This window comes from Hippocampus guttulatus, chromosome 16 (genome assembly GCF_054856545.1).
Source record: "Hippocampus guttulatus isolate MCC_2025c chromosome 16, RoL_Hgut_1.0, whole genome shotgun sequence".
Taxonomy (NCBI): domain Eukaryota; kingdom Metazoa; phylum Chordata; class Actinopteri; order Syngnathiformes; family Syngnathidae; genus Hippocampus; species Hippocampus guttulatus.
In genome coordinates, this window is record NC_141276.1 from 133,692 (window position 1) to 270,118 (window position 136,427).

General features: G+C 56.2%; 8 protein-coding genes and 1 long non-coding RNA gene across 20 annotated transcripts; 3 read left to right on the forward strand and 6 right to left on the reverse strand.

Annotated features, from left to right (window-relative positions):
• Window positions 1-7,850: 7,850 nt before the first annotated feature.
• LOC147192229 (uncharacterized) lies at window positions 7,851-37,396 on the reverse strand. Its single transcript, XR_015103180.1, has 2 exons — window positions 36,073-37,396; window positions 7,851-11,574 (listed from the first exon to the last, which is right to left on the reverse strand). It is a non-coding gene; the product is annotated as an uncharacterized LOC147192229 (long non-coding RNA).
• A 7,285-nt stretch (window positions 37,397-44,681) lies between these two features.
• LOC147192230 (ubiquitin carboxyl-terminal hydrolase 22-like) lies at window positions 44,682-54,515 on the reverse strand. Of its 2 annotated transcripts, XM_086133359.1 has the most exons (14): window positions 53,950-54,514; window positions 53,339-53,371; window positions 52,355-52,487; window positions 51,434-51,547; window positions 50,373-50,474; window positions 49,860-50,026; window positions 49,054-49,213; window positions 48,447-48,555; window positions 47,797-47,958; window positions 47,103-47,229; window positions 46,837-46,928; window positions 46,310-46,372; window positions 45,974-46,123; window positions 44,682-45,521 (listed from the first exon to the last, which is right to left on the reverse strand). In XM_086133359.1, the coding sequence occupies exons 1-14, from the start codon at window positions 54,067-54,069 to the stop codon at window positions 45,479-45,481; spliced, it is 1,575 nt and encodes a 524-aa protein (XP_085989485.1). In that variant the 5' UTR covers window positions 54,070-54,514; the 3' UTR covers window positions 44,682-45,478. The 2 variants fall into 2 exon arrangements, with proteins under 2 accessions (XP_085989485.1, XP_085989486.1); XM_086133360.1 differs by lacking the exon at window positions 53,339-53,371 and having other exon boundaries at window positions 53,950-54,515.
• A 412-nt stretch (window positions 54,516-54,927) lies between these two features.
• Window positions 54,928-56,677, forward strand: med9 (mediator complex subunit 9). Of its 2 annotated transcripts, none has more exons than XM_086133280.1 (3): window positions 54,928-55,149; window positions 55,898-56,080; window positions 56,247-56,677. In XM_086133280.1, the coding sequence occupies exons 2-3, from the start codon at window positions 55,920-55,922 to the stop codon at window positions 56,464-56,466; spliced, it is 381 nt and encodes a 126-aa protein (XP_085989406.1). In that variant the 5' UTR covers window positions 54,928-55,149; window positions 55,898-55,919; the 3' UTR covers window positions 56,467-56,677. The 2 variants fall into 2 exon arrangements, with proteins under 2 accessions (XP_085989406.1, XP_085989407.1); XM_086133281.1 differs by having other exon boundaries at window positions 55,914-56,080.
• A 736-nt stretch (window positions 56,678-57,413) lies between these two features.
• Window positions 57,414-60,463, reverse strand: LOC147192232 (dexamethasone-induced Ras-related protein 1-like). The gene is made up of 2 exons (XM_086133110.1): window positions 58,469-60,463; window positions 57,414-57,986 (listed from the first exon to the last, which is right to left on the reverse strand). Exons 1-2 carry the CDS (start codon window positions 59,151-59,153, stop codon window positions 57,463-57,465), a joined length of 1,209 nt encoding a protein of 402 aa, XP_085989236.1. The 5' UTR covers window positions 59,154-60,463; the 3' UTR covers window positions 57,414-57,462.
• A 10,463-nt stretch (window positions 60,464-70,926) lies between these two features.
• sox8a (SRY-box transcription factor 8a) lies at window positions 70,927-75,077 on the reverse strand. Its single transcript, XM_086133394.1, has 3 exons — window positions 74,581-75,077; window positions 74,081-74,373; window positions 70,927-73,366 (listed from the first exon to the last, which is right to left on the reverse strand). The coding sequence occupies exons 1-3, from the start codon at window positions 75,000-75,002 to the stop codon at window positions 72,693-72,695; spliced, it is 1,389 nt and encodes a 462-aa protein (XP_085989520.1). The 5' UTR covers window positions 75,003-75,077; the 3' UTR covers window positions 70,927-72,692.
• A 16,715-nt stretch (window positions 75,078-91,792) lies between these two features.
• On the reverse strand, window positions 91,793-98,027 carry LOC147192234 (arf-GAP with dual PH domain-containing protein 1-like). Of its 3 annotated transcripts, none has more exons than XM_086133578.1 (11): window positions 97,799-98,027; window positions 96,334-96,464; window positions 96,084-96,175; window positions 95,479-95,561; window positions 94,671-94,783; window positions 94,402-94,548; window positions 93,906-93,989; window positions 93,774-93,836; window positions 93,638-93,709; window positions 93,334-93,562; window positions 91,793-92,688 (listed from the first exon to the last, which is right to left on the reverse strand). In XM_086133578.1, exons 1-11 carry the CDS (start codon window positions 97,887-97,889, stop codon window positions 92,660-92,662), a joined length of 1,134 nt encoding a protein of 377 aa, XP_085989704.1. In that variant the 5' UTR covers window positions 97,890-98,027; the 3' UTR covers window positions 91,793-92,659. The 3 variants fall into 3 exon arrangements, with proteins under 3 accessions (XP_085989704.1, XP_085989703.1, XP_085989702.1); XM_086133577.1 differs by having other exon boundaries at window positions 95,479-95,597; XM_086133576.1 differs by lacking the exon at window positions 95,479-95,561 and having other exon boundaries at window positions 93,638-93,836.
• Window positions 98,028-98,381: 354 nt separating this feature from the next.
• rnps1 (RNA binding protein S1, serine-rich domain) lies at window positions 98,382-102,221 on the reverse strand. Of its 3 annotated transcripts, none has more exons than XM_086132741.1 (7): window positions 102,113-102,221; window positions 100,954-101,097; window positions 100,354-100,512; window positions 100,158-100,281; window positions 99,413-99,566; window positions 99,005-99,146; window positions 98,382-98,704 (listed from the first exon to the last, which is right to left on the reverse strand). In XM_086132741.1, coding segments are annotated over exons 1-7 (831 nt in total). In that variant the 5' UTR covers window positions 102,115-102,221; the 3' UTR covers window positions 98,382-98,598. The 3 variants fall into 3 exon arrangements, with proteins under 3 accessions (XP_085988867.1, XP_085988866.1, XP_085988865.1); XM_086132740.1 differs by having other exon boundaries at window positions 100,354-100,515; XM_086132739.1 differs by having other exon boundaries at window positions 100,354-100,539.
• LOC147192236 (uncharacterized) lies at window positions 102,182-104,996 on the forward strand. Of its 3 annotated transcripts, none has more exons than XM_086132737.1 (4): window positions 102,182-102,770; window positions 103,179-103,819; window positions 103,891-103,998; window positions 104,068-104,996. In XM_086132737.1, the coding sequence occupies exons 1-4, from the start codon at window positions 102,749-102,751 to the stop codon at window positions 104,887-104,889; spliced, it is 1,593 nt and encodes a 530-aa protein (XP_085988863.1). In that variant the 5' UTR covers window positions 102,182-102,748; the 3' UTR covers window positions 104,890-104,996. The 3 variants fall into 3 exon arrangements, with proteins under 3 accessions (XP_085988863.1, XP_085988864.1, XP_085988862.1); XM_086132738.1 differs by having other exon boundaries at window positions 102,182-102,430; XM_086132736.1 differs by having other exon boundaries at window positions 102,182-103,819.
• Window positions 104,997-105,472: 476 nt separating this feature from the next.
• On the forward strand, window positions 105,473-120,858 carry ccp110 (centriolar coiled-coil protein 110). 4 transcript variants are annotated; one of them, XM_086132733.1, is made up of 15 exons: window positions 105,473-105,682; window positions 106,027-106,226; window positions 106,735-106,914; window positions 107,580-108,492; window positions 108,572-108,693; window positions 108,828-108,957; window positions 109,034-109,128; window positions 109,205-109,321; window positions 109,885-109,986; window positions 110,057-110,173; window positions 110,381-110,454; window positions 110,537-110,602; window positions 111,345-111,401; window positions 111,745-111,856; window positions 120,410-120,858. In XM_086132733.1, exons 2-14 carry the CDS (start codon window positions 106,080-106,082, stop codon window positions 111,818-111,820), a joined length of 2,196 nt encoding a protein of 731 aa, XP_085988859.1. In that variant the 5' UTR covers window positions 105,473-105,682; window positions 106,027-106,079; the 3' UTR covers window positions 111,821-111,856; window positions 120,410-120,858. The 4 variants fall into 4 exon arrangements, with proteins under 4 accessions (XP_085988859.1, XP_085988857.1, XP_085988861.1 ...); XM_086132731.1 differs by having other exon boundaries at window positions 106,075-106,226; XM_086132732.1 differs by having other exon boundaries at window positions 105,474-105,666.
• The last annotated feature ends 15,569 nt before the right edge of the window (window positions 120,859-136,427 follow it).

The following is a 136,427-nucleotide window of genomic DNA, read 5'->3' on the forward strand; positions in this document are numbered from 1 at the left end:
CGCGCGCCATGTCCCAAGTCATACGACGACAAAGAGGCTCCCCGCAATCGATTCCTGACGAGGAAGACCGTCAAAGGCCCGACAGCAGTCAACTGCCAGCGAGTCTCAGGTCGAGTCAAAAGCCAAAGCTTTCGGCTCTTTGCCAGGCGCCGTGCGAAAACTGCTTCCGTCTGACCGCATTTCCAATAAACATCCATCTCAATCCAAATCAGCTGCTCCAAATCCAAGCGCAGCGATTTGGAGGTGCTAAGCTAACGAGGCTAGCGTTAGGCCACACTTGATCACCCCTCCTTGTGAGTTGACCCGCTTTGTAAGGGATTTAATCCCGACACGGGGATGGGATTATTCAAAAGGCAATCAATACGTGTGGGTGGGTTGTTTTTTCGTTGCGGTTTTGGGTTTGTTTGTTAGTTTTTGTGCCCCTGGCGGTGCGGCCATGTCAGCGTTTGGCCCAGAGGAGGACACACACGGACGCTTCCCGAGCCCGCAATTCTCGATTCGCCCTCCCACTTTTCCAAGCAATCTTGCCACTTGCGAGCCTCTCATCGTCCTTCGCGGCGTATTGCGCTAATATTGGCCAGGAAGAAACGATCGATTGTTGCAGGGCTTTAGAAAAGCACAAAGAACAATGCCCATGGCGTTTTCCAGCTGTCTCATGTGGTAGCCCTTTTGGCTAATAGCTCCCAGAATTAGTATTCATGAAGAGGGCTCCTCTTCCCCCCGCCCCCCCCCCTCACTTGTTTGCTCACTGCTGTGTTCTCACCGTAAATTTTGGCTCTCCCAGAATGGCGAAAGGTTAAAGAGAACCTTGTTTTTTGGAGGCCCGCGTGAGCAGACGACGCGCGTAGCCGCTACGGTACACGGACCGTTTCTTGATGGCCTTATCGATCTCGATGGCGGACAAATGACAAGTTTGAAAGACGGGCAGCGAGGGGGCTTTGCCGACTGTTCGGTGGGAGGTCATTCCAAAGAGAGGGACCGACGACGGAAAAGCACGGGCGGGGGATGTCCGCAGACCGCGCCCCCACCGGGTGAGCTGCCTCGACTCGAGGGGAATGGCGCCGCAGCAAACGGCTTTGGCGCGCACGTGGCGTGACGGTCCCAAGGAGGTGAGCGAGCCATAGGGACTGGGCGCTTTGCAAGATGGCCTTTTGTTTGTTGAGCGGCGACAAGACTGAGGTCGGCAAAAGGGAGACGTCTATTTGCATTTCGGGTTCCTCGTCTCAAGGGGCCGACTCGTCGGGGCAATTGAATGGAATTCGATTCCACCGGCTGGAAGGAAGCGCTCGTCCGTTGGCCGGCTGAAGTCACGTCAGTCAGCGCTGCGGCAGAATCCTCGGCCCGACTCTCGTTCCAACAGTACGGCTCTCGTTGAGCCTCCCTCGATGGGCAAAGGCGTGCCCGCCGCGTTGGATCGGGCTGCGCTTTGCGGCAATTGGGCCTTCAAAGCCTTGCGACCACTTCAAGCTGTCGCCGTAGCGGGGCCGAGGAACTTTCCGGCGCGGTCGTCTTTCATGGGTGCCCGGTTTCGGCTTCCCCTTGGCGTCTCCCATTGTCCAAATGTCAACAATTCTTCTCAATTGGAGACTGTCGCCGTGTGTATGCGCAGAGCGAGAGATGCAATTGTCACGCGGGCAGCCGCTCGTTTTTGATTTCTTCTTCACTTTTCCCTCATTTGTTTTTCTTTCTTTCACTTTTCATCATCTTCCAATGGTAAGGTGCCGCAATTGTCAATATTGGCAATGGGGGCTCTTTGGCCGGCCGCATCGTCTCCCAATGACGCAACTCCCAGAACCTTGCCCCGAGGCGAGCGCCGATAGCATCCAACGCGGGCTTCGTAACATCCCTCCGCAAACAATGTGGCCGATTCGCTCCCGCGGCTCGCTTCCTGCCGAGTTCCACCGAGAGGACGTCAGCGTTTGCCACATGGAGACGGGCCTCGCTCATCATTCTTTTCATTCGCACGACTTCCTATCTGTTGACAGCACTTCCACTCATCTGCGAGGACCTCATTCTGTGGGCGCGTCTGTGTTTGAGTGCGTGGGTGCGAGTGCGTGCGTGTTTGTAGCGGTAGCCGTTGAGCTCGACGGCTTTTTTTTTTTTACCTCAAGAGAGGGCCTCTCTGACAGGTGTCCTCAAAGTAGATGAGTAAGTGGATCCGCGAAGCGTTCATTAAAGAAAACACGGGGTGGTCGCCATGGCGACGGCAGCACTCCACCGACAGGCCCGTGTTTCCGCCCCGCGTGTGCGAAGGGAGCGCCGCGTGGCTGCAAACGCGGTGGCGTTTGTCACCACCAAAGCTCGCCTCGACAAGGTCCATAACTTGTCTGACCGCTTTGCAGGAGGCGTGGCCACCAAATGGGGCATTTCAATTGCACCGACGCATTTCTGCCAGTAGGGAACACCTCCAAACGTCTTGAGGGCGGCACCTTCTAGGAGCTCAGTTAGGAATGATTCTGCGCGGCGGATTTAGTTTGCCGCCATGACGCTCTGCCGACATGCAAGGACTGCTGGAGACCGGGGCGGCGCAAACAGTACAGTAAATCCATAAAAGTCTCAGATGGCTTGTGACATGCAAATCCTCTGGTGCCTCCGATGCCAAATTTCCTTTGAGAAAGAAAAAAAGAGAATGTGACGTGTAGCGATGAGGATCTGGAGCGATTGGACCGTGAGTAATACACGGTGGCCAGATATATACCACATGTTCGGCGCATCCGTGACGAGGTGCTCGGACGCTCGGGAGTAACCCCCCCACAAAAAAAAAAAAATCTGATGGAGGAGGAGAGACACGAGAAGCAAGCGAGCGGCACGGCCGACGGGCAGTTCCCATGCCGGCTGCCAAGCGCTCGGCCGGGGGGCGCGCGGGGGGTGAACTCGGCGCTCTGCGGCCGAGGTGACGGAGCTGCTCGGCAACCTCGTTGCATCGGCCCCTCCGCTTTTGTGGTTTTGTTTGGGACGCCTCAAGAATGCCCAACGGAACACGCGGGCGGGCGGGCAGCTCCCCTAGCGAAAAGCGAAAAAAAAAACCCAAAACAAAACCAATGGAAGCGGAGACGTCCAAATGCTTGCGGTCGTCTCGTCGGGTCAGCCCCGGTCAGCGAGAAAACATCCCCCCCATTTATCCATCCAGTGTCACCGCCTGGGAATCCCGCTGCGCCGGTTTCATGCTAGTCTGCGACCGCAACGGGGATTACGGACTGCGGCTACCCGAGCCGCGGACACGGCGAAAGCCCCATCGACCCGCACCAGGGAGGGGCGACTTCAACCATGGACAGAAGTGGATCTTAATATAGTTGAAACGCTGCAATGTTGGGAACAGATCCAGAAAACTACAAAGAAGCACATACTTTTTTTTTTCTCTCTCTTGCATCAATCAATCAATAAATCAATATCTAATCCCATTCAAAGATGACACCAAAGCACTGAACAGCAAACCGCCTTGACTCATTTTGTGCACCATTTTTTCACCCAAATCAACTGGCTTTGATCTCACAGCAGTGCACGTCATTGCAAATGCCCAAAGGGACTCACTGGCCCGTCTGAAAATTGGTCCCTGCCGCATCACCGGAGCAAAAGCCGCCCGTTGTCCAGGGGCGCCACCGGAGCATTGGCGACGTTGCCTTCGGAAAGACTCGCCGCTCGCTTGAGCTGGAACTTTTGGGCCCGAGCGTGGCCATGTTCAAGGGATGCCGTCGCCACCCCCCCCCCCCAAAAACCAGAGCATTTGTGCGCACGCGCCCGCCCCTCAGCATTCGCGCCAATGTCGTCTTGTTTCGGGCCATTGGGACAGTTTGCCGTTAATCATTTGTAAGCTGTGCACACAAAGTGACGTAAGGGGCCGCATTCCCCGCGTTCAGGCGGTATTGATGGATTGGGAGAGAAAGGCACCCGCGGAAAACTCCGTTTGTCATCCGAGGCATAAAAAAACTCGACATTTTTGGTCGAAAAAACTGATTTGGTCGAGAACAGAGACGTTCAAAAACCGAGGTTTGACTGTTGGGAGTGTTACAAAGTGTGGCGCGTTCTGATTGAAAAGGCTTTCAGGATTCACACCAATTTCTTTTCTTTTTCCACAAATGAAAATGATTGAAAGACAAGATGATATTCTCTTTGAATGAAAAAAACAAAATCAAAGCCGAAGCCTAAAATCCAGCGGGACCGGGTCCGAGCACGTCGCCACCGTGCGCGTTCGCAAGCTAGCGTCTCCACTCCCGCCCCCATATCCGTCTGGTTCCTAACCCGCCACCCGAGAGGGCGGCGCCGCTTCGGGGGCGACGTCGCCTCGACCTCGTCTCCGACCCTAAGATCACGACAACCCCGGCGATCGTCGCGATCCGCCCCGGGTCGCCCATCTCCAGCCGCTCGTGGAATGCTCACGGGCGGCATGCGCACACACGACACTCCTTTGCGAGAAGAGCGAGTCTTCACGAGGCCGTCAGACCTGCTCCAACTTGTTCTAACCTGCTCTCAGAAAGGGGAGAGCAAACGCCTGCACACACACACACACACACACACATTTGTGTATCTGCAGCGTCACGTCATCTAAGCATGCGAGCCTCAGTTGAACGGAGTTGGCCAGCATCCAAGGATTGCCTGAACCCTTGGCTGAAGGGACAGTTTGTTTTTGGACTTTTCCGGGTCCTCGATGGCACCGTCCCCTTTGCCTTCAGAGGACGCCGGAGAAGTGAAGAGCTCATGAAGTAAAATTAGGCCGCTTCACCTTCCGAGCGTGCGCCCGCCAGGACATTTGGGATCCCGTTTCTTCCGAAAAGTTAGAAAGTGACTTTGGGCAAAAGGCAGCCGCCACCCGGGCCCGGCCGTACGTCAGCGGCAGAGAACAGAGAGAGACGACAATCCGCAGCGTGACAGAGTGCCGACCGAAGCCGCGCAAGTCAGGCGAGTCGGGCGCTCGCGGGTTAGGCTCGCTTAACTCGGATGCCGCGAATTGCAGGTCGCGTCGTTCGACGCGGCAGCGGTGCGGTTGGCTTCAACTCTTCGGATGCCCGCCAACGAGAACGGCCACCGAGCGATTGACGTCTCTCCAAATTGCTCACGTTGGGTTTCCATCTCGCGGCTCGACCCGATGTCGTCCGATTGCAGAGGCCGATCTTTTTTGTTTTTCTCGTGCTTCGTCGTGGCGTCTCAATGGGCGGCTTGGCGTTCGCCGCCGCCCCCGCACGCCGATAAGATTCTTGTCAGCGCCGCGAGGCATGACATCATGACCGGGAGGCGGCTCGCCGGGTATTTGCGAGACACAAAAGGGGCGGGCCGCCGGGCGGTCGGCGTCTCGCTCGAGGGCGCTTCGGCATCGGGAGCCCACGAGCGCGGCCGCGGCGCTCGAGTCCGGCAACGATCAGGACTCCCGGAGCCGCGTCGACCCGTTCAGTCGATAGAGATGGCGGGAAGCCGCGGCGAGTTCTCTCTCTCGGAGCGCGCCGCTCGGCGCGGAGGGCGACGGCTTCAAACGGTGGGCCGCCGAGACGGTTGCGCCTCTCTCGCTCCCCGGGTCAAATGTGGCGAGAATAGCAGGAGGCGGCGCGGCGGAGGGAAGAGACGGCTCTTTTCTCCCAGGGACGGCCAACCTCGCGGCCGGCGAAGACGGCCGAGAGCGAGGCTCCTCTTTCTCACGCCGACCGACACCGTGAAAATCAGCAGCGGCTGCTAAGCGGCGCAGAAAGCCTCGGCATTGTCCCGGTGTCGAGTTACGGTCACCCGGGGCCGAGCGCTCCATGGGAGAGGTTACCCATCGGCCCTCTCAGGAGGATCGCCTCGTCGCAAGTGCCATCGCACGCGATCCCGGCGCGTTCTCAGGGGGGGGGGGGGGGGAGAACGAGAAGCGCCACTGAAAAGCGGACCGAGGAAGGGCACGCTCGCCCTTGCCTTCGGACTCCCAATAAATGTGCTCAGCTCCTCTCTCATCAAAATAAACACAAAAGCAAAAAAGGCCACTCGCTTTCTCTCAATCATTTCTGACGCCCTTTGTGTACTCGCACAAAGTAAGAACGCCGAGCTCCACTCTTGGTCAGAATGCGGCCGCAATCGGCCTCCCCGGGGACGTCTGCGACGTGAGCGGCGAGCGCGGCAAACGTCCCGACGCCACGCGAGGCCAGCGTTTGCGCCGCCAACCAATGGCGGCTGCCGGTCGTCGAGCAGAGATGGCGAGTTTGCAGTCATTTTTCATTTGCCCTCCCCCACATTTGAAAAAGTCCCAAGCAGAAGGGGCATTCTTGTTGACGTTACCGTTGGCCCAATTGAGAATGTCCCGCAGGCCAACTTTGACCCCGACGGAATCTCGCGGTCCGGCTCGTCGTTGACGATGAAGGCGACAGAAGCCGCCTCTCGGCGGGATGTCGGCCGGGACGGACCAAGGAGCGTTTGACGGCCGGTCGCAGACTTGGAACGGGCGTCCGATGGCGTGTTTGCCCCGTCGCGGTGATGGATGAGCGCCGGGGCCTCTCCTTGTTCCGCACCCTGCCGCGAGCTCTAAGCGCCGGCCGACGAAATTCAAGCGCGGCGTGTCAAAAAGAGGGGCCGGGTCAAGCTTTCCCGGACCGTTCGATCGGCAAAAAGCAAAGGAGCCCGCCACGTTCCTTTCCGTCAGTTCCAAAGAATGGAAATCAACGCTGCCGCACTCTCGTCACCCTGGCTGGAGCCGTTTCTGCCCGTGCGTCTTTGGTCAAAGTCAAATGAGCAAAAGCTTGTTGACCGAGAGGGTGATGTGTGGCCATTCTCTCGCCACCACCCCCCCACCCCCCTTTGGCTGTTCTTTTGAGCACGTGTTTTGCGCGGCCGACAGCTTGACACCCTCTGCCGAAATTCATCAGCGGCGTAATGAGACGTCTCGGAAGGTAAACCCCGCAAACGTCGGAGGAAGAAGCGCCTGCGAGCCTGACCTCACTTTCACCCCAAACACACACACACACACAGCGCCCCCCCCCAAAAGAAAAAAAACCCCAAGACAGTTAATCGATGGGGGCAATCTACCTTGAAACGTTTTACAAGCCATCACTTGAACGTAACGCTTCCTCGTTGCCAGTCGCGAAAAGCCGCATGGGGTCGGGCTAGCTTTTGATTTTTCCAAACTAAAAGTGATCATTCAGAATTCTTCAGCGCGGTTGGGCCAGATTTGCTCCGTCGGCCGGCCTTTGAGGTGGCTTTCTCAGACGGAATTCCGAATCCGGGAGTGAAGCGGCCCGTCGGGGACGGGCTCCGACCGGGGAAAAAAAAAAAGACTTTCCATGGGGCTTTGATGAGCTTCCCCAGTCTCCACTTTGCTGCAACTGCCTGTGTATTTGCTTCCCTCAGTCTCGTCTTGGATAACATTGAAATTCCAAATGCGTGTCTCAAGGTCAAACTCATATCCACTTCAATGAAAGTAGTCCCCAGCTTTCCGTTTTGTCATGATGTCTATGTTTGGAGTGTGACCTCCCCCCGCTCCCCCTCCCTGTCGTCCTGCCCTCCCCAAACTCTCCCACACCGCCTCGCCCCATCCCCACCCCTTGACACTGCCTCTCTGCATTGATGCCCATAATTACCGCTGAATGGATCCGCACATTTCCCATGGATGTCAGCGGTGCCTTTGGCCTGCTCTGGTCTCCCCCCCCCCTCCCCCACACACTCTCTCTCTACTCAATGGGGATTGTTCAGTTAATTCCGTTTTTCGCGGCCCTCTGAATAGGGATCGTCGGTCAGCATGGAAGGATCACTCTTTCTGTACTTTCTGGACACATTTATTGGAGCACTTTGCAGCAGAAGTAGTCGTCGTAGATGTAACAGAAGTAGTTGCAGAAGCAGTAGCAGGTAATAACCTAAAGCACACATAAATGCCGTAAAAAAGGATGTAACTCGAGTTGACATTAATTCATACTTTTATTTTAACAATACATTTAATGAATACTTTAATCAACCATGATTTCACTCTGTATTATTACCGTCATCGTTATTCATTCTTTTAAACGTAAGAAACCATACAACACAAACATATCAAGTCGACTCGACCAAAAGAACTACAAGTCCCAAAGGTCCAACCCGGAAGTGGAGCGCCGGCATGATGAAGCCCAGCCGCAACGCAATTGACTTCGTTTAAACATCAAATTGCAGCCGGACAAACATGACAGCCATGCAAAAATGAGCTAAATAAAGACACCGCTGTTCTAGCAACACTTGAGCCCACGCTGTTTAAATTGCCGATCGCGAACGCTAACCGACTGCGAGTGCATAGCGATGCGGCAAACATAAAGCACAAAGGACACAATGCAAAGCAGACAAACAAAGCAAGCGATCGTGATCGAATCTAAAAGGCAACTTTACATATCTGGGAAAGAAAAGCACACGCGTAGCTTACCATTGGGCCATGCCGACGACGAAGCGAGTGCATTCACCGACGTAGCATAATGCGACGCTGCTTTTTAGACGTCGCGCGAACGCTCACCTGTCAGTGGCAGCCCCGCCCCTCTTAAAGGGCCAGGTGACCCCAACGGGGATTAAGGGCAGGATGGAGAGAGTGACAGACGGCGCTTGTCCACATGGAAGGACAAGCGCTTTTGATACGCCATCAATTGTCGCCTCTGCCGACTGTGAAAAATCCAGCGGGAAAAAGGGACGGCACGTTGATTCCCGCCAGAGGCGAGCGGACGGGCGTCGTGGCCAGTGACGCCTTGGGGCCCGCCAATACCCGTTAGGCCAAAAAGCTGGGGCCAAAGCGGCGGCCCGCGCGGCGCCGAAGCCGCGGAAAAGCGACGCTTCGATTCGGGCACTCGGATCAAGGGGAAAAGACGTGTGGGAAAAGAAGTTTGTGTCGGCCCGGGGGGGGGGGACGGGCGCGCATGTCGTGCTCGGCCGGGTAATATACGTCGAAGCTCGACGTGACAGCTGGAGCTCCTCCAGGAGCGAGCGCGGTTAACCGTGTCATTTTCTCCTCAGATGCGGCTCGGCTTTTTGGGAAGTTGCTCGGAGGCGGCTTCGGGGCGGGCCGTTTGGAACCGATGAGGTTTGGCTCCCGGCGCACTCGCAATTATGGCCCCATTAACGAGACGGTGACGCTCGTGTGAAGGCGGCGCTGCCCGACTTGACTTTGGAGGCTTTATTAGCGCGGGTCACGGCGGGCGCCCGCTTCCAACGGCGACAACCGTTTCGGATGGGTTCCATCGTTTCGATGAGGCTGCCTTGTATTGCGGAGCGGAAGGAAGGTGCCTTTTTTTTCTTTTTTGCAGACTACGTTATGGTTGGACAATCGGGCTGAGCCGACACGCTGCTCAAGCTCGGGGAAGTGCATGTTGAAAACGGTGATTTGTCCTGCCGCGACGTTTTAAGGCAATCTGTTGCGGCAAATCCTCAATCGATGCCAACTATTTGCTTGCTTTCGGTGACGTTTTCACGGCGCAAAGGGCTCGACCCGCTACTCGCGACACCTCTCACGCTCGCGTCATTTGAATGCCGTCGCCGCGGAAAAGGATGAGCGTGCGACGCGCTCATCCGGCCACGTCGACGTTTCGCGACCGATCGGAGAAAAACCTCCTCGTCCGTTGCGTTCTCCAAGCGCCATGTGAAGAAGTCCTTCCGAAACACAGGCTGGGACTTTGGAACGGATTGCTGCAAAAGCCACGCGGCCTCGCCATGCGTTTGAGGCGCTCCGACGATCTTTACATGGAGCTGAAACGCCGTCAAAAGCTTTTATTTCCACGCACGAACGGCAGGACGCGTTGACATTCTCCGAGCGCAGCTTGCTCGGTGTACATTTGCGTCATTCGCGCTTTTGCCGTGCCACCGGGGTGAAGGAAAAGACACTCCCTTGCTGCGACTTGCAAACGGGGAGTTGAGAGTAGGGTTTTTTTTTTTTTGGGGAGCGGCAACAAGGGTGCCCGCCCCTTCATTTGCGCTCACTCTATCACGTCCCCCCCGATTGTTTACTTGGCCGACAAAAGGCAAGGCCGGCCGAGCTCATTATGGGACGGGCGGCCGGAACATACTGCCGAGCGCCGCCCCGTTTCATGGGACCGTTGCCTCGGCGACGCAGCATCCAAGAGGGGCGCTCTGACCGGTCGGGTGTCTTCGGAGGAGTTTGGGGAGGGCGGGTGGCATGATGTCACCCCCTGGCACGGAGGGGGCCAATCAAAGCCTGAGAAAATGATGTCACCTTTTGTTGAGCCCTTCCATTCAGGACTATACGAGTGCAGTGAACTGAGAGCTCATCTTTCCCCCGTAGTGCGCGCGTGCGTGTTTGGGCGTGCGTGGCGGGGCTAGTGGGTGGGGGGGGGGGGCATAAAGATGTCATGAGGCTCGACTTTCAAAATATCCAGCCTTCAAGTGACCCCCACCTCTTTTTTTTTTTTTTTTTTTTTTGCTTTTCCTCCTTTTCCCCACGTGCCGCCGATCTTGCCCCCGGCAAACGTCGGCCGCGTGACATTTTGGATGACTTGTCACGAGGCCGGTCGAAGCAAACGATCAGCGTGGTTTCGAATCTCCCGCGGCAGCTCCGCTCCACTTACGCTCCGATGCACGCCGCTCCTTTTGAGCCCGTCCCTTCCCGCGATCATCCAAGAAGATTCCGTCCGAACGATGATCGGGCGCTAATTTGCAATTGCGACCGGACGCACGATGAGGATAGGACGCGCTCCCGACGCTATCGCCGTCGAGTCCGACCGCAATGGAAACGGATGCCGTCGACGTGCCCCGATTTTGGAAACAAAAGCGCTTGGGCAAGAAATAACATCAGCGAGAAGATTTTGGGGGGCGGTCGTGCGCACCGCCGGATTTGAATTTGAGATTGGTCACCAAATTTCACGCGAGAAAAAAAAAAGAAAGCCTTTGCAAGACTTGATGCTCCCAGAATTTGACGTTTGGTGTCGTAAGTTGCCACCAAATGATTCAACCGCTCACGTTCAAATAACAAATTCAAATCATCTTGCGTCCTTTTTTTCCTGTCAATATTCTCCCGGGGTGAGGCGCTTGTGCAACGTTGTCTTCGTGTCTCAGCGGCATGTGAGTTCAGCGTCAGATGACACATCCGTTTCGTTATCGTTTCAGTCACTCCGACGGGTTGGCGACGAAGAAGAGAAGCTAATCGAAGCATGGGATCTTTTTTCTTTTTTTTTTTTTTGCAGAGCTCTCCATCACCCCAGTCACCGTGCTCTAAAAACCGGCCTGGGTCTCCGTACCAGAAGGAAAATGAGGGCTGATTATTTTCCTTTGGCGGTTGCGGCGCTTGTTGACGTACGCCCGAGAAGGCGGCGGATGCGACATCGATGGGAGCGGGAGTATGAAAAGCAGATGGCCGGACGGGAAAACATTCATCCGGGCTCAGCGCAGAATAAATCAAACAATCGGTCCGTCCGTCGCGGCCGGCGGCGGCAAACCTGCGGCGCGTTCGCCGCCTTGGCTTCTCTTTTTTTGGGCGCTTGACTGATCGGTTTCATCATGTCTGAGAAACGGAATCCTTCCGCCCGTCCTGCTGCGTCGGCGTCCGAGAAGCTGAAGCTGAACCTTGAGGGCGACGCCATCGGCATCTGTCGGACCCCTCGCCAGGAGGAAACATCTGCTTGATGGCCGCGTCCAAAGTGGGATTTACTCTTGATCCTAGACACAAAATACAGAAAATAATGATTGACCAAGGCCTACCCCACAAAAAAAATCCAATAAAAATCAGTCGGGCAAAAAAACGAGCAAATTTTGCTCGTTCTCCGGGGTCGACCGCGGGTGAGGACGGGCAACGGTAAGGCCCCTCGGGCAGTCTTTGCTATCGGTCTTTTCCGATGTACTCGCACTTATGATCAGAAAAACGCCGTGCGGCATTGCATTTCTAAAAGGAAGTCAACTCCCCAAAAAAGAGCGATGGGCAAAGCGGGAGCTGGAAAGCCCGATCGGAAGGAAGCCGCCGCCCGCTTTTCGACCCGCGACCTTTTGCCCTCCGCCCGCGCCTTCTCCCCGGGTTTCCCCTCGGCCTCATCCTCGGGAGCGCAGCCAGCGGCGCGCGTCCCGACCTGCCTCGCCGTCTCGGCACGCCGGCCCCCCCCGCGGCCCCGCCTCCCCCATCGAGCCGTCTGCCGCGCCGGCTTGTTTGCGGGCATCCGGCCGCGCGCGCAAGTTTGGCCGTTATTTACCGTCGCGCGCTCGTCCCCGTCGGCTCCGAGCGCCGCACGTACGCGGGGCGCCCTCCGCGACGTGCCGTCATCGCGGCGCTTTGAAGGTGACCGGCGCCGCGGCGGGCGATGGCGGCGCATCTCCCCGGAGCTCGTTTGAAGGCGATACGGCCGCGCCGCCGCATTCCTGTCTTGACTCGAACTTTCATAGCATCCCGCTGAGGCGAGACCGCGCGCTATCGATCGGATCGGCCGCTGCGTCGCGCGGGCTACTCGCGCTTGTTCGGAGTCAACAAAGCTCAGTTTATACAAGGAGAACGCCGGCTGAAGATGACGCGCCGAAATGGCCCGGGAAGTCCTCGAGATCACGTCTCCGCCCGGGGCCGAGAAATGGGAGAAAGCGCAGATGAATATCGGGTCGCCTGCGCCAACACGTCAACTTTCACGCTTCTCGGGGGTAGAAAAAAAACAACAAAAACACGTTTGAGATGCGAGTCGGGCTCTCGCGGAGGCCGCCGACGCTCACGGCAAAAATAAAGACGTCAATGAATACACACAAATAAGAGCGACGACGGGTAAGTTCTCCTCAGCGGTCGGCGGCGCTGTACTGCGGCAATTTGACGCATTGGCGACTCGGCGCCCGAATGGTCTTTGTCCCCCCTTTTTTGTCCCCGTATTCAATGAAAAGCTAGAAAAGTACGAGAGGCGTTTGGGACTCCGTACGGATGAGCCGTCAAATGACCGGACCGGTAGCGGCGGCTCACCGGGTCGCGGTCGCCGTCGGAGACCCGGCGACACGGCGGCGCGTCTCGGAACCGAGCTCGGTCAACCGTCGGCGCGATGCTTTTGAGTCACGCCGTCTCAGGCCCGTTTCCTCGGGAAGTCGGGCGCCGTTTCCCCGGCGATGCGGACGCCGAATCTGAGAACTTCCCGTCGGAAAAAGCGTCGCCTTTGTTTGAAACTCGAACCCGGGCTTCAAATCTTCAAAATCCGGTCGCAAAAGATACTGTGGATCGAAAGCATAATCCTTCCCGAGATGCACGCTTTCCGGGCCGCCAGCAAAACTCTGATCGGAAGCCACGCGCGCCGAAGCTCAGCCCCGGCGCGAAAGCCGCACTTTGGACGCCCCGACGTCAAATCATCTCCTGGCTTTGAAAGGCTAAAAACACTCGCTCGCAGCCCCGCCACCGCCGGCGCGGTGGCCGAACCGTTCCGACGTGAGTCCGGACGCGCTCGGGAGTCGGCCCAAAAACAGACAAACGGGCTCGAACGCTCCCGATCTCCTCGGACGGAAGTGGCGCGCGATCGGCAAAATGAGAAGAAGCGAAGCTTCGGAGCTCCATTGCCGGCGACCGCTTCGATACTTTGAGATGATTTCCGATGCTCCGTGAGCTCACGATAAAGCTGCCGCCACGGAAAATGCGCAAGCGAGCGTTAGAAAAGTGGGCCCGCGCCTCGCCTTCTTGGTCTTCGCCGTCCGGGACCGAAGCGAGAGCTCCGCCGGCGAAGACGACGAGCGCGCGAGTAAAGGCCACCCGTTTCTTTCCTTTGTCAAAGCCGATCAGTAGGCCCGCTTTCAAGCCGGGCTCGGCCGGCCGCTATTCCATGAGCGGCGCGGTGGAATGAGGCGCTTGCAGCGACTCGCTCCGCGTGTCTTTGGCAGGAATGCAAAATGATTCACCTTCCGTTCGGGTTACCGAGCGCGGGGGGGAAACGCAGACTTTGTCTCGCTTTCGAGAGTAGCGGTCCACTCTCAGAAATAGCGCAAACCCAAGGTGCATATCGTCACCCAAGGAACAACTCGAGTCTTCCAAACTTGCCTCCAAACTGGACTTTTTGGGAAGCAGACAGCGGATTGAAATTCTCAGAGGGAAGCTCGAAATGGCCAGGCCGGAACCAAGCCGAACTTTCAGCCGTGACAACATCGCCCCGGCTTCAAAGGTCAACTGCGAAGGGCTGGACGCTTGATACGCAAAAGCCCAGTTGAAGCCCTAACCCTCGCTTGAAAACCGGCCCGGAACTCGAAGCTCGTCTTGAGACCGTACCCGAGCCAATCTTAATCCAGGCCTCAAATCTTAAAGCAACCTTTTTGAGCTCGCCTCACCGGTCGGCGTGCGTTTGCCAATGACTATTCCTAATGCGTACGCTCGCTCAGCGGTCGGAGAGTTCTCAGCCACCGCGTAAAAACCTTGCCGCCGTCGAACTTTGTGAAATCCGGAGCGCCGGAGGAAGTACGAGAGCAAACTTCAACGAGGCTCGGCGCCGCCGGACAACATCGGCACCGAGCAACCGGCAAAAATGAAAAGTGCTTATCCACCAATCGCCGCGGTCTTGGCCGTCACGGCGCTTGGCAAAATCCTAAGCCTAGGACCCGGTGTCCTCGGAGCCTCGGAGGTCATCGCGTTTTGACCCCCCAACGATGAGCCGTCAGGATCCCGTCAACTCCAGTTCAAGTCAAAAGGCCGAGGGAGGTCGTGGCGGGCGTTCTGAGCGGAAGCGGGTACGCGCAACCGTCGGGGTCGGCCGGGCTGCAAATTCCAGTTTGGAATGGAAATTGGAGGGGATCGTAAAATGACGGCACAAATGACCACGCGCTTCCCGGCCTTGGGTGGGGGGGTCAAAGAAAAGAAAAGCAAGTGGCAAATTTTACCGGCTGACAAGCCAACCGACAGTTATATTGAGCAACAACGGCCGAGGGTTATTATCTTGTCGGCAACAAAATGAAGCCGATGAATTGTCTGTCATTCTTTTTTTCTTTTTTTTTTTGCCTTCCCCTTTCGGGCCATCGAGAGGCAGCGAGCGCCGGTGCCCGCAGGAGCTGCCGATTGTTAGTTTTGGAGTCAAGGTAAACAGCCTCTCTCCCATGGTGGGCCCGTACCCTGCACAGAGTAAGCACATGTTTCCCATTGTGGTTAACAGGAAGGCGGGGGGGCGGGGCGGGGGCGGGGGCGGGGTTGGTGCTGGGGAGCGAGGAGTGAGGGGGGGGGCGGAATTCAAGTGTAGCGCGAGCCTGAGCCACAGTCACGTACACCCCGCGGTGGGATCGCAGCACCGCCGAGGACGGCTGATGCAGCCCAGTCGGAAGCGTTGCTGGAGCCGCCCGAGCCGGCGGGCCGGATTTCAGGGCGGGGGGGGGGGGGGGGGGTTTCTGGCTGAGGGCGTACGCGTCAGCTCACTGACAGATCCGCCTCAGAATGGTGAAAAGGTGTTGAAAGCAAGCATGACTCTTCAAGGAAGCCGGGTCATCTTCCGTCATGGAAATTTCCCAGATCGGAAGCGGCGTGCAAGGTCAACAAATAATTGGGGGCAGGAGGCTTCGTGCAAGTATGGAATCGCACAGCGTTATCGTGGCCTTCATTTAAAAAAAAGAAATACAGCGGTCACCTGCGTTCTGACCGCGTCACGGACGGGAGGCCGGATTGGCGCTCGAGCGGGTGAGCCCGCCTCGGCCGCCCGGCGCCAACACGAGAGAGATTGCGCACCGACAGGCTCGACTTTGCGCTCGCTCGGTGAAATTCTCTTGATTTGATGTTTATTTTGACAGTAGACCTCCACCGGGAAAGGAAATGCACGGCGTGAAGCCTCTTTTTTGCCAAAGCGTGATGCGGTTCGGGTTCGCTTCGGTCTGCGCTCACGAGGCAAAGCAAAAAGAAACGGCAGCTCGCCCGTCGAGAACAACTCGGTCGAGTCGCCTTGCGTGTCAAAAACTCGGCGACGGATAAGCCTCGTTCATCGTGCCCCGGCATCTTCCGACATCCCGCAGAGTCTGCCGTCGACAAAGACGGAGACCCCGAACAAAACATCTGGTTTGAGGCCGGCAAAACGGGAGCTTTTCGCCCCCCCCCTCCCCCGCCGCGACCTCCGAGTCCAATGGGCCACATGCAGGTAAGCACAGAGGACGGTTTTTGTTCAGGCGAGGGACTGTGACCGCGCGGCCAATTAAAAGGACGATTTCAAAAAGGCAAAGAGTGCGACGGCCCATTGAGGACGCTACGCATGGTGGAGCATATCTGCATTTACCACAAGTTGCCAATTAAGCGACACCCCGTGACACCTCGGCTGTGAACACTTCAGCTGGAAAGTTCTTCCTGGCCCCCCCCCCCCCCAAACAAAAAAGTACACGGGGGATGAGGGGCGGCAAAACATTCGTCGTTACCCGGCGAGTCGATCGGGATTTGACGAGCTCGTCGTTGGCCCGTGCGACACCGCCGCGGGCGTTTGGGCGGACAATGTCTTCTTCGGTGAAGCGAAGAGCGCAGCGTTTTCCAACGGAGCGAAACGCCGAAGACGGCGACGACGCGTCGCCCTCCGCGGCTGTCTGGCCCAAGACCTTGCGCCGCGCAAAAGCCATCCGGGGTGCGCCGCAAAAGAACTCTTTCAACGCGCGCTCGGCGCGGTTCGGGCCGGCGGGGGGGGGCGCCGGGGTCGGACCCGCGCCGGAGCTTTCTCCTCCGTCTGCCCCCCCCCTTCCGACGCCCGCCCCTAATCCCGGCCTGAAAGCCCCAGACGCCAAGCAGCTCAGGGAAGACCACCTGCTCATCCAACTAAATTGCACTCAGCGAGGGTTGCGCAGGAAATGGAGAAAATGAAAACGGAGGCGTGGAGGTCCAAAAAGCAAAAAAAAAAGAGGAAATAAATACACGGCTGTGATCTCGGCAAACAAAGGAACAAATTGCGTTCCGGCGCGGCGGCGGCCGAGGGTCAAACTCGCCGCGGAGCCCCGCTCGGCTGCGCGCATGTCCAAAAGGCTTCCTTGCCTTCCATCGGGCCCTTTCATCTTTTGCTCCTTTTGTATCGGGCCGCACTTGTCCGTCCGCAATTGCCCGTCATTATTCCGAATAGGAGTCGCGTCGTGACGGACGCCGGCGGTCCCGGCGCTCTCGGGGAGGCGGCTCGCCGAGATAAAAGCTCAGCGGAGAGGCCGCGCGGCGGCCAGACGACATCGTCCCTCCTCATCCTCCGCGCGAGAGGTGCCGCCGACGCGGCTTTCATCATGAACAAAGACCCTATTTGGGCCTGAGCGCCGCGGCGGCGGCAAAGCCCTCTCGGAATTGCTCTTTATTACTCATCGAACAAAAAAAAGAAGAATCGCCTTGATCGGGGTCTAAACATAGCTGAAAACTCGCTCGGCTCAGCTTTGTGAAGTGAACCGTCAACCCGACCCGGCAAGTTCGACAAAATGAAAGAGTCGACGGAAAGACGTCTTTCTGATCACGGGATGCGCAAAACGGCGTCAAGGATTCCCGCCTGAAATTGAAGAGGAAGGCGGCCATTTTGAGTTGAAGCCGAAATTCCGCAGCTCGCAGCTTGTCGCGTTTCTACTCGAGGGGACTTGCCCAAATGAGCCCCAGTTCCGAGCGCGCGTCCCGCGATCGGAGGCGCGAGAACAGCGACCGGCACCGTTAATGACGGCTCATCGGCCGGGGCCGTTTGCCAAAAGTTTGAAAGACGGCGCGCGGAGCTGACGTGCGGCCGGGGCCATCGAGCGATCGCGGCCTCCCTCGGCTTAGCGCCTGCGCCCCCCTCCGCCCCGCTCCGCCGGTCACGCAGCATCAGCTCCCGTCCCGAGTCCGGACACTGATTTATGGGACGGGAGGATTACGGACAAGCCGGCCGTGAGGACCACCCAGATGGCGGCGCGGGGCCAAGCCTCCCGACCGGCGTAGGCAAATCGTAGCGGCTTGAAAACGAAGACCGTTGCGCGTTATTTGGAAAAACCTTCTGGAGCATTGATTTTTTTTCTTTTCTTTTCTTTTTTGTTGCTTTTCCCGCGGCGGTCCTTTCACGTCGTTCGTAGGACGGCGCGGAACCTTGGCGGAGAGCTCGCGGCGAGGCTCAGGGGCAAGGACGCGGCTAACGTCGCGTAGCCGGCAACGTCCTCCCGGCGCAAGGGCGGAGTCTCTCCTCTCGCGAACCGGGAAGAAGCCTGCCGAGTGACGTTCGAGACGGCGCCGTCGGAATCGTAGTTCCGCGCGTCGGCGCACCGTCGCGCGGCGGGCTCAGCCGACGTGAGCGCGGATACGTTTCGATTTCAAAAGCGCACGCCTCAGCCAAAAAGTCACCAAAGGGAGACGAAAGGCGGGCATGGCCGCGGGGCAAAGGCCCGTGTCGCAGCAAACGCTTTGACTTCTTTCGTTGTCGGATCCGTTCAAGCTTGAGCGGAACGTCAAAGCGCGTGGCGCCGGGCTTTTGGACAAAATCCAATTTGACGCTCGCCGCTTGCGCGCAGGATGCAGCCGATGAGAAAAAGGAATCCGTTGGATTGCAAAATCGACTTTTTCTTTTGTTTGCTTGCTCCCCCCCCCCCCCCCCCGAACGTGTCCAACTTGGGTGCGCATCTCGTGTGGTCCCAGAAGCCGGCAGCTCACTGAGGATTTCATCACCCACCGCTGATTCCACACAATCGCAATGTTTAGTGATTCACACGCAGGCCCGGACTGGCCCGACTTGCACTCGGCGCACTTAATAGTTTTCTGATTTTCGTCCGGAGAGAGCGAGACGAGGAAACGCCGAATGAAAGGACGTGGCCGCGGCTGGCCGGGGCGCGGCGGAACCCGACGTGCCGGTCGGATCCGCTCGGCGGTAAGATGGGGACGCGCGGCGCCGAACCTTCTCCAGGGGGACAAGTAGGCCACATGCGCGAACGACATGCGCGCGGCGGAGGCCGAAAGCGCAAACAAACAACACTTGCCTGTTGATACGTGCAGGCCGTGTTGGCGGGGGGGGGCGCTTCCGCACAGCCTGTGCAAGAATTGCAAGAAATGACTCGCCGTGCGGGGACAGGCCCGAAGACGGAGTCGGAAAGGAGGCCTTTGCAGATAGCTTTGCGGCGAGGCAACAACCGTGACCGCCGTGCGCCAATTTATGGGGAATGCGGTCGCAACGTGACAAGAGTCGCCCCAAATGGCAGGCTGGCCCAAGCTTTTTTCCTGTTGGAACGGCCAACGTGACATCACCGAGAGACATTGTGCAAAAAAACTAAACAAAAACAACCCACCATCTTCAAAATCGGGTAATACGGGTAATCACTTCTTCACATCCGAACGTTCACCTCGGCTTTTTTGTTTGCCTTTTCCGCGGGGAACAACCTTCTCTGACAGGCCGGCTAGTTTCGGTGAAGGAATCGGAGACGTGGAGTGGGCCAAACGAGCGTCCCGATTCAAACTCGTTGAAACGAGCGCAAATGCGGGGTCATTGTGGAGAAGAACAGCGCGGGCAGAAGAAAAGCTCACCCACTTCAACGCTCGATTGTTTTGTCGTCGTGGTTTATTAGATTTTTTTTCACGGGGAGCGACGGGTTCGGTTCCCGCGCCGAGCTTGCGTGTTCTTCCCGCGCCTGCCCGTGCGGCTTTTCTCCGGGTACTCCGACTTCCCGCCGGGTTCCAAACGCATGCGCGGCGGCCGAACGCATTTGGGCGCGACCGCGAGCGCGCGTGCTCGTTTGGCGATGCGTGCTCCGCGACCGCCCGCGGACAAAGACGGCGGCCGTTTTTCCCGTTGCCAAATGCGGCGCCCGTGAACGTGAGATACGTTTGCGTCGAGCTTAACGATTTGCGTAGAGAGCATCGGCGACGAGCAACGTGTCGCGCGGCGAGTCCGCCCAAGCCTGCTTTCCCCACACGGTTGAGGAGCACGGGTACTTTCCGGTCACGTTTTGCACCCCCCCCCCCCTCCCTCTGAGTGGTCGCTGGGAGAAAACAAATTCCTTCCCCGTCGCCGTGGAGATGAGTCAACGGCATGTCGGAAGGGGTAAGCGCGGGGGAGCAGAAGGGGCACGGGCCGGACCGCCGCCGTCAACAATTCATCCCCGTATCCGGCCCCCAAACGCCGAGTTCCGTCCAGTCAATCGAGGCGGCGAGAGGGGGGCGCGGCCCCCGGCGTGACGCGTGACCGGCGCCGCTTATCGGAGGGTTTCGTACGCCTTTGTCCAAATGGAGGCCACCGCTCGTTCGAAGGTCTTCCGCGTCGGGACGACGCTTTGAGCGTCTTTGGCGAGCGTCTCGGCGCGTCGCTCCGAGGCTGCGGCTCGAAAAAGGCCCAGCGGGGAAGTCGGCGCGACGTCAAGCCGAGTTGAATTGAAGAGCGCTTTCAAGGGAGGACGGTGCGAGCGGACGTACTCGCCGTCGCATCTGCGCCGACCACGGAGGGGCGAGGGCCGCTTCCCGGAATTCGGATCCCCTCCCTGCGGACGCAAGAGAGACACGGCGTCACCCGCCGACTTCACGTTCAAGCGGCGGCGGCGAGCGACGGCCGTCCCCCGGGCCCGCCTCCCCCTGCGGACGGCAAGCGGCGTGCTTGACCCCAATAACACGGACACCTTCTGGCAGACTCCCGTTCAATCGTTTGGTTCAAAGCGAGCAGAAGCGAGTGGCAAAGGCACGAAAGCTTTTGAAACGTCCGCAACGCGTCCCTCGCGATCAACGGCAACGGCGGATGCCTCTCCTCATTAGAAACGGAGAGGAGGCCCGAACGGGAGCCGCTTCCAAAACGCCGAGCGCTCGGCGGCGCCTGGCGACGAGGGCTCAGAGACGGAAATGCCACGCCGGCCCAGGGTGGATGTCCTCAACGTCACATCCGACGGCGGAGCTTCAATCGAACACGACAAAAAGGGGCAAGGCCTTTGCCGAGGTCAACTCTGGCATGACGGCCGCCGTCGGCGCTTCCTTTTCCGGCGGGTTCTCCCGGCGCCGCTCAACATGCGGCGCCATATTCAAACGAGGGTGAAAATATCCGAATTGCTGCCGCTCGGAGCCATTCCTCCAAGCGGGCGGCACCTTCGCGGAAGCGGGAGAAAACAAGTCGACGGGAAGAAAAAAAAGAACACCTCCTCCCATACATCAGGAAACTGCCATTTGAGGTTGGCCGCCGATGGCCGTGAGGTGGTTTGGGTCTATGAAAAAGTAGCGGGGGCCTTTGACGAGCAGTCATCCAAGAGAGGTAAAAGGTAAAAGGTGGAATTTGCTGAGTCACTCGCTGAGAACAAAGGACCCGCCCGTGCGAACGTCGGCAAGTCTCATCCGGTTCGCGGGGGAACGAGACGCGGCTCTGGCGTTTGCCATCTCGGCGCCGCCGTTCGACCGGGAGAGCCGCGACTCGGCCCCGCCGCCATTTTCGGCGACGGGCGGATTTTGCCCGGTCTCGGCACAGGACCCGAGCGCTCGCGATGCGCCGTTTCTGCTCCAAAATGAGGCGGAGAAGTACTTTGATTGAGTGGCCTCTCTCCCCCCCGCTTCCGACGCGCATTTGGCATCTTCAAACCGCTGATTTTTGGAGTCTTAAAAACCTCGGCAGCAACATAGCGGGAGGCTTGAAAAACGTGACGACGAGGCGCTCTTACGCCGCCGTCCCGGCACAAAGCCCTGGTCGGACTTTGAAAATGGGATTTAAAAAGCCCCCCCCCCCCCCGTTTCTGTGCGACGGGCACGCGCCCTTCTCGTACGCTGCCAGCGGCGTCAAATGGCGTGGCTCCGTGCTGCGGAAGCCGCGACGGTTAGCCGGAGCCCCCGCGCTCCTCGCAAGTGTTTTCATTTTGCATCGCCGCGTTTTTTCTGTTGAATAAACAGCCGAGAGTGTTCGGCAACAACCGGGCGGGAAGCCGCGAAATGCACAAAGCCTCCGGCCGATGGAACGGCTCTGCGCGAGTTGCGCTTCGGGGAGGACGCGGGTGGCGGACTCGGGAGGACGCCCTGGAGCCAGCCCGAGGCGCGAGTGGAGCGGAAGCGGCGCGTCAGACGCGAAGCACGCGCAGCCGCCTCAAAAGACAAGCGTAAACACGGGCCGCGTCGGGGATTACGCCCGCCGACGGCGCCGCGGGAAACGTCGGGCAGGTGGAGCCGTGGCGGCGGACGCGCGCCGTCCCCTCCGGTCTCCGCTTTACGTGGTTTTTTTTTCTTGGGACTGACAGCTCATCATCTCGCCTCGCCTAGCCCCCGGCAGGCTCAAGCTATCGTCAACATCCGCAGGCCTTCCTCACTCGCTTCGCGTGTATGTGCTCAACTCGCGCACGGGGATGATCGCGCTGCAACGGCGCGGCCAAAAAGCCCCGCGGCGCAGTCGCGCACGCGGGCTCCTCGAGCGTTTCCATTCAGATTGGCGGGAGAAGACGAGAAGCCGGCGGCGGAGGGGGCCGACCGGGGGACGAGGCGTCCGGGATCCGCCGGCTCCCTCGGCGGTCGCGCCCCAACGCGGTGTTTGGGGAAGACGGAGAATTTCGTCACCGAAACGTCGGGGTCAAAGAAGGTACCGCTGCATTTTTTACAGAAACAATTTCTTCTCGGCGCAAACAAATGGAGCCGAATCCCGGAACGGATTGCGGTCAACACCGTAATAGGATTCGCGCATGCCTGTGCCCGCCGACAAAGCGACCTCACTTCCTTGGGGGGGGGGGGCTCATAAAAGCTAGAGCGTGTGCGTGCGTGCGCGTCACGAGGCGGAAGGGCAGCCTCGTGTGCTCGGTGACGTGCCAAGGCCGTAAAAACAGGACGTTTGCTTAAGAACGGCGGAGGAACGGGCCGCCGTTGCAAAACATTCCCGCCCGTCCGTCAAACGCGTAGCCGTCGAGCGCGATGGCGGCAGCCGGCGAAAAAGCCTCGCTGACGAGCGCCGCGATTGCCCTCGCGGGGTGGATGACTCGCAAGTTTGCTTCGTTGCGAGCGCGTCGGCCGTTGCCGTTTGGCAGCTCGGCTGGGAAACTTTCCATTGGGAGGACAAAAAAAGACACGTCTCCCTTTGGGCGACCGACCGCCTTTTTTTGCCGGAGGTGCCGCGGCGGGATTTTCAAGCAAAAAGTTGCCGTCTTCCAAGAAACGGCCGCCGCCCCCCTCCGGCTAGCGACGGCGTCGCGTACTCATCATCCGATATCCATTCGAGACACTTTGAACCAAAGCAACAAAAGCTTGTTTCGGTTTGCGCACCGTTGGCCAAACTTTGACATCCTCAGCGGTTGCGTGGCAGCCATCGCAGCCATTTTCACTCCTCTTTGACTTTCTCGCTTTTTGTCAGCACGACGCGCAAGTCGCGCCGCCGCGCGATCGTCACGCTTCGCCGACGCAAAAGTGGCGTCGGCCCTCTCGGACGGCCTCGTTTCTTTGCGACGCGGCTCCTCGGTCGTGCCGCGTGGAGCTTTTTTAATGATGTTTGGCCCGCTCGTTCTTACGTAACGCCGACAAAACAAAACAACGGCGCCCCGCAAACAAAGGACGGATCGGCCGCTTCCAGTGCATTGGCTGGAAATGCATCAAGTGGGGACGAAGCGGAAAGAGAGAGAGAGGAGCGGGGCGAGAATGCCGCCCCCCCCCCCCCCCCGGGACAGAGCAGCCCTCGGGAGATTTGCATGTGTGTTTTTCAAGAGGGGTGCTCATAAACAACCATGAAAGGGGCCCCTCCATTCAGCCCACCAGCCGAGATGCGCTTCAGTGGGCCCGCCGCCTTTTGTTTTGGCCTTAAACATAAAAAATAAAATAAAAAGGGGGGGGGGGGTAGATGGTCTTGAAATCTCCAAAGCCTTGTGATGCCACTCGTTTGGGTGCCCGCTCAGGGGTGCAAAAAAAAAGAAAAAGGCTTCAGTGTCGCTTGAAGTGATTTAAAAGATGGTGGGGGGGGGGGGGGGGGCTCTGCCCACAAATCCTGTTTGGGAGCAACCCCGGGCAGGAGAATAGGGGGGCAAAGTGCCAGGGGAGCCATCATTCTATAGTATGCAAAAAAGTTGCTCTCAACCTCACGAGTGGCGCGGAGGTTAAAACAAAAGGCGCCGAGCATTCCTCCGTCGGGGAGTGGGGGGGGGGGGGGGGGGGCATACGGCGGCGTAGCGCGCGGGGTCAGGAAGTGCGGCCCACTTCCCACGCCGCCGCGCAACGCGCCGAAGCCACGGAAGTAAGCGTGGCGCGCTCACGTCCCAAAAAGAAAAAGGCCGGCATCCCCGTGAGCCGTCGCAATGAAAATAAAGCCCACTTCCTCGTCAGCGCGGCAAACGTTCTGACCAACGGACCGCGACGCACCAGGGTGGAAAATGTCGACGTCCTACTGCGGGAAATGCCGGGCTGCGGCGGCGATGGAAAGTATGACGCCGTAAACGCGTGACCTTTGACCAAGGAGACGCCTCGGGACGACCGCCGGCTCGGGAGGAGCCCGCCGGAGGGGCGGACCTCGGGCGGGTGACGTTTGAACGTTTGCTCCATTGTTGTTCTATGTTCGGTCCCGTCTCCGCCGGCCATGGGGAAGAAGATGGCAAAAGGCACGGCGGCGGGCGGGGCCGGACCGCCGGGGACCCACGTAGCTCGGACGCCGCGAAAGGCTCCGTGAAGCCGCATCTGTTTTCCATCGGGCGCGCCTTTGAGAGCTCAGCCCGGGCCTCGCCGGAGCGCCGTCGCCCCCGGCCGGCCGCGGCCTCCGGGAAATACCTCTTGGTGACGATTGCGCCTGCGCCTGCGCCTGCGGCGGCGGGGGGAGGGACTCACCTCGCGCCACAGCCGATGTCAAGCGTGACGTTTGCCCCCGGCGTGACCCCTCCTTGCACAAGCAACGCCGCCGAGCCTCTGCGGAACCGGTCGGTGGCGAAATCGCGCTCGCTTGCGCTTCCCGTTGCCGTGGGGACGGCGCTCGCGAGCCGGCCCGCGCTCGGGAACGCCGACGCGCTCGCTAATCCTTCTGCGCGCGGCGGCGCGTCAGTCGCCAGGAATGCGCGCCGCCTCGACCGAGCCGTCGTTCCCGTGCCGACGCCGCCCTGCGGGCACTGCTGGAGGGAGCCGACGCGCCAGATAACAAGGAGGCTCCGGTCGCCGCCTTTGCTTTGTCTCCAGACGGCTTCAAATCAGAAAGCTCGCCGCTACGCGTGGGCAAAAGCGACGTCGGGCGGCCGCGAAAGGGAGGACCGGCTCTCAAGGAGCGCCGCGCCGTCGGGGCAGCGGGAAGTATCCCCCATTTTCCATTCAGTCGCCGTCGGTCTCGGAAGAGGGGAGGGGGGGGGGGCACGCACTTGCACTTGAAGAAACTGCCGCTCATCGGCTTGTTGGAAATGGGGGGAGCCAACGGCGGCGCAGAGCCGCGTCCGGTTTCACCGCCGCGCTACTCCTACGAGCCATGACGACGATCCGACGGCGCCTGTCGGGGATGCTCGGTTCGCGTTCGCTTTGGATGGAACCCCCCCGGAAACGGCGCAATGGCCACCGCGAGGCAAACCGTCAGGCTTGCAATGGCTTTTTCAGGCCGGGCGGAGCCGCAGCCAGCGAATTCCACGTGGCTGGCCTTTGGGGGGCCGAATTGTTGGGGGGGGGGGGGGTGCACAGGTTGTCGGAAGCTGCGGATCAAGTGAAGCGCCCGAGCGATAGCTTCCGCCCGTTCGCGGAGCTCGGGACCCGCTCCCGTAATTGCGCAATGCAATCCAATTTGCGGCAACGTGGCCCACGTCAGCTTGGAGGAGTTCTCGTTGAAGACGAGCGGGACGAGAAAAGACAACGGCTTGCCTGTCTGTCTCTCTGAAGGAGCGACGTACGCACCGGCGCGGCTGACGTGTGAGGCCAACGCGGATCTGCGCCTGTACACAAAGGGTGAAGGGGGGGGGGGGGAGTTGTTGTTGGGTTTTTTTCCCCCCTGGTTATTTCCTGGCCACACGCCGCAGGAATGCGCATCCTTGTCGAGGCGCGCCGTCGTGTTTACATGCGAGGCTGCTCAACAGGAGCGCGTTTGTGCTTCTTTTAATGACTCCCAAGTACGTGCTGGTCCTCCGACGAGAAGGCCATTCAAACAAAAGGGGAACGCCGGTCTCGGGTCTTTGGCGTTTTGACGGGCGAGCCCTCGGGCGCCGCCGTGTCATTTTCGCCCCGCGCGGCGGGCCGAACGGCCGCCCCCTCCTTCGCGCTGCGCGATCGTCATCGCAATGACGCAAAGACGAGCGACGTGCCGTCCCGTGAATTTGGGTGGCTTTCAACTTCCCGTTTGGCGCTTCGTTTCTTCCGCTTCCCGCCGCCGGTCGAATGCGCGTTTGCATTGCGGCCGCGAGAAGAACGCGCCGCTAAGTGGAAGCGCCGAAAGACCCGGCCTACGGCCAAACGGCTTTGTCGCCTTTTTGTGCGGGAGCGCAGATGTTGGAATGACGGAACAAAGCAACGTGCGGGTGCAGAACTTCCTCCCGCCCCCGCGGAACGTACCCTTGACATCCCGGCGCCTCGCAACGAAAGAGGCCTCGTCTCCGGGTCGAAGCCTCGGACCGCGAGTCGACACGTCTCGGTGCGAAGGCGCCCTCCCTTCGATTGCGCTCCGCGGATGTCCGGCAAGTGTCGAGTTTCTTTTTGGAAGGAGACCGACGGAGGCGGGGCGGGGCCGGGCCAAGCGGGAGTCCAACGCCAGCGGTCGCGCCGTCCGTCAATTCGGAAATGGTTTCGGCAAAAAACACACACGCCTGGTTTGAGTCGCCTCCCATGTAGGAAGGGCCACGCGGAGGGGAGCCGGAAGCCTCCGATTCTCACTTCCCGCTTCTGCCGGAAAGGTGATCCGCCCGCTCGGGGCCTGCCGCCGAACGCCGGGGACGGCGCGTTCGGCGCAGGGAGCCCCCGTTGTCGCCCCGCGGCCCCCTATCGGCACCCCGAAGGCCGCGCCGGCGTTTCCTCATCAGCCAAATACAATAGCATTCAATCATGCCGTCGGGCAGGGAAGGTCGCAACGGGGGGGGGGGGGGGGGGGACTCGTGCGGATATTGTAGGAGAATGCTGAGAGATGAGGATGCTGTGTCAAAGCGATTCATTCCTCGAGGCCCTTCATGCTCCCAGCTCGCCATCGCAGTTGCCGGACAACACGCCGAGACGTGCGAAATGCCTTCCATGGTTTGTTTGTTCAACGAGATTTGAAATGCGGAAGGGCAACAACCCTTCTTCCTTTCCAGAGCGTGGCTGCACTGCAACTTTGAGCGCAAAAGGAGGCGAATCAACAGTGTCGCTGCATTTTGCCTCAACTGACGACTGGGAGCCAAAACTTGCAATCCTCAATCAAGTATTTCAGATGGCTCGAAAAGCCGAACAAATTTCAACCGGCGCCGCATCCTCCCTGTTCAGCGACAAACAAGAGCGCGACGCGCGGCGCCAAGCCTGCGGGGGGGTTTTTTGCAACAACGGCGGCCGCTGTATCTTTTTGTTCTGAAATGCATTTCAGGCGCGCCGCCGTTCAACTAGGCGGCGGAAACGGGGCCCGCGCCGACCGAGGGAGACGATAGGCGAGGCGTGGGCGAGGCGCTAATGACAGGCTGTCGCAACTCTCTTAATTGCTTTTGCTGCCCGCGAGCCAAGTCGGTGTCAGTTGAAGCGCTCCTGCGAGGAAGAACTCCGGCCGACCCGAGCGGCGGAAAGATGAGTCACCCGGCAGCGCCGCGGGGTTGCGCTCGGCGCCTTTCCGCGACTCGTTTCGAGAGCGCCGCCCCGTTGATCGGAACGTCGTCGCGAGGCGCGCGGCCGGCCCTCCCTCGGCGCGGCTTCTCTTTCCCGCCGCCGAAGAAACCCGCGAGTCGGACCACTTTCCACGTCATAATCCCGGTCGCCCGTGTCTAATCGCCGTAAGCGGATCGGCGGCCGCACGTGTTCGCGTGCGAGATTTTGCCATTTCCGCTCGGCTGCCGGCACAGGCCGGGAATGCAGAGGTCGGTGCCGACGGCGTGACGGAACTTGGATCCCTTGCCTCAAGTTCAGCGAGCGCAACTCCCTTCCGCGACAAAAACCTTTGGGGACGGACTTTGACGGCTCCGCCCGGAACCCGCTCGCGAACGAATTGACAAAAGGGCGCCGGCGCTCCGTATTCACGCCGACGGGGAGGCGTCCTACTGCAGCTCGGTCGAGAAAAGGGGCGCGCCCGCGCTCGGCCGCCATTTTGGCATCGCCCGGGGAAGAAGCGCAGCGTCGCGACGGCAGGCCGCCGTATCGCAGAAGTCGATGAAACCTTTGGAACATGACATGCAAAGTCAACGCGAGCACGCGGGGAAGCATCGGCCGTCCGAAAAGTCAACAGAACGCCGGCTGCAAAATGAAGCGCGCGTCAGGCTGAAAAACAAAACGAAAAAAAAACCCTCATTCCTTTTGTCGCTCATCACATTTGAAGTCCAAAGGTTATTTGAAGTCCGCGTCGGGGAATTTTCCCTCCACGGTGACCCGCTGTTAACTCGTCAAATTCACGCCTGCGCGCACGCGCGGGCTTGTTTGTCAGTTGCGGCTATCATCTCGGGCATGACACCTGGCGTTCGGCAAACAAGTCTAAACTCATCAAGCAAGCGGATCCCGGTGGTGTCGGAACGCTAACGTGACGGCCAGATGGCCGCGATGTCGACGGCTCCGAGATAAGGACTCAAGTCAAAGCGTCCGGCCCATCGCTGGCAATGCAATTGACGGCTTGGGAATGGCGTCGGATGTCCATCAAATGACGACGACGACAATCCTTCCGCACCAAAGGATCCCAAAACGAGACGATTGGCCTTCCCAGCTCGTCAATCGACATCCCGAATTAGGATCGCGTATGTGGTTTACGTAGCTTTTCAGATGCTAAGAGAGGCTAATCATTCACGTCCAACGGTCAGGTAGAAGCGCGTGGCGTCGGGGATCAGAATTTGGGGGGGGTGGGGGGGGGCGATGGGAATACTTGAGTGACGAGGTCAATACAAGCCACCATTTCTGACACGGCTTTTCGTATTGGAGCTTTTGACAGCCGCCCCCCGCCCCGCCCCCGCCCCTCCCCAAGTGGCTTGCGGAGCTGCGTCGACATTCGCAAAGCAGATGTCTTCTTCGGGGAACTCTGCGACAGGCGGCCCCGCCGACACCGCGAGAGCGTCTCGGACAAGTTTCCCGTCCTCGCGGCGCCGATCGGTGCCAAAAGCGGCCGGGCCTCGGCTCCTGTCCTGGCGCCGCTCCGGCCGGATGAGCCGCTACGCGCCGGCTCGCCGATCGGTCGCCGTACCAAAAGTGGATTTGCGGCCTTTCAAATAGCACGGCCTCAGACGAGCCGGACGCCCGGCCGCTTCTGAAGCCGGCCCCAGTTCGCCGGCCACGCGTCGCCGCCATCTTGATCCCGCCCGAGGCCAGACCGACGGGCTCGGTGGTCCGCGCGCGACGTCCCGACGCACCGGCCCGTATAAACACGGCCGGGGCCCGCCCGAGAACTCCTTTATTTCCGGACACGTCCGGGTCCGGGACCCGATCGGAGCGAGGGAGGGAGAGAGATCGACCAAAAGCCGAGGGCGCTCGCCCCGCTCGGCGTTCTTATCTGCGCTCCGGTCCAACGATCAAGGAACACCTTTTCAAACGGAAACGCGTCGGTCACTTGCGGCGCCGATTGAAGCCGCGGCCGGCGTCAAACCGGTTGGCGAGCTGCCGGCGGTGGCAAAAGTCAAGCGGGGGGGGGGAATTCTAAGAATTCTCATCGCTTGTTTACCGGCAGCGGAGGGACAAAAAAGCCAACGGGCCGAGTGCAGGTTTTATGAAAGTAGGCGCTTTCATCTTGGGCGCCCTCCTCCATCGTATCAGTTCAATCTGCGTTTTTTTTTTTTTTTAACAATAGCAGTTTTACAACCTAACGAACGCAAACCGCAGAACGCCAGACGTCGTAAGGCGTTTTTATGGCGCGCGGGTATCTCCTTTGTGATGGGGCCAAATGTCGGCGCATTGGGGGAGGAGAAGGCGGCACACGATTGCGGCGACATTGAACCCATTTGGGGGGGTTTGTCCGACATAGTTGGAGAGCGAGGGGAGAGTCCGATTTCCCAGAGCGACGGCCGTCAAAGGTATCCCGCGCCCGTCAGCTCTGAATCCGCCAAGATACGTTTGGTGCGATTTGGAGCGCAAAGGCGCGCGCCGCATTGACTGTTGGGGTGACACTTGAAATGGCCGCCGCCGAAAAGGCTTCCCGCGTGCTTCGACGACGAGACGTCGGCGCTATCGCCTTTTGCGAGGCAATAAAGGTGACCGGGGGGGGGGGGGGGGGCGATCGGCACGGCGGCCTGACGCGGCGCTCGCGGAAACGCACGCGCGCAAAGAGCGGAAACACGACACGAGTGCAACGTGCGCGAGAGCGGCGCCCGCTAATGAAGACCACGCTGCCTTTCGACGACCGCCCGCCGCGCCCCCCCCCCCCCCCCCCACCCCGGGGGCTCCTTCCGACACGACTCCGAGCACGGGAAGGGCTCGGGCAACGGAAAAAGGAAGTGGGCAGCCAGAAATACGGGGCGACGCAAGAAGGAAGATCATCACAAGCCGAAAGAAGCCAGTAACAAAAACAAAGCCCAAGAAGCCTGGAAAGCGACTTTGGCCCAAGGAGAAACTCGCTTTGGTGATTGAAGCAAAGCCGCCCTGGAGATGATTAGGGAAGGATTTGGGAGACGTGTTTCGCCAGCAATCACGCAGAAGGCGCAGTACATGTGGCCCCCGCTCTCACATCGCCACCGTGTCGGGCGTCCGGGACGCAGAGTCCCCGAGGGGGGCGGGGGGGGGGTTAAGAAGCAGGCTCTCGCCCACCCCCGTCGTTAAAGTCCATAATCCGGCAACGGGGAAGTTTGCCGGCGGCCGGAAAACGGGTGGCAAAACGCCTCGCTCGCATTTTCCTTTTCGGCCCGCCTCAAAACGAGACCGAAGCGGGCCGCCCGCAAAGTTCCAGGCGGTCCCCGCCGCGGCGCGCCGGTCCGTCCGGCCGGCGAGCTTCAGAACCGGGCCGCCGTAGCCTGACGCGGCTGGCGGCTTTGTTCGTTTATTTATTTGGGTTGGATTTTGATGGCCCGCGGGTAACAGGCAAAGGCAAACGGTCTGAAAACACGGCGACCGTCTCCCCCCCCCCGTAAAAAAAAGGAAATGGAGAGATGGATCTTTTTTTCAAAGCTCATTTCTTCTTTTTCGACAACCGGGCAAACCTCGACAAGAGAAGCAGAGCTGAGGGACTTGGGGCGGGCGGGCGAGCGAGCGAATGCGGAAGCCACGTGGCGGAGGTCGCAACATTTCTGCTGAAAAGCGATGTTTGGCACCTCTTTGTGAAATGCACTTGAATAAACGCTGCGAGGACAAAGACGCACGTGCAAATAAACAACGGAACTGGACTTTCAGGTTTGCTCCCACCGAGCTGTAAACAACGTCAGGTACAGAAAGGTGGAAAATGTGTCGTGCTGATATGCCGTCTTCAGAGCTGCGAGATTCAATCCCATGTGTGTGTGTGTGTGTGTGCAGCTACGGTGAATAAAAGGAGTGTGGTGTGGGGAGTGTGTGGCTGCAACCAAAACAAGCACGATAGAGTAGGTGAAAGCAGAGGACAGTAAACACGTTCTACCTGTGGGAACCGGTACATAAAAGCGCCGTCGTCACCCAATGAAAATGTGCCCCACCTAAGCACGTGTCCTTGACGTTTGCCAAGTTTCGACAACAAGCGAGACGCCCGCTTGCTCGCGCACCTCCATGGACGTCCAGCCGAGGAGCGAACGGGCGGGCGAGCGGCCTTTTATGGCGGCGGCTCGTCAGCTTTATGCGTTTATGGACTTGGAACGAGGGGGGGGGGGGGGGGGCGAGAAGCGGGCACTCCCGACTCCAGCGCACTGGCGCTCGGCTCTTGCCGCACCGCCATCCGGCGGCCGAGGTCGGGAGCGGCCGCGGAGCCGCGGCAGCGCGCATGCGCGCATTGATTTGGATCGCGGGCTCCCCCCGGCGGGCTTCGCCGTCGCACGCGCGTAGGGGGACGCTTCGTTCGGTCGGACCCCCTTCTCTGCTTTTGCGAAAATTAACCCGCCTCCAACTTCTGTGTGATCGGGGAGAGAGACACAGAGAGAGAAAGATCCAACCAAACAATAACAACAATCACGATCGACTATTATTCCTCAATAAAAACAAGCGCGATTCGGTAGAGCTAACCCTTAGCGCGACTCTGAATCCTTTTTAAAAAGAACCCCCCCCCCCTCCCTCTCCGTCTCCTGTCACGATTGCTCGAGTACTAGCGAGGTGGAATTTGATTCAAGGCTCAACCGTGACCTCTATTGGGGGCACGAGGAAACTGCGCCTCATTTGAGGAGGTGAAACGCCTTCTACAAATGATGGGCTCAAACATCATTTGACAAAAGCGATGTTTTCCTTTTGCCCCTTCAAAATGTCCTCGGGACGGCCCTCAACCCGTCCGCACCACGAGTTCCCCTGAAATGATAGGGCGACTCGATGCATCTGCCGCGTCGGAGGCGGCGGGAGCGCGCCGAGAGAAAGGCCGACGCCGCAAAGGGAGAAGGCCGGAGTGAAGATTCCAAGCGCGAACCTTCGCGCTTGGAATCGGAGGTCACGCCGCTGCTCATTTCAAGTCCATTCCGGATCCAGAAAAGAGATTGCGGTTGCCCGCGGCGGATCGTGTCTTTTCTTTCACATGAAAAAGGCTTCATTCGAAAGACACAAACGGCATGTTGATATTTGAAATATGGACTTCAAAACGGGACCGTATTTCACTTGAAACACGTCACGAGAGAATTGGTCCTCTTCTCCGGTGTTTCCAAAATGACAAAAGAGTGACTTGAGGAGCAAGCTCGGCAAACGACGCTGTTTGTCCGGTCTTTTTCCAAATCGGAATCCCTTCTTTTGAAGTCACCTCGTCGTGGTGAGCCGGAAAGGTTCGACGCGCGACTCCGCCGTCTGGAAAAGGCGCTCGCGAGCCGCTGCCGCGGTTGTCCACAAGGGCGCGGCAGAGGATAACTTGGAAAGTTTATCCTAAAGTCCGCTCCCGCACGTTCTCCGAGGCTCCGCCTTGCAACGCGGCCGATTCAAATGAAGAGGTTCAAGCGGAGCTTGCCGATAATAATAATAATAATAATAATAATAGATTTTATTTATAAGCGCCTTTCAAGACACCCAAGGACACTTTACAATAACAAAAAACACAAAACAATACGGGTTGAGCAGCGGCAGCCAAAACGCGCCAGCGTTCACTCAACCCGAAAGTCAGAAAGAAACAAGGGAGGGAGAGGGGGAGAAAAAAAACCCCACGCTCGAACTACCCTCATTTGAGGATAATTTGAGTGACGCAAAAACATCCTGCACAAGCATATGACCGATGATCCCATCGTTTCAATCGGGTGCGTTGCAACGGGGAGGCTCGGAAAACATGCGGGACGGCGGCCCTCCGGGACCGGGCTTAAGGGGGGTGCGCGATCAACAACAACAAAAAAAGGGAAATGGTGGCTCTTGGGCAGGCACTCCGGCGACCTTTGGCACGACGCAATGCCGGCTTCCGGACAAAGCCGTTCCAAAAACCTTTGGAGGCGACGTCACGGGGCACCCCAAAAAGAAAGCTCCAATCCCAAATATGTCGCTTGCTTCCCACCCCTGAGCCTAAGCCGGCACACATTTCCTCCTCGGACGCGCGCAACGAGAACCTTACAGAAAGGTCACCCGGGCACTTTCCGTAGCAGAAGCCGACCGGGAGAACAAAAAAGACGGCCGCCTCCAAAACAAAGGTGGCATTTTACTCGGGAAGGGTCGGCGGTTCCCTCCATCAGACGGGGGCTTGTTCTTGCTCCGGGGCTGCCGCCCAATCTCACACCGGCAGCCCCCCCCCCCCCCCCCAACCCCGTCGAGACAAGCTCCTCATTGTTGATGCCGTAATAATAATGAAGGACGGTTGTCATGTCCTGCCGTGAAGGAGTTGGTGCTCGGGAACATTTGTCACGCATCCCGCTCGAGAAGGTCGCTCAGCCCGCGGGAAGCGCGAGGGCCTCCCGTCCTCGCGCTCAATAGACCAAAGGAGGCGTCGGTCAGGCTCCTCCCGCCAAACCCGGACGGACGTGGGGGTCACGCCGCGGCTGCCATTTTTGCCCCCGATTGGAAATGTAGCCCGATGGCCACTCACCGCTTGGACATTTCAACCTTATTTGTCAACGGACTGCTGCCAGGTGACGCTTTGGAAGAAGCGCGCCGGCGCCAGACTTCGCTTGTCACGATTGGCTTTATGGAGCAACAGGTGGCGCTGTAGGGCTCCCCCGGCAGCTGCGCACCTGTTGCTCAGAAGGAATTGGGGCCTTAAAAGGACTCCCGGCCCCAACGCTCGGCGTCGGGTCGTCGTGGCTTCTTGCTACTGTCACGTGTGTTGCTGTTCGCCCTTAGTTTCTGTCACGTTTAGTTCATTGTTATGTTTTAGCTTTAGTCATCGTTTTTGTTTGATACTTTGAACTTTCTTTTGGATTTAGTTTACTTTGCTTTAATACAATTCTTCAAATACACTCCGCTCCTCCCTCCCGCCTGCTTTTTGGGGTCCGCCACCGCCTCGCTACATGACATCGCTTATGTGAAACGGTATTGCCGGAAAAGTCTCGAGCGAAGCGGAGGCGGCAAAATCTGCGGCGCGTGGGCCCGACGAGGCGCATTCGCAAGGATCGGCGGATCGCCGCGACGGCAAAGCCGCATCCCTTGCCGCCTTTGCTCGGAGAAAAAAAGAATCCCAAATGCCCCGTCCCCGTGCGGAACGGGGGCGTGAGAACGTTTGCCGGGACGCGCGGGAAAACACGCCGAAAGCTTTTACCCGAGCCGACGGGAAAGCCAAAATTGCCGGGGAGAGGGAAAAAGAAGAAAAAGGAAAGAAAAGGGGTCAAGCGCCGGCGCGTGTAAATTCTTCTCTGCCGCGGTTCGCCGCGAGCCTCTCATATGACGCCGCGGCACGCTTGACGCGGCGTGAGAAAGCAAATTCCTCAGCGTCGGGCGACGACTGCGATTCTCGAGGAAGCGATCGTCCATCGAGTAGGTCGGAAGAAAGTGAAGACGACAAAATGCAAAAATGCACACGGGGGACATTGTGTCCGAATAAGGTCAAAGCAAAGCACGCGTCGGTCTTTGGCGGGGGCCAACGGGGGTCGATCGAGGGTCACGTGCGCAGACGCGCGCCTTCTCCGCCACTCGCGTAGAGCCAAAAACAAGAAAAAGAAGAAGAAGAAGAAGAAGCGGAGCGGGCATGGAGTCGAGACCTCGCCGGTCGACGCAAAGTCCGTCTTTGTCGGCCCGCCCGGGCGGCGGGCGGAGGAATTCTTGCGTGTGCTGCGCGCCGGCTGCCCCCGACCGACTTTGCTTGACGCTTGAGCTCCTTTCGCGAGGGCAAGCGGCGCGGCGTCAACGCCGGCCGCCGCGAGAGTCACTCGGCACGAGACGCGAGTCCCCCTTCGGCTCTGGCGTGTGTCGGACCGCACGTGCGCGCACACAGCTGCTCCGTCCCTCCACCGCGGACGTCGGTCTTTGGGTCTTCCGGCGAAAGCCGGACGGTCTCCCCGGCGGTGCCCGACGAGGCTCGGCGTTCACCCGAAAGGAGCGGCTGCGCGGGAGGTCACGCCGCGAACGCCGCCGCCCATTTTACAGGCCCAACTTGTGCCGATGAGGGGGGGAGCAGATTTTGCTCGGGTCACGGACGCGCCTTCGCGTTTTATGGTCTCGGGATGACACTTCAAACTTGGGGGGGCGGGTAAGGCGAGAAGCGCCAAACAGAGAAGCGCTCCCCTTTTGGAGGTACGGCGGCTCGTCAATCAAGCGCAAGCCCAAAAGGTGCGCATTTCCCGGGGGTGCACCTGTCCCCGTTGGACGAGAGTAACCGACCCCAAGCAGCTCCGAACAAATAAAAAAACCGCCCTACTGCCCCAATGCCAAGAGAAATGTCCAAATTGCTCTTTTGACGCAACTTGCAGATGCAAAAGCAGTCTTGGCGGCGGAAAGCAAGTTCAACGGGAGATGGAGTGGCTCCCCCCCATAGGACACGGATTTTTCTCTCAAGTGACCATGATCAGATCAGGGCGACACCTGTGCGCCCCCCCCCCTCCCCCCTTTGACCTTTGACGAAGGGTGGCAGCCCCGTGAATTCATCGTCTCGTTTGGCCGGCAATCAGATCACGACAACGGTCAATTTGCACAAAGCGTTTGAGCAACCCCAAGTCAGAGCATGCAATCGGCTTGCCGGTTCCCGACCCCGGCCGGCACGACTATCCATCGCCGACAACATTCGCGAGAGACTTTGGACTTATTTGAGGACAAATGTTCCGTACCTGCTTTGCTCGGGCGATGCTCCTCGAACGAGCGCCAAGGCGAACGCGGCAAATATTCCGTTCTTGCTTCCCAAGCGATCCCATCCGCACGAGTGCAACTCCCGCGAGCGTCGGCCGTCCCGCGCCGTCCCGCGTCCGGTGCGCGGCCGGAGCGCGACGTCACTCGCTCCGCTGGAAGAGGTGACGAGTCCGCAAAGAGATCCGCCGGGAGGCACGCGGCCATCGTCCTCCCTCCCTCTTCGTGCATGCGAGGAGAAATTGCACTTGGGACGGGAGGGGAATCCTCGCGACAGACAGCCCTCGGAAAGGAGACGGAGCGTGGGGGGGGGGGGGGGGGGGTCAAATTCCAGCGATCCAAAGCAGCAGCTTTTGTCGGTGCGTATCCAGCGCGGCGATATTCCAAGTCCGGCTCGCTTCGTCGGACGAACTCGTCTCGCTCACGGCCAGAGTGCGACTGAGCCGCGGTCGCGGGCGCAGCCGAGCGGAGAGCGCAGGCCGCCCGCGTGTGACGCCTTCGCGCAAAGCATCGCGGGAAACGTAGTTTGAGCGCGGAAGCCTCCCGCGTCCCGCGTTTCCGCTTGGGGAAAAGACAATTTGGAGCGTTCACTCAGCCTGCCGTGCATGTTTTTGCAATGTGGGAGGAAAGCGGAGCACCCGGAGAAAAGCCACGCGGGTCCGGGAAAACACGCAAACTCCACACGGGTCGAAGCCACGACCTCTGCGCCGTGAGGTGGACGCGCTAACCACCGGACCGCCGGGCCGCCCCATCAAAATTGAAATGATCCCGATCCAAAATGGGGAAACGCGCAATCGAAAAAAAAAATAGCTCGACGTGTAGAATGGAATGCGATCAAATGAGTTTCTTCTATTTGATGAACTTTTATCCGTTACTTGCCATTCATTGCGGCATTTGCAACTCAAAGCAAATAGCGACGGGATTTCATTCCATCGCGCGAGAACGTCTTATTTGTCGTTGTACGTCCACGCGCGGCCTTTCGTGACGCCGGAGTAGGACTCCAAAGCCCCTCGGGATCGCTTGCGTCATGAACGGCGTCCGCCCATCGCGGCGTCACTCGTCGGGTGTCGGCGTGAAGGCGGCTCGCGTGCGAGCAGCGCGAGTGAGTCACGACGATCCGCCGCGGGGATGTCGGCGCGTGCAATCACCTCGCCGCCGCCAACGGATGAAAGAATCTCTCGTCTTGGCGGACTGGCCTTCCGTGTTCTTACGCCTCCGGGCGAGGGCGGCGGCTTCGCCCGCGGCCTCAAAACAAGGACCGGAGCCCCCGGGAGCGGACCGGAGAGGCCGGAGGACGCGACGCGACGCGACGCGACGCGACGCGGGAAGGGCCGGCTCGTCATTCTCCAAAATGCCAAAGTGCAGTTGGCTTCTCTTTCACTTTGTCTGTGAATTTGGAATATGTTTTTCCACATATGGATCTTCAGACCGTGCGGGACGATCTCCGCTCTCGGGGGCACCCGAGCCTCACCGGCAGCTACTTGACGGCTCTCGAGTGGGCCGTACGTGCCGGGGCTCGAAAAGGAAGTTGCCCCGCGCTGTTGCTGCCTTGTTTTCTTTCTTTTTTTTTTTTTGCACACACAGCATTGCGTGACTGCAGCCAGCAATGAAAACACAAAGACATTGTTTTCGGTGATCACTAACCCCTTCTAGAGTAACGGAACAGCATTCCTGTCTCGCATTCCTAAGTCACCGCTGCTGGGTGAAGGGTACCCCCCCCCCCCACCCTCACACACACACACACACACACACGCACACTCTTCAGGAGGGAAAAAAACAAGAGAGGAAAAGAGGACGAGAGATTTTTATGACGCTCACAGCGTGGATCTCCCTCAACTCAACTGACGTTGATGAAAACAAAGGCCGCTCAGGGGGAAATGGGTCTCATCTGAAAGTGTGTGACAAACGGAACCGCCGGAGTCATCGAATCTGTCGGTGCGCAAAGCAGCGAGGCGGCTTCGCCTCCACGCCGGCGCCCGCCCGCCTTGAGCTTCGACGCAGCAATCGTATTCGCCGGAGGCGCGACGATTCGTCGAGTCGCCGACGAGTCGCGGAGAATCATTCTCGCTCGATCGCCAAATTCAGATTTGAATGTTCCCGCGGAGACGGCAAAACGCGGGTGCGGCGTTAGCCGGAGCTCTCCCGCACGAAGCCTTTCTCGCGTACGCGCGTCCGGCCCAAGCCAAAGTGGAGAAGAAGCGAGCCGGGCCGGCCGAGGACAAACGGCGCCGGTCGTACGCTTGGACCCCGCGCGATCACGGCAGGAGACCGGAGGACATTCGTTACCCCGACGGAGGGGCCGGGGGGGGGGGCTTCGCGGCAAAGTCCTTGCGTCCGACGCGCTTTGGATGCGCTCTCCGACACGAGCGCTCCATTCAAGGACGGCGCCAACAAACGTTTCATTCTGTGGCCGCGACGAGCGCAAAGGCCCAAAGAGACGGAGACCGGCTGATCCGGCGCCACTTGTGCAATCGGGACATTTTTGGGCCACTCCAAATCAGTTCTTCCCAAGGAGAGCGGGACGGGACGGACGAGCACCGCTGGCACAAGAGCCCGCGACCTCTGTCTTCCTTACACGGAAATTCAAGACATTGATTTCCTCCTTCGGTGCTCGGCGGGACACGGGTGGGACGGCTTATTGAGGTTCCACGATTGTTCTTTCCGGGAGGAGGGAAGCACTTTGAATGGCGGAAGGAGATGGGACCTTCCCGCGCTCAAAGTCGGAATCCCCACGTCGCTCCGTTCTGGAGGACGCCGGCGGTCGGCGGGGGACGAGGGAGGACGTTGGCTCCGCCGCCGCCTTGTTCTCGGAGGAGGAAATAATCGTTTCCATGAAGCGACGATGAAATCCACTTGTGACTCACGATGGAATGACTCGCGCGTTCTTGACGCAAGCGCGCACGCGAGAGGACCTTCCGTCGGATAAACGCTTGCCGTTGCATTTTCACGGACACGCGTTTCAGCTCCGGCCGCGGTGTCAAAAAAAAAACACAACACAGCTCGCCTTTGGGGGAGGCCAACTGAAATTGGAAAATGGAAAGAAGTGACGTTTAGGCCGACGACGTTCGTTAGGAAAAGCAAGTTGCAATTTGCTGGGCGGTGTGAACCCGTAGCTTGAAGTTGAGGGACGGAACAAGGGACAATGTGTTGCGTGAACTGAAAATGCAGGAAAGCCAACGTTCACGGCAGCAAAACTTGGAAGATTTTGCTGAATTGCTCCGTTTTGCGATTCTTTTGGGGGGTTTTACACCGAAAGACTTTTTCTTTGTTCCTTTTTTTGTCAATGGACGTGCACGCGTGTCCAGCTCCCCCCGTTTTTAGAGTTGTTTTTGTTTTACAGTGAGTACAGAGTTATACAATAACGTTTGGATCCCCCCCCCCCAAACAACAACAACAAAAACACTTTTTTCAAGTGACCGCGGGTGGCGGGCCATGGCTTTCCCGCCCCTGACGTCCGCCGCCGGTGTGGGATGCACGCAGGCATTGCGATGCGTACGTGTGTGTGCCCGCCGGGTGTCAGTGTCAAGTTATGCGCGAGTACGGCCGGGCTCTGCGTGACCGGGACGAATCCACCTGTCTCTGCGCTCAGGTGGAAGGCGGGCAGGCGGGGGCCTGCCATGCCAACAATGCGCTCCATTGTCGGCGCAAAACGAGCGGCGGACGCGGCCGCGGGAGGGAGGAAGCCCCGCGCCGCCGCCCTTAGGCGCTTCCCCGCGCCGCCGTCGCTCGCGCACGAGTGACGTTCGGCAAATGATTTAGAGCGAGCGCGTGACGCTGACCGCAGGCGCCCGCCGGCGAAATCTCACCGAAGCTGCCTCTGACACGCAAGCTGTCAATCACACCCCAACCCCCCCCCCCCCCAAAAAAGCACGCGGCAGTGTTAAGCATGAACTTTTGACCGTATTCTCAAAGCATCATCTTTTTCTGCTCTCCCCGCATTGCAAAAATCCTCAACAAGGCGGAAATGCTTCAACGCCCATCTTCTTTATCCTCACCGAAATGAACTATTCTTACTGCGCCTCGCCGAGCGCTTGCCACTTACAGTTCCCGACGAGTTTCGGAAAGGTCGCTCGACAATGTATTCACATCACATTCGGAGTCGACTGGGAATCAACGACCCGCGAGATTTGCCGTCGCGATTCCAATCGGTATGAAAGGAGTCCCCGTCAACAGTCTGTTGACATTTTGACGCGGGACCGAGATGACGACGACGACCAAGTGACTACTTGAAACAGGATGTGCGTCGGGACCGGGTTGCCGCAGAGTTCCGCGCCGAACGGGGGAGGAACAAAAGGGCACGGGCCCGGACTTCCTCGGAAATTTCCGCGCATCGCACGGGGATGTGAAACGAGCAGCGCCTTGAGCGAAAAGCACCCAAACGCCCGACTGTCGCACACGCCCAATGGAAAATTCCAATGAAGTTCACCCGCAAAGGTCGTCGCGCATTTCCGTTCATCCCGAAAGCCCAAAATGGTTTTGAACGGTGGCCCCGGTCGAGTAGGACGGAGTGGCGCGATGCCGCTCGCAAAAAACAAACAAAAAAAAACAACCCGAGAAAAGGCGGCTCGGCTTTCGTTCCCGTTCTCGCTCCGCCGCCTCGCAGGGGTTTTGTTTTTGGCGCAGACAAGCGACGAGGAGCAAAGATAAGCGCGCAAAACAAAATCCGACGGTGGTTTAGCAACGGGCGGAGCGGGGGCTCAAACGGGGCCTTCCGGCCGCTCGCGTCCGCCGCGTTTGTCGATGGCAAACCACGGGCGTCCGTGAGCGAAGACGTGCCGAACGGCCGCTCCGCAAACAAAAAGCAAAAAGGGGAAAAGCTTCCCTGGCGTGGCTTCGGCCGAATCGTCGCGGTGTCGCAATGAGATTGGCCGTCGTCGTGGTTCGCGAGCGTGCGCGGGTGCGTGTGTGCGTGACTAACGCGAGGCAGACTCCATAAAGCTCGCATTGTTAAGTTGCGTGCGAAGCTCGGAGTCCCCGCCCGCCCCTGCAAACCTGGGCCCTTTTTTTTCTCCCTCTCGCACCTTCCCCTTTCTTTTTGCTACAGGTAAACATTTGATGTCCGCACGCGATCCTCACAGAGGCTCCGCCCTTTGTTCTGGGCGCTGGCTTCTTTTCAGCGCGCACGCACGGGGCCGGCTTCCCGCCCCATTCTTTCTGGCATTCCTGTCCTCGGTGACTCAGCACCCGTTTCCCCGAAGAGGTTTGCGAGGCTGCGGCTAAAAAGGGTCGGCTTTGGCGCGGGCCGCAACGCCGCCTCCCGCGCGGCCCCGGCCGACGGACCGCCGCCCCCCGCGGTGGTCCGCCTGCGCCGGAGAGGCCAAAACCAGCCGGCGGAAGAGATGATTTCGTCCTTGGCCGCGTTAAGCGACCAACGTTTGATTTGTCGCGGCGATAACAAGTGGCCTATTGTCGCGCTGGCCTTTGCGCTGCTCTGGAAAAGCCATTTCAAACAAGGTCATCTGTCTGCGTCCCGGCAATGCCGCGCGAGACAAAGGCCCCGTTTGACGGGGAATAGGAAGCCGTCGGCGCCGGCACTCGAGGCGCCGACGGGCAAATGAACGAATGACGCGAATATTTGCTTCGGGGACGAAAGATTCCCGCGCGTACGCCTGCGATTGGCTCAAGCCAAATGCTCTCCGATTCGCTTGACGCATAAATGGGGGGGTTTGTGTCGAGAGCGCACGCATGTGAAACTGCTTGAAGGAAAGTGCGGATGCCAACTCTTGCGGCTCGCCGTATGGACTCGCTTTGGCTGCCTTTGATGTGTGAGAACGGTATGCGGACGTCCAAGGGTGGGCTCCCCCCCCCCCCCCCTTCTTCTTCTTCTTCTTCTCCGTGCGTGTTTTTTCACAGCTGCTGACTCACTCGACCGCAAGCTAGCGTGACAGCGGAGGCGGCTTTGCCAAACCCCTCCCGAGTCCTCCCGCCGGAGGCGGCGCACGACAAAGCCATCGGACGCGAGCGTCGCCGCGTTTGCACGAGGGAGCCCTTTGTCCTCAAACGCGATTGCGACTTTGCCTTTGGTGAGAAAAGTTCAACCCTGACCCACGCAGAGTCCTGATCGCAATTGATCCTGTACGAAGGCACCACCAAAGAAGAATCCTTTCCTTCGGCCCTCCTGAAAGTCGGCGGCGAGCAACGACCGTCGGCGGTTTCGGCCACGGACGCGGAACGGGACGGCAGGTCGCCGCGCTACTTTGCCGTCGGCCGTTCCTTAGGGCGGCTCGCGTCCTCGGGGCTCCATGGGTGAAAGTCGGGAGCCCGTGAGCCCCTGACGTGAGCTGCCCGTTGTTGTCCTTTGTATTTTTGTGCGCCGCGTCGTCCGGCAACGCCGAGGGTTTGCCGAGCTCCCCGAGGCCGGTCGGCCGGCTTCTCTGGAGATAAAACGGCCCGCAAACGCCAAGAGCGCGCGCGCGCGCGCGCCTCCTGAAGGCCATCGGGACCAGATTGTCACGCTGCCGACATGCCGCGAGCTATCCTTCCGCCTGTCAGGCCACTTGCGGAGGGGCGCCCCCCGCGCTGTTTTCAGCCCTCCGCGGCCGCCTTCCCCCGCGACCGGGCCTCACGCGTCTGAAGGGCTGAAGGCCCTCTTTGTACGCGCTCCCTGGGAGATATTAAGCCCCCCCACCCCCACCACGCTCCCGCCGCACAAAGGAGGCACTTACTAACCGCTAAAGCCTCAACAAACGGCGCCTTTCAAATGAACCCCCGCTCCGTGCGTTGCGGAGGAGAAGGGGCCGGAGAGGAGGAAGCCCAGAAGGTTTGCTTTGCTTTTGTCGAGGGCGGAGACCCTCGTCGCGACCCGCCGTCCTCCGATCCGATGAAGAAGGGCTCGCCTTGAGGCTCCCGAGATCTCGTGCGGCACGAATCCGCGGGGAGAGGAGGGATCCATTGAAAGAACGGGTTGATGGTTTTGCAAATGGCTATGAGGCTACGAAAAAGAAGATGGATTGCGTTTGGATTGAGCGACCGCGCCCCGAGGCGCAAGGTCATTGGCGATAAACATCGTAGCCCGCGTCCACGTTCTCTCGCGGTCTTACCAAAACAAGGGCGCGGGACTACCTTTGCCGATCGTACGCATCAGGCGCTTGCGTCCGCTGGCACCGGGACCAAGCGGGGGTCCCCGTCGGAAGCCGTCGATGTGCAAAAAGTCCTTTGTTCAAGTATGCCGGAGGTCAATGTGGATTTTTTGGGACTCAACTGGAGACGGGATACTTTTTAACCTCTTGATTATTCTTCACGGAAGGATGCTGAGGTGGACTCGACTCGTACCGTTTCCTTTTCGTCCACTTTTGAAACGTCATTCGCTCCAATCGGTATGAAAAAGTAGACTTGACGTACTTCTCCCGGAGTCGGCTTCGTTAGGTGTCGGTCCCGCTTGTTTTTTTTCTCTTTTCTTTTCTTTCGAGGGGTGAGCACTGACACGAACGCGCCATGGTGCCAACAACAGCACAGCCGGCGCATTCTCAAGTCGACGTGTTTGGGATCGTCGGGGCTCGGCGGAGGCCTTCTTTCCGAGCGGACGGAGCGGAGCGCCTTCGCCCTAGCGGGACATACGGAGGGGGCCGAGCTTTTTGGCAAGAAAGTGACCGAAAGGGATGTTCTTGCGCAACCGTGACTTTGTTCCTTCCCGGCGGCGGCAAACAAAGCGTGCGACAAGGGCCAAGCGCGAGGAAAGCGGGGGACGCCGGCGGCCGCGCTGCGAGGCGCCGGGAAGCTCTTCCCGCATCTGCCTTTTCCACCCATGAATGAGGCTTTGTCCGCCGGGGCGCCAGATCCGGATCTCCCGTTTGGCATCCCTGCGCCGTCGCTAATCACAAGCAGATGAGCGGACGACTTGCGCTCTGCGACGCGTGTAGCGCGGCGGCGCGGATTTGGACCTTTTTTTTTCCCCAATTGCAGAGCACAGAAGTCTGGAACAGTTAACATGAATGGTTATATGTTAACATTATTGGACACAGAGAGACATTCGGGGCGCCGCTCCCGTTTCCTTTGCGCTCGACTCAAGGGAAGACGAGCCCTTCCGGACCTGGCCGTGAAATTCCAACGGCAGACCGCCGACGGCGCAACGCCCCGTCTCGAAGAGGGCAGAGCCCGGACACCCTGCGGAGGGAAGCCCTTCGGGCGCCCCGTGTCCGGGATCTCCTTCTTTCGCCGGCCTCGTCCTATAGCCGCCGTTCCGCAACGTCTGAATCACGTCACAGCAAGGGTTCACTGTGCTGGAAAAGAGGCCCGCCGCATACATCGACGTCTCTCAGGTGCGCGCGTCTTTATCAGTCAAGTCCAAAGGAAGACGGCTTCGGCAGCCGCGACGCGTCATAAATCGCCTCAACAAAGGAAAGCTTTGTCCGCCGCGGGAGAGGGCGAGCCGCGCCGCAACATCTTGAGCAAACACGCAGGCCGCCGGTGAACTTGGGAGAGGTCGAGCCCGCTCGAAAGTTGCGCCCGACTTCCACTGGCTCGGAATGTCCGCCGCAAAGCGTTGGAGGAGAATTCGCCACGAAAGCTGCATCGCACAACACGCAGCGCGGCGGGATTCCACTCGGGGGCGCGGTCGCGTGGTGGCCACGACGCGACATGAACAAAAAAAAAAAAAAGTGAGCGTCCTTTTAATCAGCACCATCATCATCATCATCATCATCATCATCTCGCAACAATTCCACAAGAATGAAAGTAGCATATACGTCCAAAAACATTTCCAGTAACGGCAACGGCAAAGGACATATGAAAATTCTTTTGAAAAATCAAACCAAAGTAGAAAACAAGGGAGATTTGTCCACGAGTGCTCAAAAAGAAAATGAATTCCCTGCCAATGAGCAGATTTGAAAACGTCGCAGGTCCAAAGGGTTTCCATGGTAACGCCGGCCTTTGCAACAGGCCTGGCGGGCAAGCGCCCCCCCACCCCCAATCAAATCAAATCAAGATCCATTCCAAATGATACGATAGCCATACAAATGCTCCAGCCGAGTTCTTGATACACGGGTGGACTTTTTTTCCCCTCGTCGTGCTCAGAGTTGAATGTTTTCTTTTTTTTGCTTTCCCGTGATGCATCATGGCAGCCTTTGGGGTTAAATGCTTGGTCAGATGAGACGACAGAACCGCGGCAGCTTGTTCCCCCCCCGCCCCTTTAGGGGGTGTCCGAATACTGTCCTAAGATGCGCCCAGAGACCACGACTCTTGATCCTCTTCATTCGCTTTTGTCAAGTAGATGCCAAGAAGTAGCTCAGTGCTTGATTTGTTGTTGAAAGGTTGCATGTCATATGCCTTTTTTTTTTTAATGTTTCTTTTTAAGTCTCTCAGGTAGTTCAAGTGTGTGTGTGTGTGTGTGTGTGTGGTTGCCAACCGTACATCAGCGGTTCTTCGTGGTCAGCGGGGAGGAGGGCCCGAGAACTACTCGTACTCCAGGAACTGTTTGTGGTAGAATAAGAGATACCTGCAAAGGCGGGGTCGTCAGGGCCCAAGACAGAAAAACAAAGGGAAATTAGGAGACGTGCCGTGTTCCGGAACAATTTGGCACGTCGGTGACAAGGAGGCGTTTTGGCGGTGCGACTGCGGAGCGGCGACGTATTCTCGCTTTGCTGTCACGGCTCAAATCTTTTCAGCCGCTTTCTCGGCTTCCTTCTTTTCCTTATTTATTTATTTAGTCACTTGTCAAAGATTTCAAAATGTGCGAGAAATGATCCCTTTTCGAAGCCGGCGGCTCCCTTCCTTCCCTTTTTCGGTGTCATGGACCATGCGCATTTTTCACCCCGCGGCTTCTAAATTGCCACTTTTCTCAACGTTCATTCCTTTCAAAGAGTGTTATTCTACCGCACAACAAATGTAGAATCAAATCAAATGAGGACTAAGAAACGGGCCAATCGGGAACCACGATTGCGCTCTCACCCTTCGCTATCGAGTACATCCTTCATGCCGGCCTTGGTGATGACGGCGTCGTCGCATTTGAACCACTGGTCCTTGTGCTGGCGGATGAAGCTGGTGTAGTGGCCGCTCTCCAACGTGCCCTGGTGGTTGACCACCGCAAACAAGGAATACCTGCGCACGAAAGCACGGACGGGCTTTGGGCTTCGCTTCGGTTCCCCCCCCGAAGCGCGCGCCGCACTGGCGTCTCCGTTGACCTTGTGACTCGGCGCCATTGACGGGTGGGGAACCCCAAAGCGCTCCATCGATGATTATTGAGGATTTTGAACTCGTGAACGGAGCCGAGATGAAGATGCTTACTTATTGTCGTCGTTGAGCACGTCCGCCGCTTGTTGATACTGCCCGTTCATTCTGCTCTCTTTGCTGCGGGAGACAAAAGACAGGAAGGCGATGAAGGAAAAACAACATGCGGCAGTGTCGCAGAACGCCCACCGCGTGGCACCATCGTTCAATGCGTGTTTTTTGGGGGGGGGGGGGGGGGGGTCACGCGTCTCACAAGAGATGAATGGACCGCTCCGCCCACGGACCAAACCCTTCTTTGGGAGACGTGCGTCATTTCACAATATTTCTATGATGTTGATTGGAAAAACTGAATTGCGTCCATACATCGGGTGGCCAAGGAGTTGAGTGTGCGTGTGTGTAACAAAAAAAAAAAAAAAAAAAGAGAGGCTCATGAAAAACAAAGCAAAAAGAGCATCTTTCGACAGAAACGGATCCTTTGCGGTCATCGTAGGAGCAGTCATGTTGTGCGTTTCAGGATGAATGCTGTATTTGACTTGTCAAAACAAAGGGCTCGTTGGCATTGTGCGTGTTGTTCTTGCGCCCACCTGGATGCCATGAAGGGCGTCATGTCCAGCTCCAGAGGAAACGACACGTAGGTGGTGATCTTGCGCCGCAGTTTGGCGGAGTGCTCGAACCGCTGCGGAGGATGGACGCGTGACGGAGGGCGAAGGAAAGGCCGCCCGTCAACGTATCACGAGCCCACGAATAAAACACGGCCCCCGAGGGAGCGCCGCGCCGGCGGCTAACGTCGGACCCGCTGCGGAACGTCACAAACGGAAGGAAGGAAGGAGAAGGTGCGGCGAAGACTCACTTTGAGATGGAAGCAGGCCACGATGGGCAGCCGCTTCATCGTCAGCTGCTTGGTGGACTCCTGGTAACTGTGGCAACCGCCGCACTTGATTTTGGCGCCGCTTCCGAGATGCTCGGGCCGCGTGAACCTGCGCAAGCGTGGCGGAAAAGGGGCTTAGAAATTGCCGTTCCGCCGCGCGTTGGCGCGCGCGGTGGCCGAGGCCCCTGCATCGCCGCGGCGACCGGCCCCTTGAACGGACGTCGCCGCGGGGTTTCGGAGGGCGCCGCCGCAAAGTCGGCGATGAAGGGGAGGCCGCGAGGGGGAGGCAAAAGCCGGCCGGCGAGCCCAGAAGATGAGGAGAAGGGAAAAGACGCTGCCCGGAAGGACCACGATAGAGGCCATTCCGTTTGGAACTCGTTTCTTCCGCTTTGTTTCGGATGGCGACATCTCACAAATGATCCTGGATTCACCGTTTGAAAAGAGGTCGCCTGACCCCAGTTTGGTTTTTGTTTTTTTGCTTCTGAATGTGGCGATTGGGCCACTTCACCGCAGAGATCGTGTGCGATCGAGGACCGCCCCAAAAACGACAAACAACGGAGAACCGCTTTCTTGACTGGCGTTTCAAAAAGTGGAGCAATTTGGAAGTGGCCCTTTCATCCTTCGACGAAAACGTTTGGCCGCCTCTGCTCGAAAAGGACCAAGAAGTCAAGTGCACCTGCGCAGGCAGTCCGTGAGCGTCGTGGAGCCCGACGGGTGGCATTCTCCGTTGACCGTCGTGCCGCCGCCGCCGCCGGGACTGAGGGGCCAGAACGGCGTGGACGAGCCGGGCAGGTCCAAGCTGATGTCCCAGAAGGGATCTATCGTGGTGGAAACGCCGCTGCGCCGGCGGAGACAAAGGACAGCCATATTGGAGAAGTGCGCGTATGGAGCGCCGTCCCGCGTTACGAGTTCGGTCATAACGCGAGCCTTCGACGGCGTTCAGCTTTTTGCTTTGAGCGGGCGTGCCGGCAAAAATCAAGAAAACGCTCAACCGGTTTTCCACTTGCGCTCGCAAAATCTTGAGCGCGTGCGGTCACGCGCTGCGCCATTATGACGCAAAACGCAGCGCTCGAGATGAGGAAGCCGCCTGAAAGATCCACGCCGTCGCCGGCACCAGCGATTGGTTATTTTCCGCGTTTGCGTGTCCAGGTCTCGATCGCACGGCCAGAGTGGAAAAAACTAAATAGATGATGCATCACCGGTACCGTCGACGGGGGCCGGGCAAAATGCGGAGGCGGGCTGTCGTTCGGGGACCGCCGCTATGGGGACCGGCCCCCGCGATATGAACCACTTTGGTCGCGAGCCGGCGCTCCGCTCCGCACTTACTGGCAAACCTGACAGGTCACGTCCGACTGGAGCCCGCCGGTGAATATTTGGTCGATGATGCAGTTACAGTGGTTGGGATTGTTGGCCTTCTTTCCGTTGTCGTTCTCTCCTGCGGAACACAGCGAGGCGCGGGCTTGAAAGGCGGACAACGCACACTTTTACACCGCCCCAAACTTTTGCCGGCTGTTGTTTTTGTCATCAATTATTTGTCGAACCATTTTTGGACTCCTTCCGCAACAAACAAAAATGCCACAAGACGTCACCGGAGCCCTGGCTCACCGGAAAGTAGCGATTGGTGTCGGGGAATTATGATAAGGTGAACTTTCCGTTGCAATTTCATTTCTTGGGGTTCAGCGTGTTCCATTTTTGTACGTTTAATGTGTTGATTTAAATGCTTTGATTTTTTTTTGTCTTTTTGAATGCTCTGGACTACAGATGCCGAACAGCCGATTAGCAATTTTACCCCCGTCTACCTACCGAAAGACATCTTTTGACAAATCTATAAAGGTCCCCGGCAGTAAACCGTCGGCTTCCGGCTCACGACCATCAAACGTCCACGGCGGCGAGCGAGTTCATCGGGAAACGTCCCGCCGGATGCCAAGCTTACTGATGGCGTCCCCTTTGCAGTGCCGGTGGAGAACGTCCAGCGCGGCGATGAGGAACTCGTGGGCGTCCTGCTGCTCGTAACCGGCCAGGTGGCGCGCGTGCGTCCACACCAGGTGGAGGAGCCGGAAGGGAACGTGAGGCGAGCGGTGGCCCGAGTAGAACTGCAAGCAAGAAGCCATCCCATCAAGCTCCGTCTCGACGCCGGCGGAACGTTCCGCGGAATCTTTGAGTGCACGTCGATACAGAGGGCTGCGCTCGGCGCCGCGCGTCCGCTTTCAATCGGGAATCCGTTCGGCCACTTTCCATTCGGCTTATCCTTCGCCGTGGAACTTTTCTTTGAATTTGGACTTGCGCCGTCCTGTCGTGCCTTGCTTAAACATGCGAGTGAGCACAGTTTAAGGCTTAGTCGGTGTCTGCCGCCGCCGCGGGGGTAGGCGAGCGAGTACGGCTCCGCCCGGTCAGACGGGGGTGCCCCACGTGTGTGCGCGCGCTGTGGAAGAGGGAGCGACGACTCAAATCTTTCTCGCGCCGCTGGCCATCGTAAGGCCGGATTAAAAAAAAAAAGGTGAAGTGAAACGCGACGATTTGGGGGAGGTCGGCGGATTGGATGGGCTAATGGTGGACGACCGCAGTTGATGTTTCGCGTCAAACTAAATCAAGGTAGAGAATTTGAGATTGTGAACCATACGCAAACGGCCGCCGGCTAAACGCTGACGCGCAACAGAGAAGGTCATTGCTAAGGGGCGCGGTGAGCTGAGCGGCAAAGTGGCGACGCGTGGCTAGCATGCGGCTCACGTGGCGTCCTACCTCCTGAAAGAGCTGCGACATCTCGCACACCAGACAGGAGTTGGACTGCATCTCGCACTTGTGCCTGTCGGAGAGGAAGAAGTCCCGCAGCAGCGGCGTGTGCGTGAGGGCCTGCACGATGCAGTTCATGAAACACGTGTTGCCCAGATTTATTAACCCTCGTAAACCTGCGGGGACACAACAGTGGGGGGGTGGGAGACAAAACAAGCAAGGCGCACAATTTGAAGCCGACACCCGTTGCACGTGGAGGGCCCGGCTACGAGGGAAAGGCGGCGGCTTTGTCCGAACGCCCGGGACGGACGTTCGACTGCCGGCCGAGCTGCGGGAAGCCCGCGGGAGAAGGTCCGAGCCGCCGACGGGTCGGCGGGTGACACGCGGCCGGCCGTTGGCTTGAATCCGACCGACCCGGCGCCGGGGGTTTATCTTTGGTAAGACTGCGCTCGGCGTGCTATTAAAGCGCGCCGGGCCCGCCGCACCGCACGCAGCCTCGAGGGACATTCGAACACGGCCCACCTATGGTACAGTTGGTGGTGATTCTCCTCCGCTTCGGATTGTGTCGTAATAGCTCCAGCTCTCGCTTGCTGGGCTCCCACGTTGTGTATTTCTCGCCTACGCCTGTCGAAGGAGAAAAGAGTCAGATGGCGGCCCCGCTGGGTGAACAAAAGAAAAAAAAAATACAAAAGACCACTTCGGTCACTTTCTGACCCGCCAAAAGAATTCAGAGAAAATTGCTCAAGAAAACCGTTGGAAATGACCAACAGACAGCGGCAGTACCCCCCCCCCCCCCCATTCCAAATGAATTCTGCAAGGGTCTTAATCGCTATCTAGTTTGAGGAGAGCCAAGTGGCATTTTCACAGAATCAGGGCTCATTTCAATGTGCGTCGCTGGACAAGAAAAAAGGTGGAATTAGGAAGAGGCAAGTGGTGATATTGATTTCCAGGAAGCCCTACTCGCGCTCCTGTGCCCCTTTTGGAAGACCAACAGGCAGACATGTATGGCAAATGGACACTTTTTCTGACCGCTGGATTTTTTGTTTCAGATTATTGATTGAGTTGTTGTTGTTGTCGTCGTTTGCTTCTTTTAAAAATCATTTTATTGTGTGGGTATTTTCTGCTTAAACGGAAACAAGATTTCATGCGAATCTAAGGAAAAAATGATTTTTGGGAAGTCGTGCTTAAAAATGATCTGTGCTCACTTTTTCTTTTCTCTAAAAAAATGCTATCAAAGATCCCTGAAGAAAATTTGGCAAACTTTATGACAAGGATGCCGGAATTTTAGAACAAGAACGAATTGTTAAAATAGAGCAACAATTGTTGGAGGAAAAATCATACATTGATCGCAAGTAAGAAAAAGTGATTTCATTTGCAACTAGAACAAATTTGAAATAGGACCCCCCCCCCCAAAAAAAAATTGGTGTCTATCTGGAAAAGCAAAAAAAATCTTTTTACTTTTCGTCCTTTTCATGTCCTTCCATGTTGGATGACATTTCCTTTTTCTTTTTTCGTCTCTCCCCAGTGTGATTTTCGAAAGGGGCCGGAGCTCGTGCAAGAGACAAACCGGCAGGGCTTTCTACCTTGTAATTTCCAGGCTTTCCTCTGTTCCTCTTTGGCGATCTGCTCCATCTCTTTGTCGTAGATGTAGTCTTGACACACAAAACAATAGATTCCGCCGTATAATAAGTCTACAGCTGGAAGCAGAAGGGGGAGGGCAGGGAGGGGTGCCATAATTACAACACGGTAACAGACAAGGGGCCTTGGAGCACTCCAGACCACTCTCAGCCTAATATTCCCACTCGCTCGGCTCTTTGCCCATCTCGTGCTCGGGCGCGACAATCGGCGGCGAGCCCCCCCCCCCCCCCCCCCTCCGTCGCTACCCCGCGTTTGCAGCCGCGACCGGTCAGCCTCCTCCGTTCTCAAACGACACCTCCGGCTCCGTTGCTGCGACAACCTATTTTTAGTCGACAGAGGGATCGGTACATTTTGGGCGCTGCCCACGCCGGGAAACGCAGCCGGCGCTCGCCCGCACGGCCGTTGCGGTGGAGCGCGCAATGTGGGCAAACGGCACCGACTCACGGATCTAATTGCATTTTCAATATTTAATGATGCGCCGTCGTCAAAATGAAGTCGTCGTTTGCAAAAGCGGAAATGGCTCGGCTCGCTCCAATTGAAACGGCGGGCAGGTGGCAGTCGGAGAGCGGCTCGTGTTCCTCGCGCACGGAATCGCCCCCCCGATCAGGATCGAGTCTTTGCGTCGAACCTGGTCTCGCCCGACGCAACGCGAGCGGCTAACAGCGAGATGGGCAAAACGCCAGACTGCGTGAAATCGCTTCGGCGAGCAGATATTTTTCAAACGGCTCGGGCTTTACCAATTGCGGCTGTTGACTTGCCCGCTCTTTCCCCGTCCGGTCAGGGGTCCCGCGCGTGACCATCCCGCTTACGCTGAATCGCGACGGCAAGATGAGCAAGCGTGAGATCAAGCCGCTCCCGGTCCTTACCCAGATTGTGCCTCTTGTTTTTGGCGTGCTCGTGGATGTGTTTCTTGGCGAAGCAACCGAAAAAGACGCAGTAGAGACAAGAGTGAAGTCGGCTCAGGTGGGCGCCACACATGTGACAGATGCAGGACTTGGCCTGGGGAAAGGAGACAGAGCAACGAGACGGGCGGCTTCGTTTGAGGGCCGCTGACAGAAAAACGCAAGGACGAAAGGCCCGCTTTCAAATTCGTCGACTTCCGGAAACACGCTCAAGTCAGTCAAGAAGGCAAACCGAGATTGTTTGTGTCGTTCGTCTGCTTTCAGCTAAACGCGTTCAGGCAAATCGTTTAGGAGTTTTCCAAGTTTTTGGGGTGGCCAACAGCCCTCTATCCCACAGAATAGGTCCGGCTCTGCACTTAACAGCGGCCGAATCTCCACATTCAGAACCCCCCAAAAAGAACAAACTGGAGTCAGGTGAGCATTTTTCAAACCGTGACTTGAGGATCATTCGTGTGATGTCTTCATCCGTCGGCCATACAACACAAAGTGGAAGAAACCGGTTCCAAACGGAATGACCTTGATTCACGACAGTCAAGTGTGTCGTTCTTTTGTATCTTTGAATAATCGAGAAATGTTTGACAGTCCAGCCTCGTTTCGCACTCTGCCCACCTTCACCTTTTTGAACTAGCCTTGCAACCCGTGTCAAGTGTCTTTTTTAGTATTAGATATATGTTTTGTCATGTCAGGGGCCGCTGAAAAATGGGCGGTGGGCCGCAGTTTGGACACAGAGTCTTCAGTCAGAAAGTTAAAAAGAAAAAAAGGCTGTTAGATTCGTGACGATTACTGGTCATGGAACTGAGCCACAGGCGCAGGTGTAGGAATGCGAGAGTAAGCAAGCCAGCTCCTGATCAGTTCAACTACCACAAGCGAAGGGGAGGAGAGGAAGAGCAAAAAAGATGCGTCGGAGGAGGAAAGAGGAGGAGGTGGAGACGCATCAATTCAACTCACCATCTCTGTCCGTCCCGCATCACCCTGAAGCACCTATTTTATCACAACAAAATACAAATGTGTGACACTCACAAGGCTGCACAGCACAACCCGAGGCAGATCAACCGACACGAGACAGCGGCAGGGACTAGCCAATTGGCGACATTGAGGCAAAGCGAGCGGCCAGCTGGGGCACATGTCGTGAGCGTTGCGGCACTGTCTGATTTGCATGCGCGAGCAACACAATGGGCTCCATTTGATGTGGACATGCCCCCCCCCACCCCCACCCCCACCCCCACCGGCAACGCCCGCCCCAAATTCGTCTGGTGATCCCCGAGTTCGCAGCCTTCCGGCTGGCTGACCTCAACGGCGATGGTCGCGTTTTAGCCGCAAAGGGAGCATCGCCGTTGCTGACCGGCGAGCTGGCTAACTCGACCACTACTGGCGACGTTGTGGTTTTGTTGGAGCACGTCCGCTGATTGGTGTGGCGATGCATCATTTTGCACTCGTGCACAGTGCCCCCCCTCCACAACCACCAGCGCCACTTTGTGTCACGTTAACTTCACGGTGAATTGCAGACGAGGGCGGCGCAGGCAAACGTTATTTCACTTGTTGTTGGTGTTGTTGTTTACCTTACGTCTCCTGGTTTCGGCAGTGCTACTCCAAACAAAGCATTGGTATATGACGCGGAGGTTTTGCTTCCAATTGTCCACCTTATAACCGTTCACATGGGAGCACCCGGTCGGACTCATGACAGACGAAACATTCGGGTTGGGGTTTGCCGGGTGACAACGTCAAAAAGTCTCCGGGATGATTGGCTTGGGCTAGCCGGCTAGCTTTAGCTCACCCCCACCCCCACTCCCACCCCTCCTCCTCCCTTCCAACTATCTGTCCAGAAATCGTTTCCGCTTGGAAACGGGACAAGCGATGTAGTATCCAAAAACGCTCTCCTCTGGCATTTGACAAGCGACGTCTCGCACATTAACACCCTGGAAACATGGTTGCCGAGTCCTCTCGGAGTCGAGCGGCCGCTTCCCGCTGCTGTGCTGACAACTTGCTTCGTTTTCCATCAGCGTTTTGAGCCGGCGCCATTGCACCGCAGCGGGTGGTTAGCTTTCTTTCGCTCCACTTTAGCCTGGCTGCTAACGCTTCAACTCCTGCTTCCACATGCCCCCGGCCAGCGTGCGCCGTGATTGGTCAAGACAGAGGCTAACGTCACTACGCCAGCCCGACGAAGGTTTTGGAAACGTTCGTTTCGGTTCCGCGTTGCGCCGGTCGAGCGGAGTTTGGAGTCGAGCCGTCGATTAGACTGATGAATTCACACAGAAATAAAATAACACAATTAATTAAAGGCATCAAACGTATCGAGCATATTTACCCTCTTCCTATATATTTTTGATTTGAATACTTAAAATGTAGTGTAATGTGTACTTATGTGTGTGACATGCAATGATATTCAAACATATGTATATAAACAATAAAAGGATACGTTTGTCAAAGTTGTGTCGTGAACTTACGCTGATGCTCGCTTAAAGCTCAATTCACGTCTGCCATCTGGTGGCCATCGGCAGCAGATAATAAAGCGCTCCGGTGGAAACGAGGCGTGCAAAGCTCAATGACGAAGGACTCAGTTGCCATGATGTTGCGACAGCAAAAATGAAGAAAAATGGGATCGTTCGGTGTGGGGGTTGTGTAGCCCGATTCAAGCTAAAGACAATCGACATAAGCAGACAATATTTTGGGGATTGGTCAAGGTTGCGGGAAAAATAAACCAGGTCAGTCTTACAAAAGAGATCAATTAAAATCCGGCCGACTGAGAGGGGCCAAATCAGGTAAGCTGACAAAGAAGAATGTTTGGCTTGCATTTTTTTTAACTTAACAGTGCGGTTGCACCTTAGAAAGATCAACGTTGAAATCAGAATTCAATAAATACAATATACATGGGGTCCCTTTACAATTTTACAAATGTATTACAACAAATTGTTGTCTTGTTTGAGATTATTACCAAGAAAATGGCAACATGATAATAATAATAATAATATATTTTATTTATAAGCGCCTTTCAAGACACCCAAGGACACTTTACAATAACAAAAAACACAAAAGAATACGGGTTGAGCAGCGGCGATGCTGGTTTTGGGTGTGGTGACGCACCGTGTTTCTGCCAAACGTACACCTCCATGAAATTTTGTCCAAAAAGGTCAGCATTGGATTCATCGGGATCGCAGCATGACTCACTGTCCCATTGTGTTTGGGAGATTTTGTGATGGGCCAGCACCCGCAATAGAGCCTCAGATATACTGTACAAGGAAGCTGTACCGAATGCAATTATTTACATAAAAATATATATTTCGAGACAGACATGCAGTCTACATTAATATATACATACATCAATATAACCATGCTTTATAAAAAGTACATTTATTACGTCTTATTTTTTATTATTAGAATGTGGAAAGTAATAATAGCAGTTGTATAAATACACTTGTATAAAGCTAATCAAACTACAGTGGCACAAAAATGAAGTATCGTTCGTTTTTTTTTTGTTGAAATTTATTATTATTATTATTATTATTGTAGCGCCGTTCGTCCTCAGGTTGCCATGTTTGGGCTGACGTCATCAGGAAGCGTATTCGTGCGTGACGCAGGCGAACTGCGACGAGAAAGCAGAGAGCGAGAAATAATGGCAGTATCGCAGCCGAAGCAAGAGAAAGAGGGCGAAGAATGCTCTCTGCTGCCTTTGGTCCACGATATCATCAAATGGTAGGCTGAACACAAACGTCCGACAGTGTCTTAACTTAAAATGAGCTTAATTTTCATTGCAAAGTATTCGTTGTTGACATGTTTGCCAGAGCTAGCACTGGGCTAGCCTAACACGAAGCGATGCCAACGGGAGAAATAAGGGGACCTGTTTGGTTGTGTTTTCGAGCATGGACAAGGAAAGCCCGGACGTGCACCAAGAGCTGGGTAAGCTGAAGGCGAAGATCCAGGAAGCCCGCGAGCAGATCTCCGCCATGCCCGGCATCGAGAGCAGCCCCGTGGAGCAGCAGCAGCAGCTGGCGACGCTCCGGGAGCAGGTCCGCACCAAGAACCAGCTGCTCCAGAAATACAAAAGTTTGTGCATGTTCGACGTCCCCAAGGCGTCGTGAATAAAAGACCGAGATGAACGATTACCACGCTGACTGGAAGGAGCGCATTGAAAATGACGAATGCTGCTTCTGACGATCAGCTGATGAGCTGATCGTCGGAATCGCCTGCAGAGCTGGAAAACAGGCAGGAAGGTGGCCTGGAGCTGGACATGCCTGGCTTACTCCATTATTTTGTCGGGCAATATACGTCCAAAGTTGTTCTTTTTTTGGGTGGGGGGGGGGGGGTGTTATGTTGTCTTTCAGCAATCTTTTCTAATAAATGACCACAATGGTATTATTCTTTCTTCGTCTAGAAGCACAACTGAATGATTTTTTTAAAAATTCTTTTGACAAACGAATTGCTTTTTTTTTTTCTCCTCAAGCATGCGAATCCTGTATGTATTTTAGGGTTCTCGACATGAGCCTTGGGCACGGACGAATGCGAAGTCCTCCTACTTCTAAAATTTGCTCAAATTATATTTAATGCTATGCTGTCTTGAATTATTTGCAAAACAGGGATTGTGAGAACTCAATAATTCCAACCAATTTACACTTAATTTTTAATCATAAATCCAATTAACTCCCCTCATTTATATTTTTGCACAGATTCTAAACCTGCCTTCCTTTTCTCTCTAGCACATCAGGTTTTCATGATAATTTTCCAGGTAAAATCTCTGTCTCTCTCTCTCTCTCTATATATACAGTGTATATATAGTTACATCCACACACAGGTCAGACATTTATGAACTAGGGTAGGTTCAGCAACGGGTGGAATGTTTTTCTGAAACGACATTACACCGAATGGCAAAGCCATATTACGCAGACTCATAGAGGTCATACTTGGAAAAAACAAAATGAAAATGTACAATGTACAAATGGAGAGCGAGGCAAGACTATGAAAGTGACAAGTTTTTATTGGATGCAAAAGTGACTAAATACACGTTGGCATTTGTTCGTCGGGTGGCAAAGTTTCAAGTCCGGCGGGGCACGTCAAGCAAGTTGGGGCCGCGTCCGGCGTCAGCAAATGACGCAGGCTTTCTCCTTGGCCTGAGCTCCGGCCACGGCCTTCTCCCTGATGTACATCAAGTCACTGTGGACGCTGGGCCGGCGCGCCAACGGCGTCACGATGCCGTAGGCGTCCTTGCACCTCCTGGCGCGGAAGGACTTGCGGCGCAGCAGCTCGCACGACTGCAGCGACACCTGGCAGTGGCGGCCGGGGCTCATCTCGTCCGGCAGCTTGGCCATGGCGAAGAGCGCCTGGAACATGCGGTCCACGTTGGTGTTCTTCTTGGCCGAGACCTCGAAGTAGGCGCGGCAGCGGCCCTCGTCGGCGCCCGCCAGCCGCTCCGCCTCTTCCCTCCGCACCTGCCGCTGGAACTCGCGGTCGCACTTGTTGCCGCAGATGACCAGCGGCACCTCGGCGCTCTCCTTGGTCTTGTTCCTCAGGCGCGACTTGGTCTCGGAGATCTGCCGCTTGAGCCGCTGCATCTCCTGGAAGGAGTCTCGGTTGTCCAGACTGAACACCAAAATGAACACGTCGCCTGTGGCGGACAAGAGGAGCAAACGCGCCATTTTAGCAAGCATCGTGGAAGTTGCCATGTTTGATTTGCTTTCGCGGGCCACATAAAATGACGCGGCGGGCCAAATCTGGCCCCCGGGCCTTCAGTGTGACACCCGTGCCGTAAATAAAACATTTTTTGTGTGACTTTTTTTCGTCCCCACGGAAAACGAGGACAACTTTTTTTCCCCTCAATTTGCAACTTTCGCAACTTGCATTGCATCGACTTCAGCTTTTTTTCACGATTAAAGGTGCGCCGCGTGCATCCATTTCTCAGTCGATATTTTGCCCCAATCAAACTGGGCTCTCTTGGATTTTCAAATGGAGCCGGGCCTCGCTTGCGTAGACCGCAACGAGTCGACCCGGATGCCCCAAGTGCATGCTGGCATCGGTGACTCGCTTGCTTTCATCCTTCGCCAGGCAAACTCGGATGCGCGCTCGGCGCGGCGCGAGCTCCGAACCTACCTGTGAGGATGGAGAGCCTCCTCGTGGCAGGGAAAGGATGGTTTCCGGACGTGTCCAAAATGTCCAGCTGGTATACGCTCCCGCGGATGCTGTAGAGCTTCCGGTGGAAGTCCTCGACGGTCGGCGTGTACTGCTCGTCCAGGCGCGCGCTCAAAAAGCGCGAGACGACGGCCGTCTTGCCCACCTTGCTGGAGCCCAGGATCACCATCCTGCGGCGGTTCTTGGCCGGGATGTTGAACCCGTTCTCGGAGGCGGTCATCTTCCCGATCATGGCCCGAGTGCCTGCGCGATGCCGAGTTCTGAGCGGGACGCGACGTGCGCTGCGCGGAAGGCTCCGAGTGGGACGCCACCTGCGCCGCGGCGCTTTTACTGGGCACGTGGCCGCGCCTCCCGCGTGCGTCACGGAGCCCCGCTCCCGCCCGGGCAGCTGGAGCCGAGCCGAGCCCCGAACGATCGTTCCTCCGCCGCCTGGGCGTGACGTCAACTCAACTCTCAACTTAACTGTATTTATTGCGCGCTGTAGACAAAGTGCTGTGCAGGGAGCAAAAAAAAAAAAAAAAAAAAAAAAAAAGACTCTCTCCAGCCTTTCGTCATTACTTGTCTCCGGGACGCTCCCTGGAGGAAACACGGCTGCGGTGGCAAGGTGATGCCGAAAGGGGGCGCCCAAACTCAGACATCCAAGCATTGTTGCTTTCCAACGGGCTTCGGCGGAACTGCTTTTGTATTTTTGTCGTTCCGTTTCGCAGCTGGGGAACACACGATGCCACTTTATTATTATTGTTATTGTTATAATTATTTTGCCCTACTATCCGAGCGAGGTGTAACAACAAATGAAAATATCAGGGGCCCCAAAATGGAAGCCTGCGGAACACCACCGCCGGGCCACATCATTCATCCACAGTCTTCATAATTTTGGACGCAGAAAGACCTCACTAGATAGCATATATTTATATATACCCGTATATATATATATATATATATATATATAACGAATATATATGGTAATTATCTTGAATTCTGTACTGTGTACAGCTCATTATTTTGAAAAAAATCCTTTATTTTGTGCATGCAAATACTTAGTTTTCTTTTTCTACTTTCTTCCCTCCAATTTTGCTGCTGTAGATTACGAATATCTCCATTGTGAGACAAAGAAAGGTTTTCTTTTTCTTATCCTAGGATTGTTCCTGCGAGTCGAACGCATCATGCGGTAGCATTTCCATCGACTTCTAGCCAAACCTAGAAAGGGCCCTGACCTTTTTGGAGTGGGCGGATGAAATCAGATAGGTGTAGCTAAGCCTGGCTGTTCTAGGCTCGCGTTTGTGTAACTGCAGTGCATGCAAACAGTGGATCAGCACATGTCTGCAGACAGCGCGGCAAGTCATGTCGTTGAGCGAAAGGCTTCCTTGGGTGTGTCGCTGCGCCTGTGTTACAATGCCCTCAGGCGGCCACGGTGTGCATGCCAGAAGGAAGTGTTTCGTGAGTTAATTACAAGTCAAGTATCCAAAAGTTATGATCACTTTTTTACCCTGCATGGCATCACGATAAAAACAACATGATACTCTCAGCACAGCTTGGATTCATCGTCGAGCTGTCAGTGGAAAAGGTTAGCAAGGAGAGAATGGCTAGATCTAGGACACGCACGCGTGCTCACGCCCACACGCACACACACACACACATGTTCTTGTATTTGTGTATTGTGTGGACATTTCATTGGTGCGCACGCACGCACGCACGCATGCATTGGACAAGCTGTTCTCTCTCCGTCCCAAGCAGTCAAAACACAGGTGTGTGTGTGTGTCTTCACACCTTGTGCACTCTGCTTTCCAACTGCTTTGCTGTCACCTGAGACGCGTACGACATATACACTCTGTTTTGTTCTTGTTTGAATGCAACAAAAAAATAAAAGAAAAAGATGGAAAACAATGGAATGGCTAACCCCCCCTCCCACACACACACACATTCTTATTATTGGCTTGCCTCAAAACACAATGATGTCAGTACATGCAGTATTTAGCATCATTATCTGTTGACGTGTGACATTCTCTGGTGAATGGTTGACAAGCAACGTTCATAAAAAGGTCGCCTTGACAAACGTTTATTTTTTGTCGCAATTCCAATCAGACTACCCAGCGGCAGTTAGTTAGCCATGGTGCTCGTTCCATCTTCCGATTGCATCATTCGTACTTCTTGTACAGCAGTCATGTCCGAAGGGAAGGTCATTGGGGTGGGCGGCCGACCGGGTACGCGTGTGAGGACAGAAGCGGCATTGTTGACTGGAGCGAACCGCTTCGAGGATTCATGTGACAGAATGTGACGGCCACAGAGAACTTCTGCCAACTTGGTGACTATTCGCCCCTAATATGTTGGGGGGGGGTCAACTTCCAGCAGATTACTGGCGATTCATCCTCATTTTTTGTGATTTTTTTATTTTTCAAAATGTGGGCAAGGGGTTGTTAGTGTTTTGTTTCGTTTTTTTAATCAATGCATTTAAAAATACGTGGCAATTTGCCCTATTTGTGGGCCAATCTCGTCACTATCGAGGTTGTTATTGTCAATGAAAAACTTAAAAGGACAAAGAAAACATTTTCATCGACAATATAGAAAGGAAACGGCTTTGAAAAATAAACTCATGGAAACTACAAGTCCCGTTCATAAAAGTAACTATAATTCCAGCAAAAATGGCCTTTGTTTTTGTCAATGAATATCGTACATGAGCTTTTAGCGTTGATTTGAAATGGCTTAATTGCTGTCCGCCAGTACAGCTGGAAGCAAGGAGCTCCAGAATGACGATCACAGAATTTGGGGCAAAGGGATCATTTAGCTTCTCTCGACGTGAGCGCTAAAAGGCACACGCCGATTGATCCATTTTGATTCTTTGGCTTTTGACTGGGCATGACATTCTACCGTCTTCGTTATGAATGGACTGTTTTATTGTTTGTTGTTGTATACAGCGCTGGTTGTTTGAAAGAGCCCTACAAATACACTTGCCTTGATAGTTTGAGTTGAGGTACTGAGAGGAAGTACAACTCCTTAAACCCTTTTTTTGAAACCATAGGAAAGGATGGAAAGCGAAGTAACCGGCTCTGAGGTCACGCTCGCCGGGGGACCCGCGCGGCACTCCGTTCAGCCCCGTTTCAGCCGCGGCCAAAAGATCAGGAAAACCGAAGAAAGAGCCGATGGAGTCGAGCATCCGATGCGTTCTGGGAATCGAGGCGCCTTGGCCGACGAGGCGCCCTTTGCCACTCGGGGCCTTCCTTTGTGGGAGAGATCTCCGCTCAAGTGGCGTGACGCGCGGATGTCAAGAGCGAGGATCCCCAAAATGGACGCGCAGAGTGTGCCGGGCACGCGTGCGCACACGTGTACACGCGGGCAGGTGCCAAAAGCTTCGGGTCCATATTGCCTCTGGACTACTGATTGAGAGAAAGAAAGAAAAAGGCAAGGCACGAATGCGCAGTCTCATCCGCACTCTCAACGGCAACGAGAAAAGGACATTGGCGGAAAACCACCGAAGCATCCGATTTGGGGGACCTCCGCACAGCTCGGCGCAAGGCAATACGTACGCTTGCGGGGCCTAGCGTGAGGAGAAAAAGAACAAAACGCCAACCGGAGTACCGTGATCAGAAAATAAATGGCACCCTCTGACTATGGGGACAGGCTCTTGGCTGGTTTCGACGGTCGCGTTGCGAACAATCAAGGACGCGCACCAAACGTCTCACCGATCGGATGCACCGCGCGTGGAACGGAGGGACCGATTCCGGGAGTGTTTTCGAGGCGAGCCGACCCGGCTTTGTGGCCGAGAGACAAGTGATTTCGCTTCCAGGACGGACGGGGGATGTTTACTGGCTTAGTTGGGCACCAGGTGACATGTCAAGGGGCTAACAAATGAATAGCCTGCAGTAAAAGAAGGTCGTGCTGGCGATCGGCGGCTCGGTTGCTTGGATACTGGCGCTGGCTCAGCGGGAACGATGGTAACGGGCGAGCGGCTTTCGTGATTTTGGACTTCCAAAGTGCACCGGCGTGTTTGAAAGGAAATTGATGCGCGAGGGTTTCGAATTCTGCAAAGCGGATGAAGGCGTGTCCCAATGATCCTCGCGGAACACATTGCGTTCATGTCATTTGCGCTGTGACGAAAGACATACTTACTCTGTGTTCTCTTTTCGGCACGTGCTGCCTTTCAAACCGCATCCATATGTATTAACGCCTTGCCTACACGTGTGCGCCAAATTGGGACCTTCATTACTGACTCCCACGGCAACCCGAGTGGATTTTCATTGGCTTTTCTCCTCCTTCTGTCTGTCCGTCTCAGCGAGAGTCTGACTTTTTGGTTGTTTGGCGACTCCCTGCGCTAGTGACATTACCCGGTCGGGGTGGCATCCTTGTTATGCGCGCACGGCAAAGGCTTTGTGTTCTCGTGCAGATGTTGCGTGCACCCGTGCCCTTGATTGCGGCCGATGAACGAGTTCAGTGGTCTTAGTGTGTCAGTGAGATCAGCCGGCTCACGTGTCTGCCGCGAACGGGAGAGCGCGGAGGTCGTCATCTCGGTTCTCGATTGAATTGGAAGGAATGACCCGGGAGCCTTTTCTGCCACCCATGCGTGCGGCTTGAGCTCCCTCGCCTGGACGATCTTGCCGCAGCGGGGAGACCGATTTGTCCTCGGATAGCGATCGGCCTCCTCGTCAGAGGAGATGACCCGAGGTTTGTGCTCGCCGAGCTCACCCGTTGGTCGCACGTGCCTCTTTGCTGCGATGGGGAACATAGGGAAAATCAATCGGCGTGTGCCTTTTAGCGCTCACGTCGAGAGAAGCTAAATGATCCCTTTGCCCCAAATTCTGTGATCGTCATTCTGGAGCTCCTTGCTTCCAGCTGTACTGGCGGACAGCAATTAAGCCATTTCAAATCAACGCTAAAAGCTCATGTACGATATTCATTGACAAAAACAAAGGCCATTTTTGCTGGAATTATAGTTACTTTTATGAACGGGACTTGTAGTTTCCATGAGTTTATTTTTCAAAGCCGTTTCCTTTCTATATTGTCGATGAAAATGTTTTCTTTGTCCTTTTAAGTTTTTCATTGACAATAACAACCATGATAGTGACGAGATTGGCCCACAAATAGGGCAAATTGCCACGTATTTTTAAATGCATTGATTAAAAAAACGAAACAAAACACTAACAACCCCTTGCCCACTGATTGACAAACTATTGTCACGCCCCCACTGGGGAAACTGTTGGATTTCCTAAATATCTCATGCGCCTTGCATTCTGCATTTGGCAGGTATCAATATTCATTCGGACGTTAGTCCCGTGATGGGAATACAGGGCGGCGCGTTTATTTTGAAAGAATGCCATGAGCCGTGACAGGAGGGCGCGCGGGGTAGCAGACTTGGTAGGTCCGACAATTCGGTTTCATCATTTGAATGCGTCCCAATAAAAGAAGGGCAATGGCGGCCAATTGCAATTAAAGTCACGGCACTCGTTTGTTTATTTTGGTGGCCGTACTTATTGGCGACGTTTGGGTTTTGGGTAGCAGTTGGCGAGAGCCAAAATGCCATTTCAAAAAACAAAAAAAGGCACTTTGACGTGCCAATTGTCCTATTTTGATTTCTCGGCGCTAAGATGAGCTGCGCCCGTGCGTACACGCGACCCGCAGTATTGTCCGGGGAGTTGCTCGGCGATAGATTGCGGAATAAAACGTTCACCGAGACATCGGGAGTCTCTTTTCTACTCCTTTCCGTTTTATCCGTGATGACTTTTTGTCCCGCCAAAGCAAAGAAATGGTGAAACGGCCAAGGAGGGTAACGTGGGCTCCCGTACGCTCGGTGGCGCCACAGACCTGAACTTGAAGCATCCGCGGGGGAAATTCACAAGCCTGTGATTGCAGCAGTGCCGCCCGGTGGACGATTGATGAAGTGATCCCCAGAAAAAAACAGAACTAAAGAGAATCAGAATCAGAATCAGAATCATCTTTATTGGCCAAGTATGTAGAACACACAAGGAATTTGTCTCCGGTATAAGAATCGTCAAACCCTTCTCCACCCCGGCCAAACAAACCTACGCTCGATGTCTTGTTTAACCAATCGAACGAATGATGACTGCCGGGCTCTCTTTCTCACTTTTGCTTGTTTTAAATCTCCAAAGCAACACTCCCAACAATTCAAGTGCGTTTTCCCATTGCGCACCGGTCCGAAAAGAGGAAGAGTGCGGGAAGAAGGTCCCGGAAGGAAAGGTCGTTCCGCTCGGCTCGCTGAGGGAAAAGTGGGGATGCCCTCGGTGACCGCATTGGCGCAAGGTGCCGTCGGCAGCCGCGTCGCGGAGGCGGTCGCCAGAAAAGCGGCGGCCAGCCTCAGCTGTTGTTTTGAGCCGCCGCCGACGAGCCGCGCGCGTGAGCGGACGCAGCTGTCCGCGCAGGAGGGCCTCGAAAAAGCCAGAAAAGCTCGCGAGGCCCACACCGGGACTTGGCCCGACTTGGACGAAAGCGTTTGCAAACGGTGTCCGAGGAAGCGCCGCCCAAAAGGGTCAAGAATGATGACGTTGTTTAGAAAGGTCAAAGGGCATCCAAATGAGTGGGAGCGCGTGGCAACTGGAAGCCCGGCCATCGATTCCAAACCCCAAAAAGGCTTCAATACATCTTGGGAAACACCACATGGGGGGAGTGAACGCCGCGTGCGTGTGGGCCGGCGGCACGGATGAACAATCGCGGCCTCCCCCGGCATCGAAGGCGTCTTTGCTTGTAAGAGCTTCAAACGTAAGGTGAAAAGGAGGACCGACACTCGTCGCATCACGGAACGCGCCGCCGGCGGCGGCAAAGGGCCTCGTTCGCATTTGTTGCGATCAGCGGGAGCCCTCGCGCGTCCGCGCCGCCGTCGTGTCCGCTGACGCCGGGCGTCATTTCAAGGCCCCGCGGTCAAAGCGGGGTTGCTTATCAGTCACATGGTAAATACGGCGAGCCCGGCAGCCGCCCGCCCTCGGCCCTCGTCGCTGAAATTGTACGGCGGTTGTCCTCGGCGACCGCACCGAGGTTAGCCGCGGTGAACCGACGTCGACCGGGAAGGCCTCTCTTGCTGTCGGACCCGTTCGAGCCGCAGTCTCTTGCGTGCGATCTCACATTTGAGAAAGCAACTTGCAACACTTCACGGACGTGCCTCGGCCAGGTGACCGAACTCACTTTGGTGAGGTTTGTCGCTTGCGGATTTGGCATTTTTGGGGAGGGTGGCTCGAAACTAAAAGCAGAACCTCACTTGGCAGTTGCCTGAATACGATGCTGCTCGTTGGTTGCCAAATGCGGAACGTTAGACGTCTCACTTGAACCAAAGGGACAGTGCCTGGAAATGGAGTTTGTTTTTAGCCGCACATTTAGTTATTCTCTCGCGCGCGCGCGCGCACACACACACAGCAACACTTTTTTCTATTGCAAGTGGACAGAATGTGCCGAGTGGGGACCAACACTTGCTCTTCTCTCTCTTTGCTCTCTCAAACAAACATGCGTGGATAGAGATGCGCCGCTTTGCATCTTTCGAGGCGACACTTTTGGGGACGATCTCGTACGAACGACACTCGCGACTTGGCGCAACAAGGACGCCCACGCGCGCAAAGATGCACTCGAGCGACGTGAGGAAGGCGGACCATATGAAAGGCAGGAGCGCAGCGGGGCCAGAGACCCTCCGGAACGGCCCGCAACCACGGTGCAAAAACATAGCCCGCTCTTTGCCGCGTGGCACCGAAAAGCGAGAGCGCGTGCCCGCAAATCACAAAAACCCTCAGCTAATATTTAGCGCCGCGTCGGTCCGGCGAGTTGAAAAAGACAGCGAGTTGGACGGCCCGCCGATCCGTCCTTTTCCCTCTTTTGTCTTCCTCCCTGCGCCGCCGGGGCGAATGGCGAGCGTCGGAGCTTTGCTGCCAAGCGTTCCTCCCACACCGGGCATCGCGGGCTCCGACGGGAGGCCGCATGCCGGCGGCTCGCTCTCACTCTCCGCCGGCTGGCTGCCGACGGGTGCGACTAGTGCGGGAGCCATAGCGAGTGTGTTGCAAGAGGAAGGGGACCTGAGGGGAGGGGGCACGATGCTCATTCCAGATGAGCCCTCCCCTTGTCGACCCGACGTCGTCCCCTCGGCCGGCGCCATCGTTTTGACGGCGTTTCTACGCAAAAACGACACTTTCTGCGGGAGCCGGGGGGGAGGAACCCAATGATGTTGTTGTGTAGGCGCTGCCGTTTTGGTTGGAGAGTTCTATTGGCCCTGAGCACTTAACTGCACCTTGAGGCATGCTCTTCGAAGGAAGAACTAAGATTTGACAGCGCTTTTATTCGGTCGCGGCACCTTTGGCTTCTATTCCAGCCCTCCGACTTTTGGGCTCGGAGTCCGTCGGCGTGGCCCGCTTTGCCGTGACCATATTTGGCCTCTCTTCTTTGGCAAAAGGAGTCACGTGCGCCGGATGGCGAGGGCGCGCCCTGCGGACGGAAGCGTCAAGAGAAGGAAAAAAAAAAAAGCATCGATGGGCAGCGAAATCACAGCCGCGGTTCCTCGTCAACGAGTGTGAAAAAGCCGCGGAGAGAAGACGAGCAGCTCCGTCGCCACCTCCTTTGCAAACGGCTCGCGCCGAGCCCAAGTGAAAGCGAAGAGAAAAAGTGAAAGACTGCCGACAACTGTTCAGAGAAACACAACCCCGCCAGATGTCAATTTGTTGCTGCATTATTCCCCCCGCCCCTCCTCCCCTTTTCCTCTCCACTCGACTGAATTTTTGGGGAACGAAATTCAAAACGGTCGTCCGCGCCCGGTACAAAAGCAGCATTTGGGGGCGGCGCGAACACACCGATACCCCGTCGGTGCTAAAGTTCCCGCCCCAAGTGGCTCGGCGGCGCTCATTCCAAAATGAAGCCAACGTATCCTGCAGAAACTTGAAGTCCCGTCGATGTTGTTGTGGTCGGGGGGGGGGGGGGGGGTCTTGAACACGGGAGCTCAAACGCTGAAATGGAAAGGGCCAATTAAATGCGTGGATGGCAACACGAGACGCCCAAGTGGAACGTGGCCAGGGAGACTGGGGCAAGATGAAGAACCGTTCTTTCTCTCCGCTTCATTTCCCTCGGAAATCAGCCTCACAATCTCGCCGCTTTTCACACTTCCCAGCTCTCTCTCTCTCTCTCTCTCTCTCTCTCTCCCCGAAACATGCCCCGAGTCGGCCAGGCTCATTAGTCGGTATGAGGCTACGCTAGCAGGCGAGCTAACCCACCCCATGGATGGCGGGGGGGGGGGGGGGGTTGAGGAACAACAATGGGACAATGGGATGCGCTCAGGCGGTGGGAGCGCCAAGTTCCCTCCAAACTCGCTACGATGGCTCCACATTACAGGACATTTTTGTGCATCCGTGTTTTTCCATCCTCCATTTCTTCGCTAGTACGGAAGTCCCGCTCAAATTTGATTGGAAGCAACGGTGGCGAGACAACATCTCCGCAACCCTGAGAAGTTTTCGGGTTTTTGTCAAGTCAGAAATGAGACCAAGTTGGTGAACTTCAATTCTGACAACTTCATCCCCGGCAAGCATTAGGCTGTGTCCTACGCACGCCGGCAATTCTTCATATGTGTCCAGGCTAAGAGTTGCGTTTCTTTGTTGTTGTTGTTGTCGAAGGGATGATCGGGTGTGGCGATTTGCACCACATGTCCTCAAAATCAGTCAGTCCGGCAATGCAAAGTGGTCAGGGAGGCCGCAAAGAGAGCGGCGAGCGGCCTGCGCGTGACAACAATCTCCCGCATTCCGCCCGTGTCTTCCTTTTCGGACAGAGTGACAAGACCCCCCCCCCCCCCCCCCACCCCCAAAATGCTGCAGAAACGTACACAACGTCTCCTGAAAAGCATGTGGACAAATAGTTCATGGTCTGACCACGCCAAAATGTTTCAACCCATTAGACCTCCCAGGACAAAATCGAAAGATTTGTGTCAGAGATATATACATGTACGTATGCTGTATATATATATTTTTTTTCAACGGGGGGGTGTAGAAATCCAGTGGGCCCTCCTCATCAGAGAGAAGTTCCGGGGAAACTGGACCCAAGCACCCTGAAGAGCCTATTTGCCTCACTTTTATTCACTCCTGTTCTTTCTCAAGAGTTCCTCCTGAAAGTATTTGGCAAACACTCGTGCAAAAAAAAAAAAAAAAAAAAAAAAGGGACTTTGAGGGAAGAAAAACAACAAGTCGTTGTCGAGCCACCCACACCCCATCTGCTGTGGTATTATCTTCTTTTATTATCCGCAGATTATGTGCGCTGATATGATTCTACGGTTTGTGGGGGGGGGGGGGTTTATTCCATTTTTTAGTTGTTTTTTATTTATGAGACGGTGAGAGCAGGGTGGGGGGGCAGCGGAGGGAGGATCATCCTCCGTGTGCATCTAATTGTCCATTCAAGACCCTCTTAATGGCTTGTCAGTTCCCCTTGCCCTTCCATTTTCCGTCCAATTAATTCCTTTCTCGCTCGCCGGATAAAGGGACACAATGAGGGCCCTCGGCGGCATAATGAATCATTAAAATTCAGCAGAGCGACCCTGGCGCTCGGCTCGCCCTGCATGCCAGCCCCGACTCGTTCAGAATGGGACGGACCCCCTCATCCCGTTCTTCTGCCGTCTTTGCTTCGCAGGAAGGAATAATTGAGCTCTCCCTCTTCCTCTGAAACTTCGATCGGGTCGGGGGAGCGTCGCCAACCGGGAGCAAGCCAATGACTGTTATAAACGATGTTTCTTTTTTTTCTTTATCATATCCGGCAGTTTAAAAGAATCCCCCGACTTCCCATTTTTGACAACCCCCCCTATTCTTGACGTCACACCCCCACTCAAGAAAATCAACAAAAAAAAAAGGATAAATAAATAAGTAAATCTGCCAGCGCATGACAGAAGGAATTTCAGCCAGCGGATGTGTCCGACACGTGACCGCAACCTCTCGTCTTCTTCAATTCTCTCGACCGATGCTTAGAATGACAAGACGGCAGATACGTATGAGCCCACGCGCAGTGGCGGGCCGTGCATTTCAACCTTCGGCCTTCAGCGACGTCACGTACATGAACACAAGACAGTATCGGCTCGTCAGGCAGCACTTCATTTCAGGAGCATTTAAAACCATTCACAATTAAGAGCAGGAAACTAAATTGACAGATATTGTCAAAAATAAAACGATTTAAAAAATACCCAATAAAATGCCACCCAAATGACGCCGCGTGATCATAAACAAGTCTGGCCAATAAATTGCGCAATGTCGCAGTTTCATATAAGACACCAACCGCACAATGACCAAACAAACTATTCTTTGAAAATAAAGTAAACAGATCATTTGCATTTTGAAAATCGGCGATACAGCAGCAAATAACTGACGATGTTGAGCAGCTGCGATTGAACGAACTGTAGTGCACGAAGCTGACTACAATGCGCCATTCTAAATTGCAGGTGAGCAGATTTATTTGATACATTTTTGTATCTTTGTCATTTTCTTTCGTGACCATTTATACTTACGAAATACAATGACAAGAAGAAATGGAAAATAAAATTCGGTTACTCACCAATGTAGTGCCTGTTCACTGAGCCGCAGATGGACGCGAGTGTCCCCAAACGTTTTGAAACGCACCGTAGCTTGTAAGTGGCCAGCCGTGCTCCGATGTTTCCTTGCTGCTTTGCTAAAACAACTTCAATGGGTAAATCCGGTGGAAGGTCCGTCTTGAAAATTGTGTGCAAAGTAGTCCCGCAAGCAGATCAGCGTCTTCTCCTTCGGCCATTTTGGGTCAAAATGCAGCAACGGCTCCCACTAGCAGGCGCTCATCCAATCACAGAGCGCGCACGTCCAGTGTCGACGTCAGGCCGGGGCAGACTCGTGATCTGATTGGCTATTGCAAGCTGACTGTGCCCGTTCGTTGACAGCGCACAGGGGCCTGCTCTGTTTCATCTGAAGGCCCCGAGCAAGTTTAGTTGACCTGGCAACACAAGCTAGCTGAAATACGATTGGTTAAAAACTCTACCATAATAAATAAGTTGTTTAGCGAGTGGCTTTCAATGTTATTTTAAATAACATTGAAAGCCACTCGACTAAGTGGAAATAATAGGACGTAAAGAATACAGAGAATCATTTTGTTGACATAATTATGAAAATAAAATAACAAATTAAATGTATGTTATTCTCAGAAAAGTAAATTTATTAAATTTGCTGGTCCTGGCGGAACGCCCATGCGTATTTTCAAAAACAAACAACACCAAACTCTGCTTTCAGGGAAGTACTGGTTATGTCCTACTTTATATGAGACAACAATCTCCAGTCTTCTTCGATGCTGGAATATGGCGCAGACGGCCATGACAAGCGGTACGCTAAAAGTCAAACACAGCCGGCACAAAAAAAAACAACAACTGCACTGTACCGGCGGCTACGACATACTGCACACGCGACGAGCATTTGTCATCTGCGGGTCAAAGAACGACAAGAAGAGATGCGGTATAAGGAACAGGCATTTTATTAAGCCCGCCGGCACACGGGTTAGCTTGACAAAAGGTGTGGCATTGGAAAAACAAGTCAATAGAACAACCGTGTTCGCAACCCCGCTTGTGCCCAATGATACATCCAGAATAAGCTACAAAACTAATTGGAGACTTTTCGACACCTCCGGTTTTTGTTTGGGAACAATACTGACAGTCAAAAGACACAACGATGCGCTTCGGTGGCACTTGATGGCTGCTGAGATAAAAAACAAAACAAACAAACAACAACTAACTTTTGGAACCGGACGGACGCATTCACACATGGAAGCGTCGCCCGCCGCCATGGATACGCGCGCAGGTAGGTGCATCGCGCAGCGTGCGTGTCCGTGAGAAGAGAAACCAATAATGCAAGAACATAAATATCGATTTATATACACACAGTAGAAAGACGGTGAGATTCATACCAGTCGCTTTTGTGAAGACTCGCCGTGCGGGAATTCCGAAATGCACTTTGTTGTTCATGTCCACACTTTTCGCATCCCGGGAGTCAGTCAGTAGCTCGCCCCAGGTCAAGATGACTCTGCATTTTTTGACCCAGCCAAACGCCCCCCCCCCCCCCCCCTCCGCCCTCAGACTTTGCGTCAGAGTTGCGATACGGACGGGAATGAGGCCTGCGTGAAGGGTGACGTGACAAAAGGTGGGAGCGCCGCGCACACTTGTCCCGCCCGGCACTGCCGTCATCTCATGATCTCGTATCCCCGCGACGAGGAGTTTCACGCCAAACACTTGCGACGATCGAAATCTTTCATCAACGGATTCTGAAAGCGGGCGCATTTGGAGCCACGAAGCGCTTTGCTGGGCTGCGGGCGGAACGCCAGAGGTTCCGCGAATGGCGATCTCTGCCTAAAACGTTTGCCTTGAAGGAAATTGCCGTCGGACAAAAATGCTTCCAAAAACGCCAATTCGATTTACAATGAGATAGCTTTGCCGGATTCCGCGTCGAAGGTCGAGGCGGGTGAGTGTCCGTGTGAAAAAGGCTGGCGATCAAGCCCGTCCCGCTGCGTCAAAAACCGTGCGTGACAAGCATTTCATACATCTCCCGAAAAAAAAAAAGACATCATTTTGCGTTGCCGAATGCGCCTTTTGATGGGTGTGCTGGAAAGACCCCGTGAACTCAAAACAGATTGGACGATCAGACCTGGGCAAGTTTGTTCCGACTGAGAATTGTGCCGCCATCGAGTCGCGTACTCGTCACTTTTCTCAATTTCCTGCGCCCGGCTGAAACGGCCCCCGCCGTGATGTCATTGCCACCGTTCTGGCATGCGCTTAGCGAGCTAGCTAGCCAGCTACACCTACACCGCCTCTTCCCTTGCTAACAACACTCGTAAGGCAGCCGAGTGTCGCGCTGACGGCCAGCGCCTCACATCACAGGGAACACAATATCGCGGCCACTCGGAGCCTGGAGCCGCTCGACGACGTCGCGTCCGTTTTTCAGGAAACTCGCATTTGAATGCTGCCGCGGAGCGCGAGCTCTCCGATGCAGCTGTTTTGTGGGAACTGTGTGAAAGAGGCTCGTGTTTCACCGCTAAGTGCGTGCCATAAAAAAAAAAAAAAAAAAGGACAGGCCACAGAAAGATTATACGTCCTCACGGAGGCACCGCCAAGAATTCTCTCGGTGCGCAAAGTCAAGCGTTGCAAAGAAAGTGAGGATTTCCAAAGAAAATCGGCAGGCACTTTTGTTTTTTTTGCTCGTCGCGCTTGACCGTGTCGCATCCCCGCCGCCCGTTAGGGTCGGGTCAGCGTGGTGTAGACGGGCTGTTCCCAGCCGGAGGCGGGGGGGCTGTGAGCGGGCGCCGCGGTCAGGCCGTTGAGGATGGGGCTGCCGTAGGGCCGCCTGGGCGAGTGGAAGTACGGGTACTGGTAGAGGCCGGACGGGTAGCCCGAGTAAGGCGCGTAGTAGCCGGAGCTCTGCAGGTCGTTGTAGTCGCACTGCGAGGCGGCGAAAGGGGCCGGCGAGGGGGCCGCGCAGGCCTGGCCGTTGTAGGCGGCGTAGTCGGGGTGCGAGGGGGAGTGCTGGCTGTAGTGGCTCGGGCTCAGCTGCTCCGTTTTGATCTGGAGGCGGTGCCGGGACGCCTCGGGGGACGCCGCCGCCGCGCTCTTGCGGTTCCACGCCGAGCCGCCGTAAGCGTAAGAGCCCTGCTCCGAAGACAAGGCGGAGGAGGAGGGAGCGGCGCCGTGGCCGTTCAAGGGGAGGTACTGGTCGAACTCGTGCACGTCGAAGGCCTCCATGTTGCTGATGACGTCCGTGCTCAGCTCCGAGATGTCCACGTTGCTGAAGTCGATGTTCTGCCTGCCGCCGTCGGCCGGGCGGCGCCCCTGCTGCTTGGGGTCCCGCTTGGCGCCGTGCTGCGCCTCGGTTTTCGGGGTGGTGGGCGGCGTTGGCGGACCGTGGGGCTGGCCTGCAAAAGCCACAATCGCGATCAAAGAGCGCCGATGACAACGGCCAACCAGAGAGGCGCCTTCTCCAAACGACCCGACGGAAACGCTCGCCTCGGGACGCTTCGGGGTTCCCAATCGGATTCGATTTTCTTTTGCCGTGACGAAAACCGATGTTCCCTCAATTAGTGCCGAGCAACCCCTCGCCGTTATGTCCAAAACGACAACGTCGCACGGGAGGGACCGAAGGACTCGCCGACATCACAGATTTGGATCGGGCGCCAAAGACAATCGGTCGGGACACGGATCGGAAAATGATGACCGTTGAGAGGCGGACGTCCCACCGTTTGGACCATCTGAACGATCGCTCGATGATGTCAAGGGCCGCCGATTCATTTGCGAATCGATGAGCTGTCGAACGGCCGATCGACCCGCATCTCGACCCGGTTGGGTGTTAATTGGGGAAACCGCTGTCCGGCGCCGATTTATTTGATTGCATTTTTTTCCCCGGGGATGTCAAATTACGACAGCGAGCTCCGCCCACGTCGGACGGCTCGGCGGTCTCGCGCGTCTCTCACGTGAGAGCCCCGCGTCTGCTTCGAGCCAAATGTACGCCTCGCCGTTCCGGCGGCGGCATTCTCGTCCGTTTTTGGGCCATCAAGACTTGACGTGGGCCCGGCGGCACGAGAAAGCCCCCCATTGTTGTGATGGAGAGCACTTTTGCAAAGGGGCCCGACCTGGATGTTCGGGATGCCGGTGCCCGTCGCCCATCCCGCCGAGTCCGGCCATCCCCGGCTCCGCTTTGTACATGTGATGATGATGATGATGATGAGGAGGAGGAGGAGGAGGAGGAGGCGGCTGCTGCTGCTGCTGGGCGAGCTCGGCACCAGAGTCCGAGTCGCCGTGGCCCGGCTTGACGTTCTTCCGCCGCCTGGGTTGGTACTTGTAGTCCGGGTGGTCCTTCTTGTGCTGAACCCGCAGCCGCTCGGCCTCATCCACAAAGGGCCTCTTTTCGCTCTCGGACAGCAAACTGTGAGGAAGAGACACGGCGTCAGTGACAAACACGTCGGAACTTGTTGAGCGGTCAGACGGCCAGCCGACGATCTGCCTTCTTTGGGCCTGGAACCGGTTGGCAAATTTGGGGCAAAAGTCCAATCGTGAACGGCGTGCTCGCCTCCGAGTCACTTGCAGAACCCGACGTGGAGAGAGAGAGAGAGAAAAAAAGCCCTTTTCTTACCGCCACAGTTTGCCGAGCGTCTTGCTGAGCTCGGCGTTGTGCAGGTGCGGGTACTGGTCGGCCAGCTTGCGGCGCGCGGCCTGAGCCCAAACCATGAAGGCGTTCATGGGCCGCTTGACGTGCGGCTTGCTCTTCAGGGAGCCGCCGCCCCGCACCGGCACGGGCACCAGGGACCAGTCGTAGCCCTTGAGCACCTGCGACACGGCGTCCCGGATGCACGCCGGGAAGCGCTCGTCGTCCCCCGAGTCCAACTTCTTGCTCAAGCCGGCCAGCAGAGACGCGGCGCGGCCGTCGGAGCCGGCGGGCGAGGACGGCGCGTCCGAGTCGGACTCGTCCTGGGACGCGGAGCTGCCGGTGCCCGCGGGGCTGCCGCACGCCCGCTCGCCCGCGCACTTGTCGTGCTCCTCGCTCATCTTCAACATGGCTCCTCGGACCCGGAATTCGCCAAGCGACCGGAGCGACGCTCGGCGCGCGCCTTTTACGCGCGGTGCGCTCTCCCCTCTCACCCCCCCCCCACCCCAAAAAAAATAACAGAGCGAGATAAGCTCTTCCCCCCGCACGCACGAGCAAAAAGCGGACTCCTTCGTTAGCGTGCGTCGTTCTTCATGGCAAGGCTGTCGCGATGGCGAGCGTCCGTCCGTCCGTGCGGGCTGCGCGCTCGACGTTTGCGCCGCTCGAACTGGGCTGCCGAGCTTTGACGGCGTCACTCACTCCGCCTTCCGCCTGCCATTGGCCCCGAGCGGCCCCGGAACGGCCGTTCCCGTTCATTGGGCCCTTTGGTGGCTTGGCTCCACCCCGGCTTGGGCGTCGTCGTGCGAAAAACGCATTTGGACTGAATCGGAAGGACCGGCCAGTCGTTTGTTCTGTTCACAAACGTGGAAATGCAAAGCAAAGAATGAAAACGTAGGCGTTTAAAAAGAAGACACCGAGATCACAAATATCGCTCTCCGTATATGAGGATGTTTGGATGCGTGCATGTTGGTGCACCGGGGCAGGGGCAAGAGGGGGCCTGTTCCTTTCAAATAAACTACCCCCCCCCCCCCCCATTTCCCATATTTTGAGTACCTCATGCCGCTCAGCTTCCTACTGTCTTGCCGGTGACTCTTTTTTCAGTTGATGTTTTGACACGCCTCACGGTGGCATCCGGCAGACCCGAGGCAACTCTTCAGTTGTTCTTTCTCGGCAAATATTCTTTGTTGGGGGGGGAACGCTCGGCGAAGGACGCCGCTGGTTTGAGTCGCTGCGCCGGTCGCCATGGTGCCGGGCCCTCCCGTCGACCCTTCGCTCCCGCCCGCGCCCGCCCACCGCCTCTCCTATTAAAACGCCGTCATCGGCGCTTTTTCCGGAGCGATTGGCACTTTTATTTCAAGCTCCGAGGTGGAAAGGCCTCGTGAACGGGCTGAGGGGAAACAATTAGTCCAAAGTGTCTGAGGGTGCGTTTTTGGCCTTCAGCCACGTCAAAAGCATAAAAGAGCTCAAGTGCTTCCAGATTCTTGTCTGCCATTTCTCAAGTCTTCCTTTCTGGCGCGGGTTCCGTGCGCTCTTTTGAATGAGAAGGGATGAACACCGAGGATTTTGGAAGCCGCGCGAGTCGCCGCTCGCTCGCCGGCTTTTCCTGCAGGAATCTGCCATCTGCGAAACGTCAGGTGTCTCCGCCGTGTCCTTTTTGGCTTTTTTTTTTCCTCCCTCTGCGGCGCATGAAAGCGCGAGGGCGAAAGGCCCTCCCGCCCCCGCCGCGTGTTGCTTCGCTCGCGGCGCTGCCGTCCAGGAAACTGCAAAGTGGGGAAAACCTCCCAGTCGGAGGAGTGGATGGCAAGGCCGCTCGGCGTCACGACGGCCGCGCCCTTGCAAATATTCTTTCCACCTCAATCTTATTTGGTCGCGCCGTCGCTTTCTTCTTTCTTTGTTAATTTCGCCGTCGGTGTCGAGACAGTTTGGTGGCTATTTGGTGTCTTTCTTCTGGTTTTTGCCCAGTTAGCTGGTTAGCGCTACGCTTTTCACCGGTTGATTCGGAGGCGTCCAAAACCTTTGGGTTGGAGGGCCGCCTATGGAAAAACGGATTTGAAAAGTGTCCAATTTTGGCAACGCGCTCAAGCCGGTCAAGGAAGCAATTCCGGATTTGGTCGGTGTCGACCGTTTTTTTTTTTTTTGTCACATTGAAGTTCTCTCCTTGGCGCTTGTCACTCGGGTGTTTTTATTTTTCCCATCGGGCGCTCGGTCCCGTGGACCGTCTCTTAGTTAGCTTAGCTGGCTAGCGTTGCGCTATTTTTGGAGGGTGAGCCCGCTCGGCTTCCATCCGCAAGCGGACGCAAAACGCAAAGGGCGACCCTCCCCAAGGTGTACCGAGATATCCCAAAGGAGCGTGGGCGGCGTTTTCCATTCTCGCCAATCCAGCAAACACGCCCCCCCCCCACTTCCCAACTTGCCTCGCCGCCCTCTCATCCTCACGGCATATGCTCGGAATAAAACTTGCGCTATGCTGTTGCTGTTTCTTTTTTTTTCCTTCTCCTATCGGCATCACGGCCGCCTTTGTTTGCGACGTGCGGCGGCAAGTAGAGCCCAGAAAACGCCAAGGCGCTCGGGCGCTCGCGTGTGCTCGCTTGCCGCCCCGAGCGTGAAAATAAGGAAGTGCGGCCTTTCGTAGAGTTGCTGATGCGAATCTCACTTCGCCATTCTTCAACGGATGACCCGGGGGGGTGGGGGGGGGGGCGCCTCACCCGCGCAGGCGACAGCACAGACGGGTTTTTCAGGTTGCGCTTTTGCCGGCTCGCGCTCGCGGCTCACGCGGCGCGGGAGCTCGCGCGGCGCGGGGGACGGGCGGGCCCGTTTCAGTCAACGCGGCAAAAGCCGACCTCTTCGCACCGCGACAAGGAGAAAGAGATGCCAACCACCGGGCCAACATAAACCGAGACCAAAAGGGTGAAGTGCGAAGTGACGACAAATGTCACGGGATGAGAGGATACGTCCCGTCCCGCCGCTGCCCTCGGCCATGCGAAGCCCTACGCCGGCGAACGACTCGAGCCCGGACCGACCGCCATATATCCAAGGACATTTATCAAAGCGCTCAAGAAACGGTCTTCGTCTGCCGTCAGCTACGAAGCTCAGGTGCGCCAACCGCTGCGCACCAGCAGACTGGGGGCAAATGCCACCGACTCAAAGGATAATTATGGGACTCCGGCTGGCAGCGGCTCTGTGAAGCGCTACGCTACCGGGCTTGAGGAAAAAGTGCGGCGAACCACCCGGCGCTCGCTCTAAATCTCGGAGCGCATGAGGTTGGGAGTCCAATCGACCCCACGCGCAGCGCATGAAACGTCGCCGTGCGAAGCGCGACTCCAGTTGACCGAGGTCACTTGCGCACTCGCGGCTATGTCAACCACTAGCGGACGCTAGCAGACCCCCCCCCCCCCCCTTCCCATTTGAGCCGCGTGTTTTTATCGGCCTTCTTCCACCCGGCGCCTTCTCCGACGCGCACCTTCCCTCCCCCTCCTCCTCCAGCGCCGCCGTCTGCGCATCTCCCGGCCGCGGTCGCGCGCGTGCGCCTCGGAAGACGACAAAGGGCCGTTTTGTGAGGCGGGACGCAGCTGCTGAAATCTGACGAGATGCGGCTGAAGAGAGAAGGGAGCAGGTGGGTCAACAAGCCCGCTCGGCCCGTTCCCACAATATCAGGCTGCGGAACGCCCACCCCGCCCCGCGTCGAAAGCATTTGACGGACCGGCGCTGGCGTGACGTCGCGGATGGAAAAAGGTAGCGTCGGAGGCGCTTTGCGTCCCGCCGCTGCGGTCGGACTCCTCTTGAGGTTCGGCATTTGATCGGCCTTTCGCGGTTCGGCGAGCGCCGTCAGCCGCCATCGTCGACGAATGACTCGAGTTCCCGTTCGCACAAAAGCTGTTTGACGGTTTGCATCGTCTTTCGTTTTCGCCCCCTGACTGTGCCAACTGCGAAGCGGGCAAGATACCCGGTATTGCGCAAAGCGCAATCGGAAATAAGAAAAAAAATCCATTCGGCCTTCCGCTCACAGCTCAATCTGTCACGAAAGCTTGCGGGTCACTTTCATCGCGAGGCGTCGCCGCGGCACACTTGGACCGCGTTTGGTCACGTCGTCGGCGCGGAGGCCGGCGTAGGTGTCGCGGATGGGACGCGCTCCTCTTTGGAGTGCGACGGAAGCCATCGAGAAGACGTGCAAACCGGCGGACCCGAGCGGCGGCAAACGGGGAAGTCGAGCGGCTCGCCGTTAACGGTCGCATCGCCGCCCGCCATTTCCCCGTTTGTCGGAATGTCGACACGATAGACATCCTCCGCTTTGCATCCCAAAAGCCGCACGCTGCTATTTGTCTATGCAAACGCGGCCGCTCTCGCTCTTCGCCGTGCAGATGTTTGGCAAGGAAAATAAGATGCAAAAAGCCGCGCTTTGCATTTTACAGCGGAGTTGCTGGGGGGGTTTTTTTTTTTGGTTTTGCTTGGGCCGCGCCTGACTTTTTCCTTTTGACTTTTGCACACCGGGACAAATGTTTGCGTGGCGTTTGCTCGCTACGGGCTCACGGACGCTCGGGGAGGTCGAAGAATCCCCCTTTTCCTTCAGTCCCGTGAAGTTGCAAAGTGGATGACCGAGGGGCATGGCGGGCAATTGAGGGAGGGAGAGGAGTGAAAACACTTTGGTCTTTTGGAGAGTCTGCGGCCACAGATCCTCTTTTCGCTCGAACGCGGAGCCGACTCGGAGTATTTGATTGGATTTTTTTCTCTTTCGGGGCGCAGACTTGAGAGGAACTACCCAGAAAACAAGACTCGTTTCGCGCGCGGTGGAGAAGTCGGGCCGCGTTCAAGCTTTGCTCGCGGGTTGCAAATGGCCAACTGCCACTCGAAGCCCGGGCGACCGACTCCATGATTCAAGAAGAGACCCCCCGCCGCCAGTCCGGAATACAGCGGGATGGCAATACGGGACGAGAGCGGAAAAGAAGCTCGCTCGTACGTGCGCCCGCCCGCGGCGACCCTCGGGCCGGGAGATTCCTCCCGGTCGCGGGCAGGACGAACTTGGCGCCGGAAGGGGCCCAACCTGCCCGCGGAGGCCCGCGGGGGCCCGCGTGGCTCCCTCGACAACTCCAAAGGAGCAGAGTCATTCAAAGAGAGCCGCGCGCGGACGGCAAATTCCTGGGATTATTCCCACGCCTCGACGGCCTCCGCTCCTCGGGTCTTTCCCCGACACACCTTTCTCGCGCTCCCCTTTGGACTTCAAACTGTTTTGTTCTGAAGTCATCTCTCTGCCGACGGACGGGCGGATTTATCGCGTCCTCGCTCATTTGGGACTCCTTGGCTTTTAAACGCCATCATTAATATTTCGGCCAAAGGTCAACGGTGCGACTTGCTTCGAGGCCGTCAAAGCGATGTTTTTCAAGCTCCTTTTCGCTCTGTGTCGAGTTAGCGACCGAAAGGGCTCCCCCCCCCCAAAAACTTCCCAAAGCTGATGTCAGGGTCTTTTTCTTTCGCCGGCAATCGTGATGACTCACAATGGGAATCATCTGTGTTGGCGGAAAATGGTCGGACCGGATCAAAACAACCCTGCGGCGATCCTGCAGAAAAAAAAAAATTAGATAGATATCAAATATCCACATTGGCCGGCAAAGGAAAAGTCCCATTCTATGAAACGGTTCAATGGTAAATGAAGTCTACGGAGGCACGTGAGGGTTTCCTGTTTCGTTTGAAGGAATTGACCGCAACGTCCACCATCCCGCGCCGCAGCAATTCAGGATGGATGCTTTCTCCCGTTTCGCTCGCCCGAGCTCATGCCAAGCTCGTTTGCTTGTCTTTTCTTCCGCCAGGAAGGAGGCACCTTCACATCAAAGGCGAGGAAAGGTGACTTGGCATCCCGGGCCGGTGCCGAATCCTCCCCCAAAGTCCTGCGGCGGTACCGCAGGTGAGCCGCGACGGCGCGGCGTGCTTGTGAAACGGTGAAAATGAAAATGCTCTCCGGCCTGCCCGCTTTCCTTCCTCCTCCTGTCTTTTTGGCCGCCGCGAGTCATTCGTTGGGAACGGCGTCTCCGCCGAGATTCTTCGCTTCCCCGCTTCCCCGCTCGTTGTTGACCAAGGGCGAGGTTGTTCTCCGGCCTCCTTTTGCCGGACCACACAGCGCGCGCGTGCAACCGGGTTTCACGCGGGACGCTTCGCGGGCTGCCGAAAAGGAAGCGCGGAGCGGTCCTCGTGGGGGCTCTCCAAACACGGTTGGCGCGGGGCTAGCGTGGCGCCAAGTCGCGAGAAAGCTTTCGCTTCACGCCGGAATAGCCCGCGGGCTCGTTGGGAGCGCCGCGCGTGCGAGTCAAAAGCGTGACTTTCCCGAGAACGCTCGGCCACGGCGGAAGGATAACGTCAAGCGACCCGGCCGGCGTTGGAGCCACCTTCTCGCCGTGGCCTTTGGGGGCCAGCTTGCTTTCGGAGCCACCGGTCCGAGAGGGCCGATTGCTTCCCGAGGGAGCCGCCCGGCCTCCTCGGGGTGCCGCCGGGAGGGCCGAGCTTTTCCTCGTTAGGCGGTCCGAATCCGCTACCGTCGCTTCCCGGCCCGTTCCCGCTGCATTTTCCGCTCCCTCGGGCATGCGTGCGATGATGCCGCCGGGAGCGCCGAACAGATGCTTTCCAAAAGGCCGCGCTCCCCAAACAGGATGTAAGCGTCGACGCGTGGGCCGCCGGAGTGCCTTCCGCGCCTGCGGAAGACCGCGCCGTCTTCCTCGAGGCCGCGTCCTCGTCGTGGCCTTCATCTGGATGAAACGCGAGCTTTTGCCTCCGTCCCCTCTCGCCGCAAAAAGGTTCTCGCCGCACTCGGAACTCCGTCCGGCGCGCTCGCAGAAATCCCGGCGATGAATCCAGGCTAGGACCGCGGTTGGCTCGCTCCTTTTCTGATACAGGTGTTTGGTTGGGCCCGGCGAATGAGTACGAGAGTGACGGAAAATAGGCCCCGCCTTCGGCATCGGGTGTCGGCCGATCGCTTCCCTTCATTGGGAAACCACCTGCCGCGGATCCAACCCGGGCGCTTCGATTGGTACCGAGCGGTCCGTACTTTGAAAACATCGGTCACTCGAGATCGTGTGGAATTTTCTCTCTCAGGAAAGCCAAGAAAATGCGGAGATACGTGCTAGTCGTTGGCCAACAATGATGCGCATCGCGTCAATATATGCAAACGCCGACGCTGGAATTGATACTGGGGAGGAGACGCCACCCCCCCCCCCCCCTTCCAATAAAAAATAACAACAACAGCAAATGTGTCATACGGCAGGCTGCTTGGGGGCGTCCATTTTCGCATTAGCCGAATCACATCGGGAGCAGGACGGGGCATTCCAGGAGCCGTTGATTCGATTAGCCGTAATGTCATCAATGCAAGAATGTCCTCCGAGAAATGGAAAAGTAGCCGATGAATTAGTTCTTCCCGTCAGCGAATTCCCACGGCGGGGTGGCCCTCCCGGCGGCCGCCTTGCCTCCGCGGTCCGCGATCCGCCGCATAATTGCCCTCATTTCTCTCAATCGCATTAGCCCAGGGCCCGCCGGACAGAAAGGGGGCTTCTTTCTGACACGCGGCCTCGTGCGCTCGGCCTCCCCGCAGCCCCGAGAGCGACGCCACAACGTGACCCCCGACAACTCTTTACTCCTCCTTCGTTGCCCGCGGTCCGGATTGCAGTTCTCTATCTTCCTCCCGCACCCTTTGCTGACCCTTCAAGGTCAGGTCAGCTGAAAACTCGGCCCGGTTTCCCGCAGCGGGCTCACCCCGACGACTGGCCGCTTCAAAAGCGCTTTGCTGTCCGTTTTCATCTTTCTGGCCATGAACACCGAGATCCACGCTCACTTTCAACACGTCCCCAGGTGGCTTCTACTCCGATTCCGTAGGGACGGTACCGCGCGGACTGACCGAGAGACGCTTCCTCGGTCCGCCGCGGCGACGGCGGGTGTGCTTCGCGCTCTTTTTTGGGGATGTCGAGTTCGGGAGCGGCGACGCCTCGTCCGGTCGCCGCCGTCGCGAACGGGGGTTGGCAAAAGTCGGCGCAAAGCAGTCCAGGTGTGGGCGCGTGCGCGCGTGCGAGCGCGACGTACAACGGGCGGCCTGTGCGAGCCATCTGCACGGACGAGCCTCGCCGCGCCGTCGGCCTTCGGCGGCACATCTGGCCTGGGCGCACATCTGCGGAGCCACCGGGAGGCTAAATGAAGGCCCTATGGAGGAGCCAAAAGAGCCCGACCGGTCGCCCCTCCCGCCATTCATTTTTGGAGCGGGCCCCCGGCTCGTGAGCAGACCCCCAGTCATCGGTTGCATCTGGCTCGGAGCGGCGAACAGTCGTCACCCTGTTATTCCATCCGCAACAGCCCGCCGGGCGCGCGTCTCCCCCCCCCCCCCCCCCCCCCCCCCCCCCCCGCCACAGCAGCCCTGTGAGAGCAAAGCGCCATGACAAAAACAGACAAAAAAAAAGGTCTGCCTGCGGGCGGGCGGGCGGGCCATTGAGGAAAGACATTTTGAAGCCCAGGGAACATTTGGCGCTCGTGACCCACCGCGGCGATCCGAAATTCTCAAGTGAGACCCTTGCAACGTCTTTGCGTGTCGGCAAGGGGGTGCGAAGATTACACTCTTAAACGGAGCGTTGCGGGACGATACGTCCAAATTGGCCGAAAGCCGGTTCGTTTATCTTGAAGGCCGATATCGGAAGATGACTTTCCGATGCCGTCATAGTTTCTGGTGCGTTGACCGTTGAAAACTAAACAGCCATTTTTTTTTTTTTAATGCCTCACGTCATCAGCCGCGATTGTTTGGCGTGCGAGCAAAGTGACGGCGCGCAAAGCGGTTGATCGCTTCCTCCTTCGTCCGCCAGCAGATTTGCATGAGCCGGCCGAGGAGGAACGAGCGTCCCGGCCGCAGAGTGACGCGGGCGACGCGCTCCGCGGTGCGATCGCCTCGTAGCTTTTGTCAGTACGTCCCGCGGAAGACCCGGCCCAACCCCCAAAAGAGGCTTCGGGGCTCTTGGTTGCGCAAATTCAACTCATCTCTCAAGACGCCGCCGTTTGCGCAAGCAAGTCGCCGCGGTAATAATGAAGAGGCTCGGGAGCGTTTTCGGAAGCCCGCCGGGGCTCGTTCGAATGTCATTTGCTCGGTGTCGATTTCAAAGCGCCGATATCGGACGACTCGTCATCGTCACGGCGTTTTCTTGGGGGATTCCCGCGGGGAATGGCCGAGACCCGTCCGCGTCGCCGTCGAGCGTCGAATCGCAAAGCCTCGCGGCGTGGCCCGCGTAGCTCCGGGCCGGCTGTTGATATTTGGTGGATTTGCACGTGGGCTCACTTTTCTTGGCGTGTTGTGCGCTCTCCGGTGCACTCCCTCTCGTCCCTCTCCGGGTGGGTGGGCTGCAGTTTATGGGCTCCGGGAGCAGGTCATCTCCGGACCGCGGGGGGGGGGGGGGGGGGGGGGGGGACTCTCTTCTGGCCCAAGCCTGGAGGAGCAACGTGGAATGTGACCGGGAGATGGTCGGGTGTGTGCGTGAGTGCGCGCGTTCGGACTTCCTGTGCGCAATGGAGCGCAGGATGGGGTGGGACAAAATGGGGGTGAGATGACCCTCGACCCTCAGCACATGTCCCGGTCTCCTTGCGGCTCAGCCACTCTTCATTTTCATCTTCATGCTCTCCCTCCTCCTTCTCTGTCATTTCAAAGTGGTCCCGTTGCGACGAGCTCAAGTAGCGCCGCTTCAGTGATGGAAATCGGGCCACGATGACTTCACCCGACATCATCATCTTCACCGTAATGGTCAGCACGTCCGCCTCGCAGCGCAGAGGTGCGCGGTTGGTCGCGAATACAAACATCAGTGAAAATTTGCTTAACTGATGTCTGATGATCATCATTTGAATGAGCCGTGTCGCAACTCGCAACAGGGAGACTTGGCGGCAGCGCTCCGGGACCCGACTTTGACACCCCTGCGTTAAGATAATTCCCAACTCTTTGCTAACAATCGCTCCCTCTTGAGAACGCACGCCGGCTCTTTGCCACCATATCGAAGCAACCCGATCGCATTTCCTTCAGGAATCGCCCAAAATAGGCACGAGGAGCGGGTGAGGTTAGCCCATGACGCGCTCAGCTGAGGCTCGGCACCACGCCAAACGCGCTTTGTAGTGAATGTGTGCAAGAGCGTGCGTGCGGAGGCACTGACGGATGTATTACAGACAGATGTACACCGCGTTGAAGCATGTGCAGCTGTGCAGACGTGCACATGTGGCCGTTGGCAGCTGTACTCTATGGATGTGATCGTATCACGCTCGGCCATGTCAGTTGTCTCCTTATTTTTACATTTTATTTGCGGCAAATACACACAAACACACACATATATATATATATATACAGAGGTATATATATATATATATATGCCCAAAGTCAGCCGGGGTAGGTGCCAGCACGCTCGCAACCCTCACCGCGGCCAGATGGAGACCGCGCCGCGCCCACCAACAGTTTGATGGGCCAATGGGGTGTCACTGAGGAATAGCTGCGCCTCTCTCGATGTTTGAACGGGCTACCTGTTTTACAGCCGCATGTACGGATTGAAAAACGGTCATATCTGACTCACCTCTTTTTTTCTTGATTTCTGTATTTTAGGACGGGGGCGGGGGTGGAGCTTCAGCTCGACAGGAAGTCATTTAACAAGGGCAGGGGCACCCGCAAGTAATTAGCCGCAACACGGCTGGAGCTGCGCAATGAACGAATGGTGGGCTCGCACCGGCCGAGAGCCTCATAAACATTCTGAGCGCAGACTGCGCCTCGAGTCCGTCCGCGGCCAATGCCTCATTGGGCGGCAATAGATATTAGATCTATAGATATTTTTTTCCCCCGCTTTTCCGTTGTCGGTCGCTCTGTTTGGAATGAACGTCGGGCGAGCCCCTTCGCTGCCCATTCTTAAAATTCATCCTTCATGGATCGCCGTCTGAATTCTTTTTGCTCTTTTCGGCCCTTTGAATACAACGCCGGTTGTTTGGAAGTGCTCTAAAAATACAGCCGGGTTGAGAGTTGGCTCACCGAGAATATCCTTTTTGTCACTACTTTTTGGATTCTTGGATGCAATCGGTTAACCGCCTTCCATTTTGGATTTACAAATCGTTTGAGCTGCGGTTTTTGTTTTGGTGCAGGTATCTCTGCTTCGCTTGGATATTTGGTTGTCTTTTCCGACAACAGTTTGACCCTGTATCGCTTGATTCATTTCTTTTCGTGACATTAACGCCGCAAACCAGCAGCAGCAGCAGCTTGGCCATCGGTCACCTGGCCGGGGGCTCGTCGCTTCAAATCAATTTAACAACACAAAACGCAGACGCTAGCATTTAATGAGAGCAATTTGGGGGGGGGGGGGGTCTCCCCACGCGGATATACTGCCGTCTTTATTGACAGCATGCTCCGCTAATCGCAGGCTGTGCGATTCTGCAATTGAACCGTATTTAACCCTGTTAGCGGAACGGCAGCACTGGCGGGCGAGAGCGCGTGGATGTAACTCAATCATCCCATGAGCGCAATTATTAGCGCTTCACGCCGCACGCCGAGCAAGGAAGGGAACGCGGCAAGTCTTCTCGGTTCCCAAACTTTTACCGACTGTTGTGAAAAGAAAAGGTGACGCCGCCTCGCGGTCATTAGCCCGTGCGGAGGGGCGGCCCAGTGCGCAATGGATCCCGTTGTCATCGTCTCCCCCGGCAGGGAAAGCATCGCCACGCCCCCCCCCCCCCCCCCCGGACTTTCCTGATTCTTCAGAATCAAGAAAACAATGGAAATTGATACAGCGATCGAATGAAAAGCAGACGACGAGAAAAAGCGAGCTTTTTGGGGTTCGTTTCACGGCAGAGTCATTCATGCACTTGATGGCTTTGAACTTTTGACCTGGGATGCATCATGGAACGATTTCCAAAGTCCTTTTATGGAACGAGACAAACATCTGCGAACCTCCCCCCGAGTCGACGTCGATGACAACTTCTCTTTCCTCTCGGCTGCGGACTTAGCGCCCACCTCAAAACAACCCCCCTACCCCCCTCCTGTGTGTGTGAAGGAGGTGGGGTCGCACATCTGAGCTTTATTCAGCCCCCCCCCCCCCCCCCGTCGGGGTTGCGGCACGTCTCTCCGCATCTCACAGAAACTCCCAAGGACTGCGGCGCCGTCAAACGCAGGCTTCCGTAAATGCACGAAAGGCGTTCACGCTGATCCGATGAACCCGGATGGGTGACTTCTTCCCGTCGCGGTTGACACATTTTCTTCCTCCGGGTTAGGGGCGTAACCAAAGGGTAGAATCTGGGTACGTTCTGGATCGGTGCGGTTTGTACGGCAACAATCCGGCAAAGAAAAGCCCATGTGAAATATCTCCTCTTCGTGGCTTGGACAGACCGCTGGAATGGGATCGATTCCGGGCCAATCCGGTCGGTCGTATCCTTCCCCGGGGTCGGGGTAGATCCCGGGATGGTCCGGGCCTTACGCCGAGGCGAGCGCGGTTTACGAGCGGCGTCCGAGTTTGACGAGATTCCGGACGCGCGTCTCGGCGTTAGGACGCGCCCTAAATTGGGATCCCTTCTGGAATCCGCTGCGGGAGCATCCCTTTTTTTTTTCTCTCTTTTGCTTCATTCCAAAATGGACGACATTCACGTACACCTTGGAAAAGGGAGCCGTCGCCCGGCGCAATTGCAACGGAACCCATCAGGCCGCGTCGTAGGACCGCGTTCTCATTTCTCACGCTCGTAGCCGCCGATTATTTCCCCGTCGGCTTCGGCTCCTTCTAGTCGCTCGCCACACTCCCGACCGGCTGCCGTTGAGGTCAACAAAGTCACCCGAAGCCGAGGAGGGTAGGGGGGGGGGGGGGCGATGGCCGACAGGTGGCTCCTCTTACAAGCCGCGTGTACTTATCTCATGATCCTCGGTGACCCTGACAGGAAGTAGCCGAGTGACCTGGCTCCCCCTTCCCGGTGGCCCTTCCTGTCCCCATGATACCTTCCAGGAAGGGAAGATGCTCCCCCCTCACCGGCCCCCCATCCCCTCTTTCTCTCGTGAAGCCCAAACCTGGAAAAAAAAAAAGCCATTATTGATTCCAGGCTCGGCCTTTTCTCTCCCGTTGTTTCAGGAGCATCCAAAGGCCTTTCGTTTCTTTGACCGTTGATACGTTTACATGCAGCACAGGACGTCGTGGAAATGTGTCTCTGATTTGCTTTTGCTGGAGGAGACCCAACATCGGGCTTCTGGCTTGAGTCTGCATGAGCGTTTGGGGCCGGCCGCTTTTGTTGTGCGCTTGGCTGCGCTTTATGGAAAGGGACGTGAACGAAGAAGAAGGGGAGGAAGTCAGAAGCGCGCGCAGATCTTGTGCAGGCTCGGCAGCGGGGTACGGGGGGGACGTAAGCGTGTTTCTGGGAAACAAATCTTTGGAAGTCGAGCAAGCGATTCACCGGCGGCGGTCACTTTGGCCTTGCGGACGCGTGAGCGGCCTGCGCTTGGACTCGAGGCATTCCTCTCTCGCCTCGTCTTTCCCCGCTGAATAACATTCATCCGTTCCTCCCGACGATCGAGTCCTCCGCTGGGAAAAGTATCACGTTGCCATCCATCCACTTTTGGCGGCAACATTTTCGCCATTCGAACAACACGATATCTGACATCATTTCGTTCCCTTTGAGCATTTTCTTAACCCGTTCCAAAAAATGCCACACTTTTCAGCAACCGACCGCAACCGTGTCGACGCGATGGCCGAGTAGCGCAGTTGCAGTTCCAACGACTCGGTTCCTGTTCTTCTTGGGGACGGTAAGTACAAACTGCATTTGGGGCAGAATTGACGGCGTGTAGCCCCCGCCCACCGCTTTCCTGGAAAGGTTTGGGCCACGCCTCCGAAGGTGCGGCCTCCGTCATCCTCCGAGGTGCTCCGAGGGCGCGCCAAATTGCACGCGCACCGTCCTTAAATACCTTCCGTGTCCGCGAGTTGCGTCTGCGGAGGCTCCCTCGTCCCTGCGCCCTTGCGGTCACGCATGGCATCCGTCTGCCTAATAACCCCAAACTTATCATCAAAGTGTTGCGTAATTGAGTTCATAAGCGCATTTGTGCGGCAACCCGATCCCCCGAGCCCCGCCGCCGCCTCCTCCCGCGCTCCCAGCCGGGAGGCGGGGAGCGAAAGAAGCCCGACGACAACTGCGGCGGCTCCGGCAAGCCTCACGCCGGGAGGCGGGCGAGGAGCGGCCCCGGGCGCGTGTGACCCGGTCGGCCCCGCCGGTCGCGGCCGCCTTCATCCGACCGGTGCGATGACGACCGGCGGCGACCTCCCCTGCCCGAGCGCTAGGCCGCTTTTGATGGCACGCTCTTTGAGGACCGCCATTTGAAGCGGTGGGCCCTCGGGCGCGTCACGTGGAAAAGGGCCAACGGGAAGCCGGCCGTTTGGATTTGAAAGCAGCCGTTTCGGCTCCGTCCCAAATACGCCGGCCTCGCTACACTTCCCTGATTTCTGTCAGCATTTGCCCTCAAAAGGCATTTTGTACGTGCGTTCAAGCCAAAATCAACGAGCGGTCACAGCCAATCAACGGCGGGCGTCCTATAAACATTTGCATCCATCGAACAAAGCTCCGTATTCTTGGCAACGACGTCGGACCCGAAAGAGACCATCCGCAAACGCGCACGTACAGAATACAAGTGAACGAGATGCGCACGCGCAGACGTGCGCCATGTGAAAATAAAGCGACACTTGCTCCCGTTGGCACCTCCTCCCATCGCGCACGCCGCCTCCACTCCTTCGTCCCAGCTGTCGCAACTGCAACAACTCCACAAATACGCAACACACAACACGCACACGCACCGAGCAGTTTTCCCGCTCGCGCCGGTCGACTGCAATTGCTGCCCACTCGTGAATGCGCATTTGTGTGTGTGTGTATGCTTGTGTGCCGGTGTATGTCCTCCTTGCAGTGCAATGACACCTCCTTTCCTGTGAACTGTGACGAGCATACCCTAAAAAGGGGTGACAATCAACCGTGGGAGTGAAGAAGTGAAAGAGTAGGTGAGGGAGTGAGTCAGTGAGTGATCGCGTGTTTCTGACAGTGTTACTGCGTGTGTGTGTGTGTGTGTGTTAGTTAGTGAATGTGTGATTGTGAGAGTGAGTCCGCGTGAGGGTTGGCAACGTGGCCAAGAGTTTCCTGTTCGTCCTCTAAACATGTGCGAGGTCATAAATCTCATTGGCGCGGCGACACAATGCACAGGCGGGAAGCATCGCAGATTAGGAAGATTATTCACGGGTGCACCGCAAATTGCACTAAACTGTCCCAAACCAAAACGTTCATTTTGATGATCGCGCATCCCGCGCTCACGTTTTCCGACTCCTCCCTTGGGAGCGAATAAGCGCCAGGCAGCGCCAGTCCAGCGGCGGCTGCACTTGCCGAGGCCCAACAAACGGGGACCACAGGCCGGTCGTGCCCCCGGCCCCCGCGCGCCCCCCTTTGCACACGCACGCGGCTGAACGAAAGCGTGAAGGCGGCCTATAGATCAACCGTCGGGTTTGAGCGAGCGCTCAGACGGCCGCACGCCACCGTGGCCAACAGTTTGGGGCGCCTGACCCCCCGTAAACTGACCGATGCCGACGTGCGCGTGAGCATTTGCACCGCCTCCTTGACCCCCAGCTTAGGCCTTCTTTTGAAATGCTGGGAGGTGGGTATGGTGGGGGCTCGGGGGGGTTAAACCAGCTAAAAGAAAAACACGATGAACTGGCAACCAAAAAAAGCTACATTTAAAAAAACAGCTGGAAAAGCCACAATACGGCAAAAAAATTGGGGTGGGGGGGGGCTCTTTTTCTTTCCGGCGTGGCTTTCCATTTGAAAAAAAAACAAGAAAACACCAACTCATGTTCTTCATCTGAAATGAGCTGTAAGCGTCGAGCCAAGACGACGGCGGGGAGCCCGAGGTCGGCGTCCTTCCCGTCTTTCCCTCCTAAACGTCCAGCTGTTGCCGCGGTGACAGCTGCCCGGGCGAGCAGAACCAATCTCAGCTGTCAGTCGGAACGCGCCGCGGAGGTTCACGGATGATTTGGGCAGAGCGGCCAGTGGAGCGCTCTTCAAGCAAAACCTGCCAACTCCTCGGGCTTCATCGAGCCGGCCCAAGGAACTGGAGCGCGCTTGGCGGGAAAACGTCCGAGGCCCGAGGCCTCGTCGCGCCGTCGACCTCTCGCTTGACCCGCCCGAATCGTCACCGAAGCAAACCGAGTCGCCTCTTTCGGAGGACGGCTTTTTCAGCACAAACGCGAGAGTGCCGATCGCACACCCTGGATTGGTCGCCAGTCAGGCAGACGACGACGTCCGGGCTCGGCGCTCACATTCGCACCGTCGCTGGGGGCAAGTGGAATGCGCGCACACTGGCTGCGCCAAAGTCAGCCGAGTGGATACGAGCACTCGCTCCCAACGCTATTCAGAGTCAAGCTAGTTATTGGACGAGATCGTGTCTTTTCTTCGACGCGGTGAACCAATAATACAGTAATTTAAAAACAAAACAGTCCAGTAAACTGAAAAAAGGGGGGAAAGTTGTTGGGTTGGCAACGGTTGTAAAGTTGTTCCCGTGTCGCCCTCTAGCGGGGCTTGGTTGCAATCACACATCGACTTCCAATGACGTCCGAGCTGCGGACACGGCGAGAAACAGCGCCCTCTCTGGTGACGTTGCCGCTCGTGCGTTCACTTGCACGAGCGCGTCGCGTTGGCGTTCGCGCGTTGGCGCCTGCGGGTCACCGCGGAGCGGACGACGAGCAACCGGCGGCAAGACCCGTTTGAGCGCCGGCTGGATCGTTCGGAGGCGAGCCCCTGCGGCCGCCGAGTCTTTCTTTGGCCTCTTCCATCGACTTGGGCATCCCTTTTCAAAGTACGCCCGCATTGGCTTTGGAGGCCAGCGGGCCGCGCGCCGCAAGAAGGCGGCCGGGGGGCCGAGGCTCGGCCCGGCTCGTCCTCGCCGCGCGTGTCCGTCGATAGCTCGAGCTTACAAACAATTTGTTTGGTCTGGTTTCTTTGCGAAATCCGACGGCGATTCTACCATGGATGTGAAAGCATTTTCGCCCGCTTTGGCACGGCTTCGCCGGAAAGGCTAAGAGAGCAACATCACGTCCACTCTGGGGGCGGGCCGGTTTTTCGTTTTATTCGGATCGAGTGACGGCGGCAGACACTTACTTTGGCGCGAGCGAGCTTGCGTCACGTTGCGAGGTGGTGGTGGACCCCAAAAAGCAGGCGGGAGGGAGGAGCGGGGTGTGCTTGACCAATTGTATTAAAACATAGAAGACGAAATCCGAAGCAAAGCCATGAAAACAAAACGAATCCAAAGTAACAAACAAAAAGCATGGCAGAAACTAAAAACTCCCAATAACCAAAACGTGACGGCAGCATAGCAACAGCCACAAAGAAACACGACGGCAGCAAAAAGCAACAAACAAACGTGACAGTGGCCGAGAGCAAACGGCAACGATGACCCGCCAATGAGCGGGCGGGCTGGGAGTCCTTTTCGAGCACTAATTACCTAATGAGCAACTGGTGCGCAGCTGCAGGGGGACCCGTCGGTCACAAACCGAATCGTGACAGCTTGAACGGTCCCGCCGGCAGGTTGGGAACGAGCGGGCTCTCGGAGAAACATCAAAGATAAAACTCTTCACTCGGCAGCGAGTATTCTGAACAGAATCTGCCCATCGAGGGAAGGGATGATTTGCTGCAGATTGCAAAGGAGATGCGCGCTTTCCAAAACTGATGTGGAGACGGTGCCTTTCGCAACAAATTGGCCTCGGCAGAGTGACACAAAGAGAGCAAATCCTTTCCCACCCCGGACCGTAACTCGCCGGTCTGAGAACATTGCAAACATTGCCTTTGTCTCTCTCTACTGGATAAATGAATACGTGACATGCAAATACAACAAATGTACTTCCTGTAGGACTGCTGACAAGGGTTTGGGGATTTGGGTTTTTTTTCTTTGGGGGGGGGGGGTGGGGGGGGGTAACAATCCTGATATGGCGCGTGACGTGCCGCACTGGACTTTCTCTCCTACGACGGGGGGAAAAAATGGCTCCTTGGACGCGTCCTCCAGGAAGGTCGTCTCCTCATGCTGCTGTACGGCTTCTTCAAAGGCTCAAGGTTTGTGCTTAAAACCGGCCTCCACTGCCAAAGAGAAAGGGCAGAGGGGGCGATTGAATGCTGGCGCCGGTTAGTCTCGCTACTCGTAGCACTCGGAAATAAATCACTCCGCCGACCCCCTTCCCGCCGGCTACAATGTCTGACGTCGTGGCAACAAGCTCCGGTCGTTTGTCGACATCGAACTCCACGGTCATTTTAGGCCTCCTCAAAAACAAACGACGGCGAGATATTCGCTCCGATGACCATCAAACGCACACTTTCGAAATGTTTCGGGGTGGTCGCGCGTGGGCCGAGCGCGGCGGCAAACATCGAAGGACCTGCGCTCAATCACCAGAACGCGAATAAGCCACGGCGGCGAAAGGGGTCAGAGGTCTGCGATTTTGAGTCCCGAGTTTGGCTGGCAATCTTGAGAAAACGGAGCCCCCGAAGCCACGCGCAATTTGGCAAGTGCCGCGTGCCCGTGCGGAGTAGGGCCACCGAGCGACTTTGAGGCGCGGCGCCCGTCGCTTTCGCAAGCGGGGGAACTTTGCCGACTCGCCGCAAAAGCGAAAGCGCTCCGAATGATTGCGCAAGTCCACCGCACCGCCGCCTGACAAACGCGACACGGAGCCGGAATAAAGTCCACCTCTTCGGACGGAAGGCGACCCGGCCGGAGAGCCGACGACGTACCCGCGTACTCGGGCGGGAGCATGGGCCGGTCGACCGCCGTCCGGATCGTGGCCAGCCAGTCCGTTCGCTCCCGCTCGCTCTCGCACACGAGAAGGAAGATCCTGTCCGGCGTCGCGACGGTGATCCCGAACTGCCAGCGGGAGCTCTGAACGCCCGACGGGAGGCCCGGCCGTACGCTGTAGCCGTTGTCCTTGCTGCCGATGAACACCTCGCCTCGCGCGTAGGCGTCCTGCCGAAGCATTAGCATTAGCATTAGCATTAGCGCGGGGCAAAGCGGCACCCGAGCCCTTCCCCCAGTGCCCACCAGCGGATCTTTGAAGTACATGAGCCTCCTCTCGTCCATGGAGAACCATCTCTTCTTAAAAGCCTCCGTGCGCTGCACACCGGAGAAGCATTTGAAAGCGGGCCCGGCGGACGGCGGCGGTCAGAGCGCCAATCACCTTGGGGCCGGTCTTCTCCATGAAGCCCTCTTTCGCAAAGTCGCGGGTGACCCTGGGCAAGAGCTGGAAGAACAGCGGGCCGGTTCATCCCGAGGGGGCGGGCGGCGTTTGCGGCCGGCGCGCGTGACTTACGTCCGCCGCGGGAGCGCCGGGGAAGGCCACCTGCAGGTAGTGCAATCTGGCCGCTCGGACGGCGTTGAACCAGTCCACCATTTCCTTCGGGGAAGGACACTCGGGTGGGTCGCCAAGGCGCACAAAGCATCCGATCGCACCGGCCGGATGGAGAAGCCCGGCCGGTTTCGCTCGCGCCGGCTGACGTCCGACCGAGCCGACGCTGAGCTGCGAGGATCGGGTACCCGCGGGGGTCTCTCCGGCTCCGGACCTCCGACCCGGAGGCGTCGGCTTTGGTTTGGAGCCCCGCTTCGCCCGACCCGAGTGGAAGTTCGAGCTCCTCCATTTGGCGGAGCCGCGCTCGGCCGGGCGGCCGTTTTGTTTGACGGCGACCAGAAGTGTTGAACCCGACGCTCTCGTGGATCGGCTCCAGCGGGCCGGGGCTCGATCAAAGTCGTTCAAACGCGAAGATGCCACGAGAGCGCCAGCCGGCGGCGAATCGCGCGCGGTCACGCACCTTGCCGTCCTCGTGGTAAACAAAGATGTTGCGAGTGCCGTTGTCCTTCAAGTAGGTGATCTGAAGGCCGTGGGCCGTGCCCATTTTGCTCGGCTGGAAGCTGGCGTTCACCGCGCCGACGCTCATGATGGCCTTCGGCTCTCTCCCCTGCGGCGAGAAACGTGAACGCGTGGCCGAAAGGTGCGCCTTCTCATCCGGAAATACGAAACGAGTGCCTCTCGGCAACGGTGGGATACGAGAAACTCCGATCGCGTCGCTGCGGCACTCACGTCGGGCTTGACGAAGTACTTGAGCGCCCCCTCTTGTTCGGACAGGACGAATTTTCGGCTGAGGTACTGTCCGTTGTCTCGGCCTCGTTTCCACAGAAAGCCTTCCCGGTAGCCTGCCGCGTGACGACACCGCACGGCGGGATGATCTCAACTCAGGTGTATTTCTCCGGCACTCGCGTACAAAACGCCGTCAAAATCACTTCAGACAAGACGACAATATTCAATGCGCTTTGTTTGCCCTTTGTCTTGACAATTGCGCTTCTGCTCCGAAAGAGCTTTCATTTTATTTTGTCCCCGACACTCCGAGGGTGAGCGAACCAGAAATTGCGCGGCAGGAAGATGTGGTTTATCGTTGCCTAACACTCGCGCTTACCCCACAAAAGCGGACACACACACACACACACACAAGAGAATCAAAAGACAAAACCAGCGCTGTCATCTTCCTTCTTTCGACTGCAATGCGCTGCTGCAAGCGATCATACAAATAATTGTAAAAAAAATAATAATAATAAATGCAAACGCCCTTGCCCCTGGAGAGGGTCGGAAGGTCAAATCCAGCCAACGGTGGAGGATTTTGCATTTCAACGACAGCAATGCAGCTCCAGACGAGCGGCGTGTGGAATTTTTCAATCGGGCAAAAGACAAAAGCGCTATTGAGGCCCACTCGGAGATGTCACGGGACCGCGCTCATACGCGGATGCTCCGTTCGGATAGAAATTTCGTGCGCGGGGGCGGTTCGGAATGCCGCAAGGCACGTCCATCCAAGTCGCGCGACGCACACCGCCAGTCCACCGCGATCGGCTCTCACCTGCCGAGTAGGACTCCTGCGACCCCCCGGGCATGAACTCCTTCCTCTCGTACTTGGCGCGGATCCACTGCTCCCGCAGGAGTCTGCCCGAAAAGCACACCGCAGAGAACGCGCTTCGCCTTTTGCAAAAGATGCGAGATGGCGAAGATACGATCTCCGAGGAATCAGAATTCATGCGCTCGTTAGGCCCCGCCATCGTATTGCTCTGCGGTCGTCCCGTGTCCGCTGTTCAAAAAGCTCGCGGCTCGAAGGAAGTCGGACGGCGCGACTCGCCGACTCGCACTCCGTTTGAGACGCGATTTCAAGGTTTTGCTCCCGAGCTATAAAATAAGGAGACGGCTTGGCCCCCTCCTACCTCGGTGACTTTGTGACAGCGTACGTTTGTTCACAAAGCCCCTTGAGACCGCTTGGGATGAAGGCCCATTGAAAGGAAAGTGACTTGACTTGACTCGAGGTCCCATTCCCACTTCTGCCGTGTACATTTGTCTTATTGGACTTTCTTTTGAGTTGCGGCAAATGCTCTTGACGACGCTCACTTTGACAGCGTACGCACGCCGTCCGCACCGGTCCGAGCGCCATGGACAAAAGATCGGCGCCTCACTTACGCGCAGTCTTTGGAAGTGGGCCGGTAGTAGAAGGCGGGGACCGTCTGCTCGTATTTAGCTTTGGCCGCGAGGTTGCCCACCGAGTCCATCAGCTGCATGAGGGAAGGAAGAGAAAGGCCATGCCTGTCAGCGATACGCTATCGTCGCGCGCGCACGCTGCGTTGCGGTCACCGCTTGCGGGGGAGCCGCCGCGCCGCTCTTTCCTTTGCCCTTTTTTGTTTCCGAGGCGCGAAAGAGTGTCGGCCGTCACCTCCAACTGCGCCGCGGTCCACGGGTCCAGCAGCAGAGACTTGACCTTGCTGATCCGCGCGATATTTCTGTGCAGGCCCGAGCAGCTGTGGCACACAAACACGCCCAGGGTATACGATGCCCACTCGGGATCTATGACGCAAACACACGCACGCACACAACGTTGTGACATCCGGTTTGGGTGAATCTCATCGGATCCGCTATCATCTCTCGGGCACGCTTGAGCCTTGAAGGACCGCCGCAAAAGGCCGCAAGGGTCCCCAAAAAAGGCCACTTGCCGATCTTAGGGTATTGTCATCCCTGGTGAAGATGGGTTCTTTCGAATTCGAATGAATTCCTTTTATTCCGAAATATATGACCAAAAGAAAAGAAAAAGGGATAAATCCAACTTTAATGTGAGAGTGCATTTACAGTATTCAGTGGGGGCAAGGCGGAGCGGGGGGGTGATCCGCGTTGCAAAATAATTCTTTTGTGTCAAATCATGAGCACGCCCGATGTTAATACTTTACTTTAATAATGTTGCACAAAATGGGAGAATAGAGATGGTGGGATCGTCCGGCATTACTCTTTGCGAGCAGTCTGTCGTCATCATCCATTGAGCTGGCTCCTCCCCTCCGCACTCCGGTCTTGACTGTCCAGTCAAGACTGTCCAGCTCCGGGCCCGGAGGGCCGCTGTCCTGCCTGTTTTCCGGCTCTGGGCTGCAACACACCTGATTCAGATGATCAGCTCATCAGCCAGCTCTGAAGCGGCATGAGAACAATCGTGATTATTTGAATCGGCCGTGTTGCAACAGGGAGAGCTGGAAAACAGGCAGGACAGCGGGCCCGCGAGGGCCGACTTTGGACACTCCTGCTGTACAGTATATGTACATATACGCACATAGTTTTTAAGGGGTAACCTGGGGTGCCAATAGGTATGGAGGGTAATGCATACCATCTGTTTGATATATGGGGTTCAAATTTGCTCACAAAAAAGGGGGGGGGGGGGGGGGGTTGGCTTGATTTTTGATGGGACCTGAAGAAATCGCCCGAAATGACGCTAAAATGGCACGATCACTTCCAAACATTACATGTAGAGCACTGTGAACAAAATGCATCATCGTTTACCAATCGCAGGGCACACAGAAACGAACAACCATTCGCGCTCGCACTCAATTTGGAGTGTTCAATCAGCCTGCCGTGCGTGTGATAGGAAATAAAATGTCAATCTCGTCTATAAATGAATGAGACACCGACGCGGTAGTTAGCGAGGCATCGCGATGTTGTCGAGGAGTCGTTCGCTTCTGGAGATGTAGTTCATATTTTTAATGTCTTTTTCGGAGATAAAAGCACGTCTGCGATAGCATAGTAAAAAAAAGTGGGGGAGGGGGGGGTCGTGACCTATTTATGGAAATGTGTACGCATCAATGGAAAGAGTGACATGATAATATCTTCGGACAGCATCTCTGAATGAGGCAGGACTCTACCTGCTGCTGCGCAGTCGGCGCAGGTTCTGTTTCCGGGTTTGTCCAAAAGTTCCATCAGCCTCTTTCTGCTTTTGTCCCGTTCTGAAAACATCCTCAAGGCGACCGGGCTCGCCGGGTTGCAATGTCAAAGTCCCGTGCGACAACGAGACGTCGCAGCACGCGCTGCACGGAGGAAGCGAAGAGACGGCACAACAACAGCTCGCAATTGTCTTCGGTCAAGACTTGGGAGTGGGAGGGGGAGAGGGAGAGAGAGACCCCTAGCGTCATTTTCATGTATTGCACGGACACCGAACGGGATCCTCACTTGTAAACACTGCGCCAACAACAACAACACTGCAATAGAATGTTAAGTTCTCTGCATGTACAAGTCTCCATCACGTGACCAGACCAAGGGGGAAAAAAAAGGGCTAACGCATCTCTGCTCTTGTTCAGGGGGCGCAGGCAAAATGCGGAGGGGGGCCGTAGCCGTAGTTTGGGGACCGCCGGGACCACTCAAAGTCCAAACCAGCGCTGCAGAAATTGGATGCCTTCCGACGACAGTTTGACAGTGATGGGAGAAAGTTAAAAATGAACATGACGCTGGTAATGTTTCACAAGTTTTATTTTTCCAATTCTCTTCAACACAGTTAAAACGAGTCACTAACTCAGCTCGGGCTCATCTAAATCAAACCAATACAAAAAAAATAAAAAAAATCAATATCCTACGAGGGAAAAATGTTTTTTCAACTTTGTTTTTTTTTGTAAATTCGTAATCATGAAAAGTAATCGAATTGGAATTGCGCTCAAAGCCGAAAAGGTTTTCATCGGGACGAGTTAGAGCTGGAACGAGAGCGGTGACGCCTGCGGCCGGGAGATCTGGAGCGAGAGCGGCGGCGAACTGGCGAGCGCCTCCTTGGGGAGCGGGACCTGAAGGAACAGTGGAAAAGAGACAATGTCAGGAACACGCACCTTGAAAATAAATCAAGAGCACTCGGCGGTCGCGGGCTCACTCCCTTTTCCCACAGGTCTGAATGTGATTGATCGTTCTGAACACAGCCAGATCAGTTTTGCGAGGGTGTGTACACTTATGCAACCACATTTTATTTGACTTCCCTTGGCATTTGAACCATTTGCTTTTTGGATTGTTGGGTTTTTTTTCCCCCTCCTACGTACGGCTCTCTGAGGACTTCACTGATTCGTAAGGAACATTAGGTAAAGAAGACCGACCTTCTCCTCATGCGGGGCGGGCTGCGTCGCCACATGGGAGGCGGTGGGGGCATTCTGCGAGGGGGAGAAAGGCGACGAGGCGGAGGACGGACCCTCTGGGGCAGCACGGCGGCCGCCGTGATCTCCTGTCCGTCAATCTGACCTAGGAGCACACGTTGGAATGTTCAACAAGTCTTACAAGAAAAAAAACAATTCGGACTCTTGATGCGAATCTTGTGTCAAAGTGTTGCAAGTAACCGAGCGTGCCTTTTTGTGGCTCGCGGACGACATTCTTACAGTGCTAGGCAAACGCGTTGGCCACCTCAAAACATTGAATTCTGGGAGCGCCCTAAACCAAAGACCCCTGAGTCCGTGCGTTGACTCGCTGACCCCCCCGCCCCCGCCAAAATAAATAAATAAAAATCCTACCGCCATCCATGTACTTCAGGGCCTTCTGGGCCTCTTCTGGGCTCTCGTATTCCACATAAGCAAAGCCCTTCGACATGTGCGGGACCTGCCTCTCCATCGGCATCTCCACAGACTTGATTTTGCCGTAGGTGGCAAAGATCTCCTGGATGTGGTCCTGTGTGCGAGAAGAAAAAAAATCAAATAAAACGGCTCACCGTTACATGGAAAACAAACGCACGACATGCTAAATGTTGCTTGTTGCTGCGCGAGCGGCTCAAACGACCAGAGACAACTTCCTGCTGCGTATTTAACATACGAGAGTCCCACCCGCTGACGACATACAATCCCGTTGTACAAGTCTTCAAATTATAATTTGTATTATTAAATCAAGTCAAGGATAATGACATTCGAACATTTCCTTCACATTTTTGCAGATTTGTCTTTCTGAAAATCCAGATTTTCAACCAGTCAAATGTTGTGCGTCTAATTCATATATTTATTGCTGCGAGCATTAAGGGAGAAAAAGTGAAGTTACTTTACGCGTTCTATATTTTCATTGAATCAGAGGAGCCGAGGGGTATCGGAAATCGATTCTGCCAAATTGTCACCGCCCCGACGAGTATGCTCCGGCGTTCTCGCATCGGGACACTGGGGATTCGGGTACCGCTATCACCTCAAGATGGATCAAGAGAAGGCGACTGCGATGCAAACGCGGAAGTCCAGCAAAAGCACGGGGGTACGATGAATTTGTGTCAAAAGGGCAGACCTTGGTGACGTTCCTGGTCAGCCGCCCCAAGTGAACCTTGGTGGGTTTGGGGCTGGGTGTTCTTTTCCTCCTCTCCTTATCTTTCTCCTTCTCCTTTTCTTCTCCCCTCTTCTGCGTTTTGGACCTGCGCAACAACAGCGATCGTCCTGTCAAACGAGTCCCATTCATGGCGGAGTATCAACAAGGCGAGGCTTACGGCGAGCGGGAGCGGCGGCGGTTGTCGTGGCGCCGGCGGCCGGGGCTGGGCGAGCCCGAGGAGCTGGAGGAGGAGGAGGAGCGCGAACTGGAGGAGCCCGAGTGGCTGCTCCCCGACGAGCTGGAGCCGCTGGACGAGCCCGAGCTGGAACCGGAGCTGCTGCTGGAAGAGGAGCTCGATCGGGACCTGATTGCAAAAGTCATCCGTTTTGCATTTCGAAACCACAAAATGTACAGATGCGGGTACGATTCTTGTTCCGTCGGATCGCCGTCCTAACGTCCCACGCGGTTATCTGGCCCGGCGAGTGACGTGGGAGGCGGCGAGCGAGAGCGTCGAGTGAAAGCTCGGGGGGGGCTCGGCTTGTTGCGGCTGCATCGGCTACTTATTACGTGTTCATTTTGGGGAAGCTCGACTCACTTCGTTTCCTATTCGAGTTCCCCTACTTTTGACATACCGTCGAAGCGGCCGCCTTAAAAACAGACGAGCCCGTTTGCGCTTGCTGCTAAGCTGGAAGAAAATACCATTGTCGTTTTGTTTTGTTTTTTGGAAACACCGTTGTATGTTTAGTTAATGCACAATTTGTGATCGTGGCCTTCAGACCTGCTGCTGCTTCCAGTGGACGCGCTGCGGCGCTTCCTGGCTTTCTCCCGTCCCCGGTCCTTTTCGCCGTCCTTGGTGGCAGATTTTTCCTTGGCTCGGTCTTTAGTTTTCTCCTCTTCCTTTCGTTTGGTAGGAGATGGAGCCCTACAGTGCAGACACACACACACACAAGAACAAAAAATATATATATTACTAAATCAGGGCATTAGTGCTAGGTGATATAGCCCCTCAACGTTTTCCAGAATTTAAGCAAAAAACTCTGTTTAGTTTCCCCTTGCGGGATTTACTTTACTTCTCCCGATTAAAGAACAAACAAAAAATAGTTTACAAACAGGGATTGAACCAATCGTTACATGGAGGAAATAAAATATGAAATGACAGTATATCATGACAAAATGAAAAAAAGAGTGGCCATGGGAGAAAGGAGGACACCGAACATGCTCCTGTCCATGTCATGGACAAGTCAAAGCATCTACTGCATATATACATATATATATATTGAACATGTGTTATTTTCCGTAGCTCTAAAATGCTTAGGAATTCAGCATTCCACATTTGCCTGGTTTTGTTTTCATTGTAGAGACAGGGAGTCTAAACGGAGTGAGAAACACAAATGATTAATGAATTAATTATTGTTGATGACAATGAATTAACAGCACGTGGTTGCATACATAGTTGGCCGGCGGTGCGGTGTCAAACAAGGCGGATTTTTATGGTTTACGTTTCTATGAAATCGGGAGAGCCCGCTATAGCAATTAATGTAGCCGTGTGGGGATGCCGCTACATGTAGCGGGCTAGCTTTCCAAATGCCCGCAAATCCTTTTAGAATTCTGATTCTGTATAGTTTGTAAGAAAACGTTATGATTGTGAGTGACCTGAATTTACAAAGGCAAAACGAGGGAGTGGTTACTTTAAAACAACATAACAAGCAACAAATTTAAACACTTGGAGGGAAAAAAAAAACACGCCGCCATTGAATTTCATCGAGGCCGATTCAATTCTGCGGACGGAAAACATGGGGCTTTTGTTCATTGATAAAATGCTCGACATCTGACATTTACATAACGTTCCGCTATATGATAAATCTTCGAATGCAATAAAAAGTAGCGAGTAATATTATGTTCTCAGTCGTAACTACTGAATAAAATCGTAAACTTACATGTTTTTTCTTACAGGTGGTCCAGTCCCGAGCGACGATGGGCCTCGCGAAGAGACGCGTGCTGATGACGACACGGGTCGGAAATGACGTCGCTACCCGAGCGCCACTTACGACCGATTTGTTTATTTTTGCGCTCCTCGAAAAAAACAATATGAACGGTTTGCTTGTCGCCGGAGCGATTTTGAACGAGGCTGGTCTCGAATGTCACTGAGTGCATTTTTTACCTTCGCCACGTGAGCGTGTTCCCGTGTGTTAGTATTTGTCGACGCCAAGCTATCGTTTCGCATCGGTGTTTGCACATCACAGCAGATTTTGAGGGTAAGCCGTTCGGTTCGTTTTTTTTTTTTGGGCGTGGTTGTTGGGAGCAAATGTTTTTGTGGAGTGCATTATCGTCATTTTGGTTTGGTCTGATGTTCTTGCCATGAACTGTTCATTTCCCATATATAGAGTCATTGCGAGTTGTTCCTTCCCATGGAGCTCGGTGATTCTCCAAGTGCGGTTTGAAGGGTCGCGCTCGTAGCGTGCGAAAGAATAAGTGAATTAAGTGTCAAAACCGTGTGGTAGTTATCGATGCTCAAACTTGCTTGAATGCAGTGTAGGTAGTTCCGGTTCTGTTGTACGACCGATTTGCCCTGAATGGACGCCCTTTATTATCAAGGTACACATTTTCGAAATGATTTATTTTGGAATAAAACCGCCGTCGCGTTTTTGATGAAAACGTAGGCCAATAATGCTACTGCGTCTTAATTTTGCTCATGATTGTGGCACTTGGAGAGCCACGCATTTGTTGAGAATGTATTTGGTGCAAACAGTTTGATGGATGACACGAATGTTGCCGCGGGGACGTTTGGATCCTGAGCCATTCCTGTTCTTACATCATCCATGTGTCGACATACACGTAGAGCTAGAATCTATCGCTTCTCATCGATAGGAGACAAATATGGTACGCTTAGGACCGCGACGACATAGAAGACAAATGATGCGGTGCGCTTTGGGTCACGAGCCGTTCCTTTCCACGGACCGACTGACAAATGTCTCACGATGCGGTATGCTTTGGATCGCAAAGCGTTCCTTTCCGTAGATACGAGCCGCGCCATGGGTCGCCTGGATGACGCCGCCAAGCGCAAAGTGGTGGAGCTGAGGAAGGCGGGTCTGAGTTTCCGCAAGATCAAGGCCGTGCTGGAGCTGGAGAACATCAAGGTGTCGGCGCAGGCCATCTACCTGTTCCTTAGGGAGTTCCAAGGCAGGCGACCGGGCCGGGTCAGGCCCTCGGAGGCGGGAAGCAATACGGCGGCGCCGCCGGCGCACGTGCAAAATCTGGTCGGGGGGCTCCAAGAGAGCTGGAGCGCCATCCGTCTGCAACATCCGCTACGGGACCCGCCGCGCCGCGCCGGCTCGGGCGAGTTCGCCAAGCGGCCCCCCGCGGCGGCGGACGGCAACGTCGCGGCTTCGGGCTGCGGGGAAAGCGGCGCGCGGAGCCAAACGGAGCTGCGGTGGCGGCAGGGCGCCGACGATAACGACGTCCAGATCGTGAGCGTCACGTCTCTTGCGCCGAGTCAGCAAAGGGCGGCGACGAGTGCGACTTGTTCTCCCGGAGCGGCATCCGTGGCCTCCGCCAGGAGAAGAGCGACGCCCTCCCCCGCCACCAGCTCAATGCTGGCGGCCCGTAAGCGCATTTTGGATAAAGCGCTGACGCACAAGATGAAGGTCTCATTCGTAGCATTCTTGCCCGTCACCGTCGTGAAACCTGTCAAATGATTTTCATTTCACTCCGTCAGGTGACGTCATTGTTGAGGAGAGAGCACGCAAATGTCCAAAGATCTGAGTTAGCTGCCGTGTCACAACAACCGGCGGCGGCAGCACATTATGATCTGACCACGGGAAAGGTGAGAAAATGTATTTCTTCAATGATATGAGCACAAATATGAAGCGTCCGTTTCATCCTCGTCGGTCAGAGCGGACCGGAAGCCGACGGCCCAAACGCAAGCGGGCGATTTGTCCCGCAGCGAGCGGGCCTGTCGGTGCGCTCCCTTCACGGATTGCGGCTGGCCGACCGTCCGGCGGCCCCTTCGGCGTCCTCGGCCCCCGGGGGCGCCGTCCTGCGCCCGCCGCCCTCCGCGGGGGAGCCCGGCCAAGATGCCGGGCCCAGGGGCGGTCTTCGGGACCAGATCCAGACGCTGGGCTGCGAGGTGCGCAGCCTGGGCCTGGCCGTCCAGATGCTGGCGGAGCGGCAGAGCCGCTCGGAGAGGGAGCGGGCGCGGCAGACTCGCATCCAGAAGCGGATCCTCAGCACCCTGCGGAGCCTGGCGTCCGCGGCGGGCCCTTGCGGCAACGCTCGGCATGCGCGCAACAAAAGCCCCTCCCCTTCCCGCCTGCCCGCCGCCTCTTCCTCCTTCAGCCAAGACACCTTCGACTTTACCTTCAGCCAGTGCGGCCAAAGCCAAGCGGCCTACGAGTCCCTCGCGGGTCCGGACCCCGTCGAGGCCTTTAAACTGCCCGCCCTGAGCCCCGACGCCACGAACGGCTTCCCGCCGCGTGGCGGCGCAGAGAACCGCCCGCTCGCTCGCACGCCCCCCCCGCAGACGCAGCAGCCCTACGTGGGCGCATACCCCCGGCAAAACTGCCAGACTCTCTTGGCGCCGTACGACCGGGCGTTCGGGGAAGCGGGAAGCGAGCCGTGGGATTTCCGGACCGGCTGCCCCGGGGGGGCTCTTCAGGACCGCGGCGTGTCCACGCAGGATCAGCACCTCAATATTATCAAGGTGGAAGGACCCTAGACTGATCGGAGCAGCGTATCATCTTTTTTTTTTTTTAAATACCATATTTATGAGAAACAGAATATTCAAAGGAAATAAATCAATAAATAGACGATGCAGTCATTGTAGCGCAGCCCTATTAAGTCCATTCATATTGATAATAGGCTCGTGCGTCTGCTCTGGATTCTTCTTTCCTCGTGTACAGTACACATTTGATCAAGAGATTGTTCATATGGCGACGATGATCCTCCTCGTCATTCTTTTGGGGAAGGTTGTCATTGTTAAGCATGCAACTATGTCTCGTTTGCTGGAGAGGAGCCAATTCAGCAGCTGCTAAGCGCTGGCGATCAATGCCATGCAGACGAGGTCACAAAAAAAGACCTCGTTCGTTACCTTTCTGTATCTTCTGCTTCCTTGACCGCCTCTTTGCCCCCCGTGTTTCTCAAATATGTGATTCGGGCGAAAAATATCCTTTATCTGCGCGACGTTGTTATTTATTTGGCTCCTAAACGATGTAAAGGGCAAGGAAAGGGAAAGGTTCGTGTGCCGTGAAGTGGACGAGTCGGCGTGTGAAAGGGTTTGGAACGCAGCCCTCGCTCTGTTGCTAGGAGGCGCTGTTGTAGCCCGGAAGAGGGAGGCCACCTCGACGGCCGTGACGGGCGAGCCGGGACGACGACGACGAGGACGGACGGGCGGACCGCCGCCGCTTTGGGCGTTTTGTTTGCGCGTGTGGCTTGTCAACAGAAGCAAGAGCGGAGCGGGAAGAAGCTGAAACGTCGCGATTTCTTCCCTGCCAGGGTATGAGATGAGATGGGTGTGTAAGTTGAGAGGGGTTGGTTGTTTTTCAGTGGACGGCTCTTCTTGACGAATGACAGATGGAGAGACGGTGCATCGGCCGTGTCATGTGAACATCTCGAGATAGCAACACCGTATCGAAACGTGCGACTTGCCCTCGGTTCATTGCTATTGAATGAGAGTCTCATTGGTCACAGTGAATGTTCATTTTTTTAACGTCTGCGTGCGCGTGCGCGTTCAGATAGTAATCGCCCGGCTGTATCTGGACGCGAGATGAGTCGGGCTAGGAATGGCAGGAATTTGATGCGTGATGAAAACAACCAAAAGCACACGCGGCCTCCCTTTGTTGCTCTGTCCCCGCAGTCACGCATTGACACGAGCGCGCGTTCAACCGCCCGTTCCTTCCGACAGCGGCCATGTGGATGGAAAGCTATGAGCAATTCCGCCTCCGAAGTGTGGCCGCGCTGCAGGAGGACAGAAGATTCGAGAGGGCCACGCGTGAGCCCATCGCCACGTATTCGTCGGTCATCGTCTCCTGTGGGAAAGCCGCCCTGTCTCCCCTGGTGAGGTGGAAATTAAGATATCCTTTATTTGTCCCGCAATGGGGAAATTACAATCAGAATTCAGAAAGGAAAACGCTGGGTAGGGAGAGGGAAAACAAAACACGCTCCAACTATCCTCTTCTGAGGATAATTTAAGTCCAGGATAAAAAAAAAAGACCCTAGCACATAAATAAGCATATGACAGTTACAACAAGTCACAAGACATAACATGTAATAAGGGGGAGGATGAATGGGAAGGGGGGGGGGGGGGGGGGGGGGAGGGGCGTGACCGCGACGCGGCCGTCCTGACCAGCTGCACGGACACACGTGCGCTCTGCAGATCGAACCACGTCACGGGGGGGAAAAGAATCAGAGCGATGAAGACGGTAAATGGACCCCCCCCCCCCCCCCCCCCCATCCCTCAATTGCTTCAAGATGCGACTGACCAAAAGTCCAGTTCTGGCAACGAAGCGAATTCTCAACGATCGATTCGTCAACATTTGGACCCGGGGGTGTTTTGATTTTGCAGTTGAATGCGGAGCAGCGGCAACAGATGTGCGAGCTCAGACGGAGGGCGGCCCGGCTGGAAATGGATCGGCAGAACCAGCGGGGGCGCAAGTCCTCTGCAGCGCAGTCACGGGGATGCGCGGGCTCCGGTCCGGTTCCGCTGGAAAAGGAAACCAAAAACGGCAACAAATCAGCTTGCGAGGTAACCACTGTGACAAAAGTATCCATTTGGTTCAAAATCACCCGCTACGTGCCGCAAGGAGTCGCCAAATGGACGCATGCGTATGGCATATCCAAAATCTCAAACCCGCGCCGGCCGTCGTTTTCCCATTGAAGAACCGACAGAATGCCGAATCCCCGATGACCTTTGCGGACTCCGCTCCGGCTTGTCTGACTGGGACTTTTCCCGACAGACTCTCCTATTTTCAACCAGAAGACGGTGCTCATTTGTCCGCTCTTGTAAAACGGTTTCGTTTGCTGGCGAGGGCCGTCGAGTTACGACGTCAATCGGTAGGAGAAAAGAGGAAGCCTCTCTCCGATCAGCCCGCGCCGCCGCCGACTGTTTGGCAGAGACGCGATGGCTAGCGCTGTAAAAGGCAGACTGCAACTCAGGTCCCTCGCGCTTGACATTCAACTTGCAGTCAGATGTGATGCGAGTCGGGGAACCCGCTTTGGTGAAGTCGGTACCGGCGCGGTTTCCGTCCGCGCGGAGCGGTCGTCTTCGGCCGCGCGCCGCGGGCTTCGCGGCTCGGCCGTCTTTCCGAGACTCCGCCCGCATATCGTTTCTCCCGCTTGAAGCGTGTGCGTTCCGGACTAATCGCAGGTCGCTTCAACGATTGTTCACCGCAAACTCTAATCCCGAAACAGAAACGTCTTTTACCGAGCGGCGAGGCCGAAAAGTCACCGAGCCCCAAAGCAACAACGCTCAACGGTTACACGCTCATCGCCGACCGGCCCGGAGTTCTCCTCGCCGGGGATGAGGTGCGGCCGGGGACGGAAGAGAAGAGCGACGGGGAAGATGCGAGGGCGGACGGCCTTCTCAAGCCCTCGCGAGAGGACGTGGCGCAAGAGGCCGCGCCCGCACCTTTACCCGAAAGCGTCTCCGAAAAAGAAACGCCTCGTCCAAAAGGCGCTCTCGAGTTTGGCTTTAGTTTGCGCCGCGGTCCCGTCGGCCCTCCCGAGACTCCCTTCCATCAAAAGCCGCATGACCCCGAGCCCCGAGGCCCCGTATCGCCCCATCGGTTCGTTCGGCAGCCGAGCCCGGAGTCCGGTTTCGGGCCCCGGGTTCCGGGGCGAAAGCCGCGGCCGTTCTCCACGGGGAGCATCCACGCGCTGTTGCCGGGAACGCCGGGGGAAGGCGCCGGTCCGTCCGATCGGCGAGAAGCGCCGCCCGGGAGCCCGGTTTCCAGCGAGGCTGCGGGCGCTCTCGACGGGCCGGGCGGTCGTCGCGCCGAGAGTCCAATGCGGGAACGCCGCGGCCCCGAGATGCCCCCGGACCCGCCGTCGACCTTCCGCCGGCGCTGCCGAACCACGGGCAGTCCGCCGCGCGCCGACCGCGGCGGGTGGGGTCACGTCGACCGCAGTCAAGAGAGGACGCCTCGCTTCGTGGCGGGGGTCGCCATGCGCCCCTCAAGTCGGCGCAGCCGGGCCGCCCCCCCCGACGAGGAGCTGCGGAGGCCTCCCGTTTGCCCCGGAGGCCGGCTCGATCCTCAAAGGCCTTGCCATCAAACCTCAGCGACTTTCTTCACACGTGCGGGAGACGCCCGCGCCAGTCACGCAGGTCTGCCACGGTGGCATCAGGAATGAGCGATGCTTTGGAGAGGCGCCCGAAACCTTGACCGTCACCTTTTGGCACGCAGAGGAGACCCAGAGGCGGGCGCGGGTTCTGGAGGACATGCAGAGGCGCCTGGAGGAGGCGCACGCTTTCCAGATGTCGCTGCTCCTGGCCGAGCAGGAGAAAGAGCAGCGGCGCCTCCGTCTGGTGAGCGCCTCCGACCCGACCCGGCCGTTCCGTTCCCGCGGCGCCGCGCTGACTCGGACTCTGTCGATTGGGCGCCATTCCTCGCCTTGAGACGCGAAGAGACTCACTTCACTGCCTTGTTTGTCCCGTGAAAGGAGCTTGAGGAGAGCGAAAGAAGAGTGAGGGAGCAGGAGCGTGTGACGCTCCAGACCCGCGACTCTTGCCAGGGGCAGCCCGCGCCTGCGAATGACCGACTCGCAGCCGCGACGGCGGGTCGCCGTCAAGGTAGCGCGTCGCCGCGCCGCGCCGCGTCGTCACGCCGCCTTCCGTGAACCCTGAAGTCTTCTTTGTGGTTTTCCAGGGCTTCCTCGTCCCACGGCTTCAAACGCCACCTCTCCCGCCGCACGGCCTCCCGCCCGCCTCCGAGGCCCCGCTTGCGCGGCTCGCGAACCTCAGGTGACGGACGGCGCGCGCGATCGCCGCAGCCGGACCTGATTTCATCGATGTTGTGATCGTGGCGTTTCATTTGCAGGCTCTGAACGCGGAAAAGCGAAGAGCGTCGTGTCGTATGGGCGCCATCGCCCGCGGCTTCCTCGTGCGCAGACTTCTCAAAACGCGCAAGGTCCAACATCTGCGTCAGACTGTCACGGTGAGGCTCCCGAGGTGAACCGGATCGCTCTCCGGTCGACTTGAGCTTTCTGGCACGACCGGCGGTTCGCCAGTCCCGTCCGCGTTCATTCGACTTGAAGGTTCTCGTGCCGTTCGCCCCTATGGAATAAAAACTAGTCCGAAACCTTTATTTGCTAGGAAGCCACTTTTAGAATTTGATGACTCGGCTTCAAGAAATCACTCCGGTTCTCCCTTGGCCCATCGCTCTTGCAAAGTACCGCGGAAGAGTTTTGTGGTATTTTCGTTCAGTGCGCCAAAGGTGAAATTTCTCCCATCACGGAAGAGGAAAAGCATTCGGCACCTTGAACCAACCCCGATCAAAACCAGAACGAAATCCCAGATCCGCACTTTTTATCCAGACCCGCGCCACCGTTCCAAGCGTGGCGCGATTGCGTTTTTGCTCTTGGCTGGCGTTTTAGTTCCATTCAAGTCATGAGAAGCGAGTCGGAACAGGTTCCTTTGTTCTTCTTTGAAAATGTCATCAGCCCGGGCTAAAGTGGGCGAGCGGGTCCGTTCTGAGCGCGTTTGTGGCGTCCCTCGCAGGACACGCGGGAGTTCATTCGCCGCTTCCGGACGGAAGGTTCGCAGAAGGGAAGCGCTTTGTCGGCTCAGGACCTCTCCCTGCGCGACCGAGTCGCAGCCCAGGTAGGGATGCGCCGTCGCCGCCGCCGCCGCCGCTCTCATCTCCACGGCCGGCGCCGTTGGCTTTCCTCAGTTGCGCGCCGCCCTCTACGACATCCGCCAAATCTTCTTTGAAATACCCGCGGGGGATCGATTGGCACTGCTGCAGCAGGACCGGGAGCTCTGCGCTGAGAAGAAGCAAAGAGACCAGGTAAGCGTCGCGGCCAGGCTCGCTGTCACGCCCCCGCCATTGAGGCGGCGCGCCGCAAAGCGCGGGTCAGAAGTCGTCGGCTGCGAATGTGTCTCGCTTCGGACTTGAATGCTCTCGCGGCGGAACGGCTCAACTCATTTCATGTCATATTTAGGGCCAAGATGTAGCCAATGTTTAACATTTGACCGCGTGTATCCAATCGTCAAGGAGAAAGCCAAGAAGGAAAAGGAGAGAGCGGCGCTGTCTGTCGCCACGCAAAGATCTCTGGACCGAAAAAAGAGGTGAGGTGAAAGAAAAGCCACTCTGCGGTATATTTGTCCACGGCGCCCATCACCAGATGCCGGGCCGCCGGCTCACTTTCAGGGAGGCGGAGTCACCGGGCCAGGCCGGAAAGGTGATGCCGAAGCCCAAAAGTCCCACTCCCAGCAGGTACGGGCAACGCGCGCTCGCGCTCGCGCTCCCAGCTTCTTCACTCCGGGCGGGCCGCCTCGGTTTTTGCTCTTTCCCATCGCGGCCGAGCCTCGCGGCAACGTACCTCGAGGGGCCTCGCCGCTCCGCGGAACCGTTCGCCGCCAAATGGCCGCCGCCCGCGATGTGAGCACGTGTCGGTTCGGCGTACGCCCTTTCAAGGCAAAATGATTTGAGAAGACCCAAAACAAACAGCCGCGGCGTTGCCGCTTCACGTCCGCAAAGTGCCTTCTCCGCTTCGGGATGCGACAAGCCGCCGAAGATCATCTCTCGGTCCGTCGCCCTCAAACTCCGCCGTGATTTTGTCGTCGCCCCGACGGACGATTGTCGAAATTGTCGGCCGAGCCCGGGTCCGGAAGACCGACCGCTTCAGCCTTCGCGGACGGCGAGATCGGCCTCCGTTTAGCGGACGTGTGTTTCGGGACCGCGTCGATCGTAGCGTTGCCTAGCAACGCCGGGGAATCCCGCGCCGCCCCTTGTGTTCATAAGCGAGACCCCGGGGGCAGGTTTCGCGCGATTCGGTGCAACGAAGGCCCTTTCACTCATTCGGGGGGGGGAAATGCGGTCGTGATTATGACGCCGATGCGATAACCACGTTCGGTGTCACCAAAATCGACAAAACGTGACGTCGGGACTTTGAAATGTGGACCTGACAGGGGTGGAAACGTGCCTAGAAATGGTCCCCGTTGTATTCCTTTCCTAGAGTTCCGAAGGCCAGCCAAGTCCAGAAATGTGTTCCGAGCCAGCTCAACCGCCACGGGTGAGTTCGCGTCTCGGTCACTGTCGCCGACTTGGCGCCATAGACTGCGTGCGGAATGAAGACGCGACACCTTCACCGCTTCACCATTTCATTTGCGGAAAACACCCAACTTGACCCTTTGGAGGGCCAGCGAAATGCGAGGCTCGTGCTTTCAAGAGGCCCGACAACCTTTGGGCATGCGCTTTTTCATGTCTCTCAGTTTAGTTCTGACAAGTGCCTCGGAAGCAAAATGCAAAAAGGAAACTTTCCGTTTTTTTCTTTCTTGCCGATGTCGTTGCCGCACGTCTGTCTCCAACTTGATTTATTGAACCGCTGATCATCGGTCTCTGTGGTTTCCTGTCAGGAGCTGGCACAAGAAAGCCCCCGAAGCCAGAGCGAAGCGCGCGGACAACCTGAAGAAGCAGCACTCTCTGGGCTAACGGGCGAGACAGACCTTCGTATCGTTTGGGTCCGTGGTATGTCAGAAAACATGTTGATCGTTGTTTGTCAAAGTAAAAGCAGAATGGCTGTCAACGTTTCATTGCGATTGGCGGAGGATGACCGAAATCGGATCAAATTTCCCGTTGCGAAGCTCAACTTCAAAAAGGTACCCGAAAGATCCATCGCTCGTCGAAAGTCGCTTGCCGCTCATTTCGTTGCACTTCTAATGCCGGCGTATGGGGGGGAAAAAAGCCCCGTTGCTTATTCCCCTCATTTTTTGTCCTGTAAAATGAGCGTCGTATTCATGGGAAATTGATGTCAAATGGTTTTTCAAAACAACTAGCGTGTTAGATTTGTTTTTCGATGATGCGACACTTTCTTTTTTGCCTCCTAAAACCATTTCTCATTTGAGACGTTTGAATTGACGTCCGATTTTTCCGAAATCAAATTCCAACTTGTCAAGGCCTTCCTACTGCGAGGAGGGCGCCGAACCTCTCGAGGGATGGGAAAAGCCGCATTAGCTTCAGGGTTGTTGGCTTTTTGTTGTTGTTGTTGTTGTTGTTGTTGTTGTTGGGGGGCCGCGGAGGTGCTGGGAAAAGCGGGTGTTTTGATGCGCGGCTTCCAAAGTTGGGATGCGACTCGTCGTCCGGCCTGAAGAGGGCGTCCGAATGCAACACAAGCCAACCCCTTGGCTTCTTGCCCCCCCCCCCCCCCCCCGCCCCACCGGTGCCAACGCATAGTTGCCAACGCATATCGAGACGCGCATCAAGTTCCTTCTTGTCTGGCGCGCTCTTCCCTCCATTCGTCTGTTGCTACTGGCTTGAATTCACAGGGAAAAAAATCACCTTTTTTTTTTTTTCTTCCTGTCGTGCCAACACAGCAAAAAGCTAAACTGGTCCGGCGCCCCCCCTCTGTGTTGACCTCAGTTTTCCGGTCGTCATCTTTCATGCCACTGTCACTTGCGGGGTCAAGAGTGAGTGGGTGCGCGGGTGGGTCGGGTCACGTCGTGTCCCGGCGTCTCCGTTGCTGTGGAGTCATGCGAAGGCACGGCGCGCGCACAAAGGCAGAAAACTGCGGCTGCTGCTAATATGTGGCTCAAATGTGGAAGGCCGCCTTACGCTTCCAGAAAACACGAGGGAGTACAATAAGCCCGCTGGAGTCGGAGCGCAGCAAGTCGGTCGTAGGGGCGAAAACGATGAGCCGGCACTAAAACTCTGCATTTCGTGCTTAAAATTGCCGAGTTGCTCATCGCCCGTTACGGACGTCTTGTCTTCTCATTGGCCAATCGACGGTCGCACGTCCGCATGGATCGGAGGGCTCCGGTCAGCTTGACAACTCGTCTTGAGAAAGTCATAGCGGTGGGACCAGAAAAGTTGGCAAGAAACGAGATTCGGAGAAATAAAGAGAAAAAGAGGTGTACCGCAGGCAAGTATCGAACATGAATGGAAAAAAATATTTGGACAGAAGAAAAATTCACAGTTATGAGCCTCCCCCACAAAAAAAAAAAAGAAATTGACTGAAAATCCTGAAATTAAAGAAAAACACAAAAGTACGCATGTAGATGAAATCAAGACATTACTACGAAAGAATATATAGATGTATATACTGTATATATTCTTTCGAGTGAGTTGAAAACGCAGCTCGTGCTCAGGTCATGTCGCCGCATGTTTTGAATCATGCTTGTGAAATATCTTTCACTCATCCCCGCGTCTTTGATATGTGTGCGTGTATATATATAGTTGTGTATTTGTACAGTATATGCGCCGACCGTTCCTACAAAGGAATCATTGAAAGATTAGAGGAGAGATTTAAGGAGCCGCTGTTTACTCTGTCGGGTGACAAAACAAACAAACAAAAAAAAAAAGAAATCCCCATGAATGGTCACGCACGGCTCATTGAGGCTCTCCATACTCCACGCCGCTATCCCACCGCGCACACACTCCACACACACACACACACACACACACACACACACAGCTGTTTTTACTCTTGGCGCGCATGCACTGCAATTAGAATGCGCGCGCATGTCGGCGTGTTTTCGCACGGGCCTCGCGCCCCGCCGCAATCACATTTGATGGATACGGACTGTGGCCGGTGAGAGTTTTCCAAGCGGTGAGTCACGGCGCTCGTGACGGCCGCCCGTCCCAATTTACCGCTACCGCCACTACCGCCGCTCCGGCCCCCCCCCCCCCCCCCCCCCCCCAGCCCACCGCCTCCTCATGTTGTGTGAGAGACAAAGTCCATGAATAAGTGTCCTGTGCGGCGGATCGTTGCGGTTGTACTTTCCGAGCTCCCCGTTTGGACTTTTCCACTCTCCGGCCGACGGATAGCGCGCGGAAGGACGAACGTCGGCACCGAGCTGCCGTCACGCTCGCGGGAGACTCGGGCGCCGGAACGTCCCCGAGGAGTCCCGGTGCCGTTGTCGTGTCGCCGCGTCTCCCTTTGTGCCATGGCAAAGGCGGGCGATCGCCAGCGTGTCCGAGTCTTCGGGAATGACACCGTCGCCTTAGCGGATCGTTCGGTCGCGGAGGGACCGAACGAACGTACGAGTGGAGCGGATGGCCGATTGACAGCAAAGATGCCGTGGCCTCCTGCGACGGGGTTCAACTGAAGAAAATGGTCAACGGGATCCAGGCGAGCACACCCGGGAAGCTCATCCTCTGGTCCGTGAAGTGGAGCCCGGGGTTCGAAGCGCGCACGCCGCCTCGGAAAGGACCGCGGACCCGGAACCAAAAGCCGCGCGAGCGCAAGCCGGGAGCTCGGACTCCGAGAGACCGGAAGAAGCCTCGCGTCAACTTTTGAACTTGAGTGAAGCATTCCATTCACCCGGAAAGGTTGGCTTTGCCGACTCACGCCTTGGTTCGTTCTTTCTTTCTTTCACTCTTCCATTCACTGGCTTTTCCAAACACGGTGATTCATCGGCATCCTCCCAAAGGATTTCGAAGGGGGACGCGCTTGAGGAACTGGCACGTGAATGGACGGACCCCGGAAGAGCATACCTGTCAACTTGTACGTTTTCCCAGAATTAGATCCGTTTTTTTTTTAATCATTTCAAATCATGTACGGCCCGTTGCAACTTTTATACGGGGAACGATTGTGAAGCGATCTCACAAAGAGCATTCGGGCTCAAATCCTTATGGTCTCACCTGCCGGTAGCCAACGACAATGCCGTCGTCGATCGCTACCATTGTCACGGCAAACCAGCAAAAGTAATCCTCAATCGTATGTTTTTTTTTCATCGCTGCGTACGCTCGGATCGATAGAGCGTGACGCGCGCGTGTGCGCGGTTAGCCGTTGTACGGCTTTCGCTCGCTTTGGAAGGGGAATCGTAACCATCTCTAAGGGCGGCTATTAGCCGAGGTTGACGGCTATGGAAGAGGTCCGTTCAGTCCGGCTCCGACGCCGGATCGCGGAATCCCTTCTTCACCGCACTTCTTGTTCTGCAACGAGGAAACAGAGACCGAAGGCCCCGCAGGCATACGCTTTGGGGCCGGAGGGGTTTCTCGAGGCGCCGATGAGGAAAGAGGGGGCGCTCGTCTCGTTTGCACTCAAAGTTTTGGGGGAGGCCGAGCCGAGGGACTGCGAGTCGGTGTGTGAGAGGGTCTCGATACGTCCAAAGTTTGGATTTCCGCCCTCATTCCCGTGGGACGGTCATGCCGGTGTCCTGCGGCACGAACCCCGTGACTTCTCGGTCGCTCTTTGAGTCAACAAATGACCGGCGTGAGGCCCGGGATCAAAATGAATGCACGACGAAGCGAGATGGGAGGTTACTGATGTGATCCAACTTTGTAGCCCTCGTCAAGAGCGGCCAAGACAGCGCTGCGCTACCATTCGTGGCAAAGGAGGTGAGCGAGGAAAGAAGAGCCCTTCTCCTGGCTAGAAACTCCAGATCACCCCGGACGCGGCTCATGTCAAACCTTCATTCCGATGCCCTTCATGCGGTGGTCCGCTCAAAAACCGAAGGCGGCCTGTAAAATGGCTCCCGGGCCGTGATTTGAACGCCGGTGGAACCAAACTATTTGGGTCTCAAAAAGCATCCAGATCCTCCATTCTGCACCGCCGTATTGCTGAACAGGACAGGTTACATAAAAGGGGGAGGTTTGTGTGTGTGCGCGTGGGGGGGGGGGGGGGGGGGGGGTTCATTCCGTGGTCGGAAAAAGAAGATATGCTCGACATCCCGTTGGTCGTAATTTATCAGGAAAAGAAAAATACAGCGTGACTAATGCGGGAGCGCTTCAAAGCAATCAGAACGTGCCCCGCTCCGAGCCAGCTCCTTCCACCCGGGAAGAATAATTGCGAGACGGTGGAATGACTGCGACACAGCCCCTCCCCCGACCACCCAGCCAGTATCGGGACCCCCTGGTTCTTTCTTGGCCGACAAAGTCCAAAAGATCTTCCCCCGGATGGAAGTGGCGGCGGCCCTGTATGTACTATTCCGGGCTGAGGTTTGCTCCCAATTTAGCTGTTCCGCACCGTGCCCGACTTAAATGGCCTTTATGTACCCAGCAAATATACGGACTATTCATCGGTGGCTCCTCCACAGTTCCTCGCATTCTTCCTCATTATTTTATGTCACTCCCCAGAAGGGATTTGATCTTCCAGAAATAATCCCCCAAACCAATATTGACGCCGGCTAAAGACTGCGGCGGTTACGCGGCTCGCCGTGACCCGCGGACGAGGCGACCGGCGGCCGAACAAGGGGCCGTCAAAGGCGCCGAGGCCGAGAGCCCCTCTCGCGCTCGCCCCATTTTTAGACGGAGCCACGTGAGCGCAAACGGCAAAGGCTCCGAGGCGCTGTGAATGCTGAGAGACCGGCATTCACTGCGGAACGCCGTTTCCACGTCCGCCTTAACGTCCGCGGACGAGTACTCTCTTTGCCCTCGCTCGTTCAACAATTTGGCGGAGTGCAACCGCGTTCCCTGGCTTTTTTGCGGGCGCTTGGCTGCGGGTGAACCGCCCGCAACGTTTCCAGAGACGCCACTACAACGAGCTAACTCGGGCGTGCTGCGCACATTTTCACCGGGAGCTCGTGACAGACAAAAGCCGGCGGCGCGCCTCCGCGTAGGACGGACTCGGCCCGACCTCGGCGGGCACCGGCTCCCGTCCTCGCACGGAGGTGATGACGAGAGGTCCCGCCGTCGCTCTCTTCGAGCGGCTTTGGCTTCGTGCCGGACGTGACCCCGCCTTGCTAGCGGCGTGTCCATCGTGCGTGGCTTTTCACTGCCTTTCGACGGTGCCGTCAGAAGTGCCTTTCAACCTGCTTGTTGACATTCACGCCCTCGCTTGGGATGAAGCGGCGGTGCCCGCTGGAGCCGGGTGCCACCGAATGGGCCCCCGCCGCCAACATGGGCCTTGGAATGACGGCGCATCAAAGGCGCCGGTGTCCGTTGGGTGATGGGAAGATGCGGCCCGCATGAGGGTGGGGGGCTTCAAAGCGCCGCCGAGGTAGGCTTCCGACCGGCCCCTTTGGGGAAGTGCCGCGCCGGCGCCGATGTCGGCTGCGCGTCGCCCAAGGAGCGATGAGCAAAGCCCGTCGCCTTCATTTCCCCGGCGTGTGTTTCCACGTCGGCTTTTTCTTTCTTTCCTTCTTTTATCCGATCGGATTCGAGCCTCTCGCTGTCGGGTCTTTGGAATGGCTCTCGCTCGCCATTATGTTGGTATTGAGGTGGTTTCGTTCACCGATCCTGAGCGCGTTCGATGCGGATTCCGAGTTGCTCGCGGTGCTCAACGTGAGCGCGCTTATGCCGCCTCTTTGGATACAATCGAGGGTTTCTGTCAGCGCGATGTGATATCGGGCTCGGTCCGGGTCGCCGATGCGCGGCCCGTCGCCGGGCTGAAATCCAAAGGACGCACCAGATTGCAAAGCTAAACAAAAAGAGGATGGATGGAGATGGAGCGAGACGGGATGAGAGACGGGGCTCCGAGCGATAATCGGAGAGCCGCGCGATGCCGACGGACGAGGGACAGCGAAGCGTGACGGGAGGAAGTGGGAGGGGACTCGAGATAGGAGCGCTCTCCGGCTGGTGCGCATCAGCGTGCCTGCCTGCCTTCCGCTCGGACCAAAATGCCATTTCAGTGACAACGAAAAACATCAAATCAAATCAAATAGCGCAAGCCCAAGCAGAACGGATGACGAGGCAAAGAGGAAAGCGGTCACGTCGCCGCAACCCAAGCCGAAGAGCGCGTCCGCCCGACTGGCCGCCATCCCCTTTGAGCGCGAGCGGACTGGAGGTGCGACGAGTGGGCCTCTTCGTTCCACCGGCGATCCATCCTTCATTTCGGAGACGGAGCACTCAGTCACCGCGGGGGAGAAGGCTCAAGGCACTTTGTACCTCCAAGAGAGACGGCAAGAAAGACGGGGAGGGGAAGTGAAGCGATAGGAGCCGCAGATAACAGAGAATGCGGCCCAGAGGCGACGAGAAAAGCAATAAAAAGCACATCGGAGAGGATGAAAGAGGCCCAACGTGTGAATTGAGGATTCATTTCCTCGGGCTTGACGGCAGGGTGGGGCGAGGGTCAGGAGTTTGATCTTCAAGGCCTGACAGAGGGGAGAGATCGATGCTTGTTGACAAAAGCCCGTCCGGTCCCCTCCTTGAAGGAAAGCTTTTTCCACCGGGGGCCCGTTTCTTCATGTGGCCGTTCCTTCCAAGGGACTCGCTTTTCGGATGAGGGTAGGGCGGGCCGCGTAAAAGGCTCGAGGTGGCCCCCGTGCCGTCGCTTCCGCACCCGCTGCGAGAGGAAGAAGAGAGAAAGGGCCTTTGTTCCACCCGGCCGTGGATTCCCGCAAGGCGACGGGCAGGCGAGCGGCTTTTCAAACACTGGCGCGCTGACGCCATCCCGCCAAAGGGCACGCTTTTTGGAGGACCCGCAGAAAAGCCCCGCGGCCACAGGGACAACGTGCAAAGCCCACGCGCAACTCCGCAGCGTGAGGCGGATGTGCTAAGCGGCGTTCCGTTCCTAGAAAGACCTATTCCAAAGTGGATTGGTAACCGTCGATAGGAGCGTCCAGTGCGTGTATCAGTCATGCGACTTTTTTACCTTTGAACCGCCAGCCATCAGCCGCATCGGGGTTTTTTTGGGGACTTTTTGAGATGACGAGATCAAGGTGCAGCGCGGGTGTGAAGGCGGAATCGGCGGCTCACGTTCGCACACTTCCTCCCCGTTTCCTCCATTGATTGGGAACGTTTATCACATGAAAGGGAGGTCAAAAAAGAGGGAGGGGGCGGTGGCTGACCGATGATGCTATCCAGAAGCTGAGCGCAGGCGCGCAAACCTGCGGGCCTGTAAATGCAGGCGACAATTGAAAGGCTCTTTTGTTCTGAGCGCCTTCATTCACGTGGTGTCCAGCGGCGGCTCTCCCGCTCTCCAAACTCGAGGCCGATCGCCGGCCCACTGGATACCCCTGCCACCGCTTCCCCCCCCCCCCCCTCTCCCCCACGACCCTTTTTTTCACAAATGACAAGGCTGGGACCTCCCTTTGCCCCCCCCCCCCTTTGGACGCCTAATTGTATGTCATGCCAGTGTCGTGCCCCCGTTTGTCTGAGCCCCCCCCTCCCCTTCCGCGCAGCGCTCCTTAGGCTCTGAAAGGCCAATTATTCCTTTATTGTTGACACAGACAAGCTGACAGTCCCCCTCCCACATAACTGCTCTCCTCCCTGTCCGCTCCCGCGTCTCCCCTCCATCTCGCCACGGACCACCAAGGCGTCTGCCGCGCCGCATCGCGTTTCTTCAACTTGTATTTTGTGTAGGTGTGTGTGTGTGTCATACACGCCGTCTGCATAGCGGCCTTGAACACCGAAGACCGTGACGCCTCCGGGCCCGACTGCAACTGGAGAGGCCGCAAAGGGCGACTGACTTAGCTAGCGGCAGTAGTGGGCACTCCAAATGCTTTGCAGTTTTACCGACTCCGCTAATCGACCTGAGATGAGCCTCCGGGCTTTTTATTCCATCGCCATTTTGTGCTCACAAACCCACAGTCGTAGAATCCTTTGGGTTTTGAGCCAAACGCTGCCTCGCCAGACTCGGTCAGCAGAGCCATTGGTCTGAAAATCTCAAGTGAGCAAAATTCAGCGTAACTTTCTCGCTGTGCGCGTGAGGTCAGCGGTTAGCACGTCCGCTCCACTGCGACGACGAGGCCTTTTGGAGAAAATAAAAGTGCGCTCGTCATCTCAATGCGGTTCTTCGGGCGGGCATGCGTGCCGTCAGGCCCCGAGCGCTGTGTTCATGAGTTCCGTTGTTAAAGCGAACCCGACACCCACTCGTCACCCCTCCAAAGAATCTGAAACCCGACCCCGGGGGCTGCGGCAGCAAAGTATTCGGAGGGACCCACCGCGTTGCTGCTGTTACAGTTTGGCTTAGGTGTCTCATTCGTCAGGCTGTAGACGGCGGCCCGACATGGACCCCTCTCACACACGCACACGATGACCCCGTCGGGTTCAACGTATGCTCTCTGACTTGATAAAAGAGCACAAAGTCACATTTGTCATGCGCACCTGGCAGCTCTTGTCCACCGGCGGAACAGTAACTGTCACAAAGTGGAGCTTGTGTCTGGCAAGAATCCATCATAAACTTTGCCTTCTTATTTCCAGGAGTCGGCCCGTCGTAAATTCGTGGAGTGGGTGGGAGTCGATATGATTACACACGGGATGCCGCCGATGCACGTTTGGGAAAGAGAAGAAGAAGACATACGAAGCCATCCGTCATCTTCCACGAAAGCCGAGTACGAGAATGGAAGCGCCAACGGCGGTCTGCCCGGGCGCGTCGGCGTAGGATGTAAGTGGACAGTTTGTCGGCCCGCCGGCAGTCCAGACGCGTGCCCCGTTGAAGCACCGAACCCGACGAGACCGTTGAGCAACCCGACTCGGACCTCAAGCAAGAATGGGAGAAAACGCCATCTGCAAAATCTCCACCCATTCGCCTCCTCGGCTTCCTCGACCTTTTTGAGCACCGTGAGAAGAAAAACTTTGTGACACGGTTTGCAGGCATTGAAATCTAAATGTGTGAATATTTTTGAAAACAAACAAACCTGCTAAAACAAGTACCTCGTCTTTGTCGTGTATTTGTTTGATGCACCAACTGGCAACATGTAGCGTGTGAGAGAGCCGTTGCGGTAGATTGCGCCCAAGCTGGCACAAGCAATCGATAATGGCGGCGAATTGGACATGACGCGCCAAAGCATTTGCGGCTCGCTCAAAGGGACGACCCGCTGCTCTTGGGACACAGTAATGGCAACGTTGAACGGGTCATTTGGAGAAATCCCACTCTCATCTGAGAAACGTACCAAAGCAAAGCAGGTAAAACGTTCAGCGCCCTGCGCTGGCATGCGGCGCCGCTCCAAACTCCAGCGGACACTGAATAAACACCTCTCTAAATTTGTCTTGGACAGTGAAAGTTGTCCGACTTTGTGGTGAACTGAGAGCCGCTGTGAAGGAGGAGGAGGCTCGGGGGTGGGGGGGGGGGGCAAAAGGAAATGCTTTACCGTGTTAATTGAACATCTAATACCTCGCTCTCCCGGGGTGAAACGTTGCTTTCCGTCCTCCGCTGCCTCGATGATGATGATGGTGGTGGTGTTAATGATGCTGCGCCTCAGCTCGCCCCGGGGTCTCAAAAGCCTTTCTGTTCCCTCCCCTCGTCTTTCGCCGACACGCACCGCATCCATATTTAGGTGAGAGGAAAATTACGCGGGGCAGATATTTCGGTGAGCGCTGTGTCAACATCGAGCCCGGCCAAGCCAAACGCGCTTTGCACTTGTTTCTCTCCTTCATGGCTCATCTCAACAAGCCGGTGGGAAAGGAGGAAGAAGAGGGGGCGGGGGGGGGGGGGCGTAAAGGTGACGAGGCAAGTGGCGGTGGTGGGGGGGGGGGGGGCGGCGCCAAAATAAACGCATGAATGGCGTTCTTTGACGGACGGCCGTCTTTGAAGCCGCTTCTAATTGCAGGCCTCTTGTCCGGCCGCGGAGCCTGCGGCCGCGGCCGACACGTCTGGCTCGGCCCGGGCGGAAACATCACGGCCGGACGAGAAACAAAAGTCCGCAAGCCGATGCGACGTCATTATTTTGGAGCACGGCCGCACAAAAGGGAAATCGCTTCTGAGACGGCTTCTTTGTTGCTTTGCCACTCGTCCAGTTAGGAATCCTGTATGTGCGCATATCTACTTGATATATACAGTATGTGCGTCTCTCCGGCATGCCACCTTGCCCGAAACACCTCATCGGGGAGGCGTCGAAGGAGGCACCCTAATCCTACGCCTGAGCCACCTCATCTGGCTCCTCAGCACGTGGAGGAGAAGCGGCTCGACTCCAAACGTCCCTCGCGGATGACCGAGCTTCTCACCTTTGATATATCGAGACATCTGCGTTGTGGGTAAGAAGCTTACTGCAAGGTGAGGGGGATGTCTCGTGACAATGAACCAAGTAGCTCAAGAGTTTTGCCCAAACGCTCCCAGAACAATCCCTTCAAAATCCTGAAGCGGCGCCCTCACAAAGGGCCATTCACCGCAATGAGGTGACTTCAGTCCTCGGGCCTTTGGGGAACACATCGACCTGTGTGAGTCTACTTGTTGCTGTCTTGCGGTGCTCTAAATGTAGACGGTGGTGTTTTGTTTTGTCCCCCCCCCCCCCCCCCCCATACAAGTCCCTGCAAGGCGATGCATATGAGCCCCTCGTGAACGCTGGATTTAGGGGGGAACATTTAGCGACCACAAGTTAGGTTTTTCCAGCGTGACAGGCTTACACGGCCCTGTGATTAATAGCCCTTGATTTTGCCGTTCGAAGCTAAACCACAGAAGCAAGGAACGCGATTGGACCAGAACTCCCAGAAGAATATCCTCCACAATGCACCTTTCAGCTGCTCTTTGATATATATAAAAAACAAAATCCTCGTCTCACCCCCACTCGGGTGGTGTCCGTCCCTCATTCAGCTCGGGTCCTCTACCAGGGGCCAGGAAGCTTGAGGGTTCTGCGCAGTATCCTTGCTGTTCCCAGCACTGCATACTGTATATAAAATCTATATCAGTGGCGTTCCGTCGGGGCCAGCAAGGCCTTCTCTGCTGGCCTAAACATTCTCAGAAAAGTAAATTTAATACATTTACTTTTCTGAGAATAACATAAATTTAATTTGCTATTTCATTTTCATAAATATGTCAACGAAATGATTCTCTGTATTCTTTATTCTTTCAATGTTATTTAAAATAACATTGAAAGCCACTCGCTAAATAACTTATTTATTATGGTAGAGTTTTTAACCAATCGTATTTCAGCTAGCTTGTGTTGCCAGGTCAACTAAACTTGCTCGGGGCCTTCAGATGAAACAGAGCAGGCCCCTGTGCGCTGTCAACGAACAGGGCACAGTCAGCTTGCAATAGCCAATCAGATCACGAGTCTGCCCCGGCCTGACGTCGACACTGGACGTGCGCGCTCGGTGATTGGATGAGCGCCTGCTAGTGGGAGCTGTTGCTGCATTTTGACTTAGCGCCTGCTAGAGGGAGCTGTTGCTGCATTTTGACCCAAAATGGCCGAAGGAGAAGACGCTGATCTGCTTGCGGGACTACTTTGCACACAATTTTCAAGACGGACCTTGCACCGGATTTACCCATTGAAGTTGTTTTAGCAAAGCAGCAAGGAAACATCGGAGCACGGCTGGCCACTTACAAGCTACGGTGCGTTTCAAAACGTTTGGGGACACTCGCGTCCATCTGCGGCTCAGTGAACAGGCACTACATTGGTGAGTCAATGAATTTTATTTTCCATTTCTTCTTGTCATTTTATTTCGTAAGTATAAATGGTCACGAAAGAAAATGACAAAGATACAAAAATGTATCAAATAAATCAGCTCACCTGGAATTTCTAATGGCGCATTGTAGTCAGCTTCGTGCACTAAAATGCGTTCAATCTCAGCTGCTCAACATTTTCAGTTATTTGCTGTTGTATAGCCGATTCTCAAAATGCAAACGATCTGTTCATTTTATTTTCAAAGAATAGTTTGTTTTGTTATTGTGCGGTTGGTGTCTTATATGAAACTGCGACATTGCGCAATTTATTGGACAGACTTGTTTAAGATTAAGATCACACTGCATAATTTGGGTGGCATTTTATTGAGTATTTTTAAATCATCTTTTTATTTTTGACAATATCTGTCAATTTAGTTTCCTGCTCTTAATTGTGAATGCATACTTGATGGTTTGAAATGCTCCTGAAATGAAGTGCTGCCTGACGAGCCGATACTGTATTGTGTTCATGTACGTGACGTCGCTGAAGGCCTAAGGTTGAAATGCACGGCCCGTCACTGAAATATATATATCTATTTTTTATGTTCCACTGCAACACTTTGCTACACAATCCCCCTCGGTGTGTACATATGTAACTTTTTTTTTTTTTTTTAAGAGTGGAAAAGCAAACAGAGCAGGGATCTGTGAGGTGTTACGGGGAGCCCGCTGGGGCTTTTTTGTCGCATTGATGACAAATACGCAAAGGCTAATCGCCCCCTCCCCCCCCCCCCCCCACCTCCCCCCACTCACCCCAAAAAAGCGAGCGTTTTTGATGTTTGCAGGCAGCGTGCCAACAGCGCATTCCAGTTCGAGCAGGCGGAGTTGCGCTCTCGCGCTGGCTTCAAAGTGGCGAAAAGACATTTGGCAACTGCTTTCAATTGTGAGCGTATTTCAAACATCTTGGAGCTTGTTGTCACTCGGCGCGCGTACATGAAAGTCCACGCCGGACCAGTGGTTGGCAAACACCTCTGCAAAAATATGGCCGCGTTCCAACACTCGAAGCGCGCTATAACATGGAGACAGACAGCAGAACAATGCTCAGAGGGAAATATTCTCGATGCTCTGCAAAACATGACAAATATGGCCATTGTGTTTTTCCGACGGCATTCATCAAACACATCGCAAACATTGGTTGTTTTTGCGGGGGGGGGGGGGGGGCTGACGTCCTCCCTTCATTTCAACGGGGAGAGATGAGTTGCAGCGAGTGTTTCTCGAGTTACAAACGTGGCGAAGGAACAAACAGAACTTTGACCTCAAGGCACAAGTGGACTTGGCTAGCCAAGTGTTTTGGAGTTGCTACAGGGTGGAAAAGTTATGAGAAATGGCTGCCTCGCAATCATATTCGACAGGACAAGATTGCTGTCGAATCGGCCGAAAGATTGGAAAATCCGTCGCGAAGGAAAATGTTTGAAAAAAACCCCCCTCTCTTTTGGCCAAAGGCTTCCAAAAGAAAAGTTTGACTGCTGTACAAGGCCTTGGTGATTTGTTCAACGACAACAGAGGGAACAATCGGCGGCGGCGCGCACGAGTCCGCTTGCGTTGCTGTCGATGCACGCGCGGGGCCGGGACGCTGGCGGCCGTCCAAAGGCTGCGCTCAGCCCCCGAGCCCTCGCGCACCTGCGCCCGGGCCGGCGGGCCTCCTCCTTTGATCTGACAAAATCGGAGATTGCTCTGCACGTTCGCACCTGCGCTCACGGTTTCAACTCCAACCGCCACATGGTGGCTTTGTGCGTCCACGTTTGCGGGCTGGCTGCCATTCGCGAGCCTTCAAAAATAAACAACAAATTTAACGTCAGCTTTGCTTTGATCGTCCACTTCTGGACACCTCGAGAGGCGACGTGGCCGGAGGGGGTGCGACACGTGCCTCGTGCTACCGGTTCAATGGCTCGACCGTGCGCGCGGTCGAGAAAGCAAACGCGGCGGCGAAAGGGCCCAGTTGTCGGCCAAGGAGAAAATGGTCATTCAGCTTCGGTTGTCGATTTGAAAAACAACCGCTATTAGAATCGGAATTCTTGGCCGTGCGGGCAAGAAACACGCAAGGAATGTACTTCCCGGTCGCAACCCGTTCAGGGGAACATAGACAAGACAAACACGGGGGAGACAGAAGGAGAAGTCTGGCGGGTGGCCGTTACTTTCCACATCCGTCGCATCGTGCGGCCAAGGCGGCGGTCATGATCCTGTCCTGTTTTGCTTTGATTCCGCAGTCTCCGAATATTGCTGCCGGGCTATTAGCCCTGCACACGACTCTGTCTCCAAGCGCTTCATTTTCTCGTCGTTCCTCAACATTTTTTATTTTTATTTTTCGGCCTCATTGTTCATAGTCGTTTGTCTTTGCATGATGAAAACGTAGCCCCGATCCACTTCTCCCACATGGCGTTCCCAAGCGTGCGCAAGACTTGAAATGACCTGCACGTGGCTGCTCTGATCATTTGTGCGCTGCAGTGCCACATTCATCAGAAACACACACACATAAATACACCTGCGGCCGCAGCCGTTCAGCCCCCATTTCGTCCAAACCACACTGGGAGGGCTTTCAGTGTGGCTTCACAATTCGGGCTTTGGTGTGGTCGCTTGCTGTATAATGCAGAACAAAGTTTCTTCCAGTCTTGCTCCCTTCCAGCATTTATCGCGCACTCGGTCCCCCCCGCTCCCAGCAGCCGGCTCAGATGGAACGGGGGGCTGAAATTACAGGCGGCGCAGCCTCCAAATCTCTCTCCCATTCGCCACACATGCCAGACAGCGGGGAGGAAAGAATAACGGGCCGTTGCTGCCTCCGGGCCGGGCCCGGCGCTCGGACGCACCCGCAGCTAATCGGCACAGCACCTTCGGGGAACGGGGGAGAACGAATAGGGGCGGCCGAAAGGACGATGGGATCGAGAGGGTTCCTCAGAACGGTGCACCGCAAGTTTGGAGGTGTGATGAGGGGATGTAAGTAAGCCAAGGGTGCGTCGTTCGCTTGGCTACCGGTGAAATCCCAAGATGCATTTGCCGCTGCTCCCACGCAAACGAGGCAGCGTTCTCAAGTACATCGCCGTACCGATTCCCAAAGAGACTCGCGTTCTTCGAAAGAATGTTGTCATGTACGCTCGTACGTGACAAAACTTGGTCGGTTCACAAGAACATACTCGCCGACCTTTGTCAAGCCCTTTGATACTCTTTTGCAATGAATGCTGATAAACGGGATTTGCCGAGAAAAAAAAAGAACGTTGTCAAACAAAAGTGGGGGGGAAAGGAAAAAAACCCCACCGAAGAGTGAGCGCCATGTTTCTGTGCGTTTGCGAGCTGGCGGGCAACTTCCTGGTTCATGCAATCAGCCAAACCGCGGAACGAGACCCTACCACCGTTGCGCCACAATGAATTCTTCCGCGGCAGATGTGGACGGATCCACAAAGTTTCTTGGAAACCTGCTACATAGTGGAGAAGTTTTTAAAAAAAAAATTCCGGAGGGGAGGAGGGTGGAGGGGGGGTCAGACTTGCAAACCGACCAACTCAAGTAGATCAAAACAAGGCCTTTCGTTTTGGCAGCAGTAGAAAGAAAAAAAGAGGACATGGGGATGGACCTGGATCTTATCCAAAAGTCGGATGAAAAGCACACATGCTGATCGCACACGCCCAGCTGCGTGGCTTTCATCTCAGACCCGCGTTCGGGCCTCGCGCATGAAAAGAACTCAGGTAATAAACGGGAGGTGGGGGCGCGGTGGATCGGCGGGCCGGTGTTCCTCTCCACATGCGGACAAGGTGCGGACGGACGCGGAGCTGACGGTCCGCATATGATGTCATGCGTGGATGGAAAGCGAGTGGCGGCGGCATGAAAGACATCAAGAGCTTGGGTGAAGGGCTCTTTGCGATGCAACGAGCGCAGGGAGCGGATTCGAAAACAAACGTTAGGTAGAAAATAATAGCGTGCGAGCGGACTGCCGCTCAACCTTTGGAAAGCAAGTCTCGAGCATGCAGCGGCTAGCTGGCGCAGGAAGCTAATGCGGCTGCCGACGTGGTTACTCGCCGCTCCTTCTTGTCCAGATGGACTCGCACACGACAGCAGTCGCGGGAGATGCCAATCAAAATGCATGATTTCTGCACCACACCGGCGCTGTTTTATTCATGGCATGACGGCGAGAGGTTGAGAGGCTCTTCAAGGTAGTGGCGTGAGTACACGCCGGTGTTTTCCTTGATCTTATCCGGACGTCTGTAAACAATTCCGAGCCGGGTAGACAGACACCGGCAAGTTCTGTGCGACGCGATGGCCGTTAGCGGACCCGAACGATGTCCCACTCGTACGTTTGGGCGCGACGTTTGGATTTGCATGAGGGATTTCCATTTTTTAACGAGTCGGGGTCGGGGTCAACATTTGGCGGTCCGCCCGGTGTTGTGCGCCTCTTGAGACTGTTTTGTGCCTGGATGCGATGCGATCGGCGCTATCGCATACCCTCTTCCTCTTCTTCATGTCTTCCTGTGTCGGTCACAGCTCGCTGACGCTCCGTCACACGCACCGCGGGGCGGCTCGGCTCGGGAGTTGCAGTCGTCCTCTCACGCTTGAAGGCTCGCTGCTCAGGGTTAAATTCATTCCGACGTTTGCTCGTAGTCGCGCGCGTTGCGATCTCCGCGTAAAGTATGAACCCTCCATTCTCCTGAAAGGGGTGGCGGGGGAGTTGCTGGAGCCTCCCCCAGCTGACTTTGGCCGGAGGGCAGACCGCACCCCGAACCGGTCGCCGGTCAGTCGCAGGACACAAAGGGACGCCCGCATCCCCACCGTCACTGAGTGGGAACCGATCCCACGCTGCCCGCTCAGCGGTCAGGTGATGGCGAACGGACCGCTGCGCCATCGGCCTAAAGTCCCAACAAACCCGCCATCACCGGGTGCGAACGGGGCAACGCCATCAAGGTAGCACCGAGGTCACGAGGTCGTACGTCGGCCGCCCGTTGCACGTTTCAACTCTCAACTCCAAGCGAATGCCTGAATTCTTCCGAGTCGGGCCTGAGCATCTCCAACGCAGATGCGAGATGGAAGCGAAAGCGGTCGGAGGCTCGTCTTGGTCTGCGACGCATCCTCCCTCGTGGCCAATTGCAGCCAGGAGGGGAATGCGCGGCCGAGGCTCGTCCAAAGCGTAGCGCCAAAAGCTTGCCGGTGTGAGCTTGTGTGCTTTGGAGCGAATCTCTTTCCAAAAGGCACGTGTTGAATGTCATGAGAGTGGGAACACCGTGCGTGTTGACTTTCAACTTCTTCTCCTTTCACCAAATGATGTCAACGCACAAAGTGGGACGACACCTCTCTTCGATGAGCTCAGCCACCAGAAATGTTGACATCTGTCGGCACGAGGCTCAAGCGGCAACGTCTGCACAGGCCCCGCATCTGAAATCAATCGGCCGTTCAGACGCAATTAAAATCCACAGCTGGGCCACTTTGGAAGGCCTTTTTTCATCCGAATGCCCTCTCGAAGGCTCGGCGCTCTGTGGCTGCGCACTGAAGAATGACGGCGATGACATTCCTCGGCGCGTCCGCTTTCCGCCCCGTGTCCCATGGGGCGAGATCGGCGGGTTACGTGTCCGTATGCAACGGCGCTTGTTGCTTTTCTTCCCGTCAAAGCGGTGGGAAAGCGCATTGGATGTGGCGAGGAGGCCGCGCAGGTACGCCCCTCTTGCAAATCCGCTCTGAAAAATGATCGGGCCACCCGGCCTTCGGTTCAAAGAGCGGGCGGACTCTCCGAGCGTGTCAACAAACAAAAGCTTCCCGACAGATCGCCGCGTGTCGGAGACGTGTCGGAACACGAACGGTTGCAAAGTGGTCGGCGGGGACGAGTCCTGTTAGCTCCCCCTGAACAAAAACATGGATGCGCCGCTCCAATGTGGAGCGCGCGCCTTCGTCGACTTGAAGGCTCATCGGGCCGACCCAAGAAATCGCCCGGCTCCCCCGGACAGAAACTTGGACCGGCCCGACAGAACGCAACCACGTTGCGTGTGTGTGTACACGACATTGCGGAGAAACGTCATCTGAGAGTGTCCATGTAGTTGTCACGAAAGACTGGAGAGACATTTGCAGAACATAAACCTGAACGCCCTCAACGTTGTTGAGGTTCGTCTTCATTTAATCATCTGTCTCCACAAAACCATAAGAGGATGTTGAGCACTGGGCGGGGCACATCTGTCCACGTGCCTTGGTAGGTGCTGTCCTTTTGCTCAGCAACTCCAGCTTCAAATGGCCTCTCGGCGGGTCCGCAGTAAGAGTCCGCCAACGACCGTTACGACCCCTTTTTTTCCTGGCGGGGAAAGGGGAGTCATCTATTGGAGGGAGCCGTGGCCACCCTTTGAGTCACTCAGGGAGTTCCACGCAGTTTGGACCGATTGGCCTCAAATGAATGTGACAAACGGCCTTTCCCAAACTGCTTCTCTCAACAACTGTTTCCCAGATTAATTCGAGAGACCGACCATCTGGTGTGTCCGGTGAACTGAGGCGCTGCGGAAAAGGTGGAAAGAAGGCGGTTGAAAACTTGAGAAAGGACGTGGCTGTTTTCAAACAGCTTTTCCTCACCAAGCGCGCCCATGTGGAAATAAATGGGGAACAGCCAGACAACATGGGACGAGGGGGGGCGGGGGGCGGGGGGGGGGGGGGTCTGAGCGATCGTGTAATGCGACTGTTAAAATGATAAAGGAGGCCGGTGCGAAAGGAAGCGGGGGCGCGTTGTCCTGCTCGTGCGTGTGCAAGGCTGTAACGTTATACCCGCGTCTGTGTTTTGACATTTGGAGACGAATGGAAGCGCTCGGAGGCCAGGCCTCTGTGCGAGACATAAATAAAGGGCACAAAAGCCTCACTTTCCCGCGTTGCCCCCGCATGCGTCCGACAACTGTCGACCCAAAGGAAACGTTTTCACACTTTGACACCCGCATGTTTTCTGGCGCCAAAATCTGCAAATCGCAGGTCAAGACCGAGCCATTGCGTGGACTGGCGACGCCAGGTGTTTTTGTCTCCCGTTCATCGGAGTACCGAGGGAAGCAAGAACCGGGCAAACGGGCCATTTCAACGTGGGCCGGCTGCTCTTCAAAGCCTTCAACGGGGAGGGAGACGTTGAACCGTCGCTCGCATTTGACGGCAATATGGACAAAATACACGATTCCGTGTGCGACATACTGTATCGGTGCCCGATCAAGATGACAGCTCTCTGACAGCTTTGATACTGCAATAGCTCGGAAACGGGTCCGGCAATTCGTTTGATGGCGTCCGCTATTCCTGGTTGCCCCTCGAGTGACTTGTGAATGCTCACCATCCGCATAGTCGCAAGCGGAGAAGCCGCCCGCGACGCCTCCACACTTTGTACAAGTCACAACTCTGATCGTTCATCCCGGGCCGATAATGCCGCGCAGTTGCGGTGCGCTTGAGATCGACCGGGTAGTCGCGCGCTTGCGTAGTGTGCAAGTTACCCGCCGGATTGTCTCGCCGTTCGAGCGGGCGTGAGCCGGCTTCCTGCTCGCTTTGTCGTGTCCCGGGAGTGTTGCGTTGAAATTGCCAGCTCCGACACCGCTCCATCTTTTGGGTCCTTACTCCCAAGGCCTATCCCCGGCCTTCCCTCTCAATTAACCTCCACAATTTCCAGCCTCTTTCCGCGTGACCTTCTCACCCTGCGCTCTGTTTTGACATCCCGGCCCCCGCCCCCTCTTCCAAACACAGGAAACCTGTGCTGGAAAATCCAGCTTGCGTGTCGCTCCACTTTCAAGTGAGAGGGTCGAGCGGCAAAATAGAGAGGGGAGAGCCAAAGAACAAAGTGCGACAGAACTGGGGGTTTTGGGCCCGTGCCCATGTTGATAAAACGGCGTAAGCCCCGAGACGCCTGCCGTGCCAACACATGCCATTGGGGTGCGAGTGGGCTTCCGGCGTTGTCTGATCGTCGCTTCGACCGCGCCGTAAGAGGCGGTCCTCCTGATTTGCCCATCTTTCGGCGGGTAATCATCGGGGAAATCCCAAAGGATGAGCTCGTGCCCACCCAAGGGAAGGACCCAATGGTTCTAGCGCTTTGGCTCCCCTCACCGACCGCCTCCAAACGCCCGCGCGCGCCTATGCCCATCCCACGGAATAAGCCCACCTCAGCTGAGGGCGTCCTTTAGCCGTGGATCCCTGCCCACTTGCAAAAGGTGGAGCTTCGTGGGACCTTGAAGTCGAACAAAATGGAATTTGAGCAAAAACCAAAGGTGCTCCAAGTGTCGTGAACCATGACGTCAACATCTATGCATCTCGCTTGAACTCGTCTCAGCCGGCACGGAAGGGATGACTCTGTGTCTACGTTTGATCTTTTACTTTGGCTTGTCGTGGCTCGTTGAGAGTCTCTTCTTTTGAAAGAACGATGCGGTGAGCAAGAGGCCAGAGGAATACTCCCATCAAGTGCCAGTGAACTAAGCTGACTCATTGAACACAAAAGATCCAGCGCGGCGGAGCGGGGAGCTCCATCTGCCGCACGGTGGAGGTTCAAAGCGGCGGAGAACGGTTACGATGTTGCACCTTGCCCGGATCAAGCTGTTTGCGCCGGTACCAATTTGGACTCTGAAACGTGCCGGAGTCTCTCCCAGCTGTCGGCGGGGGACACCCTGAACTGCTCGCCAGCCAATCGCAGGGCGCACGTCGACAAACATCGGCACTCGCAATGCCACCAAAGGACCATTTGGTGTCCCAACAACATAAGCGTGCATGATTTTGCCATGCGTCGGGAGTCCATTACTTCAAGATCCGCATCGCACATCAACAACACGTCAATGTCTCAGCGAATCAGGCGGGCCCGTCCCATCTCGTAAACGCGCCAAAAAAAAAAAAAAAGTCTGTCAGTCTGTCTTGAGTGCCGCAGCGACACCGCGACTATGCGCGAAGCGGATGTCTCCGTGGACTCTCTTTGAGAACACTCTGTGCAACCTTGCACGGTTGCTACAGAGGACAGACCTATTGAGATGGCATCGGGGGAGGCCGTGTTAGACATTCCAATAAAGTTGCCGTGGAGACGAGACACCGAGTCCACTTGTCGACAGCTTTTACGTCCGCCGTCCTGGACTTCGGACAAAAGCACGCGCTTCTCGAAAAGGCTCCAGTGGTAAACGCATCAGGGAAAGGAAAAGGGGGATTTTTCCAATGAGGATTGGAATTTTTTCAGGGGGGGCGGGAGGGTTTGACTCGTATCAAATGTATCAAAACGACTCTCCCTAAACAGGTGCTCCTCACTGAATCAAAACAAGACCTTCAGTCTGCGGCGCTCGCACGGTCACGCCGCTTGTGTTCGGCGACCTGTGAACCTCTCGCCCGCTAAAATGCCTCCGCTTGTCTTTCTCCGCTCGCTCCCTTGCTCTTAATCACCGGGGAGGAAACGCTGTCACTTTGGGGGGCTTCGGGCAGGAAAAGGTCTCTGGTTGTTGACAAGGTGAAAGGGTCGCTTCACCCATATTGCCAAGAAACACATTACCCCACTTGCTCCTGTTTTACCAAGCTGTGACATTTTTCTCTCCCTCCCCTGGGTTGCATGATGGAATTTTAAGGTTGTAACAATGATCAAAGAGGAGTTTGCAATCTCTCTCTCCAAAGGAACCGGCCGGCTCCCAGTCTATCAAGCTACTCCGTCTACCGTTTGGCAAGTAAGTGACTAGCACATAGCACATCCGGCTTTCGGGAAAATAACCGATGCACGTTTGGCACGAAAAAGACAAGCTGCTGATTCCAGTCTGAATCTTGACACATGTACAGTACATATACAGTATACGGTGTATATATATATATATATATATATATATATATATATACCTGTATATATATTTTTTTTCCTGATCAAACATCCTAAAAAGATTGACTCAAATGTATGATTTCTGTTGAGCCAATTGTCCTAGAGCAGAAAAAGGATGCAGCTACCAGGCAAAATAGTACTGCCCATCCACAAAGACTGAGGTTGCCAAACCCCCCCCCCCCCCCCCCCGCCCAAAAAAGTGAGGTTTGCCGCAAGTGTTTTTCGCAAACAATTGCCTTTGCTCTCGAATGCAGCCGACGCCTCTTGACTCAACCTTACAGACATTAAAAGCGGCGGCGCTCGGCCGTGTGATGGTATGACCTAATGCAACACTGCGCTCGAGCTTTCAACAGCACAGGACCGAGCCTCTGTTGTGGTTGCCATGTTTGTAGCAACGTCGGCCGCGCTCCCTTGCTGAGGTCTCAGGTGAGAGGTGGATTGGAAAAAGAAAAACAATGGTCCGTCACTGCCGCCAAGGTTTTTTTTTTTGAAGATGCGAGTAGAGTTGCTGATTTGGATTTTGTTGACGTAAACAGCAGCCAAAGCTCATTAAACTCCAAGGAGTGGCGCGCGTCACCGGCCGCCTCGGGAGACCACAAGGAGGCCGCAGAGTCATCGGTGCCTTCCGCCATTCGCGGGATATGAATCACAATGCTGACGCTGCGAAGACGCCCCGTGAGTCCCGGCGACGCGAGCAGGAAGTCGCCGCCTCTAATTCGGGATACCATTTGCTGTGTCATGATGCAATTGGTGCGGCCCGGCGCTCGACTGGTTAGCACGTCCGCTTCGCAGTGCAGAGGTGTCGGGTTCGGTTCCTGTGTGGGGGGTTTGAATGTTCTCCCCGGGCCTGCGCGTGCGGCTTTTCTCCAGGTACTCCGCTTCCCTCCCAAATGGCCAAAAGCATGTGCGGCAGGTTGATCGGAGACTCCAAATTGTCCCGAGGTGTGATTGTGAGCGGCAGGTCATTTATGGTCATTTTTCATGTGGTGGCACAACCGACTGCTTCTTCTCTCTTCAAATGGCAGGCCACGCTTTTTGGGGCAGTGACTTGCCTGTAGATTGGACTATGCGGCGCCACAGCTGTTCGCAGAGCGTACGCCGGCCATACTGTGTCCTCCTTCTGGGTCTTCTGGCTCGCGGGCGTCCCTGTTAAACGTAATGTCATCGTTTGCTTTCCGAAATCTTTTTTTTGTTTTGTTTTGTTTCTCGGAAGGCAGGTGGGGAGGCTCAAATCTAGCTAGCCGGAAAAGCTACAAGTTGTTTGCCCCTTGTGAGTTGGCCATACGGCATCTTTTACTCTGAGCAAAGTAGCACGCAAAGCTGCTGGATTTTACCGCGTTGGAACCACTTGCAGAAAGCGAACTACCGGGTGTTAGACTGAGGCTAACTCTCCCACAAAGCCATTTGGTATGCCTCGTGGCAAACTTTGAAGGCCCCTTGTCAGAAAATCAATGCCTGAATGAATGAAAGAAAGAAAGCAAGCGATCCGGCGATTCCATTTGGGAATCTTTGTGCGTTATCATGTAGCGAAAGAGGAGAAAGAAAGGAGAGCAGTGTGGGCATGTCTATCTGGCTTCTCCATCAACTCCGCCGCAAGTCGGCCAACAATGAGAGGACAGATTTTCACTGAACCCTAGCCGCAACAGGATCTTCAAATGCACCGTCAAACGTCTTCACGACCACACTTGTTGGACTTCAAGTCATCACAGGCTAGCCTACCCCCATCGGTAAGATTGACTTCCCAGGTGCGAGAGCAACTATAAACAGGCAAACCGACGTGACGACCTTCGCTCGGCCTCGGGGAAAAAAAAGCTTTACGTCCCAAAAAGGATTGGAGGAGGACTGCTCGGGGTTTCAGATCATCAAGTGCCTAAGTCCTGACTTCGGTGGACTGATGTCCAGATGCCTTTCTCTGTGATCCTCGACCTATTCTTCATTTACAGGAGACGCAGCGAGGGTTCACTTGCAAAAACATGCAAGCCCCGATAAAGACAGCCACAGCCTCAATTGCATTTTCATGCAATTTGGCACAGTCTTTGGCAATTTTGGAACTACGCTAAGAGTTATTTGACTGTGGAAAATGTGGGCACCCCCCCCCCCCCCCACCACCACCACCACCACACACAACTCGTAATAGACAAGGAATTTTCAAGTCAATAGGCTGGTCATTGAAACTGTGCGTGAATGTGGGAGCATTTACAGTTCGGTCGCTTCGATATTCCCACGACCCTCGTGTGGGTAAGCAGATCCTAAAATGGATGGATTTGCGACCCATGTTTCGATCGCTTGGCCTGTGGCACTCTTCCCTATCCCCTCCTGATAAAATGTCACCATTCGGTATCATGTACCCCGTTTTAGACATACTGTACGTCTATAGGTCACGGTCCCCTCAAGATTGACTGGTCTCCGTGCATGCAATTTGAAGCCCCTTGTCAAAGTCTGCTCTCATTTGACTTTCTCACGACGATATGATTAGCTCCTTTTTTCCAGCCGCAGTGTACGTTTCCTGACTCTCGCTACTCACCAACCCCTTCCCTCTTGAACGTCCCGGCTGAATCAAAAGCCGAGATAAACACTTGGGGCCAGCGGCAAAGCGGCAACAAAAGGTCTCCGCGGTGGTTCGTCCTGGGACAGTGAGGTGCTTATCAGTGAATCAAGAGATGAATGTCATCTACTGCGCCAGAGGGGATTTGAAACACTGCGGATAGAAGAGACACAACACCCCCCCCCCCCGCCACAAACAACAACAAATCCAATTCTTTGAAACGTTGACGTCATCGACAGGACCGGCCCAGCTCACGGGGGTGGTGAGCAGTGGAAAATTTGTAAAAGAGGGCCATTGTTCGGGTAGCACTCGAGTCAACGCAGTCCCTCACCTCTACCCACCCATGCGGAGGGTGTGCTTACCCTCTTGCTGTGTCAAGTCAAGACCCAAGACTTAGTTGAAATTAAGACCAGTGCCAGACTTTTGAGTGGTCCAAATGAAATCAAAACAAAGACTGCGTCGCCGAGGAACCAGAACCAAACGTTTGAGGAGTTGAGAACGAGACCAAGACTTTGAGTTGAAACTCATTTAGGAGTCGAGACGAGCTCCGGC

Coding starts and splice junctions, on each gene's coding strand:
- LOC147192230 (XM_086133359.1), bottom strand. CDS start 54,069: ATGAGTCCGACCGGGTGCTCCCATGTGAACGGTTATAAGGTGGACAAT. Junction 53,372..53,949: donor CCGAAACCAGGAGACGTAAG/GTAAACAACAAC, acceptor GTGATAAAATAG/GTGCTTCAGGGTGATGCGGG. Junction 50,027..50,372: donor CACCACCAACTGTACCATAG/GTGGGCCGTGTT, acceptor GTGTCCCCGCAG/GTTTACGAGGGTTAATAAAT.
- med9 (XM_086133280.1), top strand. CDS start 55,920: ATGTTTGGGCTGACGTCATCAGGAAGCGTATTCGTGCGTGACGCAGGC. Junction 56,081..56,246: donor GTCCACGATATCATCAAATG/GTAGGCTGAACA, acceptor TGTGTTTTCGAG/CATGGACAAGGAAAGCCCGG.
- LOC147192232 (XM_086133110.1), bottom strand. CDS start 59,153: ATGCTTGGATGTCTGAGTTTGGGCGCCCCCTTTCGGCATCACCTTGCC. Junction 57,987..58,468: donor GAGGCTCTCCATCCTCACAG/GTAGGTTCGGAG, acceptor TGTCCGCCACAG/GCGACGTGTTCATTTTGGTG.
- sox8a (XM_086133394.1), bottom strand. CDS start 75,002: ATGTTGAAGATGAGCGAGGAGCACGACAAGTGCGCGGGCGAGCGGGCG. Junction 74,374..74,580: donor ACGCTCGGCAAACTGTGGCG/GTAAGAAAAGGG, acceptor TCTTCCTCACAG/TTTGCTGTCCGAGAGCGAAA. Junction 73,367..74,080: donor CCGGCATCCCGAACATCCAG/GTCGGGCCCCTT, acceptor TGGCTTTTGCAG/GCCAGCCCCACGGTCCGCCA.
- LOC147192234 (XM_086133576.1), bottom strand. CDS start 97,889: ATGTTTTCAGAACGGGACAAAAGCAGAAAGAGGCTGATGGAACTTTTG. Junction 93,990..94,401: donor TTTACCACGAGGACGGCAAG/GTGCGTGACCGC, acceptor CCTTCCCCGAAG/GAAATGGTGGACTGGTTCAA. Junction 92,689..93,333: donor GCTCCCGCCCGAGTACGCGG/GTACGTCGTCGG, acceptor TCTCTTTGGCAG/TGGAGGCCGGTTTTAAGCAC.
- rnps1 (XM_086132739.1), bottom strand. Junction 100,282..100,353: donor CGCCGCCGCTCCCGCTCGCC/GTAAGCCTCGCC, acceptor GTTGTTGCGCAG/GTCCAAAACGCAGAAGAGGG. Junction 98,705..99,004: donor CCGCCCCGCATGAGGAGAAG/GTCGGTCTTCTT, acceptor CTGTTCCTTCAG/GTCCCGCTCCCCAAGGAGGC.
- LOC147192236 (XM_086132736.1), top strand. CDS start 103,154: ATGCGGTATGCTTTGGATCGCAAAGCGTTCCTTTCCGTAGATACGAGC. Junction 103,820..103,890: donor CGCTGACGCACAAGATGAAG/GTCTCATTCGTA, acceptor TCACTCCGTCAG/GTGACGTCATTGTTGAGGAG. Junction 103,999..104,067: donor ATGATCTGACCACGGGAAAG/GTGAGAAAATGT, acceptor CTCGTCGGTCAG/AGCGGACCGGAAGCCGACGG.
- ccp110 (XM_086132731.1), top strand. Junction 109,129..109,204: donor GCGCGGCTCGCGAACCTCAG/GTGACGGACGGC, acceptor TTTCATTTGCAG/GCTCTGAACGCGGAAAAGCG. Junction 110,455..110,536: donor TCTCTGGACCGAAAAAAGAG/GTGAGGTGAAAG, acceptor GCTCACTTTCAG/GGAGGCGGAGTCACCGGGCC.